General features: G+C 47.4%; 41 protein-coding genes, 1 non-coding gene and 1 pseudogene across 42 annotated transcripts; 24 read left to right on the plus strand and 19 right to left on the minus strand.

The window, feature by feature from the left end:
- Positions 1-1,801: 1,801 nt before the first annotated feature.
- On the plus strand, positions 1,802-2,857 carry LHYA1_G004917 (uncharacterized protein; the record flags this gene model as incomplete). Its single annotated transcript, XM_031149870.1, has 2 exons — positions 1,802-1,839; positions 1,957-2,857. The coding sequence occupies 2 exons, from the start codon at positions 1,802-1,804 to the stop codon at positions 2,855-2,857; spliced, it is 939 nt and encodes a 312-aa protein (XP_031005032.1).
- Positions 2,858-10,004: 7,147 nt separating this feature from the next.
- On the minus strand, positions 10,005-11,299 carry MRX10 (MIOREX complex component; the record flags this gene model as incomplete). Its single annotated transcript, XM_031149871.1, has 2 exons — positions 10,005-10,533; positions 10,584-11,299. The coding sequence occupies 2 exons, from the start codon at positions 11,297-11,299 to the stop codon at positions 10,005-10,007; spliced, it is 1,245 nt and encodes a 414-aa protein (XP_031005053.1).
- Positions 11,300-11,530: 231 nt separating this feature from the next.
- VPS41 (Vacuolar protein sorting-associated protein 41-like protein) lies at positions 11,531-15,529 on the plus strand (the record flags this gene model as incomplete). The annotated part of the gene is made up of 5 exons (XM_031149872.1): positions 11,531-11,794; positions 11,853-11,879; positions 11,964-12,922; positions 13,041-14,697; positions 14,747-15,529. 5 exons carry the CDS (start codon positions 11,531-11,533, stop codon positions 15,527-15,529), a joined length of 3,690 nt encoding a protein of 1,229 aa, XP_031005054.1.
- Positions 15,530-15,717: 188 nt separating this feature from the next.
- On the minus strand, positions 15,718-16,253 carry LHYA1_G004920 (uncharacterized protein; the record flags this gene model as incomplete). The annotated part of the gene is made up of 2 exons (XM_031149873.1): positions 15,718-15,750; positions 15,783-16,253. 2 exons carry the CDS (start codon positions 16,251-16,253, stop codon positions 15,718-15,720), a joined length of 504 nt encoding a protein of 167 aa, XP_031005016.1.
- Positions 16,254-16,288: 35 nt separating this feature from the next.
- LHYA1_G004921 (uncharacterized protein) lies at positions 16,289-17,537 on the minus strand (the record flags this gene model as incomplete). The annotated part of the gene is made up of 3 exons (XM_031149874.1): positions 16,289-16,702; positions 16,837-17,038; positions 17,086-17,537. 3 exons carry the CDS (start codon positions 17,535-17,537, stop codon positions 16,289-16,291), a joined length of 1,068 nt encoding a protein of 355 aa, XP_031005015.1.
- A 4,001-nt stretch (positions 17,538-21,538) lies between these two features.
- LHYA1_G004922 (uncharacterized protein) lies at positions 21,539-22,344 on the plus strand (the record flags this gene model as incomplete). Its single annotated transcript, XM_031149875.1, has 2 exons — positions 21,539-21,718; positions 21,781-22,344. The coding sequence occupies 2 exons, from the start codon at positions 21,539-21,541 to the stop codon at positions 22,342-22,344; spliced, it is 744 nt and encodes a 247-aa protein (XP_031005014.1).
- Positions 22,345-23,662: 1,318 nt separating this feature from the next.
- Positions 23,663-27,102, plus strand: HOG1_1 (Similar to HOG1: Mitogen-activated protein kinase HOG1 (Fragment)(Fusarium culmorum)(Ontology_term=GO:0004672,GO:0005524,GO:0006468)(db_xref=InterPro:IPR000719,PFAM:PF00069); annotated as a pseudogene).
- A 776-nt stretch (positions 27,103-27,878) lies between these two features.
- CXT1_0 (Beta-1,2-xylosyltransferase) lies at positions 27,879-29,823 on the minus strand (the record flags this gene model as incomplete). Its single annotated transcript, XM_031149876.1, has 2 exons — positions 27,879-28,981; positions 29,031-29,823. The coding sequence occupies 2 exons, from the start codon at positions 29,821-29,823 to the stop codon at positions 27,879-27,881; spliced, it is 1,896 nt and encodes a 631-aa protein (XP_031005020.1).
- Positions 29,824-36,168: 6,345 nt separating this feature from the next.
- Positions 36,169-38,315, minus strand: AIM9_1 (Altered inheritance of mitochondria protein, mitochondrial; the record flags this gene model as incomplete). The annotated part of the gene is made up of 6 exons (XM_031149877.1): positions 36,169-36,460; positions 36,519-37,116; positions 37,175-37,353; positions 37,409-37,620; positions 37,684-38,098; positions 38,188-38,315. The coding sequence occupies 6 exons, from the start codon at positions 38,313-38,315 to the stop codon at positions 36,169-36,171; spliced, it is 1,824 nt and encodes a 607-aa protein (XP_031005019.1).
- Positions 38,316-39,509: 1,194 nt separating this feature from the next.
- Positions 39,510-40,610, plus strand: aga-1 (Arginase; the record flags this gene model as incomplete). The annotated part of the gene is made up of 3 exons (XM_031149878.1): positions 39,510-39,596; positions 39,665-40,248; positions 40,295-40,610. The coding sequence occupies 3 exons, from the start codon at positions 39,510-39,512 to the stop codon at positions 40,608-40,610; spliced, it is 987 nt and encodes a 328-aa protein (XP_031005018.1).
- A 1,408-nt stretch (positions 40,611-42,018) lies between these two features.
- On the plus strand, positions 42,019-42,832 carry LHYA1_G004927 (uncharacterized protein; the record flags this gene model as incomplete). The annotated part of the gene is made up of 3 exons (XM_031149879.1): positions 42,019-42,200; positions 42,333-42,607; positions 42,732-42,832. The coding sequence occupies 3 exons, from the start codon at positions 42,019-42,021 to the stop codon at positions 42,830-42,832; spliced, it is 558 nt and encodes a 185-aa protein (XP_031005017.1).
- Positions 42,833-43,564: 732 nt separating this feature from the next.
- LHYA1_G004928 (uncharacterized protein) lies at positions 43,565-44,010 on the minus strand (the record flags this gene model as incomplete). The annotated part of the gene is made up of 3 exons (XM_031149880.1): positions 43,565-43,595; positions 43,664-43,763; positions 43,818-44,010. 3 exons carry the CDS (start codon positions 44,008-44,010, stop codon positions 43,565-43,567), a joined length of 324 nt encoding a protein of 107 aa, XP_031005013.1.
- A 2,122-nt stretch (positions 44,011-46,132) lies between these two features.
- On the plus strand, positions 46,133-50,725 carry apsB (Anucleate primary sterigmata protein B; the record flags this gene model as incomplete). Its single annotated transcript, XM_031149881.1, has 2 exons — positions 46,133-49,525; positions 49,574-50,725. 2 exons carry the CDS (start codon positions 46,133-46,135, stop codon positions 50,723-50,725), a joined length of 4,545 nt encoding a protein of 1,514 aa, XP_031005012.1.
- A 4,948-nt stretch (positions 50,726-55,673) lies between these two features.
- Positions 55,674-56,648, plus strand: LHYA1_G004930 (uncharacterized protein; the record flags this gene model as incomplete). The annotated part of the gene is made up of 1 exon (XM_031149882.1): positions 55,674-56,648. One exon carries the CDS (start codon positions 55,674-55,676, stop codon positions 56,646-56,648), a length of 975 nt encoding a protein of 324 aa, XP_031005037.1.
- Positions 56,649-58,464: 1,816 nt separating this feature from the next.
- cel1 (Cellulose-growth-specific protein) lies at positions 58,465-59,367 on the plus strand (the record flags this gene model as incomplete). The annotated part of the gene is made up of 2 exons (XM_031149883.1): positions 58,465-59,186; positions 59,340-59,367. 2 exons carry the CDS (start codon positions 58,465-58,467, stop codon positions 59,365-59,367), a joined length of 750 nt encoding a protein of 249 aa, XP_031005038.1.
- Positions 59,368-59,607: 240 nt separating this feature from the next.
- Positions 59,608-61,935, minus strand: LHYA1_G004932 (uncharacterized protein; the record flags this gene model as incomplete). The annotated part of the gene is made up of 1 exon (XM_031149884.1): positions 59,608-61,935. The coding sequence occupies one exon, from the start codon at positions 61,933-61,935 to the stop codon at positions 59,608-59,610; it is 2,328 nt and encodes a 775-aa protein (XP_031005039.1).
- A 495-nt stretch (positions 61,936-62,430) lies between these two features.
- On the minus strand, positions 62,431-63,497 carry LHYA1_G004933 (putative oxidoreductase; the record flags this gene model as incomplete). Its single annotated transcript, XM_031149885.1, has 3 exons — positions 62,431-62,631; positions 62,698-63,353; positions 63,410-63,497. The coding sequence occupies 3 exons, from the start codon at positions 63,495-63,497 to the stop codon at positions 62,431-62,433; spliced, it is 945 nt and encodes a 314-aa protein (XP_031005040.1).
- A 5,804-nt stretch (positions 63,498-69,301) lies between these two features.
- On the minus strand, positions 69,302-71,008 carry LHYA1_G004934 (Uncharacterized protein; the record flags this gene model as incomplete). The annotated part of the gene is made up of 4 exons (XM_031149886.1): positions 69,302-70,069; positions 70,116-70,256; positions 70,318-70,890; positions 70,949-71,008. The coding sequence occupies 4 exons, from the start codon at positions 71,006-71,008 to the stop codon at positions 69,302-69,304; spliced, it is 1,542 nt and encodes a 513-aa protein (XP_031005033.1).
- A 390-nt stretch (positions 71,009-71,398) lies between these two features.
- On the minus strand, positions 71,399-73,329 carry LHYA1_G004935 (uncharacterized protein; the record flags this gene model as incomplete). The annotated part of the gene is made up of 5 exons (XM_031149887.1): positions 71,399-71,797; positions 71,841-72,050; positions 72,102-72,410; positions 72,463-73,067; positions 73,119-73,329. The coding sequence occupies 5 exons, from the start codon at positions 73,327-73,329 to the stop codon at positions 71,399-71,401; spliced, it is 1,734 nt and encodes a 577-aa protein (XP_031005034.1).
- A 994-nt stretch (positions 73,330-74,323) lies between these two features.
- On the minus strand, positions 74,324-76,464 carry LHYA1_G004936 (putative ADP-ribosylation factor-binding protein; the record flags this gene model as incomplete). The annotated part of the gene is made up of 4 exons (XM_031149888.1): positions 74,324-74,524; positions 74,574-75,139; positions 75,188-75,866; positions 75,919-76,464. The coding sequence occupies 4 exons, from the start codon at positions 76,462-76,464 to the stop codon at positions 74,324-74,326; spliced, it is 1,992 nt and encodes a 663-aa protein (XP_031005035.1).
- A 286-nt stretch (positions 76,465-76,750) lies between these two features.
- Positions 76,751-77,917, plus strand: TSR3 (Ribosome biogenesis protein; the record flags this gene model as incomplete). The annotated part of the gene is made up of 1 exon (XM_031149889.1): positions 76,751-77,917. The coding sequence occupies one exon, from the start codon at positions 76,751-76,753 to the stop codon at positions 77,915-77,917; it is 1,167 nt and encodes a 388-aa protein (XP_031005036.1).
- A 629-nt stretch (positions 77,918-78,546) lies between these two features.
- Positions 78,547-80,198, plus strand: TPO4_0 (Polyamine transporter; the record flags this gene model as incomplete). Its single annotated transcript, XM_031149890.1, has 3 exons — positions 78,547-78,794; positions 78,856-79,239; positions 79,295-80,198. 3 exons carry the CDS (start codon positions 78,547-78,549, stop codon positions 80,196-80,198), a joined length of 1,536 nt encoding a protein of 511 aa, XP_031005041.1.
- A 1,037-nt stretch (positions 80,199-81,235) lies between these two features.
- lxr1_1 (NADP-dependent mannitol dehydrogenase) lies at positions 81,236-82,036 on the plus strand (the record flags this gene model as incomplete). The annotated part of the gene is made up of 1 exon (XM_031149891.1): positions 81,236-82,036. One exon carries the CDS (start codon positions 81,236-81,238, stop codon positions 82,034-82,036), a length of 801 nt encoding a protein of 266 aa, XP_031005042.1.
- A 1,513-nt stretch (positions 82,037-83,549) lies between these two features.
- LHYA1_G004940 (putative ribose 5-phosphate isomerase) lies at positions 83,550-84,203 on the minus strand (the record flags this gene model as incomplete). The annotated part of the gene is made up of 2 exons (XM_031149892.1): positions 83,550-83,606; positions 83,781-84,203. The coding sequence occupies 2 exons, from the start codon at positions 84,201-84,203 to the stop codon at positions 83,550-83,552; spliced, it is 480 nt and encodes a 159-aa protein (XP_031005022.1).
- An 810-nt stretch (positions 84,204-85,013) lies between these two features.
- On the plus strand, positions 85,014-86,075 carry LHYA1_G004941 (putative fructose-bisphosphate aldolase; the record flags this gene model as incomplete). Its single annotated transcript, XM_031149893.1, has 3 exons — positions 85,014-85,096; positions 85,218-85,721; positions 85,805-86,075. The coding sequence occupies 3 exons, from the start codon at positions 85,014-85,016 to the stop codon at positions 86,073-86,075; spliced, it is 858 nt and encodes a 285-aa protein (XP_031005021.1).
- A 594-nt stretch (positions 86,076-86,669) lies between these two features.
- Positions 86,670-87,710, minus strand: MTDH (putative NADP-dependent mannitol dehydrogenase; the record flags this gene model as incomplete). Its single annotated transcript, XM_031149894.1, has 4 exons — positions 86,670-86,757; positions 86,815-87,035; positions 87,110-87,531; positions 87,590-87,710. The coding sequence occupies 4 exons, from the start codon at positions 87,708-87,710 to the stop codon at positions 86,670-86,672; spliced, it is 852 nt and encodes a 283-aa protein (XP_031005024.1).
- Positions 87,711-88,394: 684 nt separating this feature from the next.
- On the plus strand, positions 88,395-90,029 carry prlL_5 (MFS transporter; the record flags this gene model as incomplete). Its single annotated transcript, XM_031149895.1, has 4 exons — positions 88,395-88,759; positions 88,841-89,399; positions 89,459-89,946; positions 89,987-90,029. The coding sequence occupies 4 exons, from the start codon at positions 88,395-88,397 to the stop codon at positions 90,027-90,029; spliced, it is 1,455 nt and encodes a 484-aa protein (XP_031005023.1).
- A 3,216-nt stretch (positions 90,030-93,245) lies between these two features.
- Positions 93,246-95,215, plus strand: DAK (Dihydroxyacetone kinase; the record flags this gene model as incomplete). The annotated part of the gene is made up of 4 exons (XM_031149896.1): positions 93,246-94,125; positions 94,182-94,463; positions 94,507-94,656; positions 94,719-95,215. 4 exons carry the CDS (start codon positions 93,246-93,248, stop codon positions 95,213-95,215), a joined length of 1,809 nt encoding a protein of 602 aa, XP_031005026.1.
- Positions 95,216-96,229: 1,014 nt separating this feature from the next.
- On the plus strand, positions 96,230-98,364 carry LHYA1_G004945 (uncharacterized protein; the record flags this gene model as incomplete). Its single annotated transcript, XM_031149897.1, has 7 exons — positions 96,230-96,287; positions 96,350-96,432; positions 96,482-96,673; positions 96,724-97,588; positions 97,650-97,674; positions 97,724-98,167; positions 98,226-98,364. The coding sequence occupies 7 exons, from the start codon at positions 96,230-96,232 to the stop codon at positions 98,362-98,364; spliced, it is 1,806 nt and encodes a 601-aa protein (XP_031005025.1).
- Positions 98,365-100,756: 2,392 nt separating this feature from the next.
- On the plus strand, positions 100,757-103,106 carry het-6_8 (Heterokaryon incompatibility protein 6,OR allele; the record flags this gene model as incomplete). Its single annotated transcript, XM_031149898.1, has 2 exons — positions 100,757-100,765; positions 101,190-103,106. 2 exons carry the CDS (start codon positions 100,757-100,759, stop codon positions 103,104-103,106), a joined length of 1,926 nt encoding a protein of 641 aa, XP_031005027.1.
- Positions 103,107-105,212: 2,106 nt separating this feature from the next.
- Positions 105,213-105,304, plus strand: LHYA1_G004947. The gene has a single exon. It is a non-coding gene; the product is annotated as a tRNA-Trp (tRNA).
- Positions 105,305-105,731: 427 nt separating this feature from the next.
- PDAP1 (28 kDa heat- and acid-stable phosphoprotein) lies at positions 105,732-106,553 on the minus strand (the record flags this gene model as incomplete). The annotated part of the gene is made up of 1 exon (XM_031149899.1): positions 105,732-106,553. The coding sequence occupies one exon, from the start codon at positions 106,551-106,553 to the stop codon at positions 105,732-105,734; it is 822 nt and encodes a 273-aa protein (XP_031005029.1).
- Positions 106,554-109,081: 2,528 nt separating this feature from the next.
- On the plus strand, positions 109,082-112,187 carry SRO77 (Lethal(2) giant larvae SRO77-like protein; the record flags this gene model as incomplete). Its single annotated transcript, XM_031149900.1, has 3 exons — positions 109,082-109,200; positions 109,275-111,403; positions 111,451-112,187. 3 exons carry the CDS (start codon positions 109,082-109,084, stop codon positions 112,185-112,187), a joined length of 2,985 nt encoding a protein of 994 aa, XP_031005028.1.
- Positions 112,188-112,650: 463 nt separating this feature from the next.
- cct7 (putative T-complex protein subunit eta) lies at positions 112,651-114,483 on the plus strand (the record flags this gene model as incomplete). Its single annotated transcript, XM_031149901.1, has 4 exons — positions 112,651-112,696; positions 112,757-112,914; positions 112,974-113,295; positions 113,345-114,483. 4 exons carry the CDS (start codon positions 112,651-112,653, stop codon positions 114,481-114,483), a joined length of 1,665 nt encoding a protein of 554 aa, XP_031005045.1.
- Positions 114,484-114,763: 280 nt separating this feature from the next.
- On the minus strand, positions 114,764-117,084 carry SPT10 (the record flags this gene model as incomplete). The annotated part of the gene is made up of 2 exons (XM_031149902.1): positions 114,764-116,507; positions 116,780-117,084. The coding sequence occupies 2 exons, from the start codon at positions 117,082-117,084 to the stop codon at positions 114,764-114,766; spliced, it is 2,049 nt and encodes a 682-aa protein (XP_031005046.1).
- Positions 117,085-117,643: 559 nt separating this feature from the next.
- On the plus strand, positions 117,644-119,302 carry cpaO_1 (Beta-cyclopiazonate dehydrogenase; the record flags this gene model as incomplete). The annotated part of the gene is made up of 3 exons (XM_031149903.1): positions 117,644-117,907; positions 118,062-118,198; positions 118,255-119,302. The coding sequence occupies 3 exons, from the start codon at positions 117,644-117,646 to the stop codon at positions 119,300-119,302; spliced, it is 1,449 nt and encodes a 482-aa protein (XP_031005043.1).
- A 2,971-nt stretch (positions 119,303-122,273) lies between these two features.
- Positions 122,274-123,418, plus strand: FUM13_1 (NAD-dependent epimerase/dehydratase; the record flags this gene model as incomplete). Its single annotated transcript, XM_031149904.1, has 2 exons — positions 122,274-122,319; positions 122,436-123,418. 2 exons carry the CDS (start codon positions 122,274-122,276, stop codon positions 123,416-123,418), a joined length of 1,029 nt encoding a protein of 342 aa, XP_031005044.1.
- A 237-nt stretch (positions 123,419-123,655) lies between these two features.
- stcW_4 (putative sterigmatocystin biosynthesis monooxygenase) lies at positions 123,656-125,559 on the minus strand (the record flags this gene model as incomplete). The annotated part of the gene is made up of 2 exons (XM_031149905.1): positions 123,656-125,290; positions 125,356-125,559. 2 exons carry the CDS (start codon positions 125,557-125,559, stop codon positions 123,656-123,658), a joined length of 1,839 nt encoding a protein of 612 aa, XP_031005049.1.
- Positions 125,560-126,564: 1,005 nt separating this feature from the next.
- dmoA_0 (Dimethyl-sulfide monooxygenase) lies at positions 126,565-128,016 on the plus strand (the record flags this gene model as incomplete). Its single annotated transcript, XM_031149906.1, has 1 exon — positions 126,565-128,016. The coding sequence occupies one exon, from the start codon at positions 126,565-126,567 to the stop codon at positions 128,014-128,016; it is 1,452 nt and encodes a 483-aa protein (XP_031005050.1).
- A 503-nt stretch (positions 128,017-128,519) lies between these two features.
- On the plus strand, positions 128,520-130,092 carry LHYA1_G004956 (UNC93-like protein; the record flags this gene model as incomplete). Its single annotated transcript, XM_031149907.1, has 4 exons — positions 128,520-128,604; positions 128,652-129,693; positions 129,748-129,844; positions 129,901-130,092. The coding sequence occupies 4 exons, from the start codon at positions 128,520-128,522 to the stop codon at positions 130,090-130,092; spliced, it is 1,416 nt and encodes a 471-aa protein (XP_031005047.1).
- A 413-nt stretch (positions 130,093-130,505) lies between these two features.
- On the minus strand, positions 130,506-131,928 carry UPC2_7 (Sterol uptake control protein; the record flags this gene model as incomplete). The annotated part of the gene is made up of 3 exons (XM_031149908.1): positions 130,506-131,312; positions 131,473-131,793; positions 131,863-131,928. 3 exons carry the CDS (start codon positions 131,926-131,928, stop codon positions 130,506-130,508), a joined length of 1,194 nt encoding a protein of 397 aa, XP_031005048.1.
- A 626-nt stretch (positions 131,929-132,554) lies between these two features.
- On the minus strand, positions 132,555-133,488 carry RTM1_2 (Protein RTM1; the record flags this gene model as incomplete). The annotated part of the gene is made up of 2 exons (XM_031149909.1): positions 132,555-133,219; positions 133,464-133,488. 2 exons carry the CDS (start codon positions 133,486-133,488, stop codon positions 132,555-132,557), a joined length of 690 nt encoding a protein of 229 aa, XP_031005051.1.
- Positions 133,489-135,277: 1,789 nt separating this feature from the next.
- On the minus strand, positions 135,278-136,347 carry LHYA1_G004959 (uncharacterized protein; the record flags this gene model as incomplete). The annotated part of the gene is made up of 2 exons (XM_031149910.1): positions 135,278-136,222; positions 136,279-136,347. 2 exons carry the CDS (start codon positions 136,345-136,347, stop codon positions 135,278-135,280), a joined length of 1,014 nt encoding a protein of 337 aa, XP_031005052.1.
- Positions 136,348-136,925: the final 578 nt, after the last annotated feature.

Consider the following 136,925-nt stretch of genomic DNA (forward strand, 5'->3'; position numbering starts at 1 on the left):
GGTTGCGGGGGCGTTATCAACCACATTTCTATCAAGCTAGAACACGGTCTGGCTTGCGAAGTTGCGATTGTGAACTTTATTTACAAGCTAGGCAAGTCCGACTCGAATTAATCTCGAGCTCCGAAATGCCTCAACGCGGATTTTACGGAGTAATTATGATAATGCCTAAATCACCTGCTCGAGTGGACTAACAAAATCTACTTCGTAATATGTAGTAAGCCCTTCGCAGCTTCTCTGTCCCAAAACATAGAAAGAGTTTGAAATGCCGGTACAAAAACTATACTCTCATTATAATTAAAATGATAAGATGGAATTCTGTTTATCTCGATTTCCTACTATAATACTCGAGTAGTATGTATGCAATAAAGCTAGAGCAATCACCTTCCTCTTACGTCGCAAATCTCTTATGATCCCCATCAATAAGACACACTTGCAAATTTTATGAGCAGGTCGAAATTTCGAAAAGAATAACGATCCACTTGAGGACCTCGAGGGATGATCATCTACCTCCATATGCTAAGAGATGACGCTGCGGTGTGCAGCTATTGAATCTGCTTTCAGGTATGAGTGCCATCGCTGGAAGGCTATCTGCCATCCAATATACGAGTATCGCGAGCAAGGGATCCAATGCGAAGTGTGCCGTGAACTTGAATAGCTTTCCGCTACATAATGGAAGAGGCTGGAGGGGTCGAGGACAATCGAGGGGTAAGGTTTTATACTGTGCTCGCTGGCGCTGGTATATTATATTAGAGATGCCAAGACAACATAGAAATTTAAGTTGCTGGTGGTGTCACAACTGACTGATAAACGTGAGAGCCTCAAAAGATCCAAGAACATTTCCCATGATCACCATTCACAAAAGGGTCGGCACCGCAATCTGTTTAGCGTCGATCCGCCTTGAACGTAGCGCGAGATCTTCCATGTACTGGTGCGAGTAATTTCCCGAGATTTATCATTCCTTCCTCTTCCTTCCCTTCCCTCCTTGCATCCATCGGTCTTGATTCCTCCCTTGACTATATGTGCTTAGTTCTTTGCCGTGTTGCATCCCTTAAGTGGTGGTTTGCAAGTTTCTGTCCGCGTGGTATATCATTCTCAATTTCTCGCTATTGTTTTTCTACTCTACTATATCACCCGAGCCGTTGAATTTACCCCGCTACCAGCCGAATCACTTAGAGCAGGGCTTAAAAGAGAAGCTAAAGCAAAAAGAGCCCCGCACTGTCAGCATTGTAATGAAGTATACCGTATTAGAGAGATGGTTATGCGAGAACAATCTCGAAAGTTTACGAAGTACCGTGTCCCAGTGGCGACTCCTTGAGTGCGGGGTCGAGCCTCCCACCTCCACCACCCGCTCATGCGCAAATCAAATCAATTTTTAACCAGCTTGCATTGGAACCTCTCTATTATGCTGTGACTTTTAGTCAGGCAGCAGAGAATACCTCATTGGTGTGAACAGGCCTCTGGCCAGCGCAGAGATGGTGCAGCTCCGCAGCTCCGAACCAGCTATATGTCTTGACCATCACCAAGTGGCGTAACGCCCTGCTTCACTTAGTAGGTCTTTAATGCCTAAGAAAATGCATATGTTTGTGCTTAGCTTGTGTTCAACTCTTGTGTAACGCCGGTTAATGTCTTCTCGTGCTGGTGGAGCCACGTAGTGAAGCAGGCCGTGAAGCAGAGCCTCAGCCTCGCGACCCAACTTTTAATGAGGCTGCACACGGTCAGGCTTTCATGCATTATCACATATTTTCCCAAGCATTTAAGTGATTATGTCCTGCTTTTTCAATTCAAGTAGAGTATCTACAAAATGTCAAAGATGGCAGAGCAAGTCAATGGAAACCACTTGTGAGACGTGAAAAGCAATGGGGATCAGCCCATACGGAAGATATACAGAGATTCGCATATATCAGGCTAGTAAACATTGTACCGATTCTGATTCAACGGTTCTGACAAATTATTCAGTGCTTTGCAAAGTAGCCGCGTCACAATTCTGGTTGGGTCGACTAGCACCCCTTTCCAAGTTCCGCAAGACTTGTTAAGCCAACACTCGCCAATCCTAGGGGAGAAATGTCGTTCCAGAATTGCCAACGGAGCGATCGAACTGCCAAATGTCAAAGCCTCTACTTTCGAAGATTTCTTCATCTGGCTTCATGTGTTTGAACCCAGACTAGGGACCAAATCATTCGAAGCCGTCCTCGATTTAGCCATATTAGCAGAGACATACAATATTTACCAGCTCAGGAATCAAACTGCAGACCATCTTTGGCGGGAGTTTGATGCTAAGCAGTGGGAAATTACTCCCGACTTACTCTCAATGGTGTACAATTCTGTCCCATCTGGCTCGGTTCTACGTCAACTTTGGGCTTCTGTTTTTGCAATCACAAATAATTGCGCAACTTCCTCCGAACAGGACAACGACTACTTGAGATGGAAGCCGGCATTCACATTGTTTCCTGGACTTGGATGGGACTACTTCTTGCAAATGCAAAATGTGCAACCGCGACCCGAATCTCTCACTCCGGGTGGCGCTTGTCGTTTTCACGACCACTCTGATATACCTTCTTGGGAACGAAAATTTACGGTTGAATGCCCATATCCTCACGGGGCACCGGTTAAGCTGCCAGAACATGATCTGCCTATCAAGAACACTACCCAGACGCCAGAGGTCAAGGAGACTAATGGAGGTGTGGTTTCGGAGGAGGTACTGCCCACGCCAGCGGAAGCCGTACCGGATTTCGCGCCTGTGCCAAAACAGCCGGCCGCAGTGTCTAAGAAAGGAAAGAAGAAGAAGAACAAGAAAAATGGAAACCATGAGGTGGAAAACGGGACCCTGGCGGATGGGAGTTCTGTGACTTCTGGCTGAGGATCACGGATGTGATATCCGTGCGAGCTACTTAGTTTTCCTTCAAAAATGAATTACTGTGTTTTGATCTCCTTACCTTTAGTTCTTCACCACACAAATCAAAGGTTTGATGGCTGGGAAAAAGCAATGTTATAAAAGTTCAAATCTAAATTGACTGTTTCATACACGATTGAAAATCGTCGACTGCCTATCTGTATCGTCTCAATGCCGGGCAAGTAATAATAATACCTAAAACGTTCAAAGCTCATTCACACAAGCCGGATACCCATTCATCTACTTATGTCGACTTAATGCCCCTATCGATTCGAAATCGCAAGTCACAGAGTAGCTGGCCTAATTCCAAGCAATTTCATCCCGTTTTCCATAACTTGCCGCACACTCTCAAAAAGGGCTCCTTCGGCCGGGCTGAGATTCGAACCACTCTGGCCTATTTCTTCTTCGGTCTCAAAACAGACGGAAAGTTGATCTGTGATGTTGGTAAGATAAAGTATAATGGTGGATGGTTCCAATGTTTTATACGCTGAACTGGTGATGTTTGGATATTCGGCTAGAATGCGAAGAAGTTCCGTATAGCTCTCTTCCTCAACTGGACCATAATCCTCGTTAGTAAAGGCGTCCAGATCGAATGTCGAACTTTTGACAATATCACAGAGCTTTAGATACCAGTATTGTAGCTCAGGGCCAGTGCCGCGTCCAAAGGTGGTCATCTTGTCAAGATCGAGGGAATAGTCAGCAGCTCTTTTGACCTGTAGCTCGCCTGCTAAAAGCGCAGAGATTCCAATCGCGGCGGCAGAATCGTCCGAATTGCCCAGCAGAACAGCCTTCTCCGAGGTTGTCGACAAGGATTCATGCATGGCGCTCTGGCAATGATCGAGGATCTCACCTAATTTGTGTCCGTGATCTAACTTGTCTGCGCCTTTGTTAAAGTGAATATGTTGCAATTTGTCTGCTAGATCGTCCATATCCATGAGCTTCAGAATCTTGGAAATACGCACGAAATGCATGTCGTGATCATTGGCGACCACGTATATCATCTTGTCGAAAGCATGTTTCCTTGAACGATCAATTGCCGTAGCCAGCTCCCTTAGGTGATAAGTTCTTCTGCACCATGGCTGAGTTTCGGTAACGGCACCGTCAAGTCCGCGGTGAAGATGTCGTTCGGCCAATGAATAGATTTGTAAGCGGTGAGAGCATCGCATTCAGCAAGGCTACTCAGTATTTCAGCAAGATATGAGCGGCCAATATCAAGAGGTTTGCTAAGCACGTGGGCTTCTGGGAACACTGGGATACTATCCAGTCCTAACCCCTCAAGCCTAGTTGTAAGGCCACTGAGTTCGAGGGTCGCCATAATACGTAGCTTCTGTTGATTTCGATTATTTGGACTTTACTTCAGATCCGGCTGAGGTGTATCGAAATAAACGGAAGTGTTCGTTAGGTGTTACACCTAGTCTCGTATATGACTACTTCCGCTAGACTCGTAACAATAGATCTCAGCCGTAGACGAGACATGGAGACGACAGATTGACAACTCTCTTACAGTGTCGTCGTCGCCAATGAAGAAAATGTGAGGCGGATAGATTGCGGGGTGACGTATCAGTTGGGCAGCAAGCCACTTAGAGGAGTACACATATCGAACATGTGCACATCTGCAGGAGTCTGAACAAATAACTTAAATCTAGTGGAAGACACGCGAAAACGCCCTCACCACCACAATTGAAACCCAATAAGTCAGTCATTGGTTTACAGATCAGATCGATGAAGGATTTGCCTGATACTCACGTGGATTATTCGGTGAGGTGCAGATAAACATGAATGAGACAACGAACAGACCCGTCTCCTCAAGGCCGTGTGCTTAATCAAATAACAGGTCGCCTGCGTACTGCGCTTGTCCCCAGGACGTTTCGCTCTTCATCGAAAATCAGGTGACGTTGGTGGTCATCCTCGCCACCATTTTCAGCTATTTCCTTCCTGTGAAACCACAAGACAACACGTCTCCGCAAAAACGACCAACGAGACATGGCAAGCCGAACAACTGAGCGAGTCGCATAAACCATAATAATCAAAATTAAAGAAGTGAAAACAAAGGATCTAGGGTTTAATGCGAATGGTATAGCTGGTTGTTGCATGCTGAAAATAGCAGCGGCCAGCGCAATAGGGTAGAGGACCTACAAATTCTCGGGAAATTAACCGCTTGACAAATGAAAAGGGCTAGTGGAAACTTACTGAGACTGTAAACTCTGAATTTGTACCCTTGCCATCAGCCGTTTCTTTGCTTTCAACAAACAAGCGAAGTTGTAACTATCTCACGTGCGGTATCAGTGCAACTATACGTTGAATCAAAAGAAAATAAAGGCATTCAGATGAAACGTAACTCACAATCTCTTTAAACTCAGAACAGCGCTTGTTCAGAAGCCGAATTTTAGTCTGGATCTCTTCAAGTTCTCGGAAGATCGACTTGGTAGAGCGGAGCGATCGGCGAGCAACCGGTGATATTCTTGCCACTTTCGTAGCATGAAAGTACCCAATATTACCGTCAGGGCCCGAAAACAACCTCCAAGCATTGATTGTATTCGAGAGAACACCATCAAGACGGCACAAGAGGCGCATGCTTTGGACGGTCCAGTCAAAAGCTGCCGTGATCTCTGCTCTTTCCTCCTGAGCAATCCCAGACCGCCGGGAAAGAATGAAGTGGTGCTTATTTGCCTATTTCAGGTGTCAGTAATTTCATAACCATAATAAGTGTTTCAGGGCAATTGCTTCCGTGAAAACATACATATCGGTAAACACCAAGCTCCACTTTATGGATCAGATATTCTCATGTCTTCCTCGCTTGTTCAATTCGGATTTCAAGCACTATCAGCCACCAGTCCCGCGGCCTCCAAATAGGGTACCTATGGGCATCAAGTTGTCCGGACGCGATTTGGTCAAATGCCAAATCATCCTCAGACGACTCATGTAGGAGCCCATCAATTTCCGCATCAACGAACGCATATCCCACCCATCGCCACTCGTCTGATCCAGTGGCGACACAAGAGAAATGGGCCTCGTATATGCCCCAAACTTTTTTCGGTTCCTGCTCTGGTGATTCGGATGTATCTAGCTCTAAGAATGAAATATCCGTCCAATGTCTCTGCGGTTTAGTATTAACTTTCCCCACGGGTTTCTCAGGGTGCGTATCACGTAATACGAAGAAAGGTATGTGTAAGTGCAGTGCAAAAGTAAGAAATCCGGCAGTTGGAATGTTGACCTCGATAGAGGATTGAAAGTGTAGGTGCTTGTATATAGTGGGCCAAGATCGGCTTACGCGAAGAGGACAACGCAGACACTAGCGCTGGCAATAATAACATAAGAAAAGAGTACATATTTGTTCTAAGCTAGTAAGGTCATATACAGATATATATATTAGAGTCTACACCTTAAAATTAAGATTCAAAAGACTATGACCAGCAATCTCACGTGTCTATATCACGGGATGTTTCCTCTATTTATATATAGCATGTCACTAAGCCCCTTTCATAGATATATACTAGACTAAAGGGGTTAGTTAGCATAGATGTTCAAATTATTCATAGTTAGTATAATTAAGCCCTCTTCTTCTTGCTTTCTTTCTCTTTTTACTTTCTCCTACTTAATTCAACTTCTCTTTTAGTCTTTAGCATAGCATAAAAAGCGCAATTAATTAGGACTTTCTAGTACTACCTATACATATACCATTTCCTATCTTCTACACAAAGCCTAGATACGGGGTTGACCCAAATCTCTACTAGCTACATATCTCTTTACGAGCAACTAGGCCATATCATCGCCGAGACTTTATTACAAGGCTAATTGTTAGTGATTCCTAGCTAAAGGATTGCCTCAATAGTTTGGTATGCCAATTGACTTCAAGAATCTTCTATGTATACTTCTGCAACTCCTAGATGATAGAACCTGGCCTAAAGTAGCAGAACGTAGCTTAAAAGATATTCAAGAAAGCTTCCTAACTACTGATTACAAGTCTTACGATCTCCGGTACATCCTTGTTCAAGATGTTCACAAAGATGTTTGATATTCATGCATGAGACAGCCAGTTGTGGAACTATATCTTTGATTTCTCCAAGTGCTGGCCATTAGTGCGGTCTGCTGATAAAGCTTAAGCCTATACCCTTTTGTGCGAACGTATACAAATGGTACAAAGTAATAGAGATATAGTTCCCGTGACCTTAGTGGCCATCAGAACGATACTGATACTTAACCTAACGAAATAGATAATATGATAATGGAGATCACTGTCCAAAGGGTAACGTAGATCCCAGGTTATTGCGTCTATTAGACTGAAGAATAAGTCAGTGGCAATTAAGTCCTCCTACTACTTAAAGATTCTGATGTCAGTCAATCAAATAGAATCCTAAAAATGAATAATTTGAAGGAATACAGGGAGGAGGTGGGGGTGTGGAAAAAGGGGCATATAGGGGACATTTACTTACTGTTTATCATTTGTCGTAGCTATAGAACGGGAAAAGGCTGGAGTTCTTGGTCTTTCTGCCATATATTCCACTATAGCTTAGAGCTATCATTGCTCACTTGAGCTGTTACACTACAGGTGATACCTCTCCTTAATACACCAGCTCCTCACTAGGTTGCCTCGAGCTGTATACGAATGCGGGTAACTGCGCCTGCGGATACTAAGGATCGATTAACAGGCCCTCCTCAACAGAGACATCGCGTTCTGCAAGTCCCCCTAAAAGATGTCGCATACCGTATGTATGTCTCGGGAAAGATTGATTGAAACATATGCAATAACAAAACACAGCCTCTGGGTTTTGAAGCCTCACTAGCAAATTTGAATCCCTATTGATCATAGGTTACAGGTACCAGGACTCTGCCAGCGTCGTCGTTCCCATCCATACTAAGCAATAGCAATTTAATGGCACCAAAAGATTTCACAAATCACGAGGTATGATTAATTATATAACGAACTGAAATGTGGAATCCGTGGAACCTGAAACTTCAATATAATATCATTGCTACTAACAGTTATCATATATACCTAGTACAGTAGTACTAATACGTATATATGACCACATCAACTCTGCAGTATGCACTTATCCGAGCATGTTCGTTAGGTCAAGGATTAATATACTACCTAATATTCCGTTAGTCTTATTTCTAACCATGGCACCAACACATCTCAGACCAAGGACTGCGCACCTGAGAGTGCATGTATCCAGCCAAAGGCCCAAAACAGTCAAACTAGCTTTAAGCACAACCAGCCTCCAAACAACCCATCACCTTGAATACAGTTTGAATAATCAAGCTGCCATGGCTCACAAATTACAACCGTACGCTTTCTGTTACCCTAGCTCGTCGAGTCCGGAATGTCCGTCATCCATTGAATTCGTAAGATGCAAAAGTCATTCGTGAAGCACTGAAAGATCAGGATGATGATATTGGATGGTACGGCTGTGCTTGTGTGTTTGTAAGTAGTATCACCGGGGTGGACGAGTCTTGGAAGTGAGGGCACGCTCGTATGAGGGAGAGAAGATCTGCTCTCCGGATCCTCCTTCTCTATCGTTCCCGATCAAGAAGCAGTCACTTAATACTACAGTACAGCTGCCGGTCCGAGAGAAGATTTGTCTCATGTGCATATGTAGATAAACTAATCGCTCATACAGTACTGCAGTGCACATCGTCACCATTCCCCTCCCTGCCACTTCCCTCCCACTCCCCTTCGCCAGCCCCCACGCACAAATCTGCGCCTTCAACGCGCCCAATCCAAGTCGAATGCGATCGCTGCCCGCCTCATGAATGTTGCTTCCCGTCTCATAAATGTTACTTCCCGCCTCCAAAACGTGGTTACACGCACTCACTTGCGCCATGACTTGTAGCGCCAGTGCGCAGGTCACGAGCGGTGAGAGCTTGATGCGAGGGGATGGGAGAGCAAAGAGCATGATGGATGTTTCGATCGCTTCGAGACATTTAGCGGTATGCGTCGCGATGCTCTTTTGCACGGCGCGTGTTTGGCGGAGGGAGGAAGGTGGCGTACAGACGGACTGCGTTTCGATGTCGCTATACTATAGTTGGGGGTGTGGGCGGTGGAAGAGCATTTTGACACTTGAGGATTGTTGGTTACACAGTAAGTCCCAGAGTAGTGGACACAAGATGGGACGGGACTTATCATTTCATAACGGTGTGCGCCATTTCATAACGGTGTGCGCGAGAAACATTGAAAAATTAACAGGCTGCTGAACACAGCTTTGCCATCATGCCTAAAATGATGTTACTAAATCAATTGCGCATTGTCGACAGGTAAATACCCCTCCTAGTCAGACACAAACAGCCCACACTTCTGGGCATAAATTGAACCAAGAGGAAAGTTAGATAAGACGACACTGGTACACCGTTTGAAAACACAACTCAGAGTCAAAAGTAGTAAGCAAAGCCATTTGAAATCGCAAACTCATCAAGACACCCCGCTACTTAGCACTTTGGGCCTTGCTTTTAACGCCGCAAGTATTGCTTGCAAACTCGATGGGCCGTCCTCTCCAGGCGTGAAGCTTTCATCTCAGATCGCTAGCCAACGACTTTTCCCAGTCCATGTCCCCGGATTTTAAGCACTGGACGCGACATAGAGATTACTACAGCGCTCAGATGGGACGGGGTGTTGTTTGATAATAGAGCTTCCCCCTTCCCGAGCTCCGTTCGTCAGAATTTGACTGTTGGGATTCAAGAAATGGCAATGATCTGTGGTGATCTTGAATGGAAGAAGAGATGTGAAATGGTCAATCTCCCGCCCAGTGTACCTCAAGGTTGGGATGGAGTGGAGTTGAGATTCTGACAGTATGCGTTTCCATTCGTCAAGTTCGCACTGACGGCACTTTATTACCTTTGCTCCATTAAACCTCAACGAAGGTCTGGTGGTGCATCGGGATTGAATCTATAAGCAATCATATTTATTAAGACATGTTCGAGATCCAAGAACTACACAATCGGGAAGTTCGGGTCCAGTGTGGAATGACTACGCACTTGTTATTAGAGACCGTATGTATATTGCATCTAGATGTGCCATCTTCATGTGAAAGGAGAGGGGTATCTTCTATTTAAACGCCAATTGTAATATTTAGTATGCCTGGAGCGGTGAAGCCCATTTGGCTCGACCCCGATGGGTCTATGCTTCAATCGCGTTTTCCTTTGCAAGTTTTGCATTCTGTCGCTCTTGTATTTCGTTGCGGACAGCAAAACTTATCTCTATTGCGATCAATATGATGATAATCCACTCGAGAAAGCTGCTGTGTTTTTCGGCTAATGTCTGCCGTAAGATGCTTGCGATCTCTTGGGCATAATCCATCTTCTCGTTTAAAGTCTTGATTCGTACGCCAACATCAAGAGCTCTGCCAACTTGGTCGTAGTATCCTTCGAGACCCAGCTCATATTTGCTGTCCCAGAACAGATCTGGTAGGGAGTCGGTAAGCTCGGAGTAGTGGTTCAACTGTGCCCTCAACTCTAGCAACTGCCCAGTCTTCTGTAACATGAAATTTCGACGAAATGGTAGTCGTGAGCCTTTGGATAGAAGGGTCGGAATTGCTCTTGTGGATTCAAAGTATTTTCCTAACATCGTCTCGAGGACTGCAAGCTTTGTTGACCGGGCAAGACCGGATGAGAAAGCAATCTTTGCAAGTGTCGTGTCAAGTCGTGGACTAAACATTCGATTAGTGAGCATTCTGTGAAGGGGGGCAAGACAACATACTTCGAGCTGTCTGCATGCTGCGAGCTGTGTTTTGTGCCTAGAGCAATAATATCACCCTTGATAGCGCTGCTGTCTCTTTTTTCATCCTCTGTGTATTCTAGGTCTTCCGTTTCTATCTGTTCTATATGAGGTTCGATTGCTGCTGGAAGCAGAATTTTGGTGGCCAAATCCCGGACCACATCTTCTGGTAGAGACCATGCAACTAGAGTACCAGACGGAAATACGAAAATATCCCCATTGTTCACCCCGCGAGTATGTATGACTTGATCTGAATCGAATTCTGTTCCGTCTGGATCAATCGAGAAGCCGTGAGCCCGGAGAATCTTAACCACCTCTTCCATGTCGAATTGGCTTGCCACAGATATCGCCATGACTCTATTGCTTCCTTCATGGTCCTGGGCTGTGTCTTTCTTCCGAAGGGCAGTATCTCTAGATCTTTGAGCCTCCGCTGCGACCCTCCTCAGAGATGTCTTTCCTGCCGGGGACCGCATCGGCTTTCGTTTCTGGGGAGTCGGGGCATCTTTAGCTACTTCTGCATTGGCAGTAGCAACCTCTTGCTGCAGGGGAGCCTTTGACGAGAAGAAGTGCTCTCGTTTTCGAGGGAATTGGCACGTAGTTGAAGCATGGAGGTGACGGAAAGGGTGTTGACGCGTTGAGCCTTCATTGAGAATTTGCCTGATGGTAGGCGCAAATACTTGACGACTGAAGGTCTGCATTGTGAAGATTGGATGATTCTAGAGATCCAGCTATCATTTGTATATAAACCCAAATTTCCATTGCGGTTGGTGAAATCGGCACAAAATCTGGTCCTTCGAGACGACGCGGACGCGAACGCGATTATATTTCTCGCCTAACAGCTTCCAAGCTCCAGCTCCAGCTCTACGTGGATAACGTGGCTGTCCAACGTTCCCTAACACCACCAGATGTAATCAACAAAGTGCGCCACCATGGCTGAAGAGTCGGAGGATCAAGGCGACAAGAATGTCCCAATAGACGAAGAATCCAGTCGCGATGATACGGATATTGTGGACGACGAAGATGAGACTGTTGACAGCGATGATGCCGAGGCAGACGAGGACGACGACGAGGAGGACGACGAGGGCGAAGAAGAGGAGCCGAAGCTCAAATATGCGCGCTTAACAAGCAATCTGGTACCTGTGTATAGAAATGGAGATGCTACAAGCTCTTTTCTGGTCGCGGGCGACAAGATGGTGAGTGTTGACGGGTCTGCGTCATGGAACCGTTACTGACCGACGTATAAATACCCAGTTCATTGGAACGCATAATGGAAATATTGTAAGTCTCCTGCAATCTTTGTATATATAGTGTATCCAAAACTAATACCTCTGGCAGCATGTAATTTCTCTACCCTCCTTCAAGTCCCTTCGAGTTTACCACGCCCATTCCGCCTCTGTAACCAGCATTTCGATATCCCCATTTCCCCCGCCTTTGCCCAGTGCAGCTCCGGAAGCTGTTAATAGAGTTGTATCGCAAGCCCAAACTCCCCAGAAATCGCCTTCTATAGCTTCCCAAGCTTCTACATCCAGTCCACGGGCACCGAAAGGGCCTCTCGTTCCAAACGTCCCCTCGAACGCCATATATATAGCTACTTCTTCAATCGACGGGAAGGTTTGTGTAGCTTCGTTGGTGGATAGTAGGGACAATCAATTACGAGATTTTGCTCGACCAATGCAAGCTGTTGGGCTTTCGCCAGATTACAAGAATGACCGAACATACATATCAGGAGGGCTGGCTGGGAATCTGGTTCTCACAGTGGGCGGCCGAGCTGGGAGCTCCACATCAACAACTACTGGTTCTGCATCGGCCACGGCGTCTGGCTGGCTAGGTACCATTGGTCTTGGTTCCAATGGGGGCAAAGATACTGTGCTACACTCGGGGGAAGGGACCATCAGTACAATAAAATGGTCATTGACAGGCAAATATGTAGTCTGGGTTAACGAGCATGGTGTCAAGATTATGCGGTCGAACCTTCATCTGGACAGTGCAGACGCCGATTCAGCATGGAAACGAATCGGTCACGTGGATAGACCCCAAGATGATGGATGGGAAGAGATGGCAGGCGTCTGGAAGGGGAGAGTCGAGTGGATTGATGAGAAGAGCATTGAATCGGACGAAGACGATAAAGTACGCGAAGCCGCCACGTCCTCTGCAGCGACAGCAAAATTGAAACAGCAAGCTTCCAAGGACAGCAATCGAATCGAGAAACTTCTTGTTGGATGGGGAGGTACAATCTGGATCATCAATGTTCACCCTGGTGGCGTTGGCGTTGGTAAAAATGCCGGAGAACGGACTGTGGGAAGAGCCGAGATCATTAAAATGTAAGACCTCCATCATTGACTTGTTCCTGACTAATGGTTTCAGTTTACGGATGGATTGCATTATTTCTGGATTGTCGTTATATACCCCAACTTTGCTTCTTGTACTTGCTTATATCAGTCCCACGGAAGAGGACAAGGATGGAGAAAGAACCCCGAGCAAAGGGCACAAATCCAAAGGCTCTACAACCTCGACGGGAAGTGATCCACGAGGTGGTATTCGACACCGCCAAAATGCATTATCACCTGAGCTTCGGCTTATCGACCTTGGGTCCTCACAAGAGGTCGACACGGATACACTTACAGTCAGTCGATTTGAAAGGCTGTCGGCGACGGATTATCATCTGGGTATCCTGCCTGCTCCACGGAACCTTCCCGTAGCCCAAACATATCGTGGAACATTGGAGGCCCTGAGCGGTATGGGAAGTGGAATGTGGAACGCTACCGTTAATGCGACTGCTCTACTAAGCTCAGCGGCGAGTGTGAGGAGTAACGGCTCGGATCCCAAGGCTTCAAGTGTCGGAAGCAGTGCGACAAAAGTCCTACCAGCGAACCGTATGAGCAGCGTCCACCCCCAACTCTCAGTGCCGGGAATGAAGATATTCATCCACAGTCCATACGACTGTATATTAGCTTCCAAAAGAGATCTCTCAGATCACCTCTCTTGGCTCCTGGAGCACGAAAAGAACCAAGAAGCTTGGGAGCTAATCGATGAACACCCGGAAGTCATCACTACATCCGCAGAAAGACTCATGGAAATTGGTCCAGGCACTCCAGAACCAAGTCAAGCAAGCGGCGACGACTGGAACGATGATGCATCCTCAACAGTAGATTCTGCGAGTCGTTTGATTTATTCTGCTGTAGAGAAAGAGAAGCGTCGAATTGGTGAACTTTGGATACGTCAACTCATCGATGCGGGTGACTGGGCCACCGCAGGCAAGATCTGCGGAAAGGTGTTGGGAACTGCTGCCCAATGGGAAGAATGGGTCTATGCTTTTGTGGGAGCTAAGAAGTTCGACGAGATCACGGACTACATACCAACGACACAGCTGAAACCTCCTCTGCCTTCACAAATTTACGAAGTCCTTCTTGGTCATTATGTTGCCAACAACAGACCTAGGGTGCGAGAGCTACTTGAACAATGGCCACCGGAGCTCTTCGACATCAAGAGTGTTACCACGGTCTTAGAGAACCAGCTCAAATATCGAGATGTCCGCGAAGATAGTGTGGAAGATGGAGTAGTGGGCCGCGATTGGCGAATCGTGATGGAAAGCTTGGGCAAGCTTCATCTTGCTAATGGGCATACACGAGAAGCACTAAAATGTTATATTCAACTTCAAGATGCAGATGCCGCTATGGCCCTCATCAAAGACCAGCATCTGGTCGACGCTGTTGCGGATGACATTCCTGGTCTAATTTTGCTCCGGGTCTCGAAAGAGCAAAAACGGACAGCTTCTATTGCGGAGCTTCGAGCTCTTACTTCCGAGCCGATCAATTTGCTTGTTGACGAAGCACAACACGGGCTCGTTGGTCCTGAGGTCGTAGTTAAGCAATTACAGGAGAAGAATATGATACTTTACCTTTTCTTCTATGTCAGCGCTCTGTGGAGGGGAGATGGAATCGAAGAAAGCCAGGGAGAGAATAGGGACAGGTTACTATCCGAAAGCAGAGCCCTCGTTAACGAACTAGCGGATCTAGCTGTGCATCTGTTCGCTCTGTATGATCGTGAACTTCTCATGGATTTCCTCAAGTCCTCTACCTACTATACCTTTGAAAAGGTCAGTCCCCTGATCAATTCCCCATCTGAGAAATACTAACAAAACGTAGGCAACCCAAGAATGCGAAGAGCGGGATTACATCCCCGAACTCGTCTACCTATACTCTAAAACCGGCCAAACCAAACGCGCTCTCTACCTAATCATCGACCGCCTCGCGGACGTTTCGCAAGCCATCTCCTTTGCCAAATCTCAAGATGATACTGATCTCTGGGAAGATCTCTTGAACTACTCCATGGACAAACCCCGCTTCATCCGCGGTCTCCTCGAGGAGGTCGGCACAGCCATCAACCCGATTACTCTTGTCCGGCGCATTCCCGAAGGATTGGAGATTGAGGGTTTGAGGGAGGGGCTGAGTAGGATGATCAAGGAGTATGAGTTACAGCATAGTATTAGTGAAGGTGTAGCGCGGGTATTGAAGGGCGAAGTGGGCATGGCGCAGAACACCCTGCGTTCCGGACAACGCAAAGGGGTGAAATTCGACGTCGTTCACAAGTCGGTGGATCACGTCGACGTAACAGCCTCGGACGCTCCACCCGCTCCTTCGGCGCAGAAACACCAGCCTGGTCACTGCGTCGGCTGCCATGAATCGTTTTCCGAACACGAGACTGAGACCCTGGTCGGCTTTGCTTGCGGACATGTGTTTCATCTGAACCATTTGCTGAATTACAATAAAGATGACGAGAGGCCACAAACACCGCCGGATGTAGAGTTGGATGAGAATGGGCAATGGGCGGCGACGCATAGTGTTGCGGCAAAGGTGATGCATGCCAGGCTGCTGAGGGATAAGATTCGGGACGGGTGTCCGGTTTGTGGGGGTATCACTACAAGCTAGAAGCAAGGCTACCTCGGAGGCAGGATGGATGGATGGATGTATATATGACTGAGAATTTGCACATAAAGTAAACGTAAACACCCCGATCAGAACACAGAGAGCAAAGCAATGGAGCTAAATCCAAAGATACAAAAATATGCTGGAAATGGGTATTTATTCAGATAGTAGTCATCCTCGCAATCCCTGCATCAACCGCGTCCCTCCTCGGACTCCCCCCATTTCTATACAAGCTCAACCGACTCAACTCCCGCACCTTATACCTCTCTTTCTTCGTAAAACCCCTCCCGTTCTCGAATTCGCCACGCAGCGCATTTATGGTGCTGGATGCACTGACGGGACTCATCTCATTTACCCCTACTTCTGCAGCCGGCTCCCCATCTTCCTCTTCCTCTCCTTCTCTGTCCCCATCATTTTTGGTATAAAAGTTAAAACTGCCAGAAGCGCTGAGGGAACTGGATTCCAAGCCCTCTCTACTAGCGCCGCGGCCCCACCACTGGACTTCCTCGTCCATAAACCCTGCTTCGTCTCCATCCCCTTTCCCTTCTCCATCCCGCGCAACCCCAACCCCATCCACAACCCCATCCACATCCACACACCCCTCAAACCCACTTCCCCCGACCCCGAGACCGTCTTTGCATTTTTTCAGAGGAAACATGTTATCCAGATAATGCATACAAAACTGATGGCCGCCATTCGCACCAGCGTACTCGAATACGCGACCCATGAACCGGGGCGCGGTGGCGGAGATGGGCGGGGAGGTTATGAAATACAACACGCCCCAGCGGGAGACAGGGTCGTGGTGTGGGCGTAGTGCTCGATGTGGTGGATTGTTTTGCCTTGGGGGGTTGTGGATGTTTGGTGGGTTTTCGTAGTATGCTTTGCGTCCATATTAACATCATCCCCATCCACATAGCCGTGGGGATGATGAGGATGATTAGGGTGAGGATGTTCTTCAATATGTGTTTTTGTCCTGGTGAGCGTAGCTCGACGCGGGTTCTTGAGCGCGGCGTGCTGGGATAGCAGGTGTAAGTGCGGGTTGTTGAAGTGGTTGGCTGCGTTGCCGAAGGTGTAGATTTCTAGTTTTGAGAGTAGGTCTTGGGGGAGTTCTTGTAGGAGCCAGTCTAGGATCATGCCGCCTTCTATTGCGCCTTGGCTGTGTAGGATGAAGATTACCTGGTGGGGTTAGGGTGGGATGTCAGAGATGGGATTCAATCAGGAGGGTTTTCTGTATGTATATAGAATAGGTATGTATGTTGTGGGGCTATAATGAAATGGTTGAGAGAAGGTGGGCTTGATTGTTTGATTACCTTGGTGAGATTTGGATTGTAGAGCGTGGATTTCACAATTTTATACCCGTCGCGGATATCCATGGTTGCGTAGTTGAAGTTGCGCTGGATTAGACATTGGAGCACGTCGAAGATTACACCACTGGTTTTGTTGTGGACGCCTAGGACGGGACGGCCAAAGGTGAGGGCCAGGCGGTTGATGTTGGATTGCATCCAATGTTTCCTATCTCTAATTAAAATAATTAAAGCATGAGTTGGAACTGCACTTACCCCACAGCTACACCATTCAAAAATATCCACTGCTCGTGCTCATGTTCCGCCTTCATCTCCGTATACTTCGGCTCACTCACAAACCTCCCCCTCGAGCCATTTAGCAAGAAGCATATCGCATTATTGACCAACGCGAACACCACTACCCCGATAACCACCATCCATACCGGGAACACAAGCCAGAAGGGTATGGAAAGAATGAAGGGCAGTTGCATGCAGAAGAGGATCAGGTGCAAGAACATGGCCCAGAGATTTGCAGCCGAGGGGTACAGTTCGCAAAACTCGCCGGATCGACATGGGTTTAGGGGCAAGATGATGTTGGGGAGTAGCTTGTAGAAGCTGAAGGCTGAGAGGATGTCATGGCGGAGAAGTTCAAGAGGTGAGCCTGTGTAGGAGTGAGGTGTCACGCGTTTGCCGCCGACTTGCGAACCATAGAACTTTGTTCCTGCCATCTTGGCGGCGCGTTGAGGTCGCGATGTGAGAGAAAGGCGTTAGAGAGAAGCAAAAAAACAAACAAACAACGTCCTAAATCAAAGGTATCTAGACATAGCATAAGAAAACGACATATAATGAGGCTGCACGAGACAATATAAATTATGAAAGGTTGTTGTCACACGAACCTGGAAATATAAGCAATCCCTGGCTGAATCTTTAGTGGTGATGTCTCACCGCCGCCACCCCACTGGCCAACCCCCAACGGTGAGCTGTTCCAGTGACACCCTGTCTCTGTTGCCTTGGTGGATGATCGCCACACGCTTGGAACGTTGCAGTGATGAATATTTATAGATGACTCTTGCAAGCTGAATCGAAGAGGAAGACGAGTTGTGAAATGAAGGTGAGACCACGTGATAGTATCTTATGTCACGTTTCAGCGTTAGGCAGTAGCGACCTCTTCCTTCCTTCTTCAACATCACCGTCACCATCCTAGCAGAACGCACTCAGTTCAAGTGGTGGAATGTCAAGTGACTCGAGATGTGAGATTTGGCTAAAGGAGTTGCGGCCATGTCGTAAGATACTATACTCGAGTAGCCGAGAAGTAAGAAATCTGAGCACAGCAACAGCTGAAATTTCCTTGCTTTACTCGAGTAGTACAATATTCAAACGAGCGAGCATCCCAGATTTCTATCATCTATACTCAACAACTCAAAGCTTTACAATCTCCCCATCCTCAATATTAACCTCCTCCCACCCCGCCGTGATAAAAGCCGGCAAACTCATATCGAACAAATAATCTTCATCCGTCTTGATATCTCCCAACCACTCTGGGTCCGTATAAGCCTTCTCAACCAAGAACTCGGCGGAACCATCCTATTGCAGTGCGGGGTTCTTGGGGCCGCCCATAGTGGCAATCAGAGCTTTGCTAGTTGATGGGGTGTGGAACTATTTTGGGCGGGTGATCAGTTATGGTTCGGGGTTTGAAAGGGAAGTAATTTGTACTTGTGTGTATTTGAGGCATCCTAGGCGCTTTAGAAAGGGGGACGCTAGCGTGGAGTGGTGGGTGCTCCAGTGGGAGTGGAACTCTTCCTCCGTGATGGCAGGGTTGCGCACGACGAAGACCGAGACCTTGATGAGACGCTCCTTGATGGCCATTGCTTATGCTAGTGCCAATGATAATCTGCTTTAGGAGCGGTGACTGGTAAATTGAAGGTGGATTTGGGTGAAATTAAATAAGGGTGAATGTTTCAATCTATTGCAATAAATGAGTTCAATTTTTTTCCTTCAAATAATCGCGTTCCTTTAATACCTGGAACCTTTTTCCAAAACCATCATGGTCAGATTATCAATACTGCGAAACATTTGTCATTCCTTCTCTTGAATTGCTTCAAATCGATTTTATTCCCGAGATTTCCTTTGCTTACTCATGCAACTAGGAACTCCGATGTACCTCTTTACCCGGCATGAAGCATACCAAGTCAATCGTTTTCCTTTGTCGTATGATAAAGCCATCAGATCTAGGCTTTTGTCCCTCTATGTCAGCGGTGGAATGGTATTGGCATTTGTAATTGTAAACATGTCAACCGACAAGCTGATATAAAAGGGTTTACTTTTACCCAAGTTGTTAAAGAACCAGATCCCAGAACCATTCAAGGCCTTGTCTAGAAATCTTTACTCAACTATAATCTTACATTTCAAACAAACAGCTCGAAAATCCTTCCAAAATGTCTCAAAGTCAAATAGCTGTCATCACAAGTAGATCTCGAGGCATCAGAGCCGCCGTTGCCCTCACATTAGCCAGCAAAGGCATAGAGATAGCAATTGTCTACACCTCACAATCCAGCACACCCCAAGCAGAAGAACTTTCAAAGAAGATAGCCGCGCTTGGGCGAAGAGCGCTTCTCGTCCGCACCGACCTCTCAGCAGCAGACTGCGGGGTTGTTGTACGAGACGCGGTGCTGAAAGGTTTCCAGACGGAAAGGATTGATGTCCTCGTCAATAATGCTGGGATTACCGGAATTCAGGATAGTCTATCTATCGAGCTAGATCATTATGTCAAGTACGTACTGCGCACTCCTGCTATTCTCCCTAGAGTCTTATCTAACCTGCCCATTAACAGCCTCATGAACATTAACCTCCGCGCCCCAATGCTCCTCGTTCAAGCCTTAGCACCGCACATGAATCGCAGAGGACGCATCATATCTATGTCCTCTGTCCTCGCTCACGATCCCGTTCCTGACTCGGCGCTATAAGCTATATGCCATGTATTAATATCGCTAAAGAGCCACGGCGAGGAATGCATTGAAAGTCATTCTAGTTCGTCCTTGGTCATAATTACCAATTGGAGAAGGTACATTATAGTTCCGTATATGCCAATTAACGCAGTCCATTCAAAACTTAGAAGTCTGCCAAGGTGCACAAGGCGGATACCTTTGAGACCAAGCCAGCGTTCGCTATCAGGTAGTCAATTTTACCCCTTGAACTAGTATCTAATTTCCTGGCGACAGCCTAACAAGTCGTGTTAGAAATAGAGTAAAATCTTTGCGTATTTGGTAATCATCGAACCTTAAGAGCGTCAAGATTAGTTATATCTGCTTCAAGCAAAATGAAATCGTTGATTCCGTCATCTCGAAGCTGCTTTTCAGTGGTAGTATTGTCCCTCACAATTCCAATGACAATGTTTGCGGAATCATACGAGAATTGTCTAATGAGTTTTTACTACTTTATGTGTCAATCTTCCAAATTAATTCATTATTTTATAGATTATGCTTACTCCAAGGCCTCGAGAGGCTCAAGTAACAAGGTAAGACGGCATTGTATGAGTATATTTTCTATCTTAAAAGAGCTTTATTGAACCAAGTTAGATGATGAAGTTTCAGTAGAGACATATTCGTTGCTAGAGATGTCTCGTCTTATTATAATTCTTGATGTTGCATTGAAGCATACCTAGGTTGTGTAACAGCAACTGAACCTATAACTCCGTCTCATATTCCTCGCGCCGGCCTCTCCCGACTTGGCAACCCGGACTTCCATGTTCTCAGATCCCGCTTGATACAGTACAGTAAGCATGACCCCACTATAGAACATCGACTTCCGCTTCATCTTCAGGACTTTTCGTAACTACCCTTTCAACTCAAAAAGCCGTCGATATGACGGAAAGTACCGAAACAGTTATCCCGCAAACGTCCGGCTCATTCGCGTGTCCTCTTTGCCAAAAGTCGTATGCTGCCCGTAAGTGACAAAATCTTCGGGGAAATGTGTTTGCCATAAATCCCCCAGGCTTCAGATTACTAAACTTGCAAAGGGAAAGTTCCATAAGAATAGAGTTTTTTGTTCTTTTTGTTTTCAATACATCTAAGGTCTCCTTTGACCTAGTAGTGAGATTCTCAAAAATATATTTGTTTATTTGTTCTTTAGCTGACATTTGAATCTTTGATCATAAAGGTTCATCCTATGTCCGTCACTCCAGGCATTGTGGCAAAGAACAAAATACTGGGCCTCCTCGAAAAAAGTCTTGTCAACAATGCTCAACATCAAAGACAAGATGTGACCAGCGGCACCCCACGTGCTCTCGGTGCAGCTCTCGAGGCGATCGTTGTAAATATGCTTCTAGAGTCTACTGGGAAAATAGCCAAGGAACAAATCAGGCTTCTGAGTTGCAATTCGAATTCAAGAACCAAGGGGAGCCAATACTCGTAGATGAGATTTCTTCCAGGACAAATGTCTCAACTCCTACACTTGATCATCGCTTGGAAAATCCTTCTATGGTTATTGAAACAGCGTCTGCTCGCATGCGAAGTCCTACTGACAGTGAACCAACAATAGAAATGGTACAAAGGGGAAGCTTCCAGCCAGTTGAGCCCGTTAGTTTTACTGCCACAGTTCCCATATCCAACAGTGTTGAGGCGATTCGCGACCGTTGGCTCTACCCTTTTGTAGAGGACTCTCCCGCCAAGATTGCGATCCGAGAACATGCATGGAGTTTCTATGCCGTGTACTTCGAACATATCCCCGGATGATGGCACGGAGCGAGAACGTCCCTCCCATAATACACCCAATACAGGTATCTGCCGAAGACATGGCATTGCCACTAGCAAACTGTTTTACGTTAGCAAAAATGTGGGATGGAAGCGCCCAGCCTGCTGGTGATTTAGTTGACCAGACTATCAAGCGGGAGATGGAGAGATTGTTCATTGAGGTCTATAATCACTTCTCCCTCTAGGAATGCAGTGGGTACTTTTCTAACTTCAAACGATATAGTACCGGACATATGACCAGCCTACACTCGTCGCTGCCTTTCAGGCATTGCTAATATACTCGATAATTCTTCTCTTCCCGAATCCGCAAAAACCATCACCAGGAACATTCAATCAGGTAACTCTCATCGCGCTCCAAGACCTTGGCTGCTACGTTAGCGAAACAGACTTCAATCTAGCACCCGTAACTGTACATAACCGACCCACATGGGATACCTGGATTATCGTAAACGCCAAACGAAGAACCCTGATGGCTTTGTACTGTTTTGAGTGGATGTACGCAAGACTTAACGCCTTACCAACATATCCCTGCACAGAGATCGGGTTTATGCCTGGCCCAGCAGGAAAGTCAACCTGGGGAGCGAGGTCAAGAGATGAGTGGGAGTGTGCGTATGGCAGATGGCTAGGGCGATGGGCCGAAGGCGGCTTCTATACAATAAAGGAACTGGCAAACGTTCGGCCAGGGCCCGAGATTGACGCACGCACTGAAATGTGGTTGGAGGAAGCAGATGAATTTGGGATGATGTATATGTCTCTGGATAAAATCTCTCCTCCTGAAGCTGTCTGACTGTCAAGAGCCCCGTTGACACATATAGTAAACGCTACCGAGGGTCACCTTTCTGTTGGAAGTGATCGTAAGGTATAAGACTTTACTTCTGATATGGGAAGGCCGCACGATGGACTTTTGCAGTTTGAGACGAACAAGTATGAGCGCGGAACTATCAATCCTAACCGAGTCTGTCATGTTATGGATCGAAGCGCTAGGGAGTCGCTTATGGTCTTGGTCCGTGCTCTTGAGGTTATTCCCACCTTCCTACTTCTGTACTTCTAGCTGTCTTATTCGTAGTCGTCTTAGTCAATAAAACCTTTATATTAATGCTCCACTGAACTGCGACAGAGTTCCTCTAGCCATAGCAGATAAAATAGGGTAAGGAGAATGGCTAACTCGAATTTCTATACCTTTTGAGTGATGGAGTAGTCTATATCTTAGAACGAAGGCTATCTTGTCCTGTGCATACTTTTATGCGCAAGTATTCGTTCTCTTAGACATTTACATTTGCAATAAGAGCTAGGTACTTGTAGGTAGCATTGATCAATGAGGCCATTTTTCGTCTTCAGCCAGTTAGATTATCCGCTTGGGCCACGTGGTTCAATAGCCGAGAAACGGTATTACTTCCACCTCGATTTGAAAAGACGGCAGACAGGTTCGCGATGGGATAAGAGCAAGAGAAAAGTTTGTCCAGACACCCGAGACAAATATTCATATGCAGGAAGTATATTTAATGCCCGAGACAAGCTAGGCGAATAGTATAATAATCCAGTACTGGTTTTCAAGACATTCAAAGCTCAGGGGCTCGTTTAACAGAAACACGTGCTAAATCCCCCTGACCCCGATATCTTCATATCTTGGCCGGTCAGCCTCTAAGAAACCCTCGACTCTAGCGTGTAGCCAACAGGTGCCTGACGCCAATTAGGACAAGTTCCGTTTGAGCCGTCTTCGGTCCAACCTGCCAAAGACGGAATGTACCCAGGTGTTGGCACGCTGAAACTAGCCATCGACCCCACTAAACCCTATGGCGGCTGCAAGGTCCAGATTTCGAGACGAGGGGTTGTGGCCTCTCAGAAGTGCGAATTGTTTTTGGTAAGATGAGGCGCCGGGAGGCGTTTATAGAAATGTTGGGCTTACGGTCTTACCCACCGTCCTTTCTTTTGTTTTTCCAGTTCACTTTTTAACTCCAGTTTGCGTCTGTTACTTCTTTCTATCTGTAGGAGTATTTTATGAGCTGCTGCGATATCGTTGCGGGGTATCACTACGATTCTTTTGTGCTTTTCACTTCAGCCTTGCGTCTAAACATCACTTGCCTACGCGTCCGGATATCTGTAGGATGGCGCAGCCAGCGCGTCGCCCTGCGCTCAATGAGTTCTTTCAATGGGAGACCCAATCATGGGTGGAGGTGGTTCAAGACTTAACCACAGATGAAAAGGCCTATTTCATGCCCCTAGAGATCCTCACATCCTATTTCACAGCCAACGATAGCAGCGCGCTGAAGTGCATCATATCAGAAGTGTTCGAGACGGAATTCCCCCCAATCGATCCGGATATCATACTGCGAAGCCACACGGCTGTGTTTTGCATCCTTCTGCGTCTAGGCCAGGGACAATGTATCGAAGATTTCGTTCAATTCGAAGAGCTTTCAGATATCCGTCTGCCTTTTGACTCGAATCACCCACCGGCTGAATTTTCGTTCGCCAACGATGATCCGGATTTTCTTCAGAGGTTTTGCGAGAAGCAATGGATGTACTGCGTCCCGGTATTCAATCGGCATATGCTACATAAACATTTCGGGCCCCAGCGTCTACTTCCGATCACTTACAAGGAATCGCTTGTAAAGGAGGGTGTGCTTGATAGATCCGTAATCAAGCTTTATGGGCCTCATAACAGACTAAATGATTCGGAGAAAGAGAAGGTGAGACACACTCCGTATTATTCTCTGCCCTTCCTTAGATTGACTAGGCTAGGCAATGAATAACCCTCACATCAATACCTTTGTCCTTGAGAGGTATCCAATAAAAGCAGGCGAGAGTCGGTACAAAGAGAAAGTCAATGGATTCCGAAGTGTAAAGCAAGAAAGTAGCATTAGAGGCTTTTACGGCAGCTATATTCAGGGAGATTATTACCATATTTTGCTTCAATTCCCGGACAAAGGTACACTGGAGGACTATTTCCATAATGAAGCACCGCCAAGCCGTGGAACAGATCTTACCAAGTTTTGGGAAGCTCTATTTCAGTTGATCAAAGGGCTAAAGTCTATTCATACTGCTCGGGGGTGCGTGATCCTCGTCACTCCTTCGCGTGGAGGCTGACTTAGCTAGGGCCCATCAATATGTCAAGCCGGAGAACGTGTTGGTCATAAGTAATCATGCATCAGGGTCATGGGATTGCGAGTTTAAATTCGCCGATTTTGGCTTGAATCACATACCAGCCGGCCATGGACAAGGAGAGGCGCGGGGAAGAAGCCTCCAAGAAGCCCAGGCTTATGGTATGCCATCCTGCTATTCGAGAGAAAGACTGACTTACAAACTTCAAAAGCTCCCCCGGAGGACTACATGCCGTTCAAGGATGACGAAACAATGCTACCTGAAAAGCCGAGCTGGGAAACTGATATCTGGTCCCTTGGATGTATTTATAGCGAAGCTGCGATGTGGATTGCAGATGGGTACAAAGGCCTTGTCGAGTATCGCCAACAACGCATTTCCGAGACCAAAAGAATATCATTTCAAGGGGGTGATTGTTTTCATAATGGCAAGCAAGTCCTTGTCACGGTTCTCGAGGCTCATAGAGATATCGAGGATAGACTTAGGAGGTCTGATCATATTACAAAGGACGTCCTCGACTCCATGGTGGACGAGATGTTGTGGGAAGAGGATCGACCAAGTGCAAAGGCTCTGTGGCGCAAAGCCGAAGTCATATTGCACAGAGCACGGAAAAGACGCCCTTTAAAGTCAAGCGAGGGCTCTTCAAGGATTCTTAGTGGCCAGAATCGAATCCTCCCTCCACTCCGGCTTCAACCGCCTACCCAGCCCCTGCCGCCAATTCCATCTCTTCCGCGGGGACTAGTACCTGGTCTACCTTCAATCGTGGAGCGGAACCATCCAGCTAATGTAGAAAATTGGCGTTCGAATGTTTCAGAGCCGCATTCAACCCCACGCTCCAATGGACCTAGGGGCCCACCGAGTGAGATATCCAGTCTAGTTTTGCAAAACAAGCAGATGAGCAGTGCCAGTAGTGTCTCGGACTTTGACAGAGAAGTCACAGATTCAGTTGCAAGTTGGCAATTGGGGGATAACAATTCCTCAACCTCTCCTACATCACCATTCTCGTCACCACACGTCAGCATCCACGAGTCTCAACGAAATACTCTGAATGAAGGACGACCGCGGGCACTAACAAAGCAGAATTCATACGAAAGCCGGAGGCCAAATGGTATATCTCGTGGGCCGTCGTATGCAAGCCAACATGAAGTGATAGAGAAGTCTTCCAGGACCTTGTCACTAGCAGAACATCCAGCCTGTACACAGCTAAGCTCCAACATTGCTTCATCCAATGTTCCTCCATCGCCCGCAGACGGCGGTTTTGATCGTCACTCCATGGTAAGCGATGCAAGGAGCCCTGAAGAAACCAGACCTCGTGCTCCACCTTCAAATCACAGTACGGCGGGAAGCCGACACTCAATTGCCTTCTCAACTGCCCATAGCTCGCGTAGTGATCCACCTGCCCGTCAGTCCGTTGGGGAGGATGAGAAAATTCCAGCTAAAGCACAAAAGCTGATGAGTGGTTTTTCTTTATTCCCAAAAAAGTCCCGTCCGATTGAAGCTGCAAAGCGGATGGAAAATGGCCCTGGATACAATACTCATGATGCACGGCGCTCCATGTCATCCCATTCCAACACTACAGCCATGCCATCTATTTCTTCTGACCCAGCTTCTGAAAACCCCGGTTTCTTGTCCTTAAACACATGCATAGAATGGAGGAAAGCCCACAAGAAAGTAAAGAAGCATTCGAAGGTACCACGGCTACCTGGCAACCACATGCTAGAAGGCCTCAAAGAACGGGATCACGTAACTACTTCCCTGCAATCTGAATACGCGGACTGCGGATATATTTACTAACACCAAGCCAGGTATTCATAATCGACGACTCAGCATCCATGGCCCCTCTCTGGCCAGACGTCCACCGCGTCTTCGAAACCCTCTCATACATAGTCAAGGGCATGTCTCCCGGCGGAACCGAGCTCTACTTCACCATCTCCTACGACACGTGGCGGCGCAAAGACACATCTGATCTGGTGGCATGGGCCGAGAAGAAGATATGTGCCGGGGAGACGGATATCTCGTATCGATTGAATCTGGAATTACAATCATACGCTGCGAAGGTGAGGAATGCCAAAGGTGGAAAGATGAGACCGATTAGTTTCTACGTCCTGACAAACGGGGTATGGGGTCAAGGAGATGACCCGAGAAAGTGTGTTGGGGAGATGGCGCAGTTGCTGAGAGATATGGATATGCAAGGACATGTAGCAATCCAGTTTATAGCCTTTGCGGAGACGAAAGAGGCGCTGGAGAAGATGGCTGATTTGGCAGAGGGGGAATTTGCAGTGTAAGTGTCGTTACTTCTCTATTCCTTGACAACTATCTGAGCTAACTTACTCTATCTGGCAGTGATATTGTTGATTGTACGCTTTGGACAGGCAATGTGTTGAAGATGCTTAGAGGGGCTATTGATAAGCCGCTGTTTGCGTCTGCTGCGGAGACATTTAACGAATGAACGTAGTTTATATGGTTTGTGTATGTATCATGTATGAGGAATGGTTGAATGATAAAATGATGGATATCGAGATGAACATGACTTTGAATGTATTTTACGTACGCAGTCAACTGCAGAAGCCACATCCAGCTCTAAACGCAGTGCGTACTTAGAGTTCGATTTGGATTTTATATGATATACTGTACTGGTCAATACGCTCGCTATAGGTGGGTGAGTTTGATACACATACTCTAGCTTATAAGACGTGGATCACCAGGTACGCAGGTCCCAAGTTCTAAAAGCACTTGTCATGCTATACCATACCATACCACGCCATGCCATACCACGACAGCGGGTATACTAAGCCGACTGGGACTGCGACTGATCGACCGAAGCCGTACAGTAAGAAGAAAAAAGATGCGAGGAAATGTGAACGAATATAGGCAACTACGCTTCCGAATGAATGAATGAATGAACGATTGATTCTAGAGAGGGAACACAAGTGAGAGTTATAAAGAGGTTGGTAAATAAACAATATACAGGTTTCATATCTATCTATCTATATCCGGCTAGCGGCTAGCTAGTAAATGCAATGAGCAATCCCAAACGCCAGGCCTCTTAGTCCCACTTTATGTTGAGCTCGGCCATAACACCTTTTAATACACACATTTAAAAGGCAAAAAACGCCGTGACGTGACATGTACCTAGGTACTATACACACATCACATTCCCAAAACCCAAGCCTAAAGCGGAAGAAGCAAGCAAGGCTAGCAAGCATCATTGCACAATACAATCTCTCATAACAAGTCATCAACCCAACCCAACTTATCCCTCCTATCATCCCCAAGTCTAGCGTACTCCATGAAAAGCCTCATGGTATAAATCTGCATATCCTCTCTCCTAAGCACTAGATTCGCCCACTCCTGGCCACTCTTGGCGATTTTCTGCGCCGCTGCATCATGGCCCTTGATATGTATGCCCCTGGCCTTATCCTCGTAGCCGAGGAAGTACTGCATGATGCCCCAGAAATCCATGTAGCGGTTATCCATGGGCACGAAATGGACCCAGGGCATGAGGCGGCTGTCGTGCCATTCGCGGAAGATGGTGGCTTTGAAGGGGAGGGAGGTGGACATGAGGAAGCCGCGGTAGCGGCCTGAGAAGGAGTTGCCGTCGAGGTCGGGCAGATATTTGGAGTTGAATTGGTCTTTCATGTGCATGCCGGGTAGGACACTGAAGAAAGGATCCGTGTGGTTGCATGTTGAGGTGTCTTGTCCATTGTCGCATACCAGGTCCACGAATCCAGTATCGGCCCACTCGCTCGTCCACTTTCCCAATTTGCCCTCGTTGGCAGCAGCCAATTGGTATTGGTTTGACGGTAGTGCCCAATTTTCCGGAAGCTGTTCCCAGCTCTCTGCTCGTTCGATCTTTGTCCCGTTCGTCATGGCGACGAAACGATGCCTTTGAAAGCCGCGCCAATTATCAGCGGTGTTTTTCCCCCCTGTTGCGGCGCCACGCCATATGACTTTGTTCTGTTTCTCCAGCCAGGATACACCTGTTTCGCCGCCGCCTGTGAAGCGTTCTTCGTTGGCCCAGTACATGGGGGCTGGGAGGAGGATTTCATTGTTTGTGGGGAGCTTAGAGCCGCCAAAGAGGGGCGAAAAGACGGATGTTTCGGAGATGGAGAGGGGTTTGATGAATACGCCGTGTAGGGACTGGAGGTCAGGTTGGTGGCAGAAATCGGTGCTGAGGGAGTAGTTGGATACGTAGCCATGGTGGAGGTGGGGGAGGGCGTGGGTTAGGGAGATCACGGGCGGTTCATTGAAGGAGGTCACGATGGCGGCTTTGCGGGCTGGACTGTCAGGGTGGCAGCCTCGAATGGCAGGGACCCAGAAGGATCCAGCTAGATGGTGTTAGCAGATATTTATAATGGTAGAAAGCAGGTGTATTACGCTCTCTATTCCAATTCTTGTCCCGCGTCTGGAGATCCTTTTCAGGCTCCTCCTCAAGGATCCGATACGTCGAATGAACTTCCTTAGCAGGCGCCATAGTTCGCGTGAGTCGTTCAATCTCCATCAATCTGTTAACCTCCTCCCACGGGGCTAGTATTCTCGGCTCGTCCATGGCATTGAGGGGGATGTCAAGATCTGGCAGCATATCCGCGATGGACTGTGTCATGTTCAACCAGATCTGTGTCCAGAACCAATCACTTACAGCCGTCGCCTTCTGCCCCCTAACATTGATCACCATTTCATAGTCCCAGGACTCCTTTCGTAGAATGGCGGGATCCAGACCCCAAAAGGGGCCAAGGTCGTGGTAGATCTGGTCAAAGAAATCCTCCACCATGATTCCCTTTTTCTTCTGCGCAAAGTCGAACCAGACATCGAATCCGGGTGGGGGGTGTCGTCCTCGACGTCTCCGATATTCTGCAGCAGCGTTCTTCACATTGTGACTTTCTTTCCTCAAAACCCCCGCAAAATTCTTCTCGGCGTTCTGGATTAATTCGTCAATGGGATGCGCGGTGGCAGCTGATCCTGATCCTATTCCTGCCTTAGTTTCTGGTTGTGGAGTGTGTATCTTGGTATGGTCTTCCGTACCTTGAGGATCTAGCGGATGCCCAGAAGAGCTGAATGTTGCAAGTCGCGCCGAGTGGCGTGAATAAAAGAGCACGCCCAGGATTCCAGCTGCAATTATCAGGTATCGCAGTATGCCAGAGGCGCGTCGTGGAGGACCTTTGTAGCTCATGGTGATGGGAGATGATATCTTCATAGGTGCTGGTAGGTTGTAATAGTCTAGGACGATAATGAGCGAGGGGGAAATAAGTCAAGTTGATCGGTCGAAGGCGGTCAATAGTGGGCGGTAGGATGAAAGAGGCACGAAAAGGCCAAATGGGGAGTTGGTGATTCGACAACGGTATGGTAGGTCAAAAGGAGCGTGGTGGTCTTGTGGAACCAAAACAGTAGAGTAGGACGAGGGCCACAGGACGAAGGCGAACGATGAACAATGAAGGTACGGCCAATTCAATCAAATCAAGATGAAGACCAAATGCAAACAACGGGCGGTGGGTATCATTTAAGGACCATAATTCATGTCAGACATTAAGTTGAATCTGCAAGCAATGGGGCTGAGAAGACGGATGGATGATGGATGATGAAAATAGATGAAGAAAGGAATATGCTACTGGTGGGTATCCCCATATTTACTATTATAAAAACCAGGAACAGGGGAAGAGATACCGTAGCACTGAGTACCTTATCTTAGAGTGAACATTACAGTAGTGTATCAACTAGGGAGGGGTGAAGTACAGTAGACCCAGTCCAGTGAAGTAAAAGAGAGTGAAAGTGACACGGCAAAAAGTTGGGTTGAAATTGGTTGGTGCTTGCAAACTACATCCGAAAAGGGGCTGGCTGATAGCTTAACTGCAGCATATACTCCGTAGATCCCGTCGTCCCGTTAGCCAATTAAAAGGTCTAAATCGTATTTTAGCCCTTTTTTACGTATCACCCGAGAATATTCCGTAAACCCTGGCAGTAATCAGGGTCTGGTGGGATACGTTTGCTGGATTATTTTTGGATTATACGAAGTACTTCGTACTTCGTACTTCGCATTCCGAAGTACATGAAGGATTTCTTTTTATCTGATGCTTTCCAGCAATGGTGGGTTCCCTGGGTTGATCTATGACGCTTTAGTGAAAAAGGGGTGTCTATTAACTTATTAAGCTTGTTTTACCTCCGTAGTCAAGCCTCGACAATTGATTGACATGGGCAGGGGCAGGGAGTCTAGAAGTCTAGAGTCTAAAATGGATGGAAAAGGCCTATCGAAATTTCTACTAACGTATGAAGGTTAGACTGGCGGATACCATGTTCTCCGGATACAGCAGTTGCTTTCACGCATCCCGGTGGTGCCACATTCTCACATGCATCCCAGATCGTTCACCCAACGAACAAGTGATACGCTGTACTCTATCCCCATAATTGTTTCACAGGCGCAGATGAAACCCGGCTCAAATCTTAAATGTATAGCCGAGACAGAAAAGGCAAAACATCAGGCAAGACTGAAGACGGAAAAAGTCTATACAGTATCCCAGTATCCTTCGCAGAATATGGAGCATATCCTCGAATCGCGAAAAATAAGTATCTACCGGATTGTGGGATTGGGATGAAGAAGAAATACGAGTAGCGCCGGGGAAGATGGCGTTTCGGGTCAGCACTGTGGCTTTTGGACCACGTGATGGACGGATCATCGGAGTAGCTTAGTCATGCATGAGGATATTTCATCGTATAGTAGCACACGTAAATCTTAACAAATACTTGTACAAGTCTTCACCTTACGGAGTAGAAGTAAAACCCCTCACCCCCTCGAGTGCTAGGAAAGTCCATTCAATCCACCCCAGACCTTGGATTACCCGCAAATATTCTGAACAAAACTTTAAAAGGAGGTGATTGGTTGCTGTGGCTGTTGCTGTTGCTGTTGCCGTTGCGGGCAAGGCTACGCTTACGGAGTAGGATAACATACAGCCGCCGCGACCTTGCGTAGATAGAACAGCACAACTCAAGAACAAAACACCACCTCTCTGTTCCTTCCAGTCGACTCCCTAGCTATGGCAGGGCTCGACATTCCCATTTCTAATGACTTACGACAACTCATATTTTATTTCCTAGATAAAAACCTCTTGCATAACGCCCTCTTCCTTGCTACGCGCCTTCAAGCTCGCGAAGCATCCGCCGACGCGACGCACATTCTCTCTCTCTGCTACCTAAGATTAAATCAACTGAGCGCAGCAGCTGAGCATAGTGAATCGTTTGCTAAAACGGGGCAACATCTTGGTTGTATATACGTGTTCGCGCAGTGCTGCCTTGGTCTTGGCCAGTTCAAGAATGGTATACAGGCGTTGAAGCAATCTAAATCTCTGTGGAGAAAAAAATGATAACTGGGGCAAGTATTGCCAGACGATTGGGCTCAATTCATTTGGAAAAAGCTAATACTTATGTGTTGCGCAGGCAAACACTCAGAAACCAATCGGCGAACCCACCCAGATGCTGCGGTGATATATTGTTTGTTGGGAAAACTATATCAGGGGGGTAATGATGTCAAAGCAGCAGTTGAGGCCTACAGTAAAGCGCTGAAACTGAATCCATTCATGTGGGACGAATTTATACACCTCTGTGATACAGGTCAGTCCCCCAATCTTGTTCAAAATACGCTCAATCTTGCTAATATGCCCAGGCGTTGATATCAAGATTTCCAATATCTTTAAACCGACTTCCAACATGTTGGGCTCATTTCTGGAACCCTCCTCTTCTGGGTCACACCCTTCAAACATTCCAGATACGCCGTCTTACGGGATCCTAGGAGACTGCACATCAAATCAAACTCGGACAAAGACTTCATCGAATGCTGATCCATTTAGCATATCCACCCGACACAACCTTCAATTGAACACCAAAGAGCATAAACCGTTATGGCATCCCGCGAAAGCTCTTTATGATTTGTCTCCAAATGATAATGACACAACAAACGGAGGAATAATTGGGACTAGCACCAAGACATCAAGTATACCAGCTGCAGCAACTATCCTTCAAGGTCATAGCCTACGAACTTCAAGAGACGACGGGGGTCTAGTTCCAGCTTACACAATCCCCAAACCTCCTAGACATATGAACCAAAAGGTCCGGGCCGTGGGGAGGGAATCTGCCGGTGCACAAGCCCGCATACAACAAACGCTTCCGAAGAAGGGTATAGCCTCTGACTCACATTCTGAAGACTATGGGTCTTCTGTCTCCGTGGGTGGCCGTAAAAGGTTGACATCTGGGCAGCCTGCACGTGGCCAAAGTCAGGAGCTCTCCGACGACGCAGTAGTAACGAGAAGAAGCGCTCGACTAATGAGCCAATTCCCCCCCTCTAACACATTGAATTTCAGCAACAGAGGTAACGATCGCGAGTTCAAGATAGCAAAAGCCTCAAGTCTCAAACGGCCTGGCAAAAGCTCAACTTCAACTGCTAAACAATCAGGATCTAACAATATAAATTCTGGGGATTTAGACACATTTCCCGAACCTCGTTTTCTGCCGTCGGCAAATGTGTCAATCCCAGCAGAGGTGTCTCTCCAGACTTCTGACCGTCGCGAGGCCCTTTATTGGCTATTGGATCTGTTCAAGAAACTCGGTGAAGGCTATTATCTATTAGCTCATTTTAATTGCAAGAAGGCTCTTCAACTCTTCGACTCCATTCCTACTTCGCAAAGAGAAACAGTCTGGGTTCTCTCACAGATCGGACGAGCTTCCTTTGAACAAGCAAATTATGTTGATGCAGCGCAAAATTTCGCAAATGCACGAGCTATCTCTCCTCTACGCACAGAAGATATGGATATCTACTCAACATGCTTGTGGCATTTGAAACGTGACGTTGATCTTGCGTGTTTGTCCTACGAACTTGTGGAGTTGGACCGTCTATCGCCACAAACATGGTGCGCCGTTGGAAACTCATTCTCACTTCAGCGTGATCACTGAAACGCTATAAGGTGCTTCAAGAGAGCAACGCAACTTGATCCTCAGTTTGCATACGCCTTTACGCTTGAAGGGTATGAACACATCTCCACTCAAGAGTACGACAAGGCGATACAGGCTTTCCGAAAAGGCATTGCATCAAAGAGGAGGCACTACAATGCGTGGTATGGTCTAGGGATTGCTCACCAGAAAACAGGAAAGTTCGATCAGGCAGAGGCTTGCTTTCGCACTGCCTCCAAAATCAACCCTACAAATGCTGTGCTAATAGGCTGTATTGGAATGGTAGGTGTCCATTACATCCTGCTGCATATATTCATTTAAACTTACGATCTCCTTAGGCACTTGAAAGGAAGCAAGAGCTGAATATGGCATTGCAGTACTATACCAGAGCGTGCAATGTATCACCCAACTTAGTGCTTGTGCGGGAGAGGAAAGCAGATGTTCTTCTCAAGCTGAATGATCTACATGGAGCCTCTGCGGAATTGGCGATTCTAAGAGATCTTGCCCCTCAAAAGGCGAACGTGTACGTTCTACTTGGACGGATGTATACCTTGGCAAATGAAAAAAGAAAGGCGATGCAGAATTTCACGATTGCTCTCAGCCTGGACCCGCAGGTATCTATTTCTCCAGTTTGATTATATCTGAGTACACTCTAACGAAGGATAGGCATGTCAATCCCTGAAATCAGAGATCGAATCCCTGGAGACTGAAGACGACGTGTAGGACTTTTTGTATTCCGACTGTCGCTCATAAGTCTCCAAAGATCACAATATATTGTGCGGAACTTGGTCAAATCGAAAGAGCAGTGTATAAGTGAGATTTGATATGACCAACACAACGTCTTGCAGGGCAACACCGAATCCAAAAGCTCCGCCCTTCAAACAAATACTGTCATGGTGTCAACTGGCATACACCAATGACCGTCCGACAATGACACCTAACGAAGTGAACCACATGGGCAGAGGTTGCTTTCAACCTCGGAGGTCGAGTGTCATGATGCAAGCTTTCTTCCGGCGACGATCCCTGCACTCAGTGTCTCTCAAGTTAATGGTGTCTTTGCACGACTTGAATATCTCAGTATGTGTGGTGCACATGATTGCTGATTTGGATGGTTAGTGAAGGGATATGCTCGTGTAACTTAGGCTCTGGCGTGCTGGATCTAAGATCGACGGAATCGGAACGGCGGTGGTTGGGAGTGATCTTGGTAGATTGTCTATCTCAGGCTTGCTAGTAAATCAGCAGGTGGTGGGACTATACGATGGAGTCGTCATACCACAGGATTGATATGAGAGATGTTGATGGATGTAAGACGTTACCAGCTTGGATTTATCACAACAGACTTCTTAAACCTCCTCACCCCCTTTATCTACGCGCCAGAGTCTGGACAAGGAACTTTCTAAATCAATTTGAATATAGCCGCGCAACTTTTTCTCTGAACCATGGACTGAAATACTTACTGCGCCGTGTTGGTGTTTCCCGTTATTGGAGTTTCAAGCCCATTCAACTGTTATCACGCTGTACCTCAGATCATTCATTACCCTGCGTGAGCAATCAATTGGATGGGCAAGCATCCGAGGGTTCCTTTGAACCACTTGGCCTCCTTTGTATTTGGTATCGTGGCCGAGGATCGTCTAAGTGCGTATCGCCCGCCTATTTCCCCGGCCATCACATTAGAGTCCATTCAACCCACCAACACCTAGCTTCACCAAACACCAACACCAACTGTGATAGTCATTCGGTTCCCACTCTCGCCAACTTCCTCACGTAATATTGGCGTAAATCGGTATTTGCTAAATACAAGGCGGTCCACCCTCCGTGGCCCCAGAATCTTCCGTCTCAATACCAAATCCTGAAATATATTCGTTGCCAACCTCTGGTTATAACCGCCAGCTCGAAGATCATCTCAAACGTTATAAATTAGTTGCTGTTACGGGCACATCCTAGACCGGTCAATAAGGCTATTTGATCGAAAGCTACATCACCAGGTCCTGCGGCTTGTTTCCTCGCAGCCTCATCAAGTTGGTTTTCTAGCCTCAGGCTGCAACTGTCACCTTGGCTCCGTACCCTACTTCAGCGGTTAAGTATTGTTAAAATTTTAAACAAACATGGGGTTTTAGTGTGCCCGTTAAGCCTATCAGCGCTAAATAGAAATAGAAAGAGTAAGCACTAATTTGGAATTTTAACAATACTTAACCGCCGTAGACGGGTCGCGCTTGCGGCCAGCGAATTACAGCTGCACGCCTGAACACCAATTGCGACTCATTCCTTTGTGTCGTTCTGGAGTTAGATAGCTGAGGGAGGACCTTTCTAATCGTACTTTGTCCAAGCTTGTGATGGTTCATTGGTGCGCAAATGGGCACCTTTCCGAACTAGTCAAGTTGGCGTGTTGCTTCCTTGTGGTTTGTTGCAATCTCATCTCCTTTTGCATGTTGGGAATTCGGGGGGTGGAGGCGTTGATGGAGCCATAATTCGGGGTGAGTTGTAAGGAATAAGGTTCGAAAATGACTTATTCAAAGTAGAACCTGGCGCAAAAGCACAAAAAAACTAAGTTTAGGGAGCCCACATTTGCTCGAACCTTCATATTTTAACAAACTGAACTAACCTTTCTTTCAGCCCATCTCGTCTGCGCCTCAAAATCCACCCGCTCTTTTCCAGTAAGATTCTTCAATCCTTCCTCCCTGAGCTCAGCGAACATCTCAAGTGCCTGGTCGTATGTCTCATTGGAAGTCCATCCATCGCGACCAACGAGCCCGGCTAATGAATCCCAAAAATCTGCTCGTTCGTTCCAACCCTCACCGTCTCTATAATGAGCCTGCAGTTCCTCTTCTGTGAAATGTATTGGACAGGGAGTATCGAAGCCTAATTCGTCCCAATGCCTGTGTATTATGCACGTTAGTAGTATTCTAAACATCATAGAACGAGGAGTGAACGAACCGTTCGATTCGAATAAGGCATTGCCGAAAAGGTATAATGTCTCCATCCCAGGTGTTCGCAGCAAACTGTACTGTTTCTCTCCTTGTTCGACCATGATGTAGACGGAGAATCTCGCTGAGCAATGGATTATTTTTATCGGTTTCCGTTTCGTAAGTGTACAGGACAATAGACTTTTCAACTTGCTTTCTCGTGCGAGCTTTTGCCTCGCCCTCTTCAAGGCTCTCATAATTCTCTGGAAGCTTTAGCAACACCTCGCCGTCATAATCCACGAGCTTTGGATGCCGAAATTGAAGGAATAGAGGGCCAACCCATGTATCTTGCCAGTCAATGAGGCTAGTAATTCGATTGCCTTCCACAAAGAGGTTTGCGGAATGAATATCCCAATGCCAAAGGGTGGGGGGGGAAAGCTTCTTGTTTTGGGGCAGAAGGTATGGTATAACATGTAAGAACATTTTGTAGAGTGAAATGTGGTGACTGGGCGAATTCTGAGCTTCAGATGCAAGAAATATATCTTTTGGCGGTTTTGGAAGAGCAAAGCTACTTATCCAAGCAATCTCCCGATTAGCTATCGCTGTCAGATAATCCTGTGGGCTTTCCCCTACATATTGGCATTAGGATACTATAGTCATATTTAAATGCAAACGGGTTGATCTTACAAGGACCTCGGTCAATGGCCATCGACGCCCGCTTTCCGTTCCAAAAATCTCTGTCAACAACTGGTCCGATGGTAAAACGCTCTTCCACAACTCTTTTCAAGTCTGCAGAAATATCGCCTACAACCTTAGCTGCTTCACACCCTGGAAATGAATCGCTGGCGAAGTAAATATTGCCATACCTAGTCTGCGATTAGTGCCAGTCTGTGATACCACTTTGTCCCACAAAACACAAACCGCGTGAAAGACACCGAGAGCAGCTTCTTCTCTATTTCGACTAAGCCCTTGACGATATTCGCTTTATCCGAAACTTTTTTGTCGTCCCAGACGTCCTCTAGATGTGTCCCTGGTGCCTCCTCCATTATAATATACTCGGCTTCTACTGGATTGTTTGCTGTTGCACTCCAAGCGAAAACCTTTGGAACGGGGATATTTAGTACGGTTCTAGCCTAGACGAAGGTACAAAATTAGTCAATATCCTTTTGCGACATTTGATCATAGAGACGTCTTACAAAATCCATGGTTGCAACTTCAGAAGCAGTCGTCCTACAGGCAGGCCCAGCATTTGGATTCGGAATACGGGCAATCGCAACAGAACCGTTGTCCATAACCAGGCGGAACACCTTGTTGTATCCTCCTTCAGCGAGTTTAGTTATGGATACGCATGATTGCGCTCCGACGCTTTCGGCTGCGATACGCTGGAGCTCTTGCACATTGAAAACGCGGAATCGTTCACGTTTCTGGCTCTCTTCATCCCATAGCCAGCGGCCACTCGTGTAGTGGAAGAAGTGCTCATATGGCGAGGTTGAATTGGTGGATATTGTCCGTGACAGATTGTGGCGGATACTGGACTTGCTAGAACCGAAGCAAGGTAGAATTTGTACCGGAAGACAGCCTTTGTAGATTAATGCTTGAGCCACGACGGACCTAAGTTGGGGTCGATAAAGAATGCGAGTAAGGTGAGGCATCTGGGCTAGGTGATCCAGTTGGATGAGGACTTGAAAGGACGCTGCTACACTGGGAATCGCTGATTGACGGCTTGCTCCTTCGCTGCAAGAGCCCGACGAACGGGTTGCGTCGCGGCGAAACTTTGTATGTGTGGAAGTAGAGCGCCTTGAGCGAGTTCTCCTCTGTTGGTGTTCATCTTGCCGTACCGCAAGTCTACTCCGTAGGTACCGATCGATTTACCTAAACAGCTCGATCTCAAGATATGCTGCAAGGCACGGAGATAGGGTTCTGAGAAAACCCGGCCGCAGTCCTCAGCTTGTTGACTCAAGAGTCGTTCGTCCCTGATCAGGACTCCCCTATTTTCCTGATGTATAATGCGCAACCGGATCGGGCAAGTATTACACATCTACCTCTGTAGAACAGTTGGACTTTTGCCTAGGCCTATTATTATCGTGATATGGAAAGGTTCCCTGGCAAGCAGCATAGACCTTACTGTACTTCTCTGATTGAGATCACGTCGGATCTTGGTAGAGATTGTTATGGAATGGAGAATTAGACATGCTAAAGCCCATCCTAACCTTTCATACACCAGATCCAAACTCTGTTCACTTTGGCTCGGAGAAATACCACACGTGACTATACCATGCCATGCATGATCTTCATTTCTCTTCAGCTTCACTCCTCACCCCGCAACTCGTACGTATGACAGACAACATCAGATCTTCTTCATGAATGCACACTATATAAAATTGGTTCGCTGCCTCTGTTTGAATTATGCATCCGATCTGGAGCACCGGTTACTACCTTGTATCGCAATATTAATCATTGCTGCCTCTCGCATCTCTTGACTCTTGTCCTTCAGACTCTCCAAATGGCCATCTCAATCAACATCGTGAACATCCTCCTTCCCTTTTCCTCCTCCCACCCCCTCTCCGGCTCGTTATTATTGCTATCATGAAGCTGTTACAAATCCCACCATGATTGGCTTTCATCTTATCCGCCATTTTGTTGCCCATGTCGAGTTTGACACCGGATTACTGCACCACGGGTCTTCCTGCTTTTAGGGATCATGAGGATGTTGTCGCATCGCGTATATTCAACTTTAAGGGAAAACGCTCCAGACGAGAAAATCTCTTCTTACCTAGCAGCGCACTATGCCGCAGCAACGCGGAACAAAGGCCACACACACATTATCTGTCTGACATAAGACAACGAGATCGCTCCTCCCTTTTTGAGATTTTCGTGCAAGTCAATAGCCTCATGTCGAACATCTTAACCCCGCGCATAATATCTGTCCCACCATCATCATCATCCCCCACAACAGCCAAGTCGCAATCCCACAAATAAAGAGAACACCATAAAGCACTCACAGCCTCCCACCTCGCCCACCATGACAACCACGTCAATGATTCAACCAAAGTTCCTCTCCAAGGGCGACCAGCTCGGTGTCGTCGCCGTCGGTTTCTCAGGCGGCCAAGTAAGCCTCCCCTCCATCATCTACCCCTCCACTACCCCTCCATTGCACCTCTAACAAACACAACACAGTGCAAACCCGGTGTCGATGCCGCGCCCTCAGCCCTCATCTCCAGCGGTCTCCTCACGCAGCTGCACACCGAATTAGGTTACAACCTCCACCACGACGACACCGTGCACTCGTACAAAGACCTGATCCCCAGCTCTGACCCCGATGTGCGCGGCATGAAGAACCCACTCGCCGTGTCGGCCGTCACGCGCAAGATATGCGAACAAGTATACACGCATGCCAAAGAAGGCCGATGCGTGCTGACGCTGGGAGGCGATCATAGTATTGCTATCGGCACGATTGCGGGGACTGCAAAGGCAATCAAGGAGAGATTGGGGAGGGAGATGGCGGTTATTTGGGTGGATGCGCATTGCGATATCAATACGCCTGAGACGAGTGGGAGTGGGAATGTTCACGGTATGCCTGTTGCCTTCTTGTCTGGCCTCGCGAAAGAGGACCGGGAAGATGTGTTTGGGTGGATCAAGGAGGAGAATCAGATCAGTTTGAGCAAGTTGGTTTACATTGGGCTTAGGGATGTGGATAGGGGCGAGAAGATTATTCTGAGGGAGAATGGCATCAAGGCGTTTAGTATGCATGATATTGACAGGTATGTCTTGCACTGTTTTGAGTTGGATGGAACTGATTATGAGTAGACACGGCATTGGCAAAGTCATGGAGATGGCTTTAGGACATATCGGAAACGATACACCTATCCACCTCTCATTCGACGTTGATGCTCTTGATCCTCTATGGGCTCCTAGCACTGGCACGCCAGTCCGAGGTGGTCTTACACTTCGAGAAGGAGATTTCATTGCCGAGTGCGTTCATGAGACAGGATGTCTGGTAGCTATGGATCTGGTAGAGGTCAATCCTACGCTGGACCCGGGAATTAATGATCTCGGTGCTCAGGAGACGGTTAGGGCTGGATGTTCGTTGGTAAGATGTGCACTGGGAGAGTCGTTGTTGTAGATTACATGTGAAGACGGACTGGACTTACATATTGAGGGTCTTGGGACGCATGGCAGGCATATCATTACAGGACATACTTAGGTAGAGATTGATTCTTGTATGAAATAATCCTAGACATCCATTAGATATATATATCATTACTGTAGTACCCGCCTCATTAATGAACATAGAATCTATAATTAGTCTCCATCTCGCGTTCGGTGATGTTGTACGTACGTGTACCTACCTAGACCCAGGGCCAGGTACGGAGTACTCGGAAAGGTAATCAGTCTCTACGTGGACGAGTTTTCATCTTTCATGTTAGCAATAATTCAAAATCCAAGTAAACTAAGACTATGTATATTAAATAGAGTTATAATCTTTTATTTCATAAACTTCTCAGAAGCAATTATTAATATTCAGCTATATAAATACCGAGGTCATTTCAATGCGACTTAGGGACGAATCCGCCTATTTTATCGTAGTCAATCCTCCCCGCCACCAACATTATCGCAATCGCATCCTCCCTAGCGGGTGGTCGGGTCTCCTCCCCAACCTCGCGAGAAAAACAAGCATACATGCGTCACTCCCCGCCCAGTTTTATTTATCCTCCGAGTGCATCACCTCACATCACATTGCAACATAACACAGCATAACACAATCGCTACGGGTATTCATTCTTTCTCAGCATTCGTTCACTTGCTCAAGTTACTCAATCAACTCACTGTATTACTTTGAATCTGAAGCTTCTCGATCGAGTTGGTATTTTGTGCAAGGGAAGGCAAGCCAGGCACCTCGGCTCGGCACGGCGATCGATAAGATAGCTGCCCAGTCCAGTCCACAGTGGGTGGGACAACACAGCATTACTGTATCCGCCAACGAACGAAACAACATCGATATCCACCGACGAACGGTGAAGAAGAGGAGAGGAGAAAGAGAGGGAGAGAGACGTGGACGCTTGGGATTCGGCGTGTAGAGAGGCTGGGCTGCTACGTATTTAAGGAAGAGCAGGAAGGGGAAATAACAAGAATTGCGATACAGTACGGAGGAAGGGTATACAGAGGATACCTACAGGTGCGACGAACGATAACACGATACCGGTCCTCGATTCGATTCGGTTCGATTTCTGAATATACGGAAGCAGCACAAGACTCGATTGAAGGATCGAACGAACGAACAAACACAGAGGTTACTTACCTACTTGTCTTACGAGTAACTCTCTTGTGTGGAGTGTCGCACGCATAGTACAGTGCGGTGCGAGAGAGGGCACGAGGGTATCCGGAACTCGACCCCGTTACAGTAACTCGACATTGCATCACGATACAACACAACCAGCTACATACCTCTTCTTCTGCACTTTGTCGCTCAGCGCACATCTACTCAATAAACTCGCCTCGCCTCGCCTCGCCTCCGGCTCACAATCGCAACAATGGTATCCAGCGCCTCGACCTTCTCCGAAGTAGTGCTCCAGCGCGTACGCACCAAGTACCGATGGCCGCCTCTGCAGCTGAATTTCTGGCTGCTGATCATGTTGGTAGGCAGCTGTACGATCCTGGGTGTTTTTGCGAATTTCTTGGGCGTGCAGGGACAGTTGCATGTTGGAGTTCCTTGGTTTGTTCGCCTTTCCTCTGCCCCTCTCTTTTGATACAATTGCATGGTCTGTCTGCTATGCGGATGGAATAAGGGTTTACGTGTTCCTTTATTTGTTCTTGGAATAGACTCGCTGACCCCTCTCCCACACAGGTACTTCCCCTACTGGATCGCCGTCTCAGCACTCAGCATAGTCTTCATCCTACTTCTCCTCTACCTCATCTCGCAACGGCAGCTGCTGCCTGGGATCGTGATCATGGGCTCTTTTATCTTATTCGTGCTGTGGATCGTGGGCCTGATTGTCATCAGCGTGCAACTGTGGGGGCCGAGCGGGAGCGTGAATAGCAATTGTAATATCTATGTCAATGGGAATGTGCAGCATGGGGCGAATACGGAGACGTTGGCTTGGTTGGAACAGAAGAGTATTTGTAAGTTTATTCTTCCCCTCCATCTATATTCTTACGTCCTTTGCTCTTTTCTTCCTCTGCTACGAGGGAGGGGATTTCAGAGGATGTGTGATTTGATGGATCTATTTCTAACGTCTCACAATAGGTCAGTCTTGGACCGCAGCATGGGCTTTCCAACTCGTCGGCTGCGTCTTCCTGCTCTGGATGATGATCATGGCATATCAAGTCTACCGAGACGATCTATAACGCATCCTAGCGCGTAGTGCGTAGTGCATACTGTATATACACACTCGGTACAATTCGAAGTCGCAATTGGAATCGGAGTACGACGGACGCTCGGGCTGGCAGGCGGGCGGAGAATGAGAGAATGAAAGAATTATATGAGATATGTGGATTGGATTGGACGGGATATGATGGGATGGAAAGGAATGGGTATATTATATGAAGAATGGATGGATGCATGGCGTTTAGGATGGGACATTGCATTGTTGATATGGCATAATATGGCATGACGTGTCAGAGTTTAGTTGGGTGGTCGGTCGGTTGTTTTATTGTACATGAGACATGGCATAGCATGGCATAGCGAGTTGAGCGAGGCGGCCATTTCGAAGAAGTGCGTACATGTATATCTATCTATCTATCTTTCTACCTATCTATATTTCAAAGCACATTTAGCCCGAATGATTTCCCTCACTCGTCACTTTCACGTGTCCCGTTTGTTGGGTTGTTTTACTTATGCATGAGTTCTGGTATGCGATAGGTAATACATGAATGGATGGATCAAGTTCATTGGGAAGCTATCTAATCTACACCCTTCCTATTGCACACCGCTCCATCCATCCCTAATAGCTGACTGAGCCGGGCAGAGGAAAAGGAAAGAAAGACAACTCTTCGTGAGCGGAAATAGCTATTTCGGAGCTCCCTGTGGATGGATACCTGCGGACCGAGGATTGAAGAGGAGATGAGGAGGGGGGGTCTCTAGTTGGAGTACTTGGGGTTGACTTGTGAGCTGTGGCGAGGTGGTGTTAGTTAGTGATGTGTTTGTTTGTTGGTGGGATGTGGGCGGGAGAAACATACCCAGTAGCTTTCTCGTACAAGCCCCTTGCACCATCCGTGATCTTCTCATTGGTATCGCGACCGATCGTGTGGCCGGATTTCTTCTCGACGAAATCAAGTCCTGGTTGAGGAGACGTTAGCTTGATGTTGGGTCTGCTTTTTGATGTGTTCTCACGTGAGGGTGGTGAAAGTGGAGTGAAGGAAGTTATGGCAATGGATTGGGAGAGGGAGAGGGAGAGGAACATACCCTTATCACCATAATCCTCGGTTCCAGCATTTCCCGTCTGGCCTGTTGCAGGCTGTTGGGTGGTGGCCGAGTTGTTTCCTCCGGAGCTGATGGCGTTCTTGGCTTTGTTTACGAAATCCATGATTGCTTGTTTGGGTTAGGTTGGGTTGGGTTGGTTTGGTTTGGTTGTTACTTGAAGGTGATATGTGGATGTGGATATGGATTTGATTGTGTATTTGGATGTATTTATGAAGAGGACGGGTAGATCAAGGGTCCAAGGCTTGATATATATAGATGGATGGGTCAACTCTACCTAGGACAGCTCTAGTGCATAAGGTAGAGTAGGTAGGGCAGGTATCCAGTGGAACGGAACAGGTTTAGTTGCGTCATGGGGCCGAGGCGTGGTGTTACGCGTAGTGGGGTGGTAGCTGGGCTGGCTCTTGTTCTTGCCCTCCCCTCCCTACGTCATGGTCGCTTGGCGAGAAGGACACCCCGCCATCCATCGACCTACATTCGTTGGAAAGAGAAGGGATACAAGACAAGTAAAACAGGATATACTCGGTGTACTTGACTCGAATTGTTTTATATGTAGAAATACAATGTTATGGGTGATTGTCGTTCATGCTGTGTTGTTTTGAAGAGTGATACTGCACGGAATGGTCAGGTGAGGAGGGGTCGTAGTCGAGTCGATAGATAGCATGAGCCTTGGCAATTCATGTATGTTTGAGCTGGACGTTTGAGGCGCAGGAAGGTGGGTAGGGTAGAGGGGTTCTACCTGGTGTCTTTTCTGATACAGTATCTTCATCATCTGTAGGATTACGAGTATAATGCAGATGCAGATGCAGATGCAGATGTAGGTGCAGTCCGCGCTTTCTCTTCTCTTTCCACTCTGTGGCTCCTTGTTTGCTCTCCTACTGTACAGTACTACTCTTATCATTTCTAGAACATGGCATGGCCACGGGTAAAGATCCCTCCATCTCGGGCCTGTAGATCTTGTGCGAGATCTCAGCGCTTGGTACGTCGGTCGGATCTGTGTGGATCAAGAACACCACGTGATGGGTTTTAACCATCGGCAGGCTAACATCGTCGTGGGGAGAGATTTCTCTCATGGTCACCTTTATCTTGAGAAGTGCGAATGCGTTTGTCAAGTGTTCTTGGATGAAATGGATAACATACCTGTCGAAGCAGAACCGAACAATCGCAAGAATCCTCTTGAGTTCATCAACCATAGAACGAGTCAAGATATCATTCCAAGCAAGTCTAATGGGGAAACCGGGCGAGTTCGATAGAGGCAGCACAGATAAAGGCCCCTCCATTCGTCGCATCGTCTCAAAAGGCAAGTTGGTTTGCGAGGTGCAAGTGCAGTTCCTCTTTATACCTCAGTACATCAAGTATTCCGTCTCACTCTTCCTCTCTTACACCTGGGATTGAGACTCATATAGTACATTAGGATGGCCCTGTTCCGAGCGCGATCGGATCCATCAGGACCAGCTTCTGGTACAGCGCTTCCAAAATGAAGTGAAACCTGTTAGATAACTCTTATCCTTAGCCCAGCTGAAGACGTAGATTGTGACCGCCATAGAGCTGCTCTGTTGAAAATCTTGCCACTTTGTTGCGTGAACGTTTGGTGAATACTGTGAAGGAAGCCCAGGGAGTAATGAGCTTGTAGTAAAAGATGTAAGACGCTTGCGAAGTGTATGAAAGTGAAGTGTTTATTGTTCGCTAGAAGTCTCGCCATGCGGCGTAACATAAAGCACTGGTACTCGGTAGCTTTGACTTGAAAACACACCATAGGTGTATTACTATACTGTGATAGGCTTGTACCAACCTTTTGAAGATCTACTGTCAATGTAACAGCAATAGAAACAAAGAGTACCTTGGGTAGATATTAGATCAAAGCACGTGACCACTGTCGCTAAAGCGGCATTAGATTTCACCCGGTCAACATTCTGATGCAGCGCTCCAAAACAACAAGCAGAGTACCACGATCCTACTCTGACTCTATCGACGCAACCCATAACACTTATCAACACCAAGACACTCGCTTCATTGCTTTCGCCATCATGTCCAGCTCACTCACACTTTATCTGCAGGCCTGTTGACGCTGTGAACCGCTCAAGCACGACGCGCCCTCCTATTCACACACTCCCTAGGACCAAGCGCGTTCTCTCGAAAAGGAATTCTTTCACACGCCCCGAGACTTTCTACTTCAAAAAGTCTTTTCCTTGAATACGAATGCCACGCGTTGAACACACATACTCAAGATGGCGGAGGAAGGGCATCACAACCTATCGATTACCATCCCCGATACCACGCGACCTCAAACTGCCCGCAAGGATTCGCGCAAAGTCCCCGGTGGCTTTAGCTTCGACGACATAGATGATTTGTCGCCAGACAAGGAAACCTTTGACGATTCTATATTTGCGAATGCGCTGGCACATCAAGAGAACAATCGAGTCCCGCCCCTCGATCCTACAACCCTCCCCTCCCTACCCCCGCCAACCGACAGCAGTTTCTTATATTATCACAACCAGAGCGGGAGTGGAAACGGAAGCGATGCGCACCCGGATACGTTGGACGAGAGAGAATTGCATAGGCATTTGAATGATATAGAGTCTAGCTTTGTAGCTGCTCCAGAGACCATTGGTTTCCAGGACAGCAAAGGATGGGACGATACATATCTTTTCGACGGGGCGCGAAAACCAGAACCACCAAAAATCCCTTCGAGAGGCAATACCTCTGGCAGAAATCCTATATATTCAGATGGCAATATATCCTCGTCGCCTCCCACACCCGATAATGCATACAAGACCCCAGGTCTAACCAGCAGAGACTCAAATTCGCAAGAAACTACAATGGATGTCGGAAATACCACCTCGTCCCTTGAAACAATGTCATCTTCTCCTACGGCCGCTGCTGCAGCTAGAACGGTATCACGAGCAATATCAATGGCAGGCGTGGGAGGGGAAGGGGAAGAGGGAGAGGGAGAGGGAGATACTAGCGGTTTGAGTTTGCAGGACTTTTCGGAGAACGAGGGCGGTGGTGATACTGAGACAACACCGACAAAAGACAATTCATTACTTGATTCTACAGACTCTCGACCATCCCTCCGTGAGCGCTTGTCAAGCCAGAGTCTCAATATTGATGCTGGAAGTACACCAGGAGCGGCATTGATGAATCGGAAGTTGTCTGGAAAACGACCCAAATTCCTTCGAAGTAGACATGCAAGTCATCATTCCTCCGTCTCGTCAATTGCTACAAATCAAGAATCCCAGGACGGAAGTGATATGACCCTTGGTGCCGACTATGCACTTCAATCCGGCGGAGCTGTACCCGCGGCTGGGTTTTCTCGTTCGGCCAGCATGGCACTGTCCCGATCTATAAGCTTGGGCAGCATGGCTTCGGGAATTGAGGATTTCTCTGGTGAATCTTCAGGTCGCGTACTAGACGCGAGCCTTGCCACGCTGACGGAAGAGGAGCAAAATCGTGAACGAATAAGCGGCCAAGATCTTTCCCCTCCGGAGACTCCCCGAGCCACGAGCACGAATAGATCCATGGCTGCACCTACAGATACCATTATTGCGCGACATGTGCGTAATGTTCAGGTTCCGGAATCCCTGGCAAAGGAATATCGTAGTAAGAGCGGTGTATCGTCGCCTAAGCGATCAGGGTTTGCTGTGTCAACGCTCGGGCGTAATGGGAAGAATCTTACTCTGAAGGAACAAAGCAGTACCATTGAGAGGCTTTCGAAGGAAAACTTTGATTTGAAGCTCAAGGTTATGTTCCTTAGCGACCGCCTGGACAAACTTTCAGAGGAAGGTGTCAAGGAAATGATATCTGAAAATGTTGAGCTCAAAACTGGTCTTGCTGTTATGCAACGAGATAACAAAGCTTTGAAGCGGAAAGTGAAAGAGCTCGAGAAGCAACTCAAGGCTGACGAAGAGAGGCCGAGTACAGCTGTCTCCGGGACCTCGGCTGGTGACCAACCAAGCCCGCGATGGTTTGATCAAGAAGGTGCTCAGGAGCGAGAAGAAGAACTTTTCTATCTCCGAGAACGGGTCGAGGAATATGTCACGGAGATAGAGAAGCTGCGAAAAGATGGTTTGGCTCGAGAGAATGAGAAAAGAAATCTTGCCGAAGTGGTACGGAATATGGGTGAACGGCGTGGAAATCTCGAAGCACGGGAAGAGATGGATGTTTGGAAGGATCTCTTAGAGCAAGAGACTGCACATCGGGAGCAGGTAGATGAAGACAACAAGAAGCTTCGCGAAGAATTGTACCGCCTAAAGAGCGAGACAGCGTCTTCTGTTGCTGGACTCAGTCACACCACCAACGTTTACAACATCACGAAGAAACGCGCAGGCTCCACATCAAGACCGCGGTCGGAGATATCAGACTCCATAGAGGACCGCAATCTCAGTGCTGCCAGCACCTTGGTTGAGGAACTGAGAAAAGACTGTGATCAGTTGAGGCACGAGAATGGCGAATTAAAGCGTGAAGTTAGCGCGCAGACTTCAATGCTTACATCGCGGAATCGCGAGAAAGAGCGTCTTTACCAGGAGATTGAGGACCTGAAGCTCGCTCATCGCAGGGGAGGTTCCGTTGCCCCAGATAGCGTTATTCTTGAAAGATCGGCGTCACGAACTCATCAGCGACCACTATCACGAGCCAGTAATATGACAAGACAAACCAATCTAGATGATTTGGAAAGGGAAGATCTCGAGAACAAAAATGCCGAACTTCGAGACCGGATTAATGGCCTCAAAATCCAAAATCAAGATCTTCAACGCGAACTTGAATCATGCATGGAAGACTTTGAGCTGGCTGTCGAACAGAAGAAGCAGGCTGAGGATCTTGCAAATGAAATGCAGAATGCTCTCGAAGTTGCTGAGAGTGAGCTTCTCGAAATGCAAGCTGAGCGCGACGAAGCACTTCAAGGACAAGATGAAGCCGAGCACCTTTTTGAATCCCTTCGCAAAGAGGCTCAAGAAGAGCTCGATAGTTACGCTGCTGAGACCGAGGCAGCTCAATCTGAGATTGAGCGTCTTCAGAACGACTTGGCTGATTCGACGGAGAATTTTGCGGCCTTGCAGAATGAAATGCGGGAGATGAGTGATAGCGTTGTTAGATTGGAAGATAGCGATGAGAACAAGTCAAGGCGAATCGACGATCTAGAACGAGATCTAGAAGACGCAACTCGGGAGCTCGAGCAGATGGAGAAAAGCCTCCAGGAATCTAACGACAAAATCAACCACCTGACCGTTCAGCGCGAATCGAGTCAGAGTGAGATTGCTTTCCTTAGGGAGGAACAAGACGGCGATAAGATCAAGATCGGCGACCTCGAAGCTGGCATAAGGAAATACGAGCAGAATTTGCGTGACGAGAGAGAACGTGTTGCTGAGCTTGAGCAGCGGATGAAGAATGAACGTCATCAGCGCGAGATCCTTGCTGGCAAGAAACAATCAGAGGTAGAGAAACAGTTTGAGAGATTCAACCGTGAGAACAATGGCCTCAGAGACGAGGTTCAGAGATTTAAGACGAAGTTGCACGATGCTGCTGGAGACGCCGCTAGCAATGCACAAAAGGTCTTGGAGCTTGAGACTGGTCTCAGACAGGCACTTGGTGATCTTCACGGGACCAAGTCTAGCCTGGTTGGCGTACGTAATTCGTCAAATCATTCCGTATCAATGCTAATATTTCTGCAGTCAGTCAATAAACTCACGTCGACGCTGAATGAAACGGTAAGGGACGTCGATAATCTCAAACGAATTCTTAACGACAAAGACCGTTCAATCACCAATAAAGATGAGCAACTCGAAACCCAGGCTCTCGAATTACGCCGGCTGGCTGATATCGCCGAGAGAGAACGTCAAGCTCATCGCAATGTCGCACACCAGTTTGAAACATACCAGAAGACCACTCACCACACGTCTCGTACCCTCACTCAGCAAGAAATCCGCGTTTCGGAACTTGAGTCTATCCGCAACAACAATCTTAAGAAGATTTCTAACCTAGAGAACCAATTGCGAGATCAAATGACGGAACGAGGCGTAATCTTGCTGAAAATGTGGGATAAGCTCAGTACTTTGTGTGGCCCCGAATGGACTCACAATAACAGCCTCATTAATGGCCGTGCTCTCCCATCCCTCGAATCAATCACTGCCATGCTTCCTGGGTTCGCCAAGAATCTTTACGCAGCAGTCAAGACAATCGAAACAATGATGGGTGACTTCAAAACACGCATCCACAATGTAGAGAAAACCCTCTGGAAGGAATACCAGACCCTTGAGGAAAACCTAGAAATCCGGACTAAGCGTCTGGATCGTCTAGAGACAATGTCGCGTAGCGGTATTCCTACCGTGCCTGGGGATGGGAAAGCGGAAATTCACAAGCTGAGGGACAGTAACCGTGCGCTGAAGACTGAACTCTCCCATCTCCGAGCACAGTATGATGTCCGATCCAATGTCTTTAATCACCAGAGCCCAAGCCCCTCGATCCCTACAGGCCCACGCACCAAAGGCTTGGAGAAGACGAGTCGTAACTCGACGATGACTCGCGCTAGCTCTTCTTCTGCCGTTGAGACTATTGATCGCAGAAGTGGCACCAGCAGCGGGACCTGTAGCAGGTTGGCGCCCATGCCCACGCCATCGGCATCGGATGACAATAAAGTTTGGCAGTTACGCTTGCATGAGATGACGAGCAAGCTCAAGGCGGAGCGGGAGGGCAGACTAGGTGATCGGGACGGGGCGATGCAGAGGCTAAAGGATGCGGACGAGCAGGCGAAGCAGGCTGAGAAACGGATTCGGGATCTGGAGACTGAATTGGGGAGGAGGTCGGGAATGGAAATGGGAAGGTGACGATTGTATAATTTTGTTATTGTATGTTATATTAGGGAGTTTTGGTTGGGGATGACATGGTTCTCGGGCGACGGCGCTTCGTATGGGGTGGTGTACTATATCGTTGCTCGTGGGTTCAGGCATGGTGTTACATACGTTTGCTCCGGGGCCTTTCCTTTCGAATCACAACTCGGTCACGAATCGAGTTTATTCGTGCCTACCTACATTGAAAGCATCAATTTATATTTCGTCAATCAGGCAAGTAGCCTGCCAAAGGTTTTCGACAGTTCACGTTTCACTATGGTATCTTATCCAAGACGAGTCTGCTTTGCAATGTCAACTCATTACCTACACACGCGGAATGTGCATTCTTCGCGAGCACTGGTCGCGCTTCATCATTGTGTTATAGCAGATTGTTTTTGACTCGGGCACTCGATGAACTCAAACAATACCAGCTCACAGACAAGTCGTCACAAGTATGGCGTCTCCGGCGACACAGTCGCTCTCGGCTTCAGCTTCAGCACAACCGCAACCGCTCAACCGCATCCCATCACCGGGTACTTCCAAACGGCCGCTGACGGAGCAGGAGGGCCACGCAGCCTACATGCAGTCGCTGTCGCAGCGCGAGAGACTCAACAACTTCATCGTCAACGAGCTGCAGGATAGCGGGTGTTGGGTAACAGCGCATGCGAAACCGAGTGATCTGGCCGGGCCTATCCATCCGCTGTACTGCCGCAAATGGTGGGCGGAGACGCTGGCGAGGGATCCGGGGCAGGTTGTTGGAGGTGGTGGGCTGGGGAGGTAGGAGGCGGGGAATCAGAGGGTCTGGGATGTGCTGCTGCCTGTGTTGAGGTTGGCGACAAGGATTGTGGGGAATGTGCATTTGTGGCCTTGGTGAGTACGAGGGGAAGGGAGGAGGGGAGGAGGGGAGGGGTTTTGTTTATTGTATTCCTCTGCAGATGGCTGTGGCTGTGGCTGACGGGTTGGTCTACCTTAGGCTGGATGCGCTTTTTGAAGGAGAGAGGATCCCGATCGATGAGGCGACTATGCAGGATGAACCGGATCTTACGGGCAAGCAGAGACTAGCTGGCCCAGCGACGTTTTGGAGACGGAGTGTATTGCAACAGTGGACTGGGACTGGGACGACGATGGCGCAGGAGATGGAACAGCATCTATTCGACCTCTCGTTCATATAAACCTTGGCTTCTCGGGGGAAAAGAAGGAGGCTAGTGTTCTGCATGGCTTTCATGTACCGTGTTTCAAGGCAGGCGAGAACAAGAACATCACTTATCATTCGAGTGAGATTTATCTGTGTATCTGGCAGCTTGAACCTCTGCTGCTTTCCAATCTTTCTGCTTCCGAACGACTTATCCAAACATTCGCTTGTGCCAAGACTGTGAGGCTTGCCTGTTGCAATTGCAAGATACATCTGATGCTAACAGGATAGCTAGCTGGTTCATGAAACTATGGTATGTATACATTCATTCTCTTTGGGCCTTGAGATGTTTGACACTTACCCGCGATAAAGCACGCTTCCTCCTGGTACATTCGATCAGTCAGACCAGAGCTTGATAATATTGGCGTCGAGCCTGTAAGTTAGATATCTTGCAATGTAGAATCCCTATTCTAAATGCTGATATTGCCACAGTTCTTCGAAGACGAGGCTATAACAGAACTGGGAAGATCTTGGGAAGTTTCGGTTTGATGACATCTCATCTAGCCCATCTACGTATACACAGCTCATCATGCCCTAGGTCTTCGGCGGAGCAGTTGGTGGACTACCTACCGATGCTGCCAACCTAGATCCCATACTGCCATATAACGCACAGGTGCGCGTCACCTGGCCCAGTTGGCTATGGTTCGACGACGGAAAAACGGCCAACAAGCCCCCGCAACGCTTTCGCTTCCCCGAGCGCTTCCAGAAAGGCGCCATAGCAGAAACCTGGCCCATCCAATTCCAGTTGCTGCAAGACCTACAGCAGTCTGCGTTTTGGGACGTGCAGGTCGCGGCTCTGGGTAGCAAAGTCATCGCCTTCCCACAGCTGTACGGCACGAGCAGCGAAAAGGGAGGAGTGCGAAAGCACCTCTACGGCGACGACTACGCGCGCTGGATCAGCCGGAGCCATGCCCACGCCCCGGAACCAGCAGCTCCCGGGCCTGGCGCCAGCGAGCTCGCGAAATGGCAAGGGGAGCAAGAGCGGCGCATCCGCGCCAACGCAATCGCCATCTCGCAGCGCAACGTCCGCGCCGAGGAACGAAGCAAGCTGCATGAGAAGAACGCGGAATATTTCAAGCTCCGCAACGAGCATCAGAAGATCCTCAATTCGGCTCTCAGACAGCACGATGTCAATGATTGGGCCACAAGCCTGCTCATATACCAGAACCTGCGGACGCCCTTCCCGGTCATCGCCATACAGCGGAACCTGCCGGCCTGGGCGCTGAAGCAGGCCGGGTACAGAGGGAGCGCGGGGGAGCGGGACCGGCAGATCGCAGCGCGGGAGTTCTTGAAGCTCGAGCAGACTACCGCGACAGGGGGGAGCGCAAGGCAGGTGCGGGAATTCAAGACGTTGGTTGGGCTTGTCGTTGGCATCTGGGTCAAGGATGGGACGTTGCCTGCTGCGAGTAAGGAGGGCGCCGAGGGCGAGCAACGGGACGCCGTTATGCGTGTCATGCAGGTGTTGGCGCAGGAGGAAGTCGATGGCGGCCCGGCGTGCACGAGCAGTGATCTGGGATGGCTTGGAAAGGCGACTGTTATGGGTATGCAGGCAGAGGCGGGGATCGCAGGGAGTAGCACCTCTGCTGTGGCTGGACCGAGCGGTACTCAGGGCCAGGCGCAAACACAGACACGGACACTCAAGAGACGCGCCTCTTCAGACCCCCTGATCGAAACAGCAGTCCGCAAAAAGTTCATCTCAAGCTCCGGGCCCATCGCTGTGGCAAAACATAGTCCTGATCCTGACACCAGTACTGGTGGAGACGAAGATACGATGATAGGGAGCGATAACGATGAGGGGCTTGTATCGCGGTAGTTTAGTCGGGCGCTGAATTTAGGCTGAGTGCATGTTTATTCATTTATCCATCTATCTATCGATACAGTAGTGAGTGCTCTGTCTAGGTATTCCTAGATATATTAGAAATAAAATCGTGGAATGGAATGAAATGGAACTGTACTGTACGAGTATAGTACTCTGACCCCTTTTCTCACTCGCTTAATGGATTAGACGGCAATTCCGAGATCGATGATTGCAGACAAGTGTAGATGTAAATGAAGCGCCCTGCCTACGGGATATCATTTTCATTTCCTTGGTGCATGTCCGCCGGGTCTATGTACTTCAGAAGCCCAATCAAAAACATTGGGAGATTGATCATATAGTTTACGTCTATCTGATTCTCAGTTCTTCAACCGTTTGATATGTTCCCCAGGAGCATTCCATTCCCATTTCCCCTGGCGCGAATCTGCATCCATACCAAAGTCTGAGAGCTGCTGAGTGGGAGCGTGGTGTTTCTCTGGTGTTTCTCTGGTGTTTGGTCAAAGCACCATAGAGGCCGAGAAGGCTACTGAGTTATCTTGACTGGCATTCAAGGAACTGCGCGATGGAGCTGCGGAAGGAACTTGGGTGATGATTTCGGCACCTCTGACCGCGACCTCTGACGCAACTTAATCGTCATGCCATTGCTCTTCCGCCGAAAGCTTCATGCTCACTTCATGCTAAATTCATTTCGTATATCCAGTATTACTAACAGGCTCAGAAAAGAGCCCTGTATAAGGCTGCGCAAATAGAGATCGCGATTCGTCATGAAGTTCGTTCATCTCGCAGACAGTGTATTGGATGTTGGGATCATAGGTTTCTGGGTCGGAACTCTCTCTGTCTAGATCCAAGGAGGCGATTTCGTCGAAATCAATATTATCGTTAATCAGTACTACTAGTAACAACAAATTAGGGAAGAAATGCCAAATGACAGACGAATATTCGTCAATTGATGATGCCAATGTCTCGCGGCTGACACTCAAAAGTCTGGCGTGCTCGAACATGGCAGGTCGACCTTCCCACCTGGTGGTATCGATATCCATGGGGTCTACCCGCGGGAAGCCAGGCCTCGCATATACAGCAACATCCTCTGTGAAATCCATATTCCTGATATGTTTAATATCATAGTCATATCGGACAAGATTTCCTAAATACCAAGCATGTGTGACATACGGGGCGGTATTCTCGGAAGACCATTTGATATAACATTCGGTTCCTGCATCGTTTCCTTCATGAAAGGAATTGATTTCGCTGCGAGATTCGGCGCATGTGTGCAATAAAGAAGGCCAATGCCTGTTCCTATCCTCCAACGGCTGTGAGTAAATCGTATTAGGACGGGTGTTGAAACATCTTCCTAGTTCAACAATTCTTGGCACGCGCAGGCAGTATGGCCAAATGAGAAGGCGAAGTTCGATGGGGAGTTTCGGAAATTGTGGAAATGCGCAACCAGAGACAGACATAGACTCATTCTAAGCATCCGTTACATTTGCGCTCATCTTTTTCCGGATGTCTTTAGCCCACAGGTTGAGCTCCGCTCTGCAAATATCAGGGGCGTCGATCATATTGTGATTCCCCATGAAATAACCTTCTCAAGCTTCTTTTACGAGGACCAGTTCACTCGCTGTTTTTGGGAGAGAGAGGAGGGTATTGCCAGTTTATTACCTCCCGGGTACACTTCGATCTGCGAGGCATTTGTGTTGTTAGGAGCGCTAGGGAATTCTAACACGAGACACCATCTTTTATCACAGATACCTAGGTAGAAAGCTTAGGTGGATTGGAAGCATTTTTTTGGCCAAAAATAGGTATTAAAAAGCCATGCAATCACTTGACTAGGCTCTTGTATAAATAGTTAGTCACGTGATCCATCTTCCCTCACCTAGCTCCTTTCCTCGCTGAAATCGAAGCTTATTCCATCGTACACCACACTGTCTATCATCAAAATGGCTACTCTCGTTCTCGGCCAAAGCCAACCTCCTCCAAGCTTAGATTCACACCATGATCCTCCTGAAACACTTCTTCACAACGTATCAATTGCATCGTATTCATCAGAGACGCCGGCCACCCGCGAGTTCACTCTCTTTCGGAGCCTCCCTGTTGAGCTTCGACACAAGATATGGCACTATGCAATCTCTGTACCGCGTATTGTTGACATGGAAAAAGTACCCTGCTGGCAGCACGAGTCTCTGAATACTGGATACAGCTACTTTGCCGATCGATGGCACTACAGGATCAAGAACCCGCCGCCCCTCTTCTCCACCTGTGTTGAGTCCCGCAATGAAGCCTTGAAAGTTTACCAAAAACATCAAGAGCTCGATGAGCCAACACCAAATCCACCCTGGATAAGGTGCGACTACGATATATTGCATCTAAAGGCAAAGCGATGGGATGAGGAAGGCCGATACGTTCCACACATGTGGTGCGAATATGATGTCTGCGCATGGAGTTATCCAGGAAGCAATTTCAGTGATGGACGATATAGTGCAAAGAGGGACTGCTTTAAGAACCTTGAAGCTCTTGCCATCAATCGCGAGCTTTTCTTCCGCGCGGGGGACTACGTGGAAAGCGTCGTGCGGCAACTCTTTCCCAACTTGAAGCTTCTCATTGTCTTGATTGACGATGAGATCGATATCGAGAGTTCTTGGAATATTAAGGATCATGCTTTTGAACCTTATGAGGGCGACCCATTCGATGAACCAGTCATTCGTCGGTGGGCATTTACATCTGCCAGTACGGGACCTTTCACTCCCGTGTCTCGCAATTCTTGGTATAGGTACTTCATCGAGACCAAGATGGAGAGATACTTCCAACGGGAACAGGCCAAGTTCCAAAACTATGATCCACCATATATCACAATTATGGGATGCGCTCTTCCTGCAGGACTTGAAATACCAAGCTGTGGAAGATTACCAGCTTGATTTCAAAGGCACTTCTAGGTTGGTAGCTTATACGAACCGTTCTCTTTAGGAGTGTATAGAAAGGTGCATTGAAGGGGTTGCCAGATATATGATTCGGTGCTCTCGCTGCCAAATTATCTTTCCACCAACAGCGCAAAGGGTCTCTTCCAGTTTAGTCTTTGAGGCTAAGTAACTGGTGCGTTGTACTGCCATTATCTTGTTCTAGACCTAAAGGCAATACTCGTTCTTCTCGACTTTCATTCTTGCGCTCGATATAAGACATTGAGCATTTCCCTCTTGACTCCTCGCCTACCAGGCCTATTCAACGTGGTTTTTTCCACGTCCTAATAGATACAAGCAAATCTGTGCATCTTTCATCATTATCCAGTCACATATCTAGTCAGGACTTAGCAGTCGACCATGCGTAAGTGCAACAAACACTTGGACAATAACAGTAAGACATAGCAGGACTCAACTCGTGTATGGCTCACAATTACTAACTAGTCTCCAGACATTTTGCTTGCAATTATATTCATGTCCTATAAGAACGGCCTGGCTTCCTTTTCAAAGTTATTTCTTCCGATTTCACAATAATAAATAAGCAGTACCTAGCACACCACGTTCGCCATGGTCTTCTCTTGCTTCAAACGTACTGAGAACCAGGCACCACCACCACGGTCCTACACCACCCTTGAAATCGCAGCCTGGGAATGTCACATGTGTCTTACACCGAACAAAATCACGAACGATAATGACCGTGAGTTGAAAAACCAGGAAACCCTCAAGTGCCGAAATGTACTCTGCCGCCAAGCCAGAAGAGCAGTACATATACGGTGTCAGCTGTGCAGAAACCTGGATTCATCTGGTAAACACCTAGACTACAAAGATTGATGTCACACAAATTGGTTCTGTTTCTGTGTTGCGGTAGCGTAACGCTGTGTATGTATTATCGGGTTTCATCTATTGATGCCATGCATTTTGCTCTTCTCAACTTCCACGTGCTTATTCGCCAGAACATTTCTTTTCCACTGTCAGCTGTTATGTCATTGGGGCCTATCCACTGTAGTAGCGGAGCTTCCCCCTCCGAATCGGCAAGCAAGGAATTGCCAAAGCTTAATACCAATAAGTCCATATTTATCCGGACTTCTTCCTCTTCTCCACAAACTAAAAACTGCTTGCTGTCATTCATTCAATAAATAGTTTATTACCAGGAGAATCTCTTATGCGCTAGTTTTAAGCTTCTGTGATGATTTGATTTGATTTGATTTGTTTTTGATCGAATGCATATCCTTGTTTCCCGGAGTGTTATTCGTTACACAAGCTACGACTTACTGTAAACATTTTCATTTTTGCATATTTTCCGGCGGCCCACGTTTCGTTTTCTATATAGCATATAGCCAGCTATATTGATTAAGCTGCAACACCAGCAATCCATATGTGTCATGCGGCGTCCCCGCTTCGCTTTTGACTGGAGCTTAATTAATTACTCCGGTTTAATGAATATGAGTTCTCGCCCCGCTACGGGGTATCTTTAATATACTATTCCATGCTTCCACAGTATAAATTGCGATCTACAGCGTACCATCGTGGAGCGCAGGCGCCACAAAGCTTGAATATAAAGCCGAGTAGTAACGTGTACAATAAATCTCTAGGGCTAGGGTACCAATATCCGGGAGCATCTCGCCATGATCCCGAAGACTGGATGTCTAAGGGTGTCTGTTGGCAAAGACTATATGATATCCTTTTCCCCCACCAAGATCAGATTTCCCCCTTTCTGCTAGTAAGCTGCTGAATTATCCTCACCAACCCACCAACAAAACAAACATCAACCTCCATCATGAAGCTCAGCACTCCCTCTCTCCTCTCAGCCCTCACAGCCACAGCCTCCGCCCACGGCGGCGTCCTCTCCTACAACATCGCCGGAACAACCTACGCCGGCTTCGTTCCCTACAACAGCCCGACCGGCCAATCAACCATCCAGCGCGAATGGGACTCCTACAACCCCATCACCGACCCAACGCTGAGCACCATGGCCTGCAACGCCGTCGGCACGGCCGCAAACCTCACCGCCACCGTCGCAGCAGGCTCCACCATCATCGCGTACTGGAACGACCCCTGGCCCCACACCATAGGCCCCATGGTAACCTGGATGGCCTCCTGCGATGGGGATTGCAAGACCTTCACCCCGAGCGGAGACGTCTGGTTTAAAATCGACCAAGCGGGTCTGCTTTCCGGGGATCTTCCCACAGGCCTCTGGGGATCCGGGAAAATGGTTGCGCAGAACAGCACCTGGACCTCGATCATCCCCGCGAGTTTGAAGGCGGGGAACTATCTCCTGCGCCACGAGACTATCGCCATGCATACGAGCAATGCCCCGCAATGGTACCCGGAGTGCGCGCAGTTGGTCGTGACGGGCACTGGGACTGGGGTGCCGGGAGCGGCGTACCTGGCTGCTATTCCGGGCGTTTATCTGATGAGTGATCCGGAGGTTGATATTGATGTTTATAGTCAGCCGGGGGTTACGAATTATACGGTTCCGGGTCCGGCTGTTTGGACTGGGTGAGATGGAGGGACGTGGGGAGTTTGCGATTTTGTGGGCGGAGGACGAGGGGGGTGGTTGAGGCTGGGGAGATGGTGGAGATGGTGAAGATGGTGATGGAATGAATGACTTTGTGTGTATTAGGACGTCGACACGACACTTTATGTATATAGGCTTGGAATTAAGCAGGTAGGAGGGTAGTGGAGTGCATTCCCATTCTCAAATTCAAATGAATGGAAACATGAAGCATTCAATGGCACGCTCTCTGAATCGTACTAAAGCTCTAGATGTAGGCTTGGATGCAATTATTTGATATAGTTTACTCGTAAAGACCGTTCAATCATACCCCATACATCCAATGTACATTACAAACAATGACTACCACCCATGTGTGCAAAACAAATGAGAGACGTTAGTTAATCCACACACATTATCGATTCCTCAAACATCAACCACCATTTCCTCATCCCCTTCCTCCTCCAAGAACCCCAAGCCACTATCATACCGTCTCCGCTTCTTGCCACTCTTCCTCGCCAACTCTCCATCGAAGAATCCCCCGCTTCTGACCACCGACCGAGAGGATTCTTCAGCGACAGGACTACTACTCTCACAAGAAGGCTCAGGCCCTTGCACAGAAACATCTCCATTGACATACCCCAGCCCAGTTTCCAAGGCACGGGTCAATTGATCGCGCATAGCCTGCACGACTAACAATCCGCGGGTCTTCTCGCCCGAGACTTGAGCGTTCAATTCCCTATTCTGGTTTCTGAGCTCGAGAATGGTAGCATGGGCAGTCTTTAGCGCGTTGTTAACCCGTTCGACTTCCTCTCGTAGCTCGGATACTCGGGCGTCACGAAGAGCAAGAGCGTCGCCGTGTTCTCTCTCACGCTCTAGGCCAGAGCTCTGGAGTTGCTCGATCATGGAATCTCTATTGGAGATCTCAGTGTCTTTGGTGGTCGAGAGGGCGGAGAGCTGGCTTTGGACGGCGGATGCTGATTCTAGGGCGGCGGTGAGGCGGCGTTCGAGTTCCATGATTATCATGTCTTTTCCTTCTTCGCAAGCACGCGTTGTGTCATGCTTGAGGATCTCGTGCTGGAGTTTCTCTTGCATGTCGTTCACTTGGCCTCTGAATTGGGCCTCGTTATTCCGTCCTTCCTTCTCCACTCGTTCGATTAGATTCTCTAATCCTGTCACTTCTGCTCGGTACCCTTCCAAAGCTGACTGCAGTCTCTGGTTGCTGACTTCTTTCTCCTCCATTTCTTCTCTCAGGGCCCCAACAACAGTGTTCGCGAGGTACAGCTCCTTCTGCAGACCATCCGTGACATTGACACGAGTGTTGAGTTGCTGTCTGAGAGATATTTCTTGAGAATGATATTCGTCAATGCTAGCGTCCTGGACCTTTACCTTCTCAAGCAAGACTTTGGTTCGTGATACAAGCATATCAAGCAACTTGTCATTCTCAAAGCCTTCAACGACTTCACCTGGAGTGAGGTACTCGAGATCCAGCCGTGCTTGCCGGAATTGCGTTGCAATAAGCTCGAGTGTCTCTTCGGGGCCAGATGAGGAAAAGCCTAGACCGGTGATCTCAACTGTAAGAGCAGAGAATGCGTTCTCTTTCTCCAACGCGTGAGATTGAGCGATGGCTAGCTGGGTGAGCACACTGTCTAGTGCGACGTCAATAGAAGTGTGATCATGGGACTCGTCAATGGGGATGAATTGGGAAAGCTTCTCAGTGAGACGCGATTGATTGTCGTCCTTGAAAGCGATGGTGGAAGTAAGTTTCGACACCTCGGAGTTCAGCGATTCAAGTTGGATTTTGAGAGCATCTTTCTCTGGGTCGGGAATAGGAAGGCATGCTTGGATGCCGGAGGACACCGATTTGCAAGGCGTGGACGGCATTGTGGATGGGGGTGATGGGAATGAGGTATTTAATCGTGTCGGGGTCGTTTCCATCTCAGTATTGTCATGGAAGTCATCATCATAGTTCGTTATCATATTATCATCATCGTCAAAGTCGAAAGGATCTTGGGCTGCCATTGTCCAGTCCGTATCTTCCGCGGGCTCGCTGTCTTTCCGTTGAAGCTCAGCTTTTAGGTCGACTATCACTTGTTCCAGCTCTTGGATCTTGGTGCTTTGAGTCGAGTTCGAAGTGGCCGAGATTCCAGACTCTCCCTCGAGCTGGCTTGCAATATCCAGTTCATCTCTGATGCTCTGAACCTCGAAATCCTTGGCTGCTAATTCCTCTCTGAGCCTTCCAACCTCCGTTCTCCGCTTCTTTTCTTCCTTTTTCTTATCCCACTCAATGGTGTTTATTTCTTCGCTTAGTCTGTTCCGTCTCAACCTCCTCTTCACCCTCCCTTCGAGCACTTGTCGCAGAGGTGCGAATTGCAGTGTTCCCGAGATTGGAGCTGCATTGTATTCGGATCGATTTGACAGCACGGCTGGTGTAGAGTGCCGGCGTTTCGAGGCAGGAGTGGAGAGAGATGTCCGTCGAATAAATGGAGTGAGGCCTGAAGCTGATGCTGATTCTGATTCGGAATCGAGGAGAATTGGTCCTGGATCAGAGAAGCGGACGCGTTTCTTTGCTCGTTTGGGGGTTGCTGGCGGAGTGAAATTTCCAAGGACTACTTGTAGCTTTCCTCTGTTTTGAGGATTCGATGCCGATTGTGTATTGAGACTTAGTCTTGTGCTGCTTCGTCTTTTTCTGCGGACTGCTAGAGGTTGTTCGTCGTCGACAATGATTGTCGAGTCGTTTTCGAGGTCGGCCATTGTATGGCGGGGGATTGCGGCGGCAATGCAGTAATAGACGTATTTTTCCACTCACACTCGTACAATTTCAGAAGAGAGTTGCAAATTGCAGAAAGAGTTTTCGATTGAAGATCAAATAAAAAGCCAGGACGCGAGATGAGGAATTAAAAACAGGTTCAATGCTCAGATTAAAGTAAACAGGGGTTCACGTTGTTTACTTACTTCCCAACGCGGTTACGCGACTTCTACGGCGACCTGGTCCATCCAGGGGCCGTGGTCACCAATCCTCGACAGAAAAGTCAACCGGTTGGCTGAGGAGACGACAACAAACATGAGTCACCAGTGGAGATCATTACTTGTCCAAAGAGGGTAAAGTATCTTTTTTCACTTCATCTCTCTCACTCTCTCTCTCTCACACACAGTTATTCAATTTCACTCGTTGCTAAATGTCAACATTGCCCCTCGGGTAGTCCCTGCCCCCCTATTCGGGAATGCCTCGGTCAATAAAAACATACTCTACAAAGAGAGCTTTTTAAATTCAGCCTCAGTAAAATCCCAGAGTTCCTTTGCCAGCTCCAAATCGTGAGCATATTTTGATCCAGTAACTTCTTGCCCAACTGGATTATAATATTTCCCAGATTCTGCTTCCTCCGCTGTAGCAGCCCAAAGCTGATTGAGGGTTCCCTCATGAACGTCAAGCGTAATAATCTTCGTCCACTGTTGTCATAGTGCGTCAGCATATATATGTTCTAAAAGAAATCGGTGCATTTGGACATCACCGACCTTTACAAAAGTGACAATCGGAGCAACAAGTGGGTAAGAAGCGTTCAGCCCTCGACTTAGGCCAGTGTTCACACTACCCGGATGGAGGGAAATACAACGTATGTCAGGGTACCGACGAGCAAGCTCATTTGAATACAAGATATTCGCGAGTTTTGACTGGCCGTACAGTTCCCGTGTTGACAGATTCCTTTGTTCAGAGTGCACATTTCCTAGGTCCAAACCTCCTTCGGGAGCCCACTTGTGAGCAGAGGAACTGAGCGTGATGATACGCACATCGGCTCCCGGGTGCTCCTTGGCCGTGGCTTGTAGCTTTGGAAGCAGAAGTTTGGTGAGAAGAGCATGGCCGATGTGGTTTGTGCCGAATTGGATCTCAAAACCATCCATCGTGGTATTGGGCGGGGTCATCATAATGCCCGCGTTATTCATGAGGATATCGAGACGGTCAACACTAGCATTGACAAGCTTTGCAGCCTTGCTGATTGATGCGTAAGATGACAGATCTAGTTGCAAGAAAACAATCTTTACTCCAGGTACAATAGCCTTTACTTCTTCGACTGCTGTTTGGCCCGTCTCTGCGGACCTTGCCGCAAGGAATATCTGACTTGGGTTGTGCTTCGCCAGCTGAAGCACTGACTCTTTTCCAAGACCCGAATTTCCTATTTTTAGTTTCTTATCAGCAATAGTTTTTTAGATGAGATTTTTTTAATTTTACCTCCAGTAACCAAAATGACTTTACCCGAGAGATCAGGGATATCGTTCTCAGGCCGGAACCCATTATTAACAAATCCTAAAAATTGCATCTCAATTTGTCTTTGCGTGGTAAATCGGGGGTTTATTTTCCAATAGCATTCTAAATTGAAGGCACTTCCTGTGTTTATTAATGCTGAGCTTTCTACTGTCCAGATGACCTGATTTCCATCAGCCGATATATTAATATGGTGTGTTTCCCCGCACGTTGATAACGTTTCGACCCCCTGTCTCATATGTTTCGGTTCATTCGTGAATCTGACAATATCCTAGTTTATTTATAAATCTAGCTAGTTTATTCGTGAATCCACGCTAAGGTTCAGATTCACGTATAAACTAATTTGTTCATAAATCTGGTCGGTTTATGCGTGAATGCGCTGAGATTCATAAATAAACTAGGTCACTTGTAAATATAACTAAGATTTATGAATAAATTAGTTTATATGTGAATCCAACTAATATTCATATATAAACTAGTTTATTTACAAATCATAAATCATTTAAAATAAGGATATACTCTATATTCTTGCCAGCAGTATTAGCTCTAGCTCTCCCTTTAGTTTACCTGCAAAGTGAACTCTCGCTTACTTTAGTCATATTTATAAGTAAACTGGATTTATAAGTAGACTAGTTTATTTAAAACTAATATTAATATTCACGAGTGGACTAGGGTATACGTGAATCTATACTAAGATTCATGAATAACTAGGAGATTCATGAATCGCTTATACGAATGAATCGGAACACATATAATGTAGTCTTTGCATGTTTCAAAGTTTCTAGGGCACCTTGTTCTAGCACACAATCAACGCTCAACTATAAATTTCATCTATTTTGATAAACAATATATGATCTCAAGGACGAGTTTCACTAATTAATTGTTAAGTATCTTTCTCCTCAATACCTCCTTTGTATTTCAGCCTTCAGCTCTAGCTCGCTCCTCCATACTACTTATCTTTACCATGCATTACCACGTGCTTTGTACTCCTGCATTACTTTCTCATCCGAAGCAAAGTGACTACCTTTGCCATTGTTGCACCTGTATCCGCCCTCCACTTTAGCAAATTCGAACCCGTTCTTGCAATGTCCAACACTTGCAACAACATTAGCCAAAATATCATTCTCCACCTGCTGCCCAACTATGTAAGATGATGGGGGTTGAGTCTTTGGGTCGGGCGGCTCCGGTGTGGGTTCTGGCTCTGGTTCAACAACTTGAGCGACTGGTTCTTCGACCGGAACAGGCGGTGCTGCTTCCTCATCTGGATCCCCTCGAGTCACTGGCGGGGTTTCTTGTTCAGCGGGAGGGGAGCGAGGAGTAGGGAGCTCCGGCTTCAACTTTTTCGTAAGCTGCACCACAAAATCTTTCGTTATCTGCTGCGCCGTTTCGAATGCCATCTCACGCAGTACCAGATTGAGTTCGTAAGGCTGCACCTCGGACAGAGGCTTTACTGATAGAGCGCGTTCGATTTCCTGTCGTTGAGCGGATTGTTGGAGAGTTCCTAGGCCAGTGGCAAGGAGCAGCGAGAATTTGTCCAGGAGGCTGCTGGACGTGGACATGGGCGTGATGATGTGGAGGCCCACGGGGACTTGGATGTTGAAGGTGTGGTAGTTGGCGGCGTCCATGATGAATTAGGCTTTGAGAACGTGTAAAAGGGGGCGTCGGAAAGACAAGATTGGCCGCTAGATATGGTTGTTCTCAAGGACAAGTCACTTTATAAGTTATATTCAGGTGAGTTGCGACGAGATACCGTATTGCAAGGAGAGTTGCCCTTAGATATGCTCGAGCGAGAGTAGATCACAACTCTCTGTGGTCAAAACAGACTTACTCAATATCGGTTCTAGAATGCTGGCACTTTATTGTTACCTCAAAGGATAAAGCTGATTTGTGGATCAATATTGGTTTTCCACGCTCTACTTTCTAAACTTCGTAATCATAATACCGGCATTTCTCATGATACGTACAGGACTTGCCTGCAAGTTGCTTGAAAGATCTCATACCTTGGATATTGTGTCTATATGGGGAGGGTTGCAGAGTATAATTCCAGCTGAACAATGTTGTAGTGCAGACGAAAGGTGGGGTAGCTCTGCCTGACGTGGTTGCAGGCTGGCTGAGGCTGATACCTTATACCCTGGGCCGAAGATCCTATAAGTTGGCGATTCGTATCAATAGAAGGGAAAGTATGTATCACAGCAGAACGCATTAAACTATTCGTTCTCTGCAACATTAAAACTGCAGAGGAAAACAGGGGGTTCGGGTTATTACTACTGAGTAATCGCCGGAAACCATCTCCGGAAAGTCGGCTTTTACGTAGAGGATATCACAGTAGCATTTCGAATTATTGTCTGGTGACTGCATTATGCTTCATGCAATAGACGGCGAAGGTAATACTGGAAATCAGCAGCGGCACTGGATCACAGTGAACCACGTTGATACAACGGAACACGGTAGTAGGATGTTGATGAACTATATGCATGCGGCTATAGTTGTCACAGGTCGGGGCCTAACACTCTGTACGTGAGCGGTCTGATGAGATTGCAGGGAGGAAATGATCACAGTTTTCTCGGTGGAGATGCTTGTCGAACATACATCGTTAATAAATAAGCCAAGGTGATGCCGAGGAGCTAACCCGACATATAATTTAATACAGAGTACTTGTCAATAACAACGTAGCATAGGCAGTTTATATCGGTTGCTAAATTAAAGGTGCTATATACTATAGTATATGTTGATTCAGGGCAGGTACGATATATGGATATATCGAGAATTAATAAACAAAATGTACCGGATGAAGTCGGGCCAAATGAAGCTTTATATTCATGAAATTCGAATCCAACAAAAAGTCCGACTCATGATATCAATAAGACTATGACATATAGAGCATCTACATGCAATTTCTTGTCCCACATCTTCAAATCACCAACCAAAAGCAGATTTATAGTACTCCACACAATACAATATAGAAGTCGAGTCTTCAAGGAGTCAAACATCCTTTTCATATCAACTAGAGCGACCACTATTCTGCCACACGATTGCTTTCCGGAGGTCGGCATTCGGATTGGTTATGTGACTGCGCTCAAATGGATAAGTGCCTACTGCATGGTATGCCTGAGAGATATTCGAGGTATAATATTTCAGCATCTCCCTGAGCCATGCTCTATTCTCTTTAACATCATCTTCCTCCTTGGAGCTCGAATCTGGAACACCTAGAAACCATAGTCTTAGCTGAGGAGATCCACAGTACTGGAGAAGCTCATTTACCGCTGATGAACCTGAAGTCCCATTGCTGTTGAGCTGACCCAAGACTATAATAACCACCATCGGCAATGCTGCCAGTACTGCCTGTGCTTTGAAGAGCAATTGGTGATCCGCTCTGGATATATGTGGTCAAAACCCTAGAAAATGAAATGAAGTAAGTCAGATCCAAGATACCGCGTTTCACCAGGAGGATAACATGCTCACCAGGCTATGTCCTTTTTCAATATCCACCACTGTTTTTGGTCGTCCCGGCTGAGTGGCCGCAGAGTAATCGTAAGTCCCCCGGAGGCTTGAAGTGCAAGAGCAATTTGAAACTTCTCATTATAAATCAGATGAGCGTTGTTGCCGACAGATTCCACACGGAAGACCATATTGCTCGAGGTTCCAAGGAATGTGACACGGTTGGCGGATTTCTGTACCGTAGCTCTTCCACTAGTTGTATCACAGATCAAAGATACATAACCACTGGTCGAGCCGCTGAACATGAAGTAATAACCATCTTGAATATCCATCTTGTAGTATCCGTTGCGTTTGAGTCACTGAAGTTACCGTGGCGATCGACGCGATAGTGGAAACTTCTCGTTTTTAACAGTGAAAGGATGCTACCCGTACCTCACTTCTTTCAATGATAGAAGGTGACGAATATTTGGTGTACTTCCTTCCTAACGCAATGTTGCAATCTGATGTATCGATTTGTAAGACTATGCTGCCGTCGTCAAATAGGAGGAGATGATAAGTTTGCAATATGCACCTACACGTAGTTACTTCGTGATTTATCGCAGAATATCTACTTTGTATGACCAATCATCTTCGTATTACTTACTATTCAGGACTGACTATGCAATTTGAAAGAATGGTTCGACAAACAGTCGGTAGCCAGATTCGTAAAGATCGGCGCAATGACACGAAAGCAATGTGACCCTGATTACAGATCGCTAAGACTTGCAGCTAGCTGAGTCTTGCATATAGCTGGGTCTTGACAAATCGGTCATCCTAATGTCGTCTCGAAGGCTGCAAAGGAGTAGATGCGAGCCTCGCCATATTAAAGTGGCTGCCTGATAGCTATCCTCAACCTAGAAAGTATAGCAGATGTAACTGTTTCCCCCTAGCCTTCCGGTGCGTGTTTTAGGCAGGTTCGAAATCAATTATATTCAAAAAAGCAGCCCTCTACGCAGATTAAAAAATCTCTCGGCAGTGAATCACCCTACTTCTCTCTTACTCACTTATGTTTGTGCAGAGGAGATCTTGCGATTTAAAATTAATATAACCTACTTCTTGCGTGCAGCAACCTCACGAGCAGATTACTATGTCCAGAATTGAAAATGGATTATACTTCATCGCGGCAGACCTTGGTGTCACCCAATTACTCGAGCCAGCCAATTCTATAGCCACCATCTCCACGGCAGATGACATTCCAGACCTTCTAGCTCATCTGAACACACCCGACTCGAGCGTCTGGAAGCTGGAGATGGTTCCTTAGGGGAGCAGGAGAAGCAACTTCTTTTCGATTACCAACGGGGATTCCGTTTCCCTGGCCCTTAATGAGACAACTGGGGGTGTTTATCTCGATGATATTAACAAGTCTGATGATCGTCAGTTATGGGATCTTAGATCAACGGGATTTATCTCGTTTAGGGCGAAGTATCCTTACCTGTATCTTGTTTCTATCCTTTTTCTGATAATTTGGTAGTGCCGGTCTTCGTATCAAAATACGAAATAAATATGATCCTAGCATCTCCTTGGACATTAGTTCCTCCAACTCAGCAGCAACGGGTAAGCGAAACCCAATGCCAGCTCGCGAGTGGGGTTTGATAAATTTAATAACATCAGGTACGTTCAACGTTGCGACTCTCTTAAACAATGCCTGATCTTACTATAGTAGATGCAAGCCCTAGCAATACGAGTTTGGAAGACATCAAGGAGAACCGTGACTGGCTCCGGGACATGTTATGGTATTTTACACAGCGTTATGGTCGAGCAAGCACTAGCGTCGGGTACTATCCTTTGAAGACGGCCATACCAACTACCCTAATACATGGCTTTTTGGTTCACGTTTTCTTCATTCTTGACTAGGGCCTTAGGCCGGGTTATTAAAGTTCATATCTGGTATGCTTAGGTTGCCTTGATTTGGAAGTCTTAATTTCTTTAGTAGTCGAGAATCACGAAAGCTTTCATCCATAGATATGGCAATTTTATATCGGTTATCCTCCTTTCTGGCTCGGGCTACCTCCCTTTCGGACTTAGAATACCTAACGTAAGATTTTATCTTAAACTTGCATCCTGTTATCAATAAGTCCGGTAAAAAACGATATTATTTGTATACTTTTCAGCGGTAATCCGGATTACTTTATTGAATGCCTGCCAAATTGTATAGATAAAGGACATGAGCTGAAGTATCTAGTCATAGTATAAGAAGCCGCGAGCAAAAGTTATACGGAAAGTTGTAAGCGGCGGGGCAGTTTAAGAGGAAAGCCAAGCTAGCGGCACTAAAGGCTAAGATTGTTTCAGTTTAGTTCCATTTTGCTCTTGTTATTCTCTTAAATTAAAATATGATAAAGGTGGAAAAGCAAGAAGTTTCATTAAGGAATATAACAATAACTTTTATTTATTATTTGCTTCATCCCTTATTTTATATAAAAATTGAGGAATATCTTCCCATTTTACATTTGGTAAGATCTTTCCGAACGGGAATCCTCTCTTATCTAGTTCCTTAAACACATCTCTACACCATCTCTCCTCTCTATCTTCTCCGAGCTCCGAAAAGGCATGCATAGCAATTCGTAAAGAGAAGAATGCATTTTGAGGACCTATGGTTTGGGTTTCTGGAGATAGAAGGTAGGGGATGGATCGTGCAATGAGCATCGCTGTTGTGTGTATTTCCGACTGAAGGTGGACTTGGGGACATTGATGTAAAGAAGTTGAAGGATATGGTATAGAAGTAAGGGTGTTGTAGATTAAAAGAAGAGCTGCCCAGTAGAAGAGATGCATACGTGCGGTTTCGAAGGTTGGAAAGTTAAGGGATGAGTCGGTCAATGGCCGCAAGTCGGATAGCGTTGCGGAGGCGATTGTCTTCGGTGATGTCTCGGAATGTAGTGGCGTGGTTGATGAGTCCACAAGGTTAATATACCAAGTACGAAGCTGACGTTCGATAGCCCAACATCTCTCACGTAGAGATTCCATCTCCGTCAGCGAGGATAGTATCGCATCCATTGAGATAGCAAGTTCTGTTCGTTCAATAAGACTAGGCATTCGAGCCATAATATCGAGAAGATGGTGGAAGTCAGATTTTGGAAACCTTTGCCATGGGATAGTCAGCCATTCCTCATCTCCAAGGTAGCTTGATTTTCGTGTTGCCAAAGCATAAATAATCTACAATCAATCAGACAAGTTAAGAGAAAGACCAAGGGAAATATACTCCTGTGGGCCTGAAACCGAGGAAAAGTCGATGGCTCGATTCAGAGACATGCAGTTCAGGACCACGCAGTTGAAAAAGTTTCGAGATTCCGTTGACATGACTTATCCATCCCCGCACATTCGAGCCGGATGTTTCGAGTACCTAGTCTGCATATCAGAATGGACAGCTCAAGGAAGTGAGATGGATGAAAGATTTGACTAACCTCAAAGACCAATAGTGTCATGCAACTCGCGAGTGTTTGCTCTTCAAAAATAAGATCATCGCTCGACAGTATCGCTTGGATCCCTTCTAGCGCTTGTCCATAGACAGCCATACCCTCATTTTGCAGCTCCATGTTCTGATGCTTCCTTCCTAGTCGGACTAGGCTCAAGGCTGTTATTGCGAGGGGTAGGGAGGTATTGTTTCCGACATTACCAGTATTATGAACAGTTTGGAGCCAAGATACTGGGGGTTCCTGCTTAGCCTTTCCGCCTTGGGGGATGTAGTCAGATAAGAAGTGATCGAAGAGCTGAGATAAAGAGGTTGATACTCTTTCAGACTGCTCTAGGATTAACGATTTGGTTTTCACGTTTCTCACCCATTGCTTTAAATGGAGCTCGCTATGGTCATATTCGATGAAAGACGGTTCCGTGATAGGATTCAATGGTTGCTTCCTCGCAATTAAGGTACCGCTATCCAATGCACTTAAGTTTTTGAAGTGCCTGTTTCGTTGATATCCAGTACATTGTCGTTTAGATTTCGTACACTGGCCACAAGAGGGCCTTACTTGATCACACTACATCCGGGTTCCCATTTAATAACTTCCCGGCGAAGCATTAGTGGTGTCTACATACCTTGACTCTCCGTTTTCGACAAGTGTTGCATCCTTGTGATTTCCCAGCTACGCCTACCATGTTTTCATTGCTACGAGTCTCGTGATAATTGTGAGAGAATATGGCAGCTGTCGAAAGATATTGCCTTTCTGAGTGATGACAGGAGGAAGATGTTGAGATCGAAGTAGATATATACACCGTTAGCCTTGCGTACAAACTAGTCTCAGTTAGGAGACATCTTGCGAATTTCTGCTTATGTACGCGTTGATCGTCCCCACACCTTTTAGCGTAACACTAATTAAACGGACGCCAAGACATTGTCACCACGCGGCATTGTACTGGTCACTTGGTTGCTTTGGTCAATCCAGATCCGATATCACTTTAAAAGTCCGAATGTGAAATACAGACGCGTTTGAGCATTTCTCTGGCTATGTGGACAACGAGAACACAGTCAAGATAAACTGCAGGCACTCATTGAACCAAAACGACACTGTCCCGCCACGTCTCCTCCCTCTTCTCCGCCCAACCCTTCACCACAAGAAGGAAAATGACCCACGCCATTAACGTCGCCGTGATACCCATAGTAACAGTTGCAACGACCATTCCATTGACACCGCTGTCAATCATAGATTGCACAGTGTCTCGGTTCTGTGACATCTCCATGTCAGATTGGTTCTTGACTCGGGAGATTGCAAGAGGGGTGGATAATCTTACACTCGCCATAAGCATGAATCCTCCACAGATGAAGCAAAACGAGCAGACGAGCTCCGACGGTGGACATGATGGGTATATTGAGGTTGGTGGTGATATTTGAAGGAGTAGATAAGTGCAACATCGTGCTGCTGATGCCGCAATGAGAAGGTTTCCAAACTAAGTACATCAGCAAGGATCCTAAAGATAGTGGGGAAGTTACTTGTTTGTGCATCATAGTTGATTCCGTGCTCATCTGGTGATGTCCGCCAAGAATCATTCCTAGGAGGAAGATAATCATCGCTGGAATCGGGTTTACCGAGATCCCTAGTTGCGGTTGCAGATGTTTAGAAAATTCGCCATTGGGGGGTGGAGCTTTAGGATATGCCTTGACCAAACGACGAAAGGCTTTTGACTCAACCATTAACCCGCACTGGAAATAGGTTAGAATTTGTCCCATTGTTAGCTCGCTAGGGTCACCTACTAACCCACCACCAATGAACAAAAGAGAGATAGCAACATGTTCAAAGTCTTGGGGAACCCACGCTTCACCCCATGCGGAAAGATGCTCCAGAAATACGTTCGTAATACCATAGAGGAATATGACAAAGCATTCAACCGTCTCCATTGATATCGAGGCAGTCCGCTTTGTCAGATTGGAAGGTTTTAGATTCCAGGCCCATCCGAATTCAGCAAAACAGCCTATCCAACGACCGAGCGTAATAATTCCAATCCCAACGAAAACTCCCCCTTTGATGAAATGTGCTAATCCATTGAAGATATGTTTCTCATGCTGTTTTGTGGATATTAGTAAGTTGTCCAAGTATCTCGATCAACATACGCACGAATATCCCAGCCATTGTGACCATTCCGGTACAAATGGCGACAAAGCCGAGGATGGGCAGTCCTCGATCAACAATACCGTACCACAAGTCTAGGATCCGTACAAGTAGATTCGATCCGGAAACGTTGGCCCACCGCCGACTCCATGTCATAGGTTCTCTGTATCTGTTCTCGAGCCTTGAATTGTAATGTAAGTGCACATCAAATAGCGTCTCGGAGTCAGTATCAATATAATGTTCCGATAGCTCGGGGTAAGGAGAGGCGGCTCTGGATGACGAACTTCTGCTTAGCTGATTCGAAGCTTCCATATTGCGCTCTTCTTCCCTGGTCATCCTGCCAGTTGCTTCTGCGTTCAACGGTGCGCGTTCATCTTTGGTCTCGGAATCCGATGTCCTCCCAATGGAATCTTTGACAATTCCGATAATGAAATGTGAAAATATAAGAGCAGATAAGGCCCACCCAAGATTATTGTGCGAGGCTTTTGGGTATAGATCCAGAGTTCTGGAGTTATATGCCCAGCCAAAAACCGTGCCGATGCCGTGAAGACCGAGGAATGCGATGTGAGACGGATATCGAAGATTTGACTTTGCGATATTGAGCATTATGGCTAGCTTATATCAATTCTCTGGGCTGCATTTGACTTCGGAGGGAAACACACAGATGGGTAAAGCGACGATCCAACCAAGAAACATAAATATAATGTGGGCATAAAGTAGATTTGATGAAGTGTGGTCTCTGAAATAGCTTTCTGCTGGAATTGACGATGATGATACATCTTCACTGCTTGCGTTCATCGGTATGGCTGTCAGAGGAATTGCTTGAAATATCATCGCCACTGCGACGTAGACATGAAAATGAGGCTGCCACATCGTGCTGACAATGAAGTTTTTCCAATTTGATTGGTAGCTTCGTATAAGAAGTAGCAAAGGGCTAGACGTACGAAGATATGTGAAATGATTTATGAGAGTGACTTGATAAAGGATAGAGAGAAGTACTTTATATACGCATAGTCCTTCCCATAGCTGCGGTCATCTCGGATTCTCGTCACCGCCAAGAACTAGAAATTCCTCGGAAGCCGGCGTCGAAACCTTCTTACGTCTTTATACAAGCTGCTTCCATAATTTATCGCATCTTGCAACCCCAAGAAGTATGCTTGTAATACGACCTGATATCGGGTACATGGAAAGTCTTACAAGGCCGCGAGTGAGGCTAGCTTCATACCCCCTAAATAATGAGCGCTAAGCCAGGATGGGCGACATGTTGCGAGACAAATAGAAGTGGATAGGTATGGCAATATTATTATTAATGTAGTAATCCCTGTGGCAAAATTGAGAGTCTTGTCAGGAGCGAAAATTAGAAATTGTAAGATCAAGTGAAGAATAATGGAGTGAACTTGCATATACACAGCTGAATGCTCTCTAGCGCCGGTTTCAGCCGCACGCAATAATAAACCGCTAGTGGGAAGAACATGAACGGAATACGTTTCGTCTATTCTGTTAAGCATCTTCATTCCATTTACGCAAGAACGAAGAGTGAGATTAGATGCAATGAGTATAAACTATGATAGTTATTTATCATAAGGCGGACAGACCATTATATGGCCGTAAACCTCATCTCAGGGGGACGTACCAGCCGCATAGGGTGGGCCATGTGACTAATCACATCCATCCCCAAGCACTTGCTTGCTGATGAACCCCACAAGCCCCACTGCGCGTTAGGGTTCAGATATAACAAATCAATTGCGAAAACATCCCTCATACGGCATTCCTGCCCACGGGTCTAGAGGGTTTTGTAATCCGTGGCAAGTAATTAATCAGTTGGATTATCAACGTGTAACATTCTCTCTACGCCCTTATATCCCTATCATGCCACACCTAACGATGTGATCTCGCCTTGTTCTTTTATAGGCTGCTCACCGACCTTGTACTCTGCTTTCCAACGTAACTTTACCGAGTCTCCTTTTCCTTGTTCTACTCCATTCAAGTAGATAACCTGTCTGACACCTGCTTGTTCGTGTGGCTGAAGCCGTCGTCCAGTTTGTGGCTGGAGCTTGAGCGAGTATCCCTGAGGCCGTTAGCAAGGACACGCTGGATTTCCATTCCAAAGTACTCACCTTTGTGACTGCGGCCATAAAAGTCAGTTCGGATATGGGCTGGGGTGTTGCGTTTGAAAATGTCAAGGACAATGTAATAATCGCTGGCGTTTGTGCCTCTCGAGTCGCATGTAGCGAAATGCCAATGTTGGTATTACTAACAGCGATAGTATTCGAGGGCGGAAGCGCTTCAGGCAATGCAGATGAAAACGCCCACTCGTCGTCATCAGCTACAGGAGCAGCTGTCGGTGCCACAGCTGGTGCTTGGTGGTTTCCAAAATCAAACATGGATGGCTGGGCTTGCTGGGGTGTTGAATATCGAACAGGAGAGGCTAAAGCAGCGAACGGGTCGATTGACGGGGCAGGAGGTTGAGCCTTAGCTGTTATACCTGCTTGTTGCTGCTGGAATAAGGATGGCTGTGGGGTGGCGGCTTTGGGAGTTGGTGCTGCGGATCCAAAAGTTGAGAATGCTGAATAGTCTGGTTTGACCGGTTGTGGATGTGATGGGTTTGGCGAGGTGGTAGGTGTTGGCCCTCTTGCTGTACTGTAGTCCGATGTTGAGGATATCAAAGCAGGACCGGGAATATCTATAGTCATAAGTAATAGTAAGAAAGCGAGAAACACATTACACTTACTACCATTGCTCCCAAATCCAAGAGAAATTCCACCACCCTGTCCATAACTTTCACCCATTGAAAGACCAAGCAAATCATCTTCTAAACCTCCAGGTTGGCGTTGTTGCGCCGGAGGTGACGGTTCTGTTGAAGCACTTCCATTTGGCTCTGAATCCCCACCGAAATCGATCAGGGACAACTCGTTATCAGAATTCTTTCCCACACCCGTGCTCGTCCCAAGCGTTCCTTTAGCAATCTTAGCAGCAGACTCAACATCTCCTTTTTTCATCAACTTATATCGTTCCACTGTCCGGTGTATGCTATCATTGATTTCCAAAAGTTTTGCAACCGCTTCATGATCATCGGATTCCTCCTCGCACATCTTTTGAATCTTTGGGTGGGCGCTTTGGAGTGCCGAGGCCAGCTCTTCGTATACATCGCCCTCGGTCATCTTATCACCGGGCCTGAACTCCTCCAGCCTCTCTTCCAGTAATCTTGCCTTTTGCTGTACTTTTCCAACCTCCTCGGCGGCTTTTGCCCTGTAATCGGTTTTTGTTCGGGTATCATATCCTGCCATTATCTTCATCAATCGATTCGCTTCTTGGAGGTCTTCGGGTCCACCACGTCGGATCAGCTCTTGCAACTTGGCAGATTGGGCGGCCTTTTCTTCTTCCTCCATCTCTTCCGCAGATTTCAGATTCTAGTAGAATGTCAGAATATATATCATTGGCTTAGGGAGGAGACAAACATACGTCACTAGGATTCAAAACAGCTGCATCTTCTCTCCTGACCTCGGGGAATATATATCCTTTGTAACTCAGAAGCCGATGCATATCCCGGATAAAACCCAAATCCTCCTTGTACCGCGAAGTCTGACATATTGTGCCCCGCCATTCCTCAATAGCCTCCAGAATCCTCTGCTGTACTCTAGTGGGCCTTATCGGGGGGCGCTCAGGAAACCTCCGTACGAGTTCATTGAGGAATTCTTTGGTACTGATCTGAAGATGAAATGGGTATCCGCAATTCTTGACGCAAATATCGAGGAGACTGAGAGCTAGTAAGGAGACGTTGGGGTTGCGATGATTGATGTAATTGACAATCGCGACAGCCCCCTCCCTGGGCGCATTGCCCTTTTTCGAATTGATGAGGTCGGAGATCTCAAGATTGAGCGCCAGGTTGGGCTCGAAGTTCTCGGGACTGCATGCTTGTTGGACGTATCTTTGGAGTTGTGAGGGGCCTGCATCTCCCATGGTACCAAAGCGGTCTCTGGCCGCCATCCGCGCAGACGCTGCCTCCATCTGGAGGGATTTGAGGGGATATCAGCACTGGCACTGGTAGTTGTAGAGGGAGAGATGGAGAATTCGAGGGGTTGCCTGGGTGTAGAGCAAGCTGGCGAGAGTGTGCGGCGCAGAGTGGTGGGGGGAAACAACTGTTTCTGACAGAATCATGAGGTGCAGTGCCAAGCGAAGCCGAAGCTGATGCCAAAGCCTTGGTGGCGTGGCATCCGTCCAAATAATTTACAACTTTTTAACACAACACAACCTCCTCTCCTCTCCACACCACACAAAACAAAATTCCCTCAAAATGGTCCGACACAAGAAAGATGGATTCTCATCCAGAGGCAAGAAATACAGCAATGCCCCAAGAGCAAGAGGCCCTCGAAACGATGGTGAAGACGGCGAACACCCCGCATCGCGCCCCGCCTTCAAAGCCGCATGCTGGGATTTGGGACACTGCGACCCCAAGAGATGTTCGGGGAAGAAACTCATGAAGATTGGTCTCATGCGCGAGCTTCATATAGGCCAAAAACACTCTGGAGTCATCATTAGCCCGAATGCGAAACAAACCATCTCGCCCGCCGACCGAGAGATTTTCGAGCAGTACGGCGCAGCAGTGGTGGAATGCTCATGGGCTAGAGTGAAGGAGGTGCCATGGCCAAAGATCGGAGGGAAATGCGAGCGACTGCTCCCGTACCTGGTAGCTGCGAATAGTGTAAATTATGGAAAACCTTGGAGGTTGAACTGCGTGGAGGCGCTGGGTGCGGCATTCTACATATGTGGACATCCCGAGTGGGCTGAGGAGGTTCTGTCACATTTCTCATACGGGCAGTCATTTCTAGACATCAACTCGTCAATATTGAAGCGGTACGCGGCTTGTAAGGATGAAGCAGAAATCAAGAAGACAGAGGAGGCGTGGATGGCTAGGTTGGAGAAGGAATATGCGGATAGTAGGGCAGACGGAGAAGATGGGCCGGAGACAGATATATGGAAAGGAGGAAACACGAATCATCGAGCGCCAGTCAGTTCCGATGAAGAAGATGAGGATGAAGACGGAGACGGAGAAAGTGACGAAGAGATTGATGGCATATATTTGGGCAAGAGGCCACCAAAGAATCTGGAAGAAGCAGCAGAGGAAGACAAAGACCCTTTTGAGATATCGGAGGATGACGACGAAGAAGAGATGGCAGAGCTTAGACGAAGAGTGCTGGCATCGAAACCGTTTTCAAATCCAACAGACACTGGGCAAAAGTCAGCACCGGAAAAGATATCTCGCCCGGTGCCATTGAAGGAAGACTCGGATGTGGAAGCCGACTCGGACAATGGCGACGATGACGAGTTTGACAACATTATCGATGCCACTCCCGTCACAGACAGAATTGGGATCCAAGCCAAGCAGAAAGCGAAGACATCGGAACCTCTTGCTAGTGCAGTCTTCTCGAGGACAGTCGTGGGTGCCCCAAAGAAGTGGTAGTGAAATCAAGACATCAATCGCATCCCCGTCTTAAGATGGCAAACATCTATGAGGTGAAATGAGAGACATATGATCGTGGAAATGTGGTACTAATCTTGTAGTTTATTGTCAGAGGCCACTGATACAGAGAAGTCCTATTTCAACGTAGTCTATCCCTTCAATTGCTGCAAAGTTTTGCATCTACAACCAGGGGTGTCTCTCATAGGTTAAAACGGACTTTTTCCGTCTTCTTTCTTCGCGCCAATCATGGTTATACCCACATTCCTTCCTATCTTTCAAGGCAACGGAGCCTCGTTAGCACTGAGCCTCATCATTCATATGTAAACATGTCGATCCTCCTCGGGAATAAGCTTGGTGTGTAGACGCCTTAGGCACCCACTACTACCATGCAGCCACACCTCCAAGTTCCAACTCCACATCGCGATCTCCAACATGTTGCTAGGTATCCAGTTTAAGTATTTGGGAGAGCTAGTCAGTCCCCGCAGTTTTGTGATCCTGGACCATTTGTCCGCTTTCCGCCGCTAAGTTTGGGATTCCAGTATAGTCCTAAATTTCGTTTCAACAGTCCATGTATGTTTTTCTGCTTGTTAATAGACTTGGGTTGTAATTGAGTAGCTGTCCCCGGGAGAATGACTGTTGGCCACAGAGATGGCGGTGGGACACTCGGTACGTCGAAGTCGCTGTCCCCCGCTAAGGTTGACGAGGAGAAAGAGGCTAGCAAAGATCCAGGGAAGTCTGTTCCTTGTCCCAGAAATGGCGTTCAAGGACAGGTCGTGATGGATTGGAATGGTCCAGATGATGTTGATAATCCGCACACATGGTCTCCGTCCAAGAAGATGTATCACGTCTTGGTGCCGGCAATACTCGGATTTGTTGTGTAGGCAATCACATTATATGACATTGTTTCTGAAACTCTGTACTTATCAACTTTTTATCAGCTCACTGGGAACGTCGCTCTACCCGCAATCCGTCAAGTCCATCGCCTATCACTTCCACACCAGCAACGAAGTCAGCCTCGTTGGCTTCACAACCTTCGTCCTCGGACTGGGCTTCGGGCCTGTACTCGGCTCTCCAGCCAGTGAAACGCTTGGACGTCGACCCGTATACCTGATTACCATTCCCCTCTTCGGACTCTTCACCCTAGGTGTTGGGTTTGCTCGGAATGTGCAGACCGTGATCATCTGTCGGTTTTTCGCGGGCTTGTTCGGTGGTCCTGCATTGGCTGTAGGCGCGGGCACAAATGCGGATTTATATCCACCAGACAAGCGTGTCTTCACCACTAGTCTCTTCACTCTGGGCCCGTTTTTTGCTACTGGTGTTGGGTATGTTCCTATCCCCTAACTTGGCTGCGTTTATTAGAAGCTGATGTTTAAACAGCCCGGTCATTGGATCATACGTAGATTCCAGAAAGAGCTGGAGATGGGTAGAATGGACGTCGATATTCTTCGGCGTGTTCGGGTTAATCTTCTCCATGTTTACGCAGGAGACATACAAGAAGATAATCCTCACCAAAAGAGCCAAAGCGCGTGGCGCTCCTCTGCCACCCGCTCCTACCGGCCTAGCATTTTTCAAACACATAATGACAGTTGTGCTGTTCCGACCCATTCACATGCTGTTCACCGAATCTATCGTCGCATCGTTCGCCATCTACGTATCCTTCAACTTCGCCGTGCTTTTCGGCTTCATGGCTTCTATCCCCCTGGTTTTCACCGCCGTCTACGGCTTCAGTCACGCACAGAGCGGCCTCCCATTTATAGCCATCGGCATAGGCTGTCTCCTCTCGATCCCCACCATGCTTCTGCTAGATAGGACCTTTTACCGCAAAGCAGTGCTCAAAGCAACAGCATCTGGACACGGCAGTGCGGTTGCGCCCGAACACCGCCTGTACGGCGCGATGCTGGGCAGTATTAGTCTCCCGGTTGGTTTGTTCTGGTTCGCGTGGACGGCGCAGGAGAGCGTGCATTGGCTCGTGCCGATCGTTGGATTGATCCCTTTCGCATGGGGCAATATCAGCGTGTTTATAAGCTGTGTGCTGTACATGGTCGATACATATATGGCTGCCAATGGCGCGAGTGCGATGGCGGCGAATGGGCTGGCGAGGTTTGTTGCTGGGGCTGTGTTCCCGCTGTGTACGGTGCAGATGTATGATGGGATGGGGTTCCGGTGGGCGAGTAGCTTGCTGGGCTTTGTTACTGTTGTTCTCCTGCCGGTGCCGTGGGTGTTGTTTTTGTTCGGGGAGAAGATTAGACGGAGAAGTGCATATGATACTTGGAAGGGATAGAGACTCTTTCCATAGGCGGTGTATAGAATTGAATCAACTGCATACAATACTCGCTTTTTGATACTTATCAGGAAGGATGAGTCTGGAAGCTGGGCTGGACAGGGACAAGTAGTTATGTCGTGCATTACCAATCACGTGCTGCACTGTCATGCTGGCTGGTGCAGATCATTTGGTAGCGCATGTGCAGTGCATGTGAAGATAATCCTTGCACTCCCTCAACGTCCATCAATGTGAGTGCAAGATAGCCCTGCCCTAGAAGTCTACCTGGCCTGGTACTGTACTCTGATAGACGAAGCTAGCTTAGCAGCCGTTCAATATTGTTTCCCAAGCAACTACGTCTAGCTCTAGCTGCATGTGGCAACGGCCGTCAATAGCCGGGCCGGATGGGGGTGACATCACAAAACCCAAGCCGAGAGCTCCGTTCTGACAAGTGCAGTGCAGTGCAGTGCGGTGCAGCACTGACCTTACTCTTACATATACATTTGGTAACATGTGGACTAATCGATCAATAGATGCTTTTAGATACGGAGATGGCCCGAGATAGCACAACACAGTGACCAACGATGTTGTGAGTAAGCACCGGGATCAAGTATCGAGACTCGTGATTGGACGGCCATTAGCTGTTGGCGGTGCCCCTCCTTGCCCCTCCTCGCCCCTCCTCGCCCCTCACCTACGAGTAGCTCACGGAGAAGAAAAAGGTGGCGGGATGGAGACCGAACGTACTGAAAAATACACTTGACTTTGCGCACAATGTGCTCTAAACTACCGCAAGCTCATCCCGCCACGATTCTCTTCTACGTAGAGTGGCCTGGATGGCAGGGTGGGTTGGGATGACGCTGCGTTGGTCCAGCCAGAAAGACAAAGGAGGGGTTCTATCCTACATAAAAACCTGTCACCACCCCCCACCACCACCGTTGTTTCTTCTCATCCAAATTCCACATTCCAGGCAATTAATTCAATTGAACCTCAACATCCTCAATCAACGCAACATAATATCACCACACCACACTACAACACACCACTCCTCAACCGCCATCATGCCTATCGCAATCCCCAAAGCCTCCTCCCTCAAAGACTTGTTCTCCCTCAAAGGCAAAGTCGTCGTCGTAACCGGTGCCTCGGGCCCCCGCGGCATGGGCATTGAAGCAGCACGCGGCTGTGCCGAGATGGGCGCCAACCTCGCAATCACCTACTCGTCGCGTCCTGAAGGCGGCGAGAAGAACGCCAAGGAGCTGGCCGAGACATACGGCGTCAAGGTCAAGGCCTACAAGTGCGATGTTGGGAACTGGGAATCCGTCTCGGGCTTTGTCGCCGAGGTCATCAAGGAGTTCGGCCAGATCGACGCCTTCATTGCGAACGCCGGGCGTACGGCTGATAGCGGCATCTTAGAGGGCAGCGTCGAGGCCTGGAACGAGGTCATCCAGACGGATCTCAATGGAACTTTCCACTGCGCCAAGGCAGTCGGTGCACATTTCAAGGAGCGCGGAACGGGGTCGTTCGTTATCACGGCGAGTATGTCGGGTCACATTGCCAATTTCCCGCAGGAGCAGACGAGCTACAATGTCGCAAAGGCCGGGTGCATTCATATGGCGCGCTCGCTGGCCAACGAGTGGCGTGACTTTGCGCGTGTCAACTCCATCTCGCCGGGTTACATTGATACGGGGCTGAGTGATTTCGTCGACGTCAAGACGCAGGATCTGTGGAAGAGCATGATTCCCGTGGGGCGGAACGGGGATGCCAAGGAGTTGAAGGGCGCATATGTGTACTTGGTCTCGGATGCGAGTACGTACACGACTGGTGCTGATATTGTCATTGATGGAGGATATGTCTGCCGATAGATCATCACTTCACATCACCCCACTTCGCTTCATGTCACATAGTATCAGTTATTGCGAGGAAATAATGGAAGGGTGCATCATGATCGAAGATTCTATCTTGCTTGCTTGTAGAGAAGATAGATGAAGAGTGAAGTAAAATCAAAAAGTAATTCTTCCCCACATGCATGTCTAAGTGATTTTAGTAACATCACCTCTCTATAAATACCCTCCTTCCTTTCTTTCCAATCCTATCTCATCCCATCTCATCTTACCTTACCTCTCAACTTTAATCCATTCATTCATTCATGCACGCAAAACCTTCACTTCCATCAATCCCCTCCCCCCACGTACGCAAATAGTAACACCGAAAAACACCCGACCACCCCATTGATTCGTTACCCCTCACCTCACCTCACCTCACCTCACCTTATACACTCAGCCCCTTGCACAGGAATAGAACCTACCTCTACCCCTCCCCTCCCCTCACTTCACCTTATCGCTCGCTCGTACTCCACTTCCAACCCACTGTACTGCACTCCACTATAGTCCAAGCGTACTGTACAAGTAGCGCTGAGCCGACCATCACCCGTCTACCTTACAAGTACTAAGTACTTACTCCGTATATCTCTTCTTTCCTTCTCCCTTTCTTTCTTTCTTTCTTTTTATATTTACTCCTAGTATCCCCAAGGTAAGAAAGATTCCAAGACCCTCATTTTCACTTCGTATCACTTGCAACCCCACCCCATCGCATCGCATCGGGTACCTGACTGACGCTCCGCTGGCCCTCCGGGGGCCACTGCCGTGGAGGCCCATGGTTCTTTTCCCTTTCTGCATATACTAACTAGGTACGGCATCCATTTATATAATTCGAGCTTAATAGATATATATATATACCTTAGTATCGCCATGCCCTCCCTTCCCTGTACCCAGGCGTTCCGTAATCTCTTCCTCTTCAACCTCCAAGTCTAGGTAGGGGGGGCAAGGATGAGGATGGAAAATAGAGAGGGAGCAAGCAATTATACTATTGATGATGATAATATTGCTAACTTGTAATAAGGCTATATTTTTATAGATCACTCGTCTATTTATTAATTGCGGATGCAGGTAGCGAGTAGGACGTCGTTATGCAAAGACAGCTAGCGCAGTCTATTTGTATTGCAGGCGGAAGGAATAATGTATAGTTGATTGATGGGCCGTTGCTTGTTCATTAGATAGAGAGAGTAGCAAGTAACAGCACTCTGTATCCACGTCCCCCCTCCGTTCTACAACTCCAGCTCGAAACCTTCATCAAAGTGACAGACGCATCTATACTTGCCCTCCGCGTCGGAATCCTACTCTATTCCCATCTCCACCGAGTGAGATCAGGACGCCGTCGCGATGAGAAGTCGATATCGTCTTTCATCATCCGGTCTGCATATGAGATACATCGTGCATGTCCCCAGCCAAACTAATCCTCTGTCTCCATGTTTTTCTTTGGTGCCAAAGCCAGCCATTCGTTCCATCTATATCCAAGTGAAGGAAGGAATCTCGAACTCTACTTCTCCAAATCATACTCGGTAATAGCCTGAACCTTGGCCGCGGAGGCGGATTCCTGTATTTTTCAAAGTACTAGTCAGCCTCTATACGTATCCGCATCTACATCTACATGCACGCCTAGCCTGGCATAAACCAAACCCCGCCAAAAGGAAATCGCGCACGAAAGACAAACAAGATAGAGGAAAAACAAACAGTTCGTTTCCCTGCCTCATTGTTACACTGTACGTACCGTATCAAACCTATACCCCAACCACTCCCTTACCAGCCGTCTCGCAACTTCAATCCCCACAACCCTCTCCCCCAAACACAGCACCTGCGCATCATTACTCAACACCGCTCTCTCCACACTAAAACTATCATGCGCCGTCACGGCCCTGACGCCCCGAACCTTATTCGCGGCAATGGCGACGCCCAGCCCGGTGCCACAGATCAACAAGCCCCGGTCTGCATCGCCGCGCGAGATGGCACGCGCTGCTGAGACGGCGTAGTGCGCGTATGCGGTCTTGTCGGACGCGGTGAGCGGCCCGACGTCTTGGACTGAGGAGACGCGTGGGTCCGAGCTGAGGTCCGCGAGGAGGAGGGCTTTGTATGAGAATCCGGCGTCGTCGCCGCCTATTACTATGCGGAGGGGCGTAGGGAGAGGGGGAAACATGGTGGGATTAAGTGGTAGGGAGAGGCAGGTATAATTTGGATATCTGGGGAATGTGATGGATGGATGTATGGGGTAGGGTATAAGTATATAAGTAGATGAAGATACGAATCCCAATGCTGAATGTAACGGATGGAAATTGATACACTCTGTGAAGAAGGAAGCAAGCAGGGACGCAGAGACGGACTTTGGAGTCTCTTATGAAAGAAAGATACTTACCTTTTCCCCCAATGGAAATAAACTAATACCACTTTTTCATTTCACCATCTCATCAACTTCGTGCGTTTTCTCCATGTCTTTCATACATTGTCTGCTTTTGCTTGAGCCCGCGAGACGCGCGAGATGCGATTTGAGGAGTAGAGTGGAGTGGAGCCATCACGTGCTTGTTTGATGGTGCTTTTCGGACGTGTTAGGAACAGGATTCTCTGTGGATACCTAGGTACCTAGGTCATGGGTGGCGGATTATTGTCGAGTCGAGGTTTGGAGAGAAGTGGGAGTGGGAGTGGAGAAGGACCAGATGGTCAAGGGTTATGCTGACGTAAGCAGCATAAAATGGATCCCGACGGCTTGGTACGATACGGTAGCTATCCCCGGCGCATACATATACTAGGGCTGTGGTGCGCGACTCGCGACTCGCGACCTGTCGTACGGGAATAGTCTCCAGACCCTTGGTCGGATAACAAAGTAAGGTACTGTTTCAGGCGATGGCCTGCCTACTCATAGGTACTGGCTATATGGCGGGGTCATCATATGGGTTGATGATGAACCATAATTCAACAAACCCAACTTAGTTGAAAAATCAGCATCCTCAAAATGGAGTGGAAGAAGCAAAATAAAACATATCAGATCCTGACAGCCGCTGAGAAAGGGGGTTATGGAGTAGTAGCACCAATTGCGTGAGTGAACACCGCACCTGGCCTTGGAATCTTCAGTTCACATGCATACGATAGGTATCTATGTAGCCTCAAGCAGGCAAGTAAGCAAGTAGTTACATATTACATACTGACAAGAATCCAGATACAATATCGAAGGCATAATCGGCATGGTTGCCGCCGCCGAAGCCAAGTCCTCCCCCCTGATAATCCAGATGTTCCCCTGGGCCCTTACCTTCAGCAACGGGCTTCTCGTGCACGCCGCCGCGCAAGCAGCGCGCGACGCCAGCGTGCCCATCGCCGTGCACCTAGACCACGCACAAGACGAGGCGCTCATCAAGCGCGCCGCAGACCTGCCCTTTGACTCCATCATGGTCGACATGTCGCACTACGAGATGGACGAGAACCTACGCAAGACCAGAGAGCTGGTCGAGTATTGTAACGAGAGGCGTATTACGACCGAGGCGGAGCCGGGGCGCATAGAGGGCGGCGAGGATGGCATTGCGGATACGGCAGATTTGGAGGGGAAGCTGACGACGGCGGAGCAGGTGGAGAGTTTTGTGGCGACGGGTATTGATTTTTTGGCTCCTGCGTTTGGGAATGTGCATGGCGAGTATGGGAGTAGAGGGCCGGTGCTGGAATATGAGAGGTGCGAGTTCCAATCTAATCTAATCTTTGGCTCCTCTCTCAAACAAGAGTGTTCCTGATACTGATGGTTTCTACGGATAACAGGCTTGAAGCCATCAGGATTGCTACGGGCGGCCGAGTCAGGATAGCTCTGCATGGGACGAATGATTTTCCGGAAGATGTCATGAAACGCTGCATCAAAGGAGGTGTGTCCAAGGTCAATGTCAACAAGTTGATTCTAGACGATTATCTGCAACACCTGAAGAAAAATGCTTCGACCATGTCTTTGACGGTGTTGTTGGAGGAGGGTGTCAAGGAAGTCCAGCGCATGATGGAGTGGCAGATGGATGTTTGTGGATCTACTGGAAAGGCGTAAGTGAGTTGCTTGATTGAAATATTTGATCATGGGCAGAGAAAAATAAGTAGCTATTTAGTATCTACGCCTTTCTTTGCCGTGTTGCTTAATGTCTTCACTCCTACGGTGATTTACGGCCTTGCACATGAAGGAACTGTTAATTATAACCCTTAGGCTATTTATGGTGCTTCCCTATGCTAGACAACAAAAGCGACACTTAATTTATTCTCATTGAATTTTAATGTCCCGACTACCTAGCACATTTCAAATTATATGCTGTTTTTCTTTTATCCGGGAGCCTTCTTCTCTTTATCAAGACGACCGTGAAACACGGTAGATACACAAGTCTGCAAGTAGATCCTAGTCGAATTGAGAGTTAAGCTTTTGTACCAGGTGCGGCGTATCTACTCTAGGGAGATATTTGCCTTGTCCGACAATTTCAACACTGGCTCGCAAAACGGTAAAAGTACGTGTTTGTGAAGTTCTTACGGAGGTATGGAATAATACTTTACTGCTACACTAATACTTTTTCATTGTGCAGCGCCAAATTCTGCAAGCTCTGAATTTCATTTCTATATCTCTATATCTTTATGCACTACCCATACAATCCTTTCTCTACCATGCGCCTACAATTCCCGCAATAGGAATATCAATACCCGTTGTATATGTAGCGGTATCTGAAAGAAGATAAACATAGGCACCACTATATTTTCAAGTCAGATATTTGTCTCCCCAAGCAGAACGTAAGGTAGGTACTCACCCTAACTCTTGAGGTAATGCAAGTCTTGGCATGCCTCCATAATACTTCATCTTCGTATCCCAATCCGGCGACTTCTCAACATAGTATGTCAACGCAGTCTTGACGAAGCCAGGCGATATACTATTGACTCTGATCCCGTGCTCCGCCCATTCCATAGCCAGAGTATGTGTCATATTCCTCACCGCAGCCTTCGTCGCACCGTAGGGCGCAGATGGCGCAGCCTATATGATATTTTACTTAGCATGTGGATCTTATCTCAACTTCCGGAGAGGCACTACGTTTCTTTCCTACTTACCCTATTCGGTCTATAACTCGTCATACTCGCAGTAAAAACAATAGCTCCCTTTGTCTTCAACCTGATAAACGTCTTCGCAGCTGCGGTCGCGCAGTTCCACGCTCCAAACACATTTAGCTTGAACAGCTGCTCTACCTGCGCCATGGTGAAGTCGAGCGCCGGCTGGTGGCGCGTCATGCCCGCATTTACAATCATGCCGTCGAAACGGCCTTCTGCCTCCACAACGGCATCGAGCGCCTTCGCGACGCTCTCTTCGCTCGTTACGTCTGTGTGTAGGTAGGCCAATTTATCTGGGTACTGTTTTTGCATGGCGGCGAATTCAGGTCCCGGGCTGCTGATATCGAGAGAGTATACTTTCGCGGCGGCGTTGGCTAGGCAAACTTCTGCGAGGCCGAGCCCGATGCCTTGGTTTGCTCCTGTGACTGGAAGGAGTTAATTTTGGTCTTGAGAAAGAATATATTGGCAGCAGGAGGAACTTACTTGTGATTACTTTTCCTTGGAGTGATATTTGCCATTGGTGACCTGCTTGTGGGAGTGTGCTCATTGACACAGGAGAAGCGGCTCCATTGCCAATTGGTGTGTCTTGGGCCGAAGGAGGCATTATGGTCTGATCTTGAGGAATGTAGAGGAGGGTCAGCTTCAATTACTGCAATGAAGTGATCAAGTCGTATGTAAGAATTAGATTTGAGAATTGTGGTTGACGGAAAAATGGGTGAGTTTGAGACAAGTGATATTTAGGAAGAACACAATCTTCAATTTTTATTTATATGGGCAACAGACTCACGGCTACATGTCTTGCTAACCTTCTCCATAACCCCACCATAGGAATCGTCTCGCACACTGTCCCCGCGTGGAGAAACAAGCGTCGTCAGATCGCCTAGTTGGTTTTTGAGGCGTGAACCGCGAGACGAGGTCGATTCTCCGCATGGAATCCACGTTTTGACCACGACATTTCATTTCGTGGTTCTGGGGACTAGCAGGGACCCCATTTATTTTCCGCCTGACTTGTACACTAAGATCACCCCATGGGAAATGCTTTGCGGGGAATGAAACATCTACGGAGTAGCACATAGGTAAAAGTAGGTGTAGACAGACAGTGTAGGTAGGCCTAAAGTGTGGATTGAATATTTTCCCATAAGAACATTCTCCTTTCCCACCTCCTCCAGGTTTCAAGTCTCAAAGTCCAGAACATTACATCACTGCTCTGTTCTGCTCTACTCCAAGGCACAATTTTAATTTCATATTTTATTATATACTTGTCGATTGTTCAGCAGCTCTCGCACAAATGGATCAAATGAATCACAAACAACACTCCACAGAGGTCGAAGATGTTGGGCCTAAAACCGACAATATGCATACCGAAGTTGATAGCTACGTTCCTGATACCGAAGAAGAGAAGAGGCTTGTGAGGAAGATAGACCTGTATCTTCTTCCTACAATCTGGATTATGTATCTCTTGTCATATGTGGATAGAACAAAGTTAGTATTGCCTTACTCTACACGCACCTGGATCGAAGTTCTAACAGCATATAGTATCGGCAATGCAAAAGTAGCAGGCATGGCTACCGATCTAGGTCTCGATTCCAACCGTTACTCAATCGTACTCGTGGTATTTTTCGTCGTCTACGTTGCTTTTGGCGTTCCTTACAAGTAAGTGCAAGCAATAACTCATAGTTCCGAATAGAATAAATATAACAAAAGTTTGAACGGCTAATTATTTATTTCCTGCAGCATGGTCTTGTCTCGAATCTGTCCTTCCATCTTCCTCCCAACTATCATGTTCTTATGGGGAGTAGTCACAATCGGCATGGGCTTTGCACCAAACTACAAGTCCCTCATCGCTTTCCGCATCATCGTCGGTTCCCTAGAAGCAGGCTTCGCTCCCGGTGTGCTCCTCCTGCTCTCCTCGTGGTACAAGCGCAACGAGCAGAGCAAACGCTTCTCCATCTACATCTCAGCCGCTATCCTCTCGGGTGCCTTCGGCGGCTTGATTGCCGGCGGTATCGAAGGGGGTTTAGACAACCGTATGGGTATCGCTGGATGGAGGTGGCTGTTCATCATCGAGGGCGCGCTGAGTGCTGGCTGGGCCGTCATTGCTTCTTTTATCCTGTTGGATTTCCCGGCCAATAGTACGAGGTTGACTGAGCGCGAACGCGAACTCGCTGTGCAACGCATTCTTTCCGAGGGCCAATCAGTGCGTTCGGAAGAGTTTCCTGATCTCACTCATGGGGAAGCTTTGACATTGGCGTTGAAAAACTGGCGGACGTGGGCTTTCACCATTGGGTATATGGTAAGTGGTTTCACCATCCTCTCCTTTTCTTGAACACTTGGGCTAATTCCGTATATCAGGGCATTGTTGGTTCGTCTACGCTTACATACTTCTATCCAACTCTCGTCAAAGGACTAGGTTACACGTCCGTACAAGCTCAGTATATGACTGTTCCTATCTACGCTGCCGCTTTTGTCTGCACTGGCATCACAGGCTACCTTACAGACAAAGTTATCCATCTGCGCGGCCTGATAATTGCATCGTGGTTGACGGTCTCAGCCATCTGCTCCATCATCATCTGCATCATGTATAATTTCATTGGAAGATATGTTTTGCTTGTTTTGATGGCGTCTGGGCTTTGGGTCGCAAATGCGTTGAGTTTGAGCTATGCTTCGAGCACCTTTGGCTCGTTGCCAAACGAGACAAAGGCTGTGTGCTTGGCCATTGTCAACTCTTTAGGGAACTTGGCTCAGATCTACGGCTCGTATCTCTTTCCGTCGACCGATGCACCAAAATACATTATGGGTTTCGGTGTCATCAGCGGATTATGCAGTCTCAGCGTTGTAATGTATGTCTTCCTGTATGTAATGCTGAAGTGTAGACCACAGAATTGAGACTGAAAGCGAAGGTTACCTGTGTGGGAGGACGTAAAATATGGACCATATAAACTCTTATTGGAAAAAAATAGTTTCAAGGCGGCATATTGACCCCAGCATCTCTACTATCATCGGTGGAGTCTATTCTCTTCCACTCCTGACGAAGTTCATCACATAGTGTTGACATTGGCCAACCTGTTCGTGCTTCACATTTTGTGATGAGAGAAATGATTTCATTTCGCTGAAATGTCTCTTGAACACACAATCCAGCTACGAATAATATAATCAGTGTTTGTTTTAATTTCAAAAGAATCAGGACATCCCATTGCATACCTCCAAACAAGCATTGTGACGATATGATCTGGCAGCCTTCATCCGACAATTGCATTGCGATACCCGCAATAACAGCCACAGCTTCGGACAATGATTTCTGATTAAGGGGTAAACATTAGCGTGCAGCGGACTGGAGCACTGGACCAAAGGGCAAGCTCACTTGAACTTTCATGTGTGAATTTAATCCAGCCATTGCGGGACGATGCAAGGTTATCAATATTCGGGCAAAGTAAAAGATCTGCAGTGCAACACCTACTCATAGTCAGCAATGGTAAGATGACTAAGTCCTTCATACACACCTAATTTTGGAGGATGTATCCAGAGTGGCTGGAAAATAGTAGTAGTCTTAGGAACTGGCAAGGTTTTAAGTTCGTCGCCTAAAGTGCCTCTCCATCTATCAAGCATTGCTAACAACTTATCCGCCGTTTGAGTCTTCTGGGGCACCACTGTATCTTCTGGCGATTGATCGGTAGGATCAGCGCAGAAGTTAACGGCTTGAGAGAACAGATATACAACTCTGTCTACCAATTCGGGTTTGCTTAGCTCGGGATAATCCACAACTGGTTTCCAGAAGCTCAAACATCGTCTACGTTCCCTGAAAGCAGCCCACACATCTTGACGAAGCCAAGCCCACCATACAGCTTGTCGGATGCCGCCGGAGCCTCCGTCGACATTTTGTGATCGTTGTATCCAGAATACCCCTTTCAGATGACGCTGCCATTCGCTTTGGGACTCGTCTAACATTTCATAAGTAGAGATTATCAACGCTGTTGCTAATAATTCTTCGGAATGTGCATAACTGTTATGATGGAGGGCGGTTCTGTCTATCATGTTAACATCGTGGCTTATTTGTGGTGCAAGTGGTATGATACACAACTTCAAATATGGGAGACTTCATCAAGGACCTAGAAAAGAACCATTAGACTTACTGAACATAGTGAAGTGTTTCGTAATAGTATTGCATAGCAAGATTGGGATCATTGCCCGTCTTTGCTGGGTCTCTATAATTTTGGCGAGACAGATGCTGTGCTGAAAGGGCTAGTATTGCCTTCATAAGTCCGGTGTTTCGAAGCTAACAGCGGAGTTGTGTATGAGAAATTTATCTTCTACAAAAGATGAGGCTCTTACCGCAAGTCGGGTGGTATGAACAGAGAAGTGCTTGTTAGGATCAAACAGATCTAGCCAGAGAGCGGAATGCTCTACGAAATTGCGGAATATCATGATTTCGGAATCTTTCAATACACTATCTTTGCTCAATTGCCAATACTGACTACCCGTATCCGAAGGAAGCAGCTCGTTCGATGCACTCAGAAACGGTTGATCAAGAACGTTCTGAGCTTGGCTGGCTGGCTCTACCAAATTAGCATACGGTTCTGGTCGTTCAAGAATGGGAGAAGAAGGCCGAGTAAAGCCTCTATTCGCCTGTAAAGCATCCTCGGCGAGAAGGTCCAACCATCTGATAGAAGCGAGGTCGGCGGTAAGACATTCGGACCCCAAGGTATCGGCAGGCGAAACATGATTGATATGAGGGGAATGTAGTTGATGTAGAGGCTCAAGAGGCTCATTGGGAGTATAGTCGAATCCGCGATGGTCAGCAAAGCTTTGGTTACTGTCCTCAACACTTTCTCGTGACCCCTGACGAAGTGCTGTATTATCTGATGATATCAAGGCGTGGTTCGCCATAGATGGCTGTTCCAAATTGGGCCACAGACAAGTTCTATTGGTCGGGCCACAGTTTCCACAGACTGGAAAGACCTCATTACATTTTTTATGCCTTCTGCGACACGTGATACTAAAGTGTGCTGTTAGTATGCAAGTTCTGCAATTGCGAAGCTCTGTTGAGGCACGGGTATCGAGCAAAAGCCTACCAGCCAGTCTTGGTCCTCAATCCCTTGCTTCTCGACTTTCTGATAGTCTTTCTTCTCCAAGCATTGCTGCCACTGGCAGCGGCCGAACTCGAGCCATCGAGCTGACTAGTTGTTACCTGCTCCATGGTAAGTAACCTGGTCTCCTTGGTACTTCGGCAGTGAGGCTCCTTCATAGTGGATCGGTCTCGAGCTGGAGTGTACAATGCACGCACTGTAAAGCGAAGATTTTGAGAAGCAATTTCGAAACTCGAGACGAGGAGAAGTGCACGTCTCGACGAGATGCAAGAAACTGGGGCATGGTACGATACCCCCAGACTTACCCCATCCCACCCCAATACGGGGAAATTTCTTGGGTGCACCGGCGATGCCTATCACTGACAGGGTAATGGGGTGAGAAAAGTCGGAAATGCCTCGAGACGCGGTGTCGAGTACTCCGTAGCCGCTTCGCGGGGAACCTGGAGTGCTGGTGTTCTAACTATCCCACTCTTCCGTATTACCACCAATGAACGTCACGTCAATCATCTCCACCCTCCACACTAAAATACCCCAATCCGTCGACATGGGACGCTAGGCTGGGGTATGCGGGGATTTTCCGAGTCAGCTTATTCCTAGTTGACATCAAAAGTTGACTCAATTTACAACTACTAAGAACTATTCATATTGAACTTTCCGTGTCTCGATTTAGCGGCTTTTGGTGGAGATGGCGGCAATAGTCGTCGTCTGTTCCATTTTCCAAATAGGGCTAACGACGACAATGAAACTAATCATCCCATGAGCGTCTCTGGAAATACTGATTCGAAATACCATAAAAACCCAAAACCCTATGTACATACAGCCCCACCGTTTATTAGAAGGCAACTAAGCGCTTCATATCTTCCATTCAGGTACAGTAACAGTATCAAAATGTCCACCCCGAGTCGAGGCATGTATCCATGGATCTACAGCGTGTTGTTCACGCGACGTAAATATGTGAAGATACCCTTCCAACAATAGCTATCCCTCTCTGTTGTCGTCGAGTAATTCATCTGTCCTCTTCTCCTCTTTTTCCTTCTCCTTGACCGCAAACCACCATGTCTAGCAAGCACTATTTCCCCGAGACAGCAGTCAATACTCTAGTCCCCCGAGCGTTGAAAGCTCTCGTTGCAGCGAATCCCTCCCTCGCCCTCATCGAGTCTGAACGAGTCGTTTTCAATACAAATCATGATGAATCCATAGTTGCAGTGATAAGTGGCGGCGGCAGTGGCCACGAACCTAGCTGGTCCGCTTATGTTGGAGATGGACTGCTGGCCTCGGTAGCTTGTGGTGACATCTTCGCCAGCCCAAGCATGAAGCAGGTTCTCTCTGCAATTGCTAGCTCTCCGTCACGGAAAGGCACAATCTTGCTCATCACCAACTATACTGGCGATAATCTCCATTTCGGTCTCGCGGCTGAAAGGGCCTTGGCTGTTGGTCTCACTCCCAAGGTTACAGTGCTTCCAGCGACCGATGATGTCTCGATTGGTAAAAGCAAATCTGGCAAAGTTGGGCGACGAGGCCTAGCTGGAAATTCCATCACGATGAAGGCGATAGGGGCAGCGGCGGCAAGAAACTTTGGATTTGAGCAATGTGTAGAAATCGGCAAGGCCGTGAACTCGCAGCTGGCTACTATTGGATCGGCATTGGATCATTGCCATGTACCGGGACGCCAGAACCACGAGTCGATTCCTGACGACACATGTATAGCGGGAGCTGGTATACATAACGAGCCTGGAGCGCAACGATTAACACCATTTCCTTCGGTTGAAGATCTCATAGATCATCTATTGAAGCTTGTCTGTGATCCGAATGATCCTGAACGGGGATATGTCAAGTTCGGTGACAATGACGACGTAGTTCTCTTTATCAATAACTACGGTGGCATTTCCAATCTTGAACTTGGCGCCCTAACCCAGGAGATTATTGAGCAACTTGGTGAGTCCAGTGCCCGCCGCTTTAGTTTGTTCGTTCCAAAACTAATACTGTGAAAGATGCCAAATGGCATATCAAGCCGGTGAAGATCTACGCAGGCACCTTCGAAAGCTCACTCAACGGGCCGGGATTCTGTGTGACTCTATGTAACATTTCAACTGCAGCAACTGCATGCAAGTTGAGTTCATCCGAGCTGCTGGATCTGTTGAGCGATCCTACCGCAGCTCCTGCATGGCCCAATGTCCTTTCAAACACCTCGACAAAAGTCACAGGGAAAGTCATTCAACGAAATAATAATGTTTCAACACGACCTAAAATTTCATCCTCGGAAGACATTCTTGGTAGGTTTGAAAGCCGCGCACTACTTTATATCATTCTGATCAGAGGCTTTTTATCTAGTGGATCCATCATTACTCGACCGTGTCGTAAGACAGGGCTGTGTAAAGGCCATCGCTGCGGAGCTAAGCCTTACAAAATGGGATATGGTGATGGGAGATGGTGACTGTGGAGAAGCAGTGTTTGGAGTAAGCACAGGTAATACCCATTCATCTAACCCACTTCCCGATTCTCTCCCTTTTAACAACATTTCCCCTTAGATATCATCAAACTCCTCGACTCTGGCGTCGCAAAAACCGGGTCTATATTCGATGTATTATACTCCATAATTGACGCAGTTGACAACATGGGCGGCACACTCGGTGCAATATTTGGCATCTTCCTCGCTGCTCTAGCCACTTCCCTACGAACTTCCTCAACCCAATCTCTCTCTAACCCAGCGCCTCCATCCTCCCAAGGATATGCCCGGGCAATTGGCCAGGCAACGGAGAAGTTGAAGAATTATACCGGTGCTAGAGAGGGAGACCGTACAGTGATGGACGTTCTCCTCCCCTTCGCAGCAGCTTTTGAGAGCTCCGCAGACTTTGGAAAGGCTGTGGCGGTGGCCAAGGAAAAGGCAGAGGCAACGAGGTATCTGAAACCGAAGTTTGGGAGAGCTTCGTATGTTGGGAAGGGGGGAAAGGAGCAGGAATTGCCTGATCCTGGAGCGTGGGCATTGATGGAGATGTTGAGTGGGATGTTAGAAGGAATCGACTAAGCTATTTATTGGTGGAAGAAGAAAAAATAATTGCAATTAGCTTCCTAGACGTCCCCGTGACCACGGTGCGAATATAATACTTCCTGGCTAGTGGCTAGAAGGATCCCAGTGCGCAAAATTCATTTGTACGTACGTATCCTAATCACTCTGATTTCCTGTGAAAGAAAAATGTAATACTGAAACCCATCTAAGCTCCCCGCCATTTTAAAACCCGTGTTGAGCCCTCAAACTCGTCGAACCATAAGATGACGATTCCGAGAGTGACGAGAAAGATGTTATGTGGTCGAAAATTGAGCATCACCTTTTGCTGCTGCTTTCACAATACCATACTATAAGCCAAAGCGCTAACCCCAAAACAAATCTCGACCGGTCCGCCTGTAGATTGGTTAGTCAGACTTCGACTTCTTACCATTTCCCAAAACAAAGGATAGAGAGATGTTGAGCGTGGCTATAAATATAACACCAAACTAACACTTAGTGTGCGCATTACTTTCGTAGTGTTTTGCTTTTATGTAAGTCAGTAGCAAATTTGTAAAAGACGCGGGAACGCTAATACTCCATAAGAGTACGAGACAACGTGAAGAAGTACTTTCGGGGAGGAAATACCAATTTTCCCCTCAGTGGAAACATGTGAGCTAGACTGTTGTGAGATTGGTCTCAGTTTCGTCTCTTACGCAAGTGAAAAAACACACAGGGATCGAGCTTTTCTTTAACACAAATTAAGCGAACGACTAAAGAAAGAAAGGGGGTTCATATCACGTGTAACTTTCCGAGACCGAAGCCTTTCGAATGTCCACTCAAACTACCAGTTAAATTCGTGCATTCATTTCTCTCTCTCTTAAACTTTCGTCACACTACAGGCACAAATACTACTTTGCCACGCCATCCGTTATAATTGGCGCACGTGATCAGCCTTGGCGGCGCAACTATCTTTCAGCTGGTCATTTTCTGTCAAAACACTCTTCTACGCACCGCACACGACAAAACAAAAAATCTATCACGATATGAGGTGATATGGCCGAAATCTTTGGAATTGTGACAGGAGTCCTTGGGCTTTTGCCTCTCTGCCGCGGTGAGTCCATGTGTCATATGACACAGCACGTGAAAAGGTTCCTTACTGACGGAGACGAGCAGATGGCTTCGCAATGATTAAAGATATATTCGATGCTCCTGCAACTCTCGGTCTGGCAGTAGGAAGACTCGAACTCCAACTAGATGTCAGTGTCTCCTGTTTTCCAGTGGAGTCTATACTCACGTGACTTTTAGAGATTCGATGAGTGGCGAGAAATTTGGCGGAACGATGAAGGCGAGAAAGACTTGAAGTTTGAAGTATATGCTAAGAGTAATCCTGCTGCTGGAAGGAGAGTCATGCGCCAGTTGGCCTTGCTTTCGCAGGCTTTGTTTGACTCGAGAGCTTTGGAGGAGCAATACGGCATCAAGCCGGATCGGTCAAATCGTGTATGGATTTCTTAAGTATAAACCTGCAGCCAAATACTTACTAGCGTTAGGACGCGAAAGATCTCACGCAGTTTAGGCTCAAAAGCGGACAAGATCTGACAATCGAAAGCCAAAGTTCGTTCCTAGAACGATGCAGAATTAACATGTCCTTTATCAGGAAATGCAAATTCGTCTTTAGGAAAAAAGATACGGCATGGATCAATCTCATCGATCTGTTGAAAGAGTACAACGAAAACCTTGCCACTTATGGACCTAAATTCGACTTGGCGAGGATGCTTAAAGGCGAGTTTGAAGTTTTGAGGAAGCTGCACCTGGAAGATTTGAAGCGATTGGCGGAAGCGTCGGCCTACGAGGCTAAGCATTCAGCTCCTGATAATAGCAATGCATCTAGGTATCATGATCTCTCTCTCGCGGCTCAATTCAGCGCCGTTGTCAAGTACGAAAGACCGCATGCAGCATTCAAATTTTCGATGCGCGATTTCAGACTCGATCCCGCATACATTCTCTCATCCTCCGGGTCGTCATCAATGGCATTATTGTTTGATTATCCGGTGCGAAAGGAACATCGAGTTGTACTCATAGAGTGGATTGATGACCTTGATGAAGACCAGGAAAGGGACACAAGAATCAAGACACTCATGCTTGCGACCCCAAAGCCTGGAGAATTACTGCTCCCGACTTGCTACGGCATGGTCGAAGATCCCTTCACCAGGCGATTTGGCTTGGTTCTCGCACCTCCTGCACATATCCGCTCCAACTTGCCCCCGATATTACCGGCTGGAGCAATATCACAAAAGCGAATGCCGGTATCATTGAAGGAGTTGTTGGACAAGCGACATCCTTCCTCTGTGCATACATTGGAACTTGGTATTCGTTTCAAACTTGCACAGAAACTAGTGGATGCCGTGCATATGAGTAAGGATGACTTAACCCTGCCCCCTTATATTAGCAAATAACTAACTTCTCTATGATCTAGTGCATTGCGTGGGATGGGTCCATAAGTAGGTTCCACTTGAGAATCTTCAATGTCCAAGTATTGACTCGATCCAGAAACATTCGTTCCAACTCTATTCTTTTCTTCCCCGCGCCCAACAAACCTTCCAGTGGACCTCCCGGGCCTGCCTCAGGCTACCCACAACCACTTGGTTTCGACGAACCACTTTTCGTCGGCTTGGGAAGCGCTCGTGTGGACGATGAGATTCAAGATTCGGGGGATCATTATCCACCACCCGTCTCTAACTTTAGCGGTATGGTAAAGTACGATGACCGGGTAACCAGGCGGCAGAAGGACATCAATCTCGACTACTACCAACACCCAGACAAAAGATGGGATCCTTCAATACGGTACGCACGATCACACGACATATACAGTTTAGGTTGCGTGCTCTTGGAAATTGGTTTGTGGAAACCACTGGACAAATTAGTTGACATTAATGACGAGGAGTTTGAGAGAACAAAAAGAAATTTCCAAGGACTGACTATGAGGTTAGATGGGTGAGTGGCTCCACAACTTGACCACCCTTTCCGAGATGTAGACTAATGCTAAATTTAGTATGACTGGCTCAATATACGGCAATGTAGTGCGAAAGTGTTTGGCAATAAGTACTCGGGAGCGGACCGAGTCCGAATCCAGGGAGCTGTCAAATTTCTGCTCTGAAATTGCTGCTAGCCTGAACAAGTGCTATGCTTGAAAGCTGCCGTGTTTTATTCTGGGTTGTATACAGGTATAATAAGTACCTTAAAAGATCAAAGCCGAGTCAGAATGGAGATAGATGGCTGAACTGAAGAAGCAGACCGAGGAGAGCATGATGCAAATCGTAAATTTTCTGAAAGGATTGTGGGAGGTGGCAGGTGAGGCGGAAGCAGAAGCAGGATTGCTGAAATTCAGACAAAATAATGTGGAGGAGATAATAACTCTCGCTAGGGTTACAGGCCATAATCTTGAATAGTTACAATTCTCTATCCCTATTATTGATTAATAATATCAGAAAATGTCGAGATATGTAACTGATATGTACCTAGGGTTACAAAACCGTAGTGCTAATAAGTAAGCGAAGAGGGCTATCCTCTTCGCAGCGCCACCAGATCAGATCTAAAGACCTCTGCACTTAGAAATACAACTAAGAAATAATACAGATTACTAGGCTAGAAAAATGCACTATCTGATACTACTAGAATTATGACCTCATTAAAAGAATCCAAAGTGACTCCTACTTTCGGAAGGGATGAACCCCTAAATTTTAGCGAGGCGATGGTTGCCTCATATAATTAGAAAGACTTCCTGGGTCAGTAGAGGGTACAGATATTGCATCGTATAATAGATCAATTCCAATTAAATTATAGTCTTCTGAGAAGACACTATATGATCTCAATCATGTTCCAGTTCGCTCTCTCTGCTTTGTTGGTTATTTTTCTGTATTTTAAATTTTGACACGGGGAAACGGCTCCTCCCGACATAGTTGTAGGTAGGCTAAAAACTAACATTAAGCCTCGCACCATCTTCAGTCCAAATGATTATCATTCTAGTGCTATACCCTCAGATCTATTTCTTCAGTCCAGGTCGCAATTCTTCAGTGCATTCAAGTATAAGAATGCAGTCTGAACCTCTGTAGTTCTTCTACACACATATCCTTTCGACATATCACAACCACAACTACTCAATTTTGAAAACCTGAAAATACCATCCACCATGGTGTCTCCAGTCAGACACATGGAAAGACAGCTCGTTAGCTCAACTCTATTCAACATTACAAATGGTACGACCCCATTCTATTCTCTAACTCCATTTTTATATCAGCCTGTTAACTTAATATCAGTTCCTCGTCAAGATTCATCCAACCCCACCAGCTCCCTCCCAGCGGCCGTTGATTACTCAACCGCAGTTGTTCCTAAGGTGCCATCCCCACCATCCCCTCTTAGCCTGGGTGCGACGCAGGTGGCTATGGCTTTGATCGGTATTCTTATTTCGGTCCTCCTGGTGGCGTTTGTCAAGTATATTTTTAATCGCGTAAAGAATAGTCGTATCGAGAAGCGTGTGATGAGGGCAGGGGAGGCTGAGAGGCTTAAGCAGGTCGCGCAACTCAGAAATATGCTCATCTTGGAGGTCTAGATCATCACTGGAGAAATGCTGGAATAAACTGGGACTGTGAAAGAGAGACGGGGGGGATGTGGGGGTTAATTCCTGTAATTGTGAGAGTATTTCATGTGTGTCCGCCATGGCACAAGGAGCTCCGGGGCCTTTGATCTATTACTCTACTCTCTGCACGCTATTCAATCCTGACAGATATAATTAAAATCTTTGTTGAAGTCGTCAGACTTTGGGTCGCAATTGTTTCCTCGAGTGTTGCAATAATACCTCTACAATCTACACCGAATCTTACCCTCACCAAAGTCCATTTCCGTCTTTGGACCTGAGCAGCCGCTGCTCTAATCTGACCAGAGCCCTGAGCCCTGAACACGCTACTAAGTCAGCTATAAACAACAGCAGGTATTAGTTGGTTGTCATCTACCTAATATTAAATTTGCTTATCATGTATAGCAGAGCGGACAGGACGCGCAATCCTCCTCGGTCTATGGTCGTATGTGACAATAAAGAAGCTCTTCAAAACGATCATATGTAGTTTAACCATTCAGTGCGTCGCGTTTAACCGATTTCTTTCTTGGTGTAGCAGACTCGAGCCTGGGATCCGGTGTTTAGGTAATCTAATCCCGGGACAACGATTGTCGTTGACACTTTTCTAAAAGGTGTCTGAACAGGTATCACAACCACTAGGAACGCCAACTTTCTGAAAGCGTCCAGTTTAAAGGGATAATATCACATGGAAAAGGAAGGTGGCGAATCCTGGCAAGTAGAAAACCTTCATCTCGCAGGCAATGATACATCGGCTGAAACATTTATGAAACGGTGAAGTGTGAGCCTGAAAACCGTGCAGGGCTAATCACGACCTTTACAAACCCAGACAACCACTTGGAAAAAACTCAGCAGCCTAGCTTTACGCGTACCATTTCCTCAAGCTCTTTTTACAAGATACAATTGTCAAGGTAAGTGTTGGCAAATCGGGACAGAGGTCATGTGCTTGTCACATGACTAGTGTGATTACCCCCGTTCCTTCAGTGTTTCACACCAGTAAGAGATGCCGTAGGAGACTAGCCTGTGACGAGGCTTAACCTCGTCGTCGCGCTCCTTTGATCTTCGAACTAAACAACCTATTTTACAACCCATCAAGTCTATACACGTGTATACGAAGTGATACCCTGTGATACCAACAGTAAGAATTGAAGGTGTGTTTGGTGTTACGCATTACTTAAGATATTGCAAATTGACTGTTCGACTAACTGTCCGACTGACTAGTACACGATATATATTCAGAAGCGCGGCGAGTCTCGATAAGTTTTACGATAGAAGGTCACATGTGGATATTGTACCAGAACCGCCTCATCATTGGGTTCCTGCGAATTTTCTTCAGCGAAGACAAATGCTGCCAGCTCGATAAGAGTATCAATACCGAATATGCAGTATAAACATCTGGACCTAGCCTCGTACGAAATCAGAATGCTAGTCATAAATGACGCCAGAGACGATGAAACATTGCAATGCACTTTGGAATATACCTCTTTGCTTAATCCAGGGCCATATTCTGCACTGTCATATCGCTGGGGCGAGGCGACCAATACAAAGCAGATTATTTTGAATGATTCTCTTGTAGAAGTCACAGCCAATCTTGAGGCAGCCCTGAAGCAGCTTCAATCTCATGGCCATAAGAGAATATGGGCTGATGCATTATGCATCAATCAAACCGATCTGGAAGAACGGGGTCTTCAGGTTCGCAACATGCAACTAATATACTCCAAAGCCCAAACTGTCGTTGCATGGATTGGAAACGATGAGGAAAACATCGCTACGGCCGTGGCATACCTTTTGAAGACGAAAGCTTTCCAATGGCTCCCTGCTAGGAGACGCACTGCATGTTCTCTCCCTTCAAACCGCGAAATTAGACAAACGCAGCTTGTGTTTGGAGTTCATTCGTCGATTGCGGATCAATGGACCCAACAAAGATGGAGGATATTCGGCGACTTTTTCGATCTGGTCTATTGGAAAAGAGTCTGGATCATTCAAGAACTTGCCTCCAGCTCTGAGATTAAGGTGATTTTTGGGAAAACTGAAGTATCATGGAAGTCTATCCTGAGCGCTGTAACCTATCTGGGAGATCATTCGAAAGAAGTTCCTGGGAATTGTCAATCATATGAGATTGCTGCCCAGCTTCATCATTTTCGATGCATCTTCCTCTCGAATAATCAAACGCCGATAACTCTCAACGAAGCTCTTCAGTGGAGCCATTATGCACAAGCAACCGACCCTCGCGATAAGATCTATGCACTTCTGGGTTTGACCTCTGATGGCTTCAAGATTATTCCAATGCCCAATTACAAGCAACCTCTTGAACAGATCCATGAAAATATGACAAAAGCGATGTTTGTTATGGAGAGGTCTTTGGAATCCATCTGTATGAGAGGTCTCGGTTGTCATGAAGACAGCCAGCCATCTTGGGTATCCGATTGGGCTTATTTCTGGTCGAGCCCAAGAACTATTCAGGAAGAACGGATATTCAGACGTAAAATTTCATACCCTTCCATTCCGTTCTTCCAGACCATGGAATCCGGGATCCTAGAGATAGAAGGGAATAACGTGGGCGCTGTGTGTGCACTAAGCTCGTCTTTAAGCCCAATAAAAGAAGCCGGAGCACGATCTTCTCGCAGGATCGAACCTGATGAAATTGATAGACTTCTACCCACTCTTTTACAAAGTCTCCGGAACAACTATCCATCAGGAATTGTAACTGCTCTTTCGGAAACTCTATGCCTGAATCATACAGGATCAGCCGACAACGGTGGAAACGAGGGCCTCAATTTTTGCACTCCTCAAGACTGCTTTTATAACCTGTGGCACCCTGAATGCCGAAAGTCATTGCAAGGTCTCCCACTGCTTCAGTGGCTGGACGAAAATGCATCTTTGAAGATAGGATCGCTCAATCTATTAGAATGGACACAATCTCAATCCAGGACGAGCCGTCTCAAAAGGTCACTCAACGTATGGCATCCGTCGTATCACGATCTGGACCAACAAAGATACATTGCAGCGATGACTGAAGTTTTGCAAGGCTCTATGCGACTCATGGTAACTGAAACAGGCTTTCTTGGCTTAGCTCCCCTAAGAACCCAGATTGGCGACACAGTTCATTATATCAGGGGCTGCAGCGAACCCCTGGTTCTTAGAAAACGAGAAATCTCAGTTACAGAAAAGAGATCTCGGGAATACCAGGTAATAGGCGGCGCTCATGTGCAGGTTGATCATACTTTCCCTGGAGCTTCCAGGTTCGACATATGGGCTGATGACCATTTTGGCACAGGTATTCATAAGATAATTCTCACCTAAAAATGTGCTATTAGTAACGCCTGATAATGCTATCACAATTGATAATCAGAAACTGCCTAATGAGGACCTATTTTCATTTTGCGATAGAGCTAACGTGAGAAAGATAAGAGCTCGATGCTCTGTAGACACGAAGGCAGAGGTAGATGTGCATTGGGGCTCAACTTGAAATTACTCATCATATACAACCATAAAGTGCTGGTAGCCACATTCACTTTTGATAGAAAACGAGCATTTCGCATAGGGATTAAAAGGACGGACTGGGAAGCCTTTGAAGCAACACTCCAGAATTGACCATCGCATCAATAAGATATGCATGCGGGCGAGGAAGCACCGATTATCCCCTGGCTGGCATATCACAACATTAAACCCTATTACCCGGCTCGCAAGAAACTGGGGCCGCAGAGCTATATGAGCACCCGCAACTGCTATCATAGGGGTCTTTTATCCAGCCTTTTGCCTCCATTTGAGTCATTGATCTATCTATTGAACATGTTCTATTGAGCTTTGTCCCCAATCGTTGTGGGAGTGAATTACTTCGTGCACCCATAATACCCTAGTCAAACCAGTCGAAATTTCATCGATCACCAAAGACAATCTACTGACCATATGCTGCATGAATTCACGCAATCAATGCCTTGATAGCATCAAGACTCCACGATAACTTTCCAAAGGACAAACTCCTGTTAGAAAAACAAGATTGATCGAAGTTGCATAATGCAACTTGCATTATATAAATAGTCCTACTAGAATCTTTCAAAAATGGGCTATCTATGGAAACTGCTATGGCCCTATATTTGCTGTTTATAATAAACAAGTGTCTGAAACGTTAAAAATTGCCTGACTCCTTCTAAACAAATCTACAAACCTAATCTGGTTGATCGAAAGCCAGTTTACATATTTCCACTTTGTGAAAAAATCTGATCATGATCTGTTTTTACATATTTTATAACCATCTATCCCGGATTTTCAGCTGATCATGCTCTTTCTAATTCATATCCATACACGTAACCTTTCTCCATTTGAATCCTTGGGTCAGGGCCAACCATGGCATTTGGTCCCCAGACAAAGATAGCATATCCTGAAACATCTATCGAAAGTCAAAGAAACATGTTCCACCATATGTGGGATCCCAACTACTACATATACACAACTACTAGGCTTTTTAGCTACCTACTTTATTCCCCTTCACTGATCCACAATACTGACTGATTGTGCAGCGGTGAGCAGTAAAGTGAAGGGAGATGAGGGAGTTGCTGGCCTGTAGTTTGAGATTGTTCCTCTCGAGACAAGCTTGATTGACGTGAAAGTGATCACGGGAAGAGATAGCTTCTTCTATTAGCGCCATATAATACGCTACGGCCTATATGGTGGTCCGTATTGAATTCGGGATATGATCAATATATATTGTTTGATATTATTCTCTACACTGCAGGCAGCAGATGGGAAACAAACAAGTCCTAACTTCTCAACGTACACCTCATCAACAACTCCATATTTGAAGAGCTTACTAGCCTCAAGCCACCACCGAAATCCGTTTTAGCGGAGGAGTACGCCAAAGCAAAATGGCTGCTCTTGAAATCGGGCGAGAGCCCGAGGGTTGCGAAGGGAGACTTCAAAGGCATGAATAGTGTCGGCCGAGAACAATAAGACGGACTAGAGTTTCGTGTTATAACAGTTCAAACCTTCTTTCATCCTAGTTGGCGATCAGGAGACGAGAGTATTGCGATTTTCTGAATTAGTCAGAGTTCGTGAATTCTAGTCGCTGTAGCATGTTCTCGTCCTCTACGGGCTGTTGATGCTGCAGGGTTGGTGAAAGATGCCGGAGTTGGAATAAAGTCTGAAGTTTTGACTATCATAGATTCATATTCACTTATAGGGCACTTGGCGGGGATAATAGTAATAATAAGACTAATGTATTTATGATTTAATTTAAGGGAATGATAATGCGTTGCCTTTACCCCTAACTATTAATAGTATGAATAACAGAAATGATAGATGTCAGCTAATACGTAAAACCATACCTATACCCCCTTTCTATAATCACTAAACCCATCTAACATACTATCAATAAACAAATCCACTACCAAAAACAAGTTAATAAAGAATGAGGGCTTGGTGTAGTGGTAGCATGTCTGATTCCAGCTCATAGCATACATGGAACTTCCAGATGGTCATCGGTTCAAATCCGATAGTCCTCATCACTTATTGGTTTGCTACTTTTGTTTTAGATTTATGGATGAATGGAAGGCATAATGGGAGGGAGCGAGTAACATTCGGGGTTGGATTTTATTTTTATTTTTGGAAACGGAAAGGAGAGGGGAGGGGATGTAAGCGAGAGACAAATAGGTGCGAGGGATGATTCACTTGGTTTGGGTTGGAAGTGCAACTATGCGAAAGTAGGAAGCGTAGAATCAAGTAGATATTATTTGTGGGGTAAGACACAAAAGCGCAATATTTCGGGGATGAACAGATTCGTTATTCCAGTGTGGGTATTTTTCTAGAGAAATTACAAGCATGCCTGGGAAGCATGCCTGTCGTAAAATGCATTGATATGCCAAGAACTCGAAGCCCGAAGATGTCCACGCAGAATGCCTATAACAAACAAGGTATTCAGCAAAAGAAGCCTCACTTCTTAGCTTTACCCTTGCCCTTTGACGGCCCCATAGCAGCTTCTCTTCTCTTCGCCTCCCGTGCATCAATCTCAGCCTTCTTCCCCTGCTCAGCTTGCTCACGCTCCTCTTTCTCCGCCTGCTTCCTAGCTGCCTCAGCCTCCCTCTTCTCCCGAATCAGCTTCAGCCTTGCAAGATCAGCCTTGGCCTCGTCCGTCTTGCCAGCCTCGTGGAGCTTTTGGTATCGCTCCTTGGCCTGCTGAGCCTGTAATGCCTCGCGTTCTCTACGGCTCAACTCCGCGACTGGCTTCTTGCCCTTTCCGCTGACATTCATATCCTTGACTGCCTCGGTGGCTTCGTCTACGGTGACGGGAGCGGCTTTGGCTTGGTTTCGCGACGCTTTGGAGTGGTTGGGGTTGGCGGGCATGTCGTCGTCTTCCTCGCTCTCTTCCTCGGAGCTGGATGGCATGTCACCTGGCTGGGGCACACCCTTCTTCTTCTTTATGGCGGCCTCCTTCTTAGCCTTTGCGGCAGCGCGACGCTCTTCGCGAGTCATGGCGGGCTTGTCATTTTCTTCTTCAGAGGAGGACTCTTCCTCAGAGCTGTCCTCTTCGGAGGAGGAAGAGGCATTGGGGTCCTTCTCGGCGATTTCGTTTCCGTCGGAGTCGAGGGGTCGGAGATTCTTGGAGAAGTGCTTGCCGCCTGTAAAAAACGCACTGTCAGATGTTGAACCAAAGGTCTCTATGAGACTTGATGAGCCGCGCTTACCTCCACGAGTGAACTTCTTGAATTTGCCGCCTCGGCCACGTCCTGCACCTGGGGGTCCACCTGGCGCCATAATTGAGGGGATGTTGTTGTCTGTGCGGGTGGAAAGTTGTGTGTTGTGAAGATGATGCTGCGTAAGCAGTCGTGATGTTATGGGTGTGTGGTTGGGTAGCAACGAAAAGTGGAAGGGTGCAAACAAGAAAGTTGGAGGACGATGGCGATTCTCAGTCCACTCAGAAGAGTCGTATTTAACATGGAAGGAGGGGCACTGTTTTAACGAGGGGCATTATTTTATTAACCCCACCCCACTGAACAACACAACTAACTGATCTGAGTCAAAATAAATCCCATCCCTCGCGTCTAACCTGTTAGTCTCTAGCGTACTATCACATGACTTTCTTAGCTTAGCCGCGAATTTTTTCTTTATCAATCTCGCGAACCTCGAACTCCTCTTCCCTCCTTACATAAAACAACATCCTTCATATTCACTCTGGCTTACGTCTACTCAATGACAGGTCTTGGAGGGGAAAATGGGGGAAAGAGGAGAATTATAATCGTTGACTTACCCTGCGGCCTGTGGCATGAGAATGCGTTGGGATCTGCAGAAAAATTAAACAACGGGACATCTACGAACTTTTGCTATTCAATATGCGCTGTCTGGAGCCCCCCTACAGGCTTAACAAGCTCTTCATTTGCCCTGTTCCTTGGCCCCAGTAAGCTTCTGGTACGTGTTGTCATAATACTCTTGTCGTCGTAGCGCCGCATTTGGCCTGGAGACAAAGAGTACTGTCAAAGAGCTCACGGTAAGAAAAAACAGCCTGGTTGCTTTCACAATCACACTTCTTTATTCGATCCAAGAACCTGTATTCATGACTTCGAATCCAAATTCCCATTATGTTCCCCCAACTCTCCTTTGTGAATCAGACTCGTTTGCTCAGAACAGTTGTTCTTCGTCACATATTTTACTTTCACCAACTCCACTGAAATGCCATCTTGATCTACCAACATTACGAATATCTCTGAACATACTTACCAACAAATGGCAACATCATCATCATCATCATCATCTTGCATACACTGCAAAGGCGGAGTATCCACGAAGCGCTGCCAGATATCTTCCTGCGGCCATTGCACCGAATCACTCGCCTGTCCTCCACCCGTCAAGTTTCTCTTAGCAAACTTCCCCGACCTAAAGCCCGACTATGGCCTGGACCGTAACCAGCGACGCTGTCAACACTGCGACCTGATCAACACGCACAAGAAAGTCATCGATGCTGAGAACCCTCCCCCCCATTACGTGAACAGTGTCAAGATCATCCGCAGCCATGTGAAGACGGCAAGCCGCACGTTCGACAATGCTCTGGACCGGAAGAGTGATCTGGCTGGGTCGTTGCCGGGCCTGCAAGAGGCGTTGACTACCGCGGTTCGGCTGAGGGACCAGAAAGCCGAGAAGGCGTGGATGGAGTATTGGGGTGTTTGGGGCAGGGGTAAGGTTGAGGAGGAGAGTAGAGAGGCGAGTATGGGAGTGAAGACGTATTATCCTAGGTTTGTGCATTTTTATCCTGATCAGATCCCACCGCCCTAAGTTTCGACATCTTGAGTCCAAGCCTGTTCTGATTTCTGACAACTCATTCACGCAGCGATAAATATCGCTAACCCTTCACGAAACAGTTGATTGAATACTTACTGCTTTTGAGTCTTGCTTGGGGGCGCTTTGGATCTAGGTTATTTGATAATATTATCGGTTTATCGTTCATCTTTCCCTGCGATCTTTGGTGCTGTGAATGTGTAATGGATATATGTATTATCCAAATTGTTGAAGCTAGCGATATATTGGTGACTGTTCTCAGACATTTTTTGAGCCCTGGGGCTGGCCTTGCCTAGGAATTCTTTGTCTTTAAGCTCAACTCCAGCGAACTCCTGTCCACCATACCCCAGCCTCTTCTTACCCTCAGGACCAACAAACATATAGCATACTCCATCCACTTAGCTGCGCTTCTCAAGATAGCTTCAGTCTGGCGGCCAACCTCATCTTCTTCGACTGATGTGCAGCATAGTAAAATAGTACCCCATAGGTGTGAGGAAGCCAATCTAATTACTATGACCGTGAAGGTGGCGAGAATAATATCTGTTGAGTTTGGTAAATAGGCGTTCCTTGATGTACAAGATTTCGGGCCTTTAAATTCTTCATATATGAAGATATGAAGGATTTCACTCTCACCTTGCTAAATCCGGAATGGACGTCTTGAAAAGGCATGGTGATTTGATAATGAGGATTAAAACACGAAAACGAGAACCAAATCAGGGACTAGTGGGGAGGTAAATTAGAATAACGTAACCGTATTGAAGGATACTCAAACACCAGATGAATTTTCATGACCCCAACTGTGAACGATGAGGGGTGTAAGAGTAAGTATCTTGACTTGGAATATTTATAGCTACAGGAATGTGGGGCTGGCGAATGTGGACATGGACATGGACTCCATTCGTTGCTGCCTGAGGCTCGTATGACGGAGGATTCGGCATTTGGTGGTTGTGTTTGTTGTCTTTGTGAGCTCCGCAAGAACTCCAAGACAATCAACTCCTACAATCCACTATACTATGGCTGCTTTTTTGCGAGGCAAGCAAGCTGGAATTCAGAATGACCTGTCTGCTGGCATTCTTCCCGACGCTTTCGCACCAGACGACCAAGCTCGGTTTGGTATTAACTCGCAGATTGGGTAAGTTATAAGCTCTACCTAGGTTGTACCCAGGAACCGTAGGAACTCTCTGCTAACTGCTCTTTCACTTCCAGATCCTTAGCATACGATCCCGTACAATCCCTCCTGGCAATAGGAACAAACGAAACAACCTTTGGCAGCGGTCAGATTTATGTCTTTGGGCAACAGCGCGTCCAAGCCACATTTACCCTACCCCGCCGAGCTTCTGTGAGAACCCTCCAGTTTGTCGCCGACCGCCTTGTTAGTCTGGACACAAAGAATGAGGTTGTTATATGGGATCTTTTGACCCAGAAGAAGATAGCCAGCTATGCTCCACCAGGAGTTGTGGCCGTGTTGGTAACGGATCCTATGCTCGACTGGGCCTTGATCGGATTACAAAGTGGGGATATCATTGCTTATGACCTTGAAGGGGAGAAGTTAGCTCCTTTACGACTACCCAACTTCTGGCGAGAGCGAAATCCTAGATCGCGGCTGCTACCCATAGTATCCATGCAGCTGCATCCGCGCGACATTGGCCAGCTGCTCATTGGATATACCGAGGGAGCCGTCATCTATTCCTTCAAGCTGAATAAGCCGACCAAATACTTCGAATACGAGGTTCCCGTTGGAGCCCCGGGTGGAACCGCAGACCCGACGGCAGTAAATACTGCACGGAAGCCACACCTGACGCAAGTCTTCTGGCACCCAACCGGGACTTTTGTAGGTATAGCTTATGATGATGAGAGTATGGTATTCTGGGATCCTAAGGATGGCCGTATTGTGATGTCAAGGACCTTGACAGATACTCACGTTAATGAGCCTGGAAAGCAGTTAAGTGGTTTTGGCAACACCCCTGGCACTCTTTCCGTGAAGGAGCCATTTACCCGTATTGCTTGGTGTGCAAAAGGAAATCCAGATGATACTGGAATCCTCATTGCAGGTGGTTTTCCAACCACTTTGCCACAGAGAGGCCTAACATTCCTCGAGCTAGGTGCAACTCCCGTTTATGCAACCTCATCATGGCAGGTCCTAAGCGATCATTTCAATGCTAAACGCCAGCATTTACTTCCAACCCCTCCCGGTGCAGAAATCGTTGATTTCTGTCTTATTCCTAGAAGCTCGCCGCATTTCGCTGGAGCACAAGATCCAATTGCTGTTATCGCTCTGCTTACTTCCGGGGAGCTCATTACATTAAGCTTTCCCAGTGGACACCCTATCTCCCCAACAAACCAATTGCATCCTTCTATCTCGTTCCTTCATCCTTTCGTAACATCACTTTCTGTCGCAAATGTTGACCGAACTCGGTGGCTTGGTATGGTAGAAAATAGGCAACAAGGGCCACAACTTCTGAAAGGTGGAGCAGAAGGCATCAGGCCCATGAGAAGACACGAGGCTCGAAATATTGTGCAGATGGCGCATGGAGATGGGACAGTCAGAATTTGGGACGCCGGCCACGGCGATGAAATTGAGAATACCAGGATGCTACAGGTTGACATCGCGAGAGCTTTGGATAGATTTGAAGAGATCTTCATTACGCGCGTGACTATGGCTGGTACTACTGGGGAACTGGGAGTTGGGACAGCAACTGGTGAGGTTGTTATTTATCGGTGGGGTGGAAACAAGCTGTATGGTCGAGAATCACCACAGTCAGTTCAAACCGTGGCTGGTGGTCTCACGGACATCTCCTCCCGAGCAGAACCTACGTTGAAAGAAGGTCTACAGCCATTTGTGCTCTATGACATGGCACGGGGACCTATTAGCACTGTCAAAATGTCAGACGTTGGCTTTGTTGGAATCGGTTCCGAAAATGGAGTCTTTTCCATCATCGATCTCCGAGGGCCAGCAGTCATATTCACCGCCTCTATGAGCGATTTCATCAAACCTGATAAGCGTGCCAGTTTCCTTAAGAAAGGCAGTAATCAAGCTTCCGGAAAGCCAGACTGGCCGGTTGTCATCGAATTTGGTGTCATGACACTCGAAGGAGATAATTACTCGAGTATTGCTTGCTTTGTTGGCACAAACATGGGCAAAGTTGCCACTTTCAAAATCTTGCCACAAGCAGATGGTCGTTACACAGCTCAATATGCCGGTGTGTCGGCCCTTAGTGATACTATTGTATCAATCACACCCATAGTTGCAAACACTGGAAAGTTAGCACCAGCCACGGGAGAAAGTGTTGCCGCCCTTCGCACGGGTGTTCAGACTCATGGTACACTCGTAGTTGGTAAGTGGAAAATTCCTGAACCATGACGACAACTAACGTGAAGCCAGTCTCTCAATCGGAAGCTCGAATTTTCAAGCCAGCTACAGCAAAGGGTGCTCACAAGTCTTTCGACGACTTCTTCTGTGAATCAGCTTCCGTTGCTGAAACAATCGATCGTGGTTGTGCTCTTGTGGGTGTATTTGGCGACGGTACAACGCGTGCCTACTCGATCCCCGCGCTGAAAGAGATCGGTGTGTCCAGACCAGGCATGCTTGATAAGACTAGATTATCAAGTTCACTCGTTACATCTGCAGGCGATATCTTTGGATGGACCGGTCCTTCAGAAGTCGCCATGCTTAGTGTGTGGGGTACAGGTCAACCTTTGGCTCGCTCGCCAAACAAGTTATTTAACCCGGAAGCTGTGATCCCCTCTCGACCTACAATCTCAAACTTGCAGTGGATTTCAGGAACCCAGTATATCAGCCCGACCGACCTCGACTTGCTCATCGGAGGCCCTGACAGACCACCTAGCAAACGTATGCTGGCTGCTGCTGAAGAAGAAGATCGCTTACGACGCTCTGGTGCTCTTTCGCCGACTCACGCTCCTGGCACGCAGTCAAGTGAGGGCTGGGGTGATTATATGACTAGACAGCTAAATGAGAGGACGGAGAAGTTGAACATCATGGGCGATGGTATGGACAGGATGCAAGAAAACAGCTCTGGATGGGCTGAGGATGTAAGTAAATATGTTTCGAAGCAAAAGCGGAATATGGTCTTGGGAGCCATTACTGGTAAATATCTTTAGATGGCTGTTGCAGGCGTTGATCTGGGCTAGGATTGGCGTTGGAGTATAGGGCTTGTGGTGATACTAAAGTTATCATTTGGCTTTAGTTATTGTAAGGCAAAACAAAATTACTTTCACTTCACTTCTTATATGCATGTTCCTCGAACTAATACATCAGCGAATTCCTGCTAAATACGGATTAACCCCACTCTTTCCCCCTGTAACTTGGAGGTTAGCGCCCTTTGCTGAACCCCTTTTGAGAATAGATCACGTGTAACGCTTACAGAAGGCAGTGCACGTGCCTTTACGGTAAGCTGTTCGAACATTATAGCAGTTCGCGAAATCTTTCTCGCGTCAAAATATATCTACGCCTGAAGCAGGAACTCGACAAGCTCTTTATAATTTTCTACACTCGACCTACATAGCAGATCCGAAATCTACGGCTTGAGTCTTCCTGTACAATAGCTTTGGAAGATCCGCAGATATGTCTTTCGGTGGCCAAACACCCACTATCATTGTGCTGAAAGAGGGTCAGTCAATACCCAGCAAGGCTCCCACCTTACAAAGCTAAATTAACATTCATGATACAGGCACGGATTCGTCCCAAGGAAAAGGTCAAATCGTTTCGAATATCAATGCTTGTCTAGCTGTTCAGGCCACGATACGGAGTACGTTGGGTCCATATGGAGGGGATTTGTTGCTGGTAGATGAGAATGGCAGACAAACAATTACAAATGATGGCGCAACTGTTATGAAGGCAAGCAAACAAGACCGCACGCCTCGGAGCTTGATACTAATAGACTGCAGCTTCTCGATATCGTACACCCCGCTGCGCGAATCCTTACAGATATTGCAAGATCACAAGATGCTGAGGTCGGAGATGGAACTACATCCGTTGTTGTGCTAGCCGGTGAGATTTTGAAGGAAATCAAAGAACATGTTGAGCAAGGAGTCAGCTCGCAAACTATTATCAAGGGCCTACGGAGAGCTTCTGGCATGGCTGTGAACAAGGTCAAAGAGATTGCGGTCAATACCAGTGAAGGCAACAAGAGAGAGACCCTGAGCAAATTAGCTGGTACAGCGATGAGCAGCAAGTTGATCAAGAGAAATACTGGCTTTTTCACAAAGAGTGGGTTCCCTACTGTCGAAGAATTTGGATGGCTGCTAATAGTTCACAGTGGTTGTTGACGCAGTTCTCTCACTCGACCAAGAAGACCTCAACGAAAAGCTCATCGGTGTCAAGAAAATCCCCGGTGGCTCCCTCACAGATTCCCTCTTCGTTAACGGGGTAGCATTCAAGAAGACGTTCTCCTACGCCGGATTTGAGCAACAACCCAAGCACTTCACGAACCCCAAGATCGTCTGCTTAAACGTCGAACTCGAGCTCAAGTCTGAGAAAGACAACGCCGAAGTGCGAGTCGAGCAAGTCTCCGAATACCAAGCCATTGTCGATGCAGAATGGCAAATCATTTACAACAAGATGGAAGCCCTCTACAAAACCGGCGCCAAGGTCGTCCTCTCGAAACTCCCCATCGGAGATCTCGCAACCCAATACTTTGCAGACCGCGACATCTTCTGCGCCGGCCGTGTCGCTACAGATGATCTCGAGCGTGTCATCCAAGCAACTGGTGGCTCCATCCAATCTACCTGCTCTGACATCCACCCCGAGCACCTCGGTACATGCGGCTCCTTCGACGAGCGCCAAATCGGCGGAGAGCGCTTCAACTTCTTCGAGGACTGCCCCGCAGCCAAAACCTGCACTCTAATGCTACGTGGAGGAGCAGAGCAATTCATCGCGGAAGTGGAACGCTCTCTTCACGACGCTATCATGATTGTAAAGCGCGCCATCAAGAACAATACCATTGTCGCCGGAGGTGGGGCTTGTGAGATGGAAGTCTCAGCCTACCTACACCGGTACGCCGACAAGAATGTCCCACACAAGCAGCAAGCGATCATCAAGTCGTTCGCCAAAGCGCTCGAAGTCATTCCGCGCCAGCTGTGCGACAACGCCGGGTTTGACGCTACGGACATCCTGAACAAGCTGCGTGTGGAGCATAGAAAGGGAAATGTCTGGGCTGGTGTTGATTTCGATAACGAGGGTGTCAGGGATAACCTTGAGGCGTTTGTGTGGGAGCCGGCGTTGGTGAAGATTAATGCTATCCAGGCGGCGACGGAGGCTAGTTGTTTGATTTTGAGTGTTGATGAGACGATTAAGAATGAGGAGAGTGCGGCGCCACAAGCTCCTCAACGTGGATTACCGCCTGGAGCTGCCCAACGGGCGATTAGGGGTAGAGGAAGAGGTATGCCGAGAAGATAAGAAGGCGTTTTCGTGGGAAAAGAAAAGTTTGGGGGATGGATGGATGTATTGAAGGCATGATGGCATGTATGATATTATACATTGAGATAAGACTAGAGTGCTTGTGATAGACTGCTAGTTGCCCAAGCATAATTCTACTAGGTTCTGTCCGTCCTACATTACTTTGCTATCGAATGATTCCCACCTGTATCGTTTTTGGTTGTACCTAATGAACGCCTTCCAGTACTCGACCCTCGAACCAACAAAATCACCCATCAAGCGGTTCCCACACTCAATCCAACTACCCAGACTCCCCCCCATCACCACCAAGCCTCGCAATACTAGAACCACGTCCATACTCCCTCCCCACCGTCCTCAACGCCTCTTCCGCCTCAGCCTGCAACTGCCCCACAGCCTCCTGCGCCTCGTCATCGCTCTCATCCTCACCCTCCCCATCCACCTCCTGATCAATCAGCATATCCAGATCCCCATCCCCTCGATTCCCCACCCCGCCCCGGCCCAGCATCGCCTGGAAGGAATCCTGATCCTGCCCGTGGAACTCAGGTCCAGCTTGTTCGTACGAGCCCAGGCCGTGCCGTACGTCTTCCATGATCTGCGGGTCCAGGGGCATGTAATCGTTCTCATTGTCGGTTTGCATGCGCGCTATGGGTGCGGATGTGTGTTGGTGCTGGTGCTGGAGCTGGAGGTGTGATTGTAGGTGCGAGTGTGAATGTGATGCAGTTTGGCTTTGTGGACTTTGGTTTTGCGGCAGTGTGCGGTTCAGGACTTGCGGAGAGACGGAGCCCTGCCCGGCTTGTGCGGGGAAGCCTTCTTCGTTCGTAGCTTGCTGGCCATGGTGCGAGAGACTGAGAGCTCGGCCCGCGGCGCTGACGCCGCCTTGGCCGCCGGAAGAGGGGGGGTTGATGCGCGTGATGGTGGTAGGGGGACGGATGACACCGTCTGCGCGGACGATAGGGGATTTGCCGAGTTCTTTGCACTGCGTGCAGTTTCTGATGACGAGGCTTACGGTTTCTTTAATGCGCACCCAGTGGTATTTCTCGGCGATGATGGCTGTCGTTTTGTTGATGCCGCCGTGTTGCTGCACGTGGACGTTGCGGGCGATCTCGTACTGGCGTTGGGGATCTGAGATGACTTCTTTATCCTTTAGCATTAGCTTGTCGGACTCGGCGATGAGCTTGTAGTGTGTTGCTGCACTGCGGAGTCGGCTCTTCTCTGCACGGTCGGCTCCGGCTGGGTATTTGCCCCATTTGAGGTAGAACTTGATCTTGTCGAAACGCTCTTCGTTCACGAAATCTTCGCCCTCCGGTCCGAGATCCCGTCCGTAGATAATAGCGTCTATCAACTGGCCTGGGTAACTCTTCAAGTTTCCAGCTCCCTTGACACGACCGATTCGCTTGAATCCTAGAGCATCCCAGATGCGACAGGATGCTACGTTGGTTTCGTAGACGAGGTTGAAAACACTGTAGTTGTAGCCAAGCCGGGGCGCCCATTCCAGATAGCTTTCGCCCATAAGTCGTCCAACACCCTTGTTTCGCGCAGCATCTGTCACGAGGAAACCGGCATTGCAGACATGGCTACTGCGGCCCGGATAATTGGGCTTGATATAGAAGCTTCCCAAGCACTCTCTGGCCCAGTCTTTGCCCTCAACCACCTCATCCGCACTCTCGATATTTCCCAGCAGCATAATAGCACCGAAGTTCTGGAACCAGTACTTGGAGAACTGCTCGGCCGGCATGTTGTCTACCATGGGGTATGTATCTCCGCCCTCGATTTCCTTGTTCAGTTGGTCGCTCAGATATTCGAGGAGGGTTGCGGGGACTTGATGGCGAGAAGAGAACGGGATTATAGTAGCCACGGTGACTCGGTCACGTAATGTAACTTGTCGAGGGTCCCCAACTGAGAGAGCGGACTGCAAATCGTGAGGATCTGGGAAGGGTGATGGGCCAGAGTTGCGGTAGATGGTGGGAGCCGTGGGATCATCGAGCATTGCCGGCATCTTCACAGCTTCTTTGACTCTTTCGGGGCTAAATTGAGGTAATCAATGCTCTGGTATATCTATGAAAATTAATTCAGTACTGTCTACAACCTAGGTGATGGTAGATCTGTGGTTACCCCGCACAGAGTGAGCTCCCGTTCCCACAGAGGCAAAATCCTCGCAAGGTGTTCTCAACAGCAGTCCCGCAGGTTGACTAGTCCACATATAAATCGTCCTAGACGTTGAGAATTTCCTATTCGAGGATGGGCAAAAGGGGTAGCACGTAGAGATGAGTTGTTCGACTGTTGTTCTGAGAAATACTTTGAATATTCCGGCATCGTCGATCTTTTAAGCGAGAGGCTAGCGTTTTCTTGTGCTCGTGCCGTGCCGTGCTCGTGACTCTCATCAGCTGATCGTCCCCCCTTTCTGATCTCGGAGATAAACCACAACGCTGGAATGTAATTAACTAGGCAGGCACCTCTGACCAACTTAGCACCTAGTGTGAATCCATCCTTCCATGCAGCAGCAAGATGGAGGGATAGGATCGAGGGAGTAGCTTTCAAGTGTGCTTGTTGGGTGCTATTCACAACTGCCTTATCAGGTATCTTTCCATTATATTCCCGCATATCTATACTTTACAGTCCAAGTATTGATACCAGCCTGCATAACTTATTACCTACCTAGGTACCTATAGAGCATTGAAAAGGAGTCTAACATCTCAGGTAGGAGCAAGGTCGCAGATAGAGTGATAGCTTCCTTCAAGTGCGGCCGGGACTGGGAAGTCTTCCAACTCCGATTGAAAAGCGGTTGGATAGCGGTATCTGTGAATTTGAGAGCAATAAAGCTACATGGAGTTGCTATTCAATGTCACCAGCGCACCCAGTGTTGTTTGATTGGCTCAAGGTACAACTCTTCTAGATTTCATGTCCAGTTCACTTCACTCTTACTATTCAATCCTTCCGTATCTTTCTCCTTGGTACTTCGCACTTGGAGGAGCTCTCCTTTAAATATTGCTCTTATCTCCTGCTCTTCTTTATATCTTGCTCTTCTTATCCTCTTGCTCTTCTTGACATCTCGCTCTCCTTCTCATCACACACTCGCCTTTGAAATCTTTAGCATACATACACTTCTCTCGTCTTCCACATCACATCCTGTACAAGAGTTCACATGCACTATCTTGCCGCCATGTCGACACTCAAGCTATCGGTATTTCAAACAGTACTTCTGCTTCTCAGCTTTATCACCCGTGTGCTTTCAGGTTCGCGTGCCACGGCTCCGTATGAGGTCAACGGCCGGGTGTATCAATGTGACAGGGTCATCTCTCAAGATATCAGCATAGTGGGGGGTGGTTCAGCTGGAACATATGCGGCTGTCAGACTGCAAGCTGTGGGGAAGACTGTGACCCTTATTGAGAAAACAGAGCGACTTGGTGGCAATACGCAGACATATGTAAGTTAATCATTCATTTCAGCCGTTGCTTCCCTCTTTCACATAGAACCTCCGGCCTCATCTCCCAACCACTTCAGCAGCCTATCTGAAGACTCAATTTCACCCCCAACGAGTTTTCATCGAGCGATCCTGACCACAAAATCGTAATTTTTAGTATGACCTTGAATCCAAAAAGTATGTCGATTATGGCGTGCGTGTCTGGCATGACATTCCCGAGGTTCGCAACTATGCTGCTCATCTGAACGTTTCACTTGTCCGTACGGACTTTACCGTTCCAGGAGTCTCAACCAGGTAACATTTCCATAAAACCACCCACTGTATATACATTTCTTAATAAAGATTCTTAGCTATTTCCAATTCAACACCGGGGAGCTAAATCGCACCTATGCAACTGCCGACAGAAGGGCTGCCTTCGGAGAATACATTGCCCAGGCGTCTAAGTACCCCTTCTTGGACTATGGCTTTGACCTTCCCTCTCCCATACCCGGTGATTTGCTACTACTCTTTGGTGAATTCGTCAAGAAATGGTCCCTGGAGCTCCTGGTACCCACATTATGGCTCAACACTCAAGGCATCGGCAATTTGCTTCAAACCCCTACAATCTACGTCCTCAAGTATTTCGGCATCTCGGTCATTCAAGGATTTCAGACTGGCTTCTTGGGCACCCCTGATGGCGACAACAGCGCTCTTTATGAATCAGCCACTTCCGTCCTGTACCCCAACGTCCTTTTCGAGAGTACCATACTAGATATGAAGCGCGATTCCGAAGCCGGAGTCCAAATCATTGTCCAAACCCCGAGCGAGACGGTCCTAGTCAAATCCAAGAAGCTCGTCATTGCTGTCCAACCGTTGTTGGCAGACATGGGACCTTTTGATTTAAGTGTTGGCGAGAAGGAACTCTTTGGCGAGTTCAAGGGCAACGAGTACTTTGCTGGTGTCTTGAAGAACTCGGGCATTCCGGACAATACCACACTCATGAACATGGATCCCAGAGACCCCTATGGCATACCACAATCCTCAGCCCTCTATTCGATTGCGCAAACCGGCTTTCCGGGCCTACAGACCGTCACATATCAGGGGGCTACCAACACGGCATTATCGAGCAAACAATCAAGCGACGGCGAGATCCAGCAGCATATTATCGATGGGTTGATGAAATTGGATATTCGGGACAAGAGCTTTACTAAGCCGGAGTTTGTGGCTTCTTCTGTTCATGCACCGTTTGAGTTGGCGGTTTCTGCGCGGGCGATTGAGAATGGGTTCTATGGACAGTTGTATGGGCTTCAGGGGCAGAGGAACACGTGGTATACGAGTGCTACTTTCCATACGCATGATTCGTCGTTGATCTGGCGTTTCACGGAGGGTTTGTTGGCCAATATTACGGCGGGGATATGATGAGATAGAATGAAGAGCCGGGCACTTCAGTCTCAACTGCATAGCGTCCCGGGAGATGGTTCCTTGCGTGATCGATGCGTAGAATGCATACTTTAACCCTAGACATTAAATAAAACATGATCTTCGAGATTCTTCGTTATCTACCGTGAAATTTGAACTTGTGTTTTGTGCAGAGGTGCTGCCATTCTTTTACTATAGTAATGGGGCAATATATCCTGATGTCTGTAAACTTTACGCAACTAACATCTTGTCACTTGTCCTCTTCATTCAATTTCCTTCCGGTCTGTAAATTTCCCCCAGTCTTTCATATTCTCTTTCTATAAGTCCAACGACTGTAGCGTATTCTATGTGGATCACTCAGTAAATAGATTTGTCAAGTTTCATACTAATAATTCACAGCCATGCAGAAACATCGTGGTATTCACATAGTCAAAGTTTTCCCGCACAGTACTCGTACAGGGTTTCAGAAAAGAGCCGCAAGCTTTTAGCGAGGAAATATAGTGGAAACCGACCAGGCTGTCTAAGTAGGAGATGTCACTTGCTCGAGTGGAACCATACACCAGGGAATTGTCCCAGCTATACCTTTACTGGAAGTATGGGTCAAAGCGCTTTAATCGGACATGGCAATATTCAACGTCCAGCTTATGATCGTCACGTCCTGTGTCGCACTTGGCATACCAGTCCCCTCCAACCCCATCACGGACTAAACCTACGCGGACGGTGGAAATTTTTCTTCCAGGTGTACTGAGTACGAAGACCCAAGTAATATTTTCAGTGGTGTTCCGATTTAGACAATCGGGATTACAAGCTGACAATGAATGCTGCGGGAACCAATGCCGTAGTGCGAGGCGGCGAAATATCTTAAGTTCCAAACATGCGTAATCCTCAGCATGATTTGTCTCGCGAGCCCTTCCCTCTGGGGATGCTGGATCGCAGATGAAGGGGAGGAAAAAGCTTGAAGGGGAGTCGAAGGCGTTTAACACAAACAGTAAAGGTTTCCCTAGGAGCCTGCATCGCTGTTCAATACAATATTTCCCTCTTAATTGCACTAGGATAGATTCTGTCTTTTTATATTGGGATTACGGGAGCTGTTCATTCGTTTACGCAGAATATATTAATTGAATCCTTGATACCTCAAAATGGATGACAGTCTTGGGCATAAAAAAGAGTGTTACGCAGACGAGACATTCGGGAAAGTTTTATGCTGAATAAATCCATTAAGTCTAAATAATGCGACCGTCAGACATCGAATGTAATTAAATGCATAAGGTAAAGCAGCTAGATATGGAAGTCTACTTATCCTTCATCCACACATCTACTTACAAGTCCACTCTTTCGCCATATCAGTGTTCTATATATCCTTTCTAATAAAAATGTTCAATGCTCCCCGCGGATGAATAACACCCTCGCTAAACTCCTCATCGACATTGTACTCCGCAAACATCTTGCCTAGAGCCGGGGCGACATACGCCGGTGAGCGTTCGTGCAGCATTTGATGGATATGCTCCCAATCGTATTTCTCAGTGATCATAGCTGCAGGCCAAACACCCTGACTAGCCCACCAATGCCCCATAGTAAAGAGCCGGATATGGAAAACAAGACTGTTGGCATTGATGAGAGAGAATGCGTCGGGGTCATCAACGACTGTGAAATTGAGAGACCGCATGAATTCCTTGTCGAGGGCCGAGTAGTTGGGGTCTTGGATGATGCCGGGAAGGAGGTTGCCGTTTTCTACGGAGAGTGGTTAGCTTTCCGTTGGGGGACAATGGCTTGGATATGGTTCGTTACCTCCAAACACCTCTCTGATCTTCATCACTATCGCAAGTTGGCCGACGGTACTACCTGCCCTCCAGGTAGGAGTTGTGCTCATATGAGCTGGGTGGTGAGCATGAAAGCTACCCAAGCCAAGAACGACAATATTTGTAATGGGGACTTTGGAGTCTTTTAAAGCTTGTATCCGAGAAAGCCACATGTCGTAGTTGCCACTATTGATGTCGCCAAGCTGCCAATCCCTACTGAATAACTGATATTTGTGGCCAAGATTCTCCACGGTATCGTTGTGATATGTCATCCAACGGGAACTCACCATTGTATCTTGGAGTGGACCATGGCTTGGCCTGACATGAAAAATTGTTGTTTCGTCTATAGATGGGCAGACGTTTTCTTCTTCACCATTAGTTGCAGGCTGAATTTCGTTATGTGTTGACGACATCATCAGGCTATCGGGCTGATGGGAGTCATCAGTGTCTTCTTGAAGTGGAGGGTCAACTGTTGACCACCCAGCTAGCCAGCCCGGGGCCATCAACGATCTGCCAACTATAAGCCTTGGGTTTCTGTTAGCTGGCATGTATTGCGATGCGGCAATAGTTTACTTACTCCAGATAATCACCACCACTCCACTTAAGCAGTCTTTGCGAATATTCCTTCGGATTCTTTATCAAGGTGATTGATAAAATTTGGTCATCAAGCATGACGGTGGACCTCTCAATCTTTTCACTCTTTTCGTTGAGGGTTACTGCGAAACCCATCTTTACGGACCTTGAAAGGTTTGTACTTTACTAGCAAAGACGACTGTAATGGTTCAAATAGTTGCTGAATAGGAGTGAATATGGTCCTTGTGATGGGCTTGCTTATTTCAAGGATTCTGACGGCTGTAAGAGAGCACTACGGATACTTTGACCTTGGGCAAAGGTATGAGGATTTGCGATGTTGATGACAAGATACTAGTTTACTTGTTGATATAAGCGTTGTGGCATGTGAATATGAATTCTAAGCTTGACATTCATAAGCTAACGTGTAAACATTCGCTTAAAAGTGGCCATAGCATATAGTATGTCACAAACCTGTCCACATAGGTATAAGTTAAGCTAAAGGATTAGTTAATATAGTTATATGGTTTGGTTACCTGACATGACCCCGCAACCATTTCCTAACCTAGAAATGTATATTTATAACTACTTTGAAAGTAACCATGGATATGATTGGCCGCCCAAGCGACAGACAAGTCTCCTACGTAGGTAGTATCTTTGGCTCTAGCTTAGGCACTATATCTACCTTCGATATAAATGTACACGACCTCCCGCTCTGAACTACCGCACCATTCACATCACTTGCATTCTCAACTACATTACAGGAGCCACGGGGTTCATCGGATTTAAAGTCCTTCTGGATGCACTCGAATCAGGCTACAACGTCCGGGTAGCCGTTCGTTCATCTACAGGATCAGAAGCACTCCTGTCGAACCCGAAGATCAGGTCACTTGTATCGGGAAATAACATATCTTTCGTCGCCGTTCCCGATATTACCCAGGAAGGGGCCTACGATGAAGCCCTCAAGGGCGTTGTTTATGCTATCCATGTTGCATCCCCAGTTCCAAAACCTTTCTTCAAAGATCCACAAGCAGATATTATCCAGCCCACTATCAAAGGCGCAGCCAGCCTCCTCGCGTCAGCACTCAAAGTCCCGTCCCTAAAGCGCATCGTTATTACATCTTCAATCGTAGCCAACATGAATTTCCCCCCAGTTCCAACAGCAGACGAGACTACTGCTGAATCCCGGGTACCCAATTATGAAGGCCCCATAGATGCCGTATTCCCAGCGTATTGTGACTCCAAAATTGCTACTCTCAATGCCACCGACAAGTTTGTCAAGGAACAAAATCCGTCTTTTGATGTCATCAACATCTTCCCAGGATTCGTGCACGGTCGAAATGAATTAGCAACTGATGTTGCAAGACTACGCGCTGGATCAGCTGGGTTACTTCTCGCAATTATTCTTGGGCAGATTTTCGAGGTTCCCCGGATTGCTGTAACAGCCCATGTGGATGATGTTGCAAAGGTTTATTTGCTAGCACTAAGCGAGAGCGTTCAGGGAGGCCAGGGTTTTGGAATCTCAGTACCCGCCGTCTTTGATGATGCCTTCGACTTCGTCAAAAAAGCTTCTCCAAAAGCAGTTGACAACGGTGTTTTCAAAAAGGGCAGTCAACCCGGTGTGGACATTGCTTGGAATGCAAGCAAGACCGAAAGCGCGTTTGGCTTCAAGTTTCAGAGTTACAAAACGCAAGTCTTAGATGTTGCGGGTCAGTATTTGGAGTTTTTGGGCGAGGAAAAAGCGTGATTTTGGAGATTTCCAGGGAATTTAAGGGCTAAGATAAGATTTCAGGTGACTGCTATAGACAGTTTTCCTAACTCAAGAATCGGGACGCCGCTACAAAAGTGACTAGAGCCGACCTCAAAAAGAATAAAAACATGCTGGAATTGTCTGGAGTTTGATGATCATTGCAGCTAAGACAAAAAGGGACAGGTTAAGCATCTAGTTGTTCTTTCCTGTTTCCCACTACATATATCTTCACTTCTACAACCCCTCAAACCATTCCTCATGATAGCTCCTAAGATCAATACTCGCCGGAACCTTCAAATACGACGTCAAGTCCCCCTCCCCACTCTCTTCTTTCGCCGTCCAACCATTCCCGAACCACGCAAACCGATTCCCACTCCTCGCTCTCGTCGTCCACTCCCAATCCTCCCACCTCGGATTCAGCCTTACAATATTCAAATGACTCGCACTCCCAGGCCAATGTCCATGAATCCTCGCACCCGGTATCCCACCATTCGCCCAAGAGCTGCAGTTTCCGCTGAATACAGTCTTCTCAAAGAATCTATCGCTGTAAGCGACGAAATCATCGGTTGCTGCTTGTGATGGCGCGAACGATTTGATACTTTGGGTTGAGACTTTCCGTAGCAGTTTTGCGAGGTACGTGACTTGTGTCTCGACCTGGTTTGGAACTGTACCGCTATGTCCCGCTGCATTTGGGCCTTGGATGAAGAGGAAATTGGGGAAACCAGGAGCAGCGACTCCAAGGTAGGTGATAGGATCTGGCCGCCATGCATCGCGGAGGTCTTTGCCGTTGGCGATGATTGGGAAGGGGGGTATCATGTCAATGTTCGCGCCTGTTGCACAAATCACTGCGTCGACTTTACGTTCTGTTCCGTCGGATGTGACGATGCCCTCGGCTGTAAAGTGGGAGATGGGGTCGCGGATGAAGGATACGTTGTCTTCGGTCAAGGCCTCCAGGTAGCCAGGACCGGGGGTGAGACGGCGACAGTTGGGTGAGAAATCAGGGATAATATGTTCGAGGAGCTCGGGCTTTTTACTTAGACGTTGGGACATTAGTGTGATGAATTCTTCCCTCAGTCCCTTGTTCTCCTTTGAGTCTTTGAAAATTGTGCCGAAACGGCTGTAGAATTTTGACTCTAGCTCTTTTCGAAATTTGCGGTAGACTTCGGGGTCCTCGAAGGTCTTGAGGAGTTCGGCAGCGTAGTAATTTGGCTCCAGTCTTCGGCCAGCTCCTTCTCCTCCAAACGATCCCGCGATCCATGTTTTGCTGCGAGCGTAGTGGTCGAGGTGTTTTACGACTTTTTGGAGATTGGGAACGAGCTGGATCCCAGATGCGCCGTTTCCTATCACTGCTACCGTCTTTCCGGCTGGGTCGAAAGTAGGGTCCCATGCTGATGCATGCCGTAGATGGCCTTTGTAATCTTTGATTCCTGAGTAATCAGGTAATCTCCACGCATTAAAGCGTCCGATGGCCATTATAACTACGTCAAAAATCTCCTTGGACTTGTCACCCGTCTCTAGATTCTCAACCTCCACTGTCCAGTTTCCTTCGGTTTCCGACCATGTAGCACCAATAATCCGGCGCTTTAGCTTGAGATATTGGTAAACATTATACTTCCGAGCAAGACCTTGCCAGTAGTCCCTGATCTCAGCTCCTTGCGCATACTCCTCGGACCACTGTGTATTCGGCGCGAACGTAGATTGGTACACATTGGCGGGAATATCGCATCGTACTCCAGGATAGATATTCTCAAACCATGTTCCGCCCACATCTGCGTTCTTGTCAAAGATGGTCAAGTCGATGCCCGGAACTTTGACAGGGAGAAGAATTCCCGCTGTAATTCCAGCGAGACCCGCCCCGATGACTGCAACCTGCCAAGTTTTAGACGTTTTCACCAACGAAGTTACAAGCTGGATTGATTCATTAGCTAGCTTACTTTGATCTTTGGTGGGATATCAATTGGGTGTTCCTCCAGCTCAAATTCGGATCTTGGCTCCACTAGCTTTGTTGCGGGAGACTGTTCTACATCTACAATTGTTGCTGGTTTTGGAGTAACATCGATAGCCACAGGGGCCTTTCCATTATGTGTGGGCCCTGCGTCAACGGTTGGAACAGTCGAAATAGCTGCTGTAGAAGACATTGTGTGTGGCAGATGACAGCCACGATTCTCTAGCCTTTGAAATAGATAGTCAGGTACTCGAGTACGGGATGCTTTTATTTATTGCGCTTTGTTTGACTCTGCCATGTGAAGTGCGTGTCGAAAAGGTCGGTACGCCTGTCCCACTCTTACTCGTCCTAGCGATTCAAGCGTGTATGGGTATCGCTTTGCAGCTTTCCATAGGATAGAATCATGCGAAAATCGACTAATCAGTGGTTTATTTCAGATTATTATGGCGTGCTCAGCTTTCCACTGTATGTAAAGGGTCCTTTCCATTTTTCCAGCCCTATATTTTGTAGATGCCTAGCCTATTAGAGTACCTATCTTTCGATAGCCTTGCCTTGGAGTCCCGACGGAAAGATCCCAAAGCCGACTCCGGACTCGTGCGGTTACGGATGACCTTATGGCAACATAAGGTAGGTTCTTCCTAAACATACCTACTTATTATGCCGATGGCGTGATAATTACCGATAGAAATGAAAGACGCGTCTGCCTGATAAGCCCAGAACGTGAAGATATATATGACAGGCCGTAAAGCTTTTTAAACTAGACAAATGCCTTGATGCCTATAGGAGAGGATATACGATCAAAAAGGTAATTATATCCCCCATGTTACACATATATACAGGTGAAGTCGAGATAAACTTCCAGAAAAGCGGGGAAACACTGGCGCCGTCTCTTTTGCGAGCGCGACCGGGATAAAAACGCCATCGTCGTCCAATCAACATGGAGAGATGCACGACCACCACCGTGTAATTCACTTGGATAGTATCACGTATCACGCAATACAGTATGCTATCCGGCCGAGGGGAGGGGTAGACAGGCGATAAGGAAAAACTTTATGTTTTGTTTTCTTTTGGCTGCAGCTTACTATACGAGTTTACTATACGAGTAATCCAGAAGACGCGTAAAAAGCTTCACTTCACTTCACTTCACTTCACTTCCTCTTTCCTTTCTTTCAATTACCTGTCCTGTCCTTACTTCATCATGTCTCAACCAAAGAAGCAACTTATCATCAATGCCTTTGCTATGCAAGCGCCAGGTCACCTAAACCCCGGCCTCTTCAAATACCCCGCCGACAAGGGCTCTAAATATAATGATATTAAATATTGGATGGCCCTGGCACAGAAACTCGAAGCTGCGAAATTTCACGCCATCTTTTTCGCCGACGTCCTCGGTGGCTACGATGTATACAAAGGCCCCGCGAACCTGGAGCCTACCATCCCCGGCGCAACGCAATTCCCCATCAATGACCCTCTCTACAGCATTCCTGCCATGGCAGCCGCAACATCGAGCATTGGCTTTGGCGTGACTGCTTCTACAACTTACGAGTCACCCTACATGCTCGCCAGGAAGTTTTCCACCGTCGACCAACTCAGCAATGGACGTGTGGCTTGGAATATCGTCACATCCTACCTCGATTCTGCGGCGCGCAACTTCGGACTCGACACCCAAATTGAGCATGACGAACGATATCGCATCGCACATGAATATTTGGAAGTCACATACAAGCTATGGGAGGGTTCTTGGAGGGATGATGCGGTTACCGCTGCACCCAAGGGGAGCTATGCGGATCCGAAAGGAGTACGGCAGATCAACCACAAAGGAAAACATTTCACTGTTCCTGGGCCTCATATTTGCGAACCAAGTCCTCAGCGAACGCCATTCTTGTTCCAAGCTGGAACGAGCAGCGCCGGCAAGAAATTCGCTGCCACTCATGCAGAAGCTATTTTCCTGAATGGCCATACGGCAGAGCTGGTGAGACCAAGTGTAGACTCCATCCGAGCCCAAGCGAAAGATTTCGGCCGAGATCCACAAAGTATCAAAATTGTGGCAGGTCTACTTGTCATTGTCGCCGAGACTGACGAGAAGGCCGCGGAGAAGTTTGAGCTTTTGGCCAGTTATGGGGATAGAGAGGGTGCATTGGCGCTCTTCGGAGGCTGGAGCGGTTATGATTTGGGCAAGTATGATGATGACCAGGATTTCAGGTTCTTAGATACTGCGCCGCCTGCAGTGAGGAGTATGGTCAATCACTGGGCTTCGAACTCACCGCAGGGTACCAAGTGGAACAAGAAGACCATTGCAGAGCATTTAATCCTTGGAGGCAACGGTGCCAAATTGATTGGGAGTCCCAAGACGGTCGCAGATGAGCTAGAGAGATGGGTTGAGGTTGCTGATGTCGACGGTTTCAATTTCAGCTATGCAAGTGTGCCGGAGACTTTTGAGGATATCATTGAACATCTCCTTCCTGAGTTGAGAAGAAGAGGACTATTCTGGGATGATTATGCTGTTCCTGGCGGAACGCTCAGGGAAAATTATTTGGGTGTCAAGGGAAACACAAGGCTGTCAGATACGCATCCTGGAGCTAAGTACTTCTGGAAAGCTGGAGAAGAAATACCGGCATATGCCAAGGAATCTGTCAACGGTACCTTGCAGTAGAGACTACCCATTAATAAATGGAACATCTGCATGTCAAGAAAATCTTAACACGTGCAATGATATAATTGTAAAGACACTCGTCTAGACCACGCAATCGGGGCCATCCGAAAGCATCCCCCATGATAGAGCCATTGTTGTTTCAGGTTCCAGGTTCCTGAGAGCAGTTTTCGTTACCTGATGAAATGTAATTTGTGAGAGATAAGATAGCTATGAAACTTTAGTGATATTAGATTGTGGGTCCGTATACTACGTGATTACAGGGCTGGGATTTCGTGCTACAAGCACCTCGCACGCAATAAGATCTTAGTTTGCACTTTAGAGTTTGACAAGGGTACACCAAGAGAATACATTCATATTTGCCGATATGATTTCTTTATGATAAGTAGCTTGAGATACCCTGATAGATTAATTCCGACAAAGTCAACAAGATTTAGATCTAGTCGCGTGCTTTTGATACACCCCTTTTGGGTTCTTGACACCATCAAAAGAAACTCAAGTCGGCCATGGCAGATATCAAGCCCGGGTCTGTTGACCCCGAATCTACCTCAGACAATGAAGCTCAGCCCGTAACTAGCGAGTACATCAAACGTTCGTTTTCATCTCCAGCCATCTAACCACTACTAACACATCCTCAGCAAAATGGTACCGCTCAACCTTCTACAACGCCCTCATCCTCGGAATCTGCAACTTCCTCGCCCCCGGCATCTGGGGCGCAATGAACTCCCTCGGTGCAGGCGGTGAAGAAAAGCCCTACCTCGTAAACGGCGCCAACGCTTTAACCTTTGGCCTAATGGTCGTCTCGTGTTTCCTATCCCCCATCCTCGTACGTCGAGTCGGCATAAAATACGCCTTGGTTTTCGGGACCATGGGCTATGCTCCCTACGCTGCCGGTTTGTATACCAATAACCGCTTTGGCACGGAATGGTTTGTGCTGTTCGGGGCTGCGCTTTGTGGGATTAGTGCCGGGGTGTTCTGGATGGCCGAGGCGGCTATAGCGTTGAGTTATCCAGAGCCGTACAACCAGGGGAAATTCCTTGGTTTCTGGTTGAGCTTTCGAGTCGGGGGGCAGATCTTGGGGGGAGCCATCAACCTAGGGATGAACGCCGATAATAACCACGCCGGGAAAGTTTCGTATAACGTATACCTAGCGTTTATTGCTCTCCAAGCGCTAGGTCCGTTCGCGGGATTGCTGCTCAACAAGCCGGAAAAGGTCCAAAGAAGTGATGGGGTTCCCGTCAAGCTGGCAATCACGGGAGGCTCGAAAGCTGAGCTAACAGCCTTGATCAAATTATTCTTCTCCCGAAACTTCCTTCTCATCATTCCGCTCATTGCGCAGGGCGTGTACACTGAAGCCGTGATGTTCACATTCGAAGCGCTCTGGATGACAGTCCGCGCCCGTGCCCTCGGCTCCTTCCTTTCGGGAATCGTTGCCTTGATTGCCGGCAATATTCTTGGGTCTTTCCTCGATTGGACGAGATTGAGATTGAAGGTTAGAGCGAGGGTTGCGTTTTTCGTCATCTTGGGACTTCAGGGCGGGTGGTGGATTTGGGCAACGATACTGGTTACTGATTATAACAAGACAAAGCCGACGTATGACTGGGTGGATCCGGGATTTGGCAAGACGTTTGCGTTGTTTATTTTCTGGGTCACAGGGTTTCAGTTGAATTATATGTTCCTGTAAGGATTCCCCATTTGGCCTCTTTGGGCATTCAGCTAATTCCAGGGGCGCAGATATTTCGTTGTTGGTGAGCTTGCTGGCTCAGACGCCGAAGTGATTCGGATTGCAGGCTTGCTCAGAGCAACGGAATCCGCAGTACAAGCTGTTAGTGTAAGTAACAGATGCATTCCTTCCTAATTACATTGACAAGCACTAACTGTCCTTAGTACGGACTAAACAGCATAAACAGCTTTGCGGGTACTGGTGGCGTGTATCTGAACTTCGGTCTCTGGGGCTTGGCACTTCTTCCTGGTTGGTTAATAGTCAAGGAAATAGGAGTCACATTAGGAGACAAGAAGGTGGAACGAGAAAAGGCACAGGTTCAGGCTCAGGTTATACCTATTGATGAAAAGAACTGAAACATCTCCTACCGGTTTTCACCTATCAACTAAGGTAGTTAAAAAGAACGAAAATGTCAGTATAGAAACTTGATGAGCAGAACTGGAACCCTACATCCTGCTTTCAAAAATTCACCTTGTGAGAAAATCTTTGAAAATCCCGGCAAGGAACAAATGTTTGAAACATTAATCGTACTGAAGCAATTATGCAACGGGAAAAATAGAATTAAGTACCTCATAGGATTCATTCATGTTATCCTATGCTGCTTCAGCAGCGGCCATGTCTATGTCTAAGTTGGTAGTTGGTTTCTGGGACGGTGCGACTGAAGTTAACAGTACGCTAGTAAAATACTAGTCACATATCCAAACCTCTTCATTATCATACCCTCAATCCAAGCCAAGTTCCTCCAAGCATAGAAGAGTTTGAGCCTACACTACAGTGGCAGTACCATCTCCTTAGGAACAGCCAGCCACTCAGCCCACCTCTCACCAAGATACTCATCAACCGCGGCCAACAAATATCTACCCGCATCCCCCACGGCCCAAAACGACCTCCTCCCATGCAAGAGAATGGAAAAATATGCCATAACAACCAAGGCCTCGGGCCTCCTCTCATCAAGCAGCTCCGTATACTGAGCACTTATAGTAATCGGCCACGTCGTCACAATTCTCGAACTCGGCGGCCCGTCCAGCGCTAAAGCACTGTCTGGAGGCGCCGAATTATAGGTCCACAGCAGACCTTCGATGGCTTCGCTGTAGACTTTTGATTCGAAGGCCGAGAGGCTTGGCGATTGCGAGTGGGAGATTTTTGAGAGGAGGGTTGAAAAGGCGTGAGTTACGGCGTCGTTGCGGTTTGGGACTGGGCCTTCGTGGGCTTGGAGTAAGACACTAATGTCTGATTTTTTGATGGTTTCCCAGGAATCTCCCATCATGACACGGACGCCCCGAAGGAGCCGGATTGACTGGACTAGGCGGTCGAGGAAGGTGTCGAGGTCTGGGCTGGGGGCTGTGAAGATTTCGCAGAAGAAATGGAGGCCAAGGATGGCGGAGAAGAGGAAGGCGGGAATGAGGTTTTCTTGAGTAATGGTGGCAGTTGAGGATTTAAAAAGTGATAGGGCTTGGCTTTGTAGCGTTGTTGATTCGGTGAGGTAGAGGGTGGATTTTGAGGGGTGCTTGAGGCTGAGGCGCAAAGCGGCGACGGCGAGGCTTTCGTACATTAAGTAAGAATACGAGAAGATATACTTTAAAGATGTTAGTATGGTAGATTTGACGTTTAGGAAAGATAGACACAATATATTAAACATAGGAGAAAAGCAAGTGGCAATTTCAGTGACCATAGTGAGAAGATAACGTTCTCTAGACCAACTAGAATGGAGAAAATGAATATTAGAGCAAACTCACCCGAAACATCGTTTCGATTGCAGCCTGCCTAGCATCGGGTGACTCATTTATGAAAAATTCAGCTACATTAGAATGTAAGTTGTGAAACAGCTCCAAATGGAGAAGATTGACATAAGGTTCGGCACAAGGTTGCGGACTCGAATTGCTATCACGAGATGTGATATTAAGACTAGTATCTTGATATCTACTTAACCCTTCATCGGATCCAGTATATGAAATAAATTCCGTATCGGTAGGACTTTGACTACTTGTCTTGCGTGTATATGAACATTGCTTTTTAGCAGTTCTGCAGTTAACACAGGCTGGACGAGATTCATCGCACTATCAAAGTTAAGGTAAGAATTAGTATCTCCATCTCGCGACCAACTGAGTATGAACATCATATCCCACCTTTTTACGACTCAGCTTGCACTCTACACAACCTTGTCTAGACTTCTTGTGGCTTCTGCGGAGCATGGAGTGGGGTTGTCTTGGGGGTACTCAATGAACGTAGATTGAAACGCGAGCTGGTACACTAACAAATACAGGACTCTTTTATATCTGTTGCTGCCTCTATTTTGATATTGGCGGATATTATTCTTCGATAATCGAGAAATGGTGAGTTTATGTGAAAGAAGGCCTTGCAGTGGAAATAAGGACGACGTGCGCCATTGCCGAGCCGTCTTGGTGGCGCAGCGCGGACACAGCCACACGTAATAGAGGCTCTGCCTAAAGTCTGAGTGGGGTTATATCAGGCTTATTGGATAGTAAAAAGTTTATTATTTATGTTGATTTTGAACGAAGTCAAGAACCTATTTTCGTCTATCAGCAATATGTATTTGTCCATGATTTAGGCGCTGGAGGATACTTGTGTGCCTAAGTCATGTTTACCAAGATTTAAGAGTTAAGATCACTCTTCGTTCTGTTTTCTATAATGCTGCTGAATTGTTTTTGAAATACAAATTATTTCTAGAAGCGCTTTTATATCTTTCTTATCATAAAAAACTATTATATAAACTGAAACATTTCCTAGCAAACCCTAAGCATCTTCCCAGCTAAATATGTAAGAGTCTAAGACTGACACATTACAAAAGTACACTTATCTAGATTCCCCCATCCTTATCCCTCCCATTCAACTCAACTCCCTCCCCATCCCTCTCAACAGCCCCCGTAACAAATCCCGGCCACCAAACCCAAAACAGCGCTGCGACAACCAGCATAGGTACCGCATCAAACACATAAAGCGTCCACTCATGTCGCAAACAAAACCCATCCGCCCCCTGCACATATTCCACAACCCTAAACACCGACCTCGCAAAGATCAACCCACAAACGCCATAAACCATACCCAACGTCTTCTTCCACGGAACCGGCGATACCCCTCTTGATTCTCTCCCAAACCGCATCTGAAACACTGTCGTGGTAACGAAAAACACAAATAGCAATAACAGCTGAATGATTAATCCCACAACCACGAGATCAGAACCCACTTGCGCAGTCTTGGGATGTGATGCTAAGCTCGAGGCACCGCATTGTATATTAAGCGACATCATATCGCCAACCACAAAGATTTTCGTAAGCCGCGAGACGCGGATTGGTGATAGATGTGTAGCGTTCAAGGCGCGCATGGTACGCGAGAGCGTCATGTAGAGGGATGCTGCGTAGAAGGCTGGAGCGGTCACGAGGAAGGCTGCTTGCAGGATGTAGAAGGGGATACTGGCTGTGTTGTTGTATGCAGCTGCGCGGGATGCGTAGCCTATTACTTCGCCTGTGGGAAAAGAAGTCAGTCCAAGTTAATTTCGGAACTAGGAAAGGGAAAAATGCAGAGTTTGATGTGCTGGGGATAGATGAGAGGGAATTGTTACAAATGCAGCCCAGGGCGAAATATACACAAAACCAGGTGCGGTATTTGAAGATTCGCCAGATGAGTAGACAGGCAATGATTAGGAAGAGTATCATGAAGGTAATGGAGGCGGCGATAGAAGGGAGATACTTCCAAAGATAATAGACACCTTTATAGGCTTCAAGGACCGCCATTTTGTCGGTCGAGGGGGTACTAACTGCCTCGAAGCTAAAGGGTTGACTGAAGATTCGAACGAGCTTTGATACTCTAAACCATATATCGAAAGAATGTCAAATTTGATAGAGGAAAGGAACACAGTTAAAAACTGACAAGAGAAGTAGATCGAGAAGAAAGGCAAGATATAAACAGTCGGACGGTAGAAGAATCAGTGTCCACCAGGTCTGAACCTCAGCCCCGTACATTCAACTGATGCCATGGCCTTCAACCTCTACTAAAGGAATGCGGCACGCCGCACGCGTAATACAGTGCTACGGAAGACCTAAATGGGCTAAAGCGCATTATAGATGCTGATTACCACCCAACGAAAAGCTTTTGTGAATGCTATGACCAGGAGATCAGAGCCGTTGTAAGAACGGGCGGATATGGGCGCTAGTCCCAAAACAGGCCATACGCGTATTTACATATATAGGCCGTGCTTTCGCCCACACACGTGAGTGAGTCAACGACTTAACATATCATGCCTTGTTGGAATATGTAGGCAACGAAGTTGATCGAGTTAAGGCTTGATGCTGCATAACACCATAACTACATATATATTCAAGTGGCTGAAATGGGTCGCATCTGAACATCTCATTAGCCAGACTCATGAACTGCCAACTGAGCAGGAGTAACACCAGGGAAACAGGGTCTGAAATGAAAAAAAAAAAAAAAAAAACAACCCCATAGCTGGCAACCGCCCCACCCACCTCTCACGAACATGGTCTTCGGTCACAGTTGTCATTTTTCGGCTCTTAGCCTTGACCCCTCCCAGCGCCGTGAAATACTAGTCAAGTATCATCAATAACCCATTTTCCTTTCTCATCCTCTTTGACAAAGGGCCGCAGCATGGTGCATGCTGTGGCTCCAACTAAACCGTGGAAGAACTATAATAGGGATGGATATAGAGTTAGTATTATTTTGATAATAGCTAACCTGTTCCATCTAGATTCCGCCTAGCATTGCAGAACCTGCGAACGGAGCAGCATTGAGCCAAACCATTGCTAACCCTTGTAATCGAACCTTCGGCGGGTTGACATTCACTTCAGCGATACCTTAATTTAGCAGCTCATGCTCTATTATATAAGTGCGACTAGTCATTCGGTAGCAAGCCATCGAGCAGCATCTCAACTTACCAGCTTACATTTTCGAGTCTCCCGGTCGAGCTGTTCCCAAAGCTTATCGGCCGCAAGTCTCCATATCCTCTCGAGAGCGCCGCGCAATTATCATGGAGGGATTTGAGGAGTCCAAAGACGCAACTTGAGATTGAAGAAGCATGTACTATTTACAAAGGCAAGATATAAGAATCAACGACAAGCTCCAAGGAAGAAGAGATAGCGGCCGCTTTAGTTAAGCTAGGTGCATGCTTGTTCATAACCCTAGTAGCGGCCCGTTCTTCCTGCTGGCGGTTGAGGATTATAGCAAGTTGGGCATAAAGGGGGGATTATGAGTGGCTAGAGCAATGCGGAAAACAAGTAACCTGGGGAGTGAATCCTTGATGCTGCCTCTTTACAGGATCACTCAATAACTTACAATGCTTGTTATCGTAGTTCTCTACTTCGAAGTGGATCTTTTTGAGAATCTCTCGTTAATTATTACGGTCAACTTTAATCCTTTTTTCTATCTCTATACTACACGCTGGAAGAACGTTGCTGCATCCTTACTTGTTGCATCAGGTCCCCACTTCCAGAATCGAGAGCCATTGGTACAGCTATAGTTTCCATTTGCTCTATTTTCCTTTTTCTGCAGTTATGTATATGCTGTTTTCTAGGCCGCCATACGCTCAACACGAAGCTGCAGCTCCTTGACCAAATCTATCCCAACCTTGGTAGACTCATCCAGGCTCTCATCCGGCAATTCAAGCAGCTCATTCTGCGCCTTGGCCGAGAGATCATTGGAAACATCTGGGTAAAACGTCCTTGCGTACAGCATCTTGCTAAAACCAGCCATGTTACCCACTTTCACTTGCGCCAGGCCATCCTCGTATCGCTTCTTGGAATCCTCGTGGGTAATCGTCCATTCTGTGTCGGTGGTGCCGGTGACACGCTTGACGCTATCAAACATGTCGTTTTGGCTGACCACAAAGCTCTTAATGTACACGCCCTTATTGAGGAACGCAGACAGAGTAAGGCTATTATCGTTTTCGTCCTCGGGAAGCTCATTGAGGCTCAGGACCTTGGCTACGGCGCGCCCAATCTGCGATAACGTCGACGTCGAGGTCTTGGTGTTGCCACCGTCATAGATTGTCAGGGAACGCTTGTCAAAGTCGAACCCAAAGCGCGCATCCCCGCCGGCCAAGCTGTAATCGTACCAGAACCCACAGCACACTGTGATCCACTGCATGCCGAGCCTCTCAATCTCGTCCCTGTTGGCTTTGGCTACGGGCCCCAGCATTGTGTCTTCGCCGAGTTTAATATTGTCAATATCGCCGCCATACCCGTTAGGCATGACGTAGGGAATACCAGCCTTGGCGGCCGCCTGGACAAGCTTGCTGTGGGTGTCCCGGGGCGCGGTAGGAGCCATGGTTATGATCAAAAGTTGCTGGCCCTTGAGGGCGGCAACAATGGTGGCCTCATCATCGTAGTCGACTGAGGCGACTAGGACGCCCTCGGGGAATCTGTTACCGCTGTCTTTGCGGGACAGGGTCGTGACTGTGTGTCTTCCGGTCTTTAGAAGGGCGTTGGCAATATGCGATCCAATGGTACCTCCAGCCTAAGTGGGTTTGTTAGTTTTGTTGTATACGCGGTGTTGTTGAGGGGTTTACTTACGCCGACAATGGCGACTCTTTCGATGGCGTTTTTGAAGTCGACGGACTGATTTTTGGCGTACTTGGGCATTATGGTTGGGTTGATTGTTGGGAAGGTATTAATCGCTGCTATTATGGTCGAACGAGGCGTGCGAGGTGTTTAAGCTTGTGACAGAGTGGTAAGTGTCTGGCTATCCCTCCCTGGAGCAGGGAATGCCCGTCTATTTATACAATTCAGACCCAGTCTCGAGTGCTGTAGTTCTCTGAGGCTCTCTCCATCTCAGCCTTTTCATATCTGATCATACTCGAAAATCCCGGACAAAAGATCTCCACATTCTACAGTATATCCGACTTAATTAGGTCAGAACTTCAAACTTGATTCGCCCGGAGATAATAGCACCAGGAGCGAAGGAGCTACAGCGGTCGAAGCCAGCCAAATTAAAGACGGCGATGGTGAGACGCTGATAAACCCGCGCTTCTCCGCCGCACCAGCCGCACGCAGGGGTCCGCTAACACTGCCTGATAGGCTGGTGCGGCGGTAGGGGATTAAGTCCGCAATAGCCGCATAAGGCGCATGGCATTGACCGACGGGCTGATGGAGCTCCAGCATGTCTTCAACCTCCAGAATGATAAGGATAGAAAAGTCCGGTCTACACGCGCTCTATTCAA

The sequence above is a fragment of the Lachnellula hyalina genome (assembly GCF_007821495.1).
Source record: "Lachnellula hyalina strain CBS 185.66 chromosome Unknown contig00074, whole genome shotgun sequence".
Taxonomy (NCBI): Eukaryota; Fungi; Ascomycota; class Leotiomycetes; order Helotiales; family Lachnaceae; genus Lachnellula; species Lachnellula hyalina.